The sequence below is a fragment of the Cavia porcellus genome, unplaced genomic scaffold, assembly GCF_034190915.1.
Source record: "Cavia porcellus strain 051 isolate PalLab524CR breed Dunkin Hartley unplaced genomic scaffold, mCavPor4.1 scaffold_2, whole genome shotgun sequence".
Taxonomy (NCBI): Eukaryota; Metazoa; Chordata; class Mammalia; order Rodentia; family Caviidae; genus Cavia; species Cavia porcellus.
In genome coordinates, this window is record NW_026947485.1 from 51200330 (window position 1) to 51344508 (window position 144179).

Genomic DNA, 144179 nt, shown 5'->3' on the forward strand with positions numbered 1-144179 from the left:
TAGTCAGATTTTGCTTGAACCATACAGATTATTTGTTCTTTTATGTGCTGAGGAGGGCATAGAAGAAAGTAAAAATCAGGCCACAAAAAGGTAACTCTAAGTTTACATTTATATTCCTCGACACTCAGGAAAGTCCATTTTTCATAGAATTAACTTGGATAATTTCCTTATTGTATATGAAATCTGACCAGAAAAGTACTACACTATTGCAGATGGCTATTTACTTACTAATATGAAAACTCAGCAAATTTCTCAACATCTTCCGTCCTCTATTTCCTCATCTATAAAATGGGACCAAATATGATCTATGTTTTAGGTCTTCTGCTTCTTAGTGCTTAACACTTACTTGTGTATACTATGAATGCTGATCATTGTCACCATTTTTACAATGAAGTTCAATTCCACTATTATTTTGCCCCAACTTTGCTATTTCTCAACACTTTTTTATGTCCCAGATTCTTAGAGCTAACAACTGATCTTCTTTCCTACAGCATCTACAGTTTGAAATTACCTCTACTGCCATCATTTCATTCTTGCCTTTTTCTGAATTCTCAATTACTGCCAGGGATGGGAGCAATCCAATTAAACAAATTCGCTTTAAAGCTTGAATATCGAAACTACTCAAGAATATTGGCCTTGTTCAAACAACACCTGTTAAATATACTTTAATCTGGAAAAAACTCAGAAAGTATAAAGAACGAACTGTTCCTGGAAGATTTTCAAGAAGCAAGAGAAGACCAGAAAAGATTGAATCTAAATTGTTTTTAAAAATAAACTGAAATACATGTGGTGGCCCAGTTTACAATAATGTTGGATTTGTATAACATCTATGAATGCTGTGATGTTCTGAACAAGTAAATTTAACAGCTCTTGTGATTTGATCTTCCAGTTCTAAAACTTGTAAGAAAAAAAAGAGGGAGCTCCCTCATATTTCTCTGTGAGCCTTTTGAAATAGTCAGATGAGAGATAAGAGATACATTGACATAATAGAAAGAGATGAAATATGAGCCCCTACTAGACCCAGAATCAAGTGGTGCTCCTATATTTTTGTTGTATGACTTTAGGAACTTAAAGTCTCTGATCCTCAGTTTCTTCTGCTTTAACAGAGTAACAATATTGTTTCAGCCATTCTATTTTTTAGTAATATTTTAAAATTATAAGGATTAAAAAATTTATCTGCCACTGTTCAAGTTGTTAACTCTCATAATATTGAAGGTACATATATTTGGCAATTCTTAGATTGTCTTTGATTAGCTCATACATAATGTCACTACATGCTACCTTCTGAAATTCCGTGATACTTGATGTTGTGTCTAACATAGTACTGGAAATGTTTTCTGTATTTAATAAATATTTTCTGATTTAAGGGCATCAACTTGTGGATTTACACATATGTAGCACCTGTAATCCAGCACCTTTGGAATGGTAAGGACCGTTATGTGGTATAAATTTGGGGGGTAATGAATGAGAGTAAATGAAAATGTAAATTTTTAAAGCTTTATAATCCATGTTGAATATTTTCAGTTTCTGGCTTCTTGAGCTACAAAAACTCAAAGTTACAAGTTATAAAAGGAAGAATTTTCATATTTTGTCATAACATTTCACAAAATTAATGCATGAGAATATTCTCATTGTCAAGATCAGACAGTGGAGAAATATATTTTCAGCATCCTTTCAACACTCTTTCCCCATTTCACTTGCCTTCTCAAAGTATATTATTACATATCTGTGGCCTTGAACATATTATCTCTCTGCCTCAGACTGCTAAGTGGCTGGGACTGCAAACATACACCACCATGCCTGATTCTTTCCTAAAGTATATCATTGAGTTTGTTTATCTTTCTAAAACCTTTTCTAAGAATTCATGAAAATTTACTCACACATTTTTTTCAGAAATGGGATCATACTTTATAAATATTTACAGCTTCATTTAATTTTTATATTTTCATGTATATTTTACATGTAATACACACATTTTACTTAATAATTGTATAATATTTCATGGTACAGATGCCCATAATTCAATTAATCATCAATCGAGTAGCATTTGAATGATGATTCATTCTTTTGCTTGCAAAACAAGGTCTCTAGAAAGTTCTTGTTCATGCTTTTTTGATGCACATATGCAGATGCTTTCCTTGGCTAAATTTATAAAGGGAATTCTGGCTCAAGAGGTATGTGGAGTTTTAATCTGCATGGACCTTGTCAATTTGGAAGTGCCATTCTTTAAATTCCAATGTCTACTTCTGCAGTATAACTGAAATAATACCCTCTTGCCTCATATCTTGGATACGCTTACTAACACAGTTTTTCCAGCTTGTGTTTAGATTCCCCCCCACCAAAGGCTTATGTGTTCACAGGTGGTGCTCTTTTGGAGGTGGCTGGATCTAAACTGTGTGAGTGATGCATGGTGCAATACTAGGATTAAGGGTGTCAGTGCTACCTGTCCCTTACATTGAATAGCATTCAACGTAGAGCATTCAATGTAGGGGACAAAAAGAGGCTTGCAGCTAGCTACTTACAGCTTGTTGCTTGCTAGCTTGCTAGCTTTGCTACCTTTTGTTTGCCATGAGCTGTTTCTCCCCTGCAGTGTCTGTCGGCGATGCCACCCTGTCTTGGAGCCAGTTAATCATGAACTGGAACCTCTACAAACTATGAGCTAAATAACCCCTTCCTCCTCCATAACTTCAGGTGTCAAGGAACTTTTTTTATGGTAAAAAAGTCAAACAAAATTTCATAACAAAATAATAGCAAAATAACAACAGTTGATACAATGAGCATTGTTATTTTTAAAGTAGTTAATCAGAGTGTCAGGTATTTTGTCTCAGCAACAAGAAAACTAAGACAACTATCTTAGTTCCAAGACATTGCAGTGGCCCTGGGGAAGGTATGTAGAATCACTGCCTTGAACGGCTGTCCCATCTCAGCCTTTGTGTGTACACATTTGGGCTCGTAAGACCTGTAGAAAGATCAGTGTTCTGCTTCACTGTGAAATGTGGATTTTACACTATTTCTTCTCCTCCTCTTAGAGTTTACTGCAGGCTTCAAATATTAAAGGAATATATATTTTGTTTTATGATGAATTTTTGGGGTGTTCTTTTTTACTTTATGTCTGGCTATAGACACAAATAATATAGATACAGAAGAACTTGTTTTCTTTAAACTGTAAATAAATATTTATTTCAAATACCGTGGATCATTTATAAAAGTACCTAAAATCATTTTCAGGCAACAAACAAAACTCAAAGGTTGTAAAGAGTAGAAATTATTTATTCTTTTCTCTCAAAGCTAAGTTTAGTTAGGCAAATGGGAAAGAGAGAGAGAGAGAGAGAGAGAGAGAGAAGGAAGGAAGCAGTAGTCACTATATCTGCACATTTGTTGAAGTTAAAAGTTAGTAGATATTTATATACTACATAACTGCCTTAAAATAATATTTTTCAATTTTTTATTTGTACATGCTTGCAGTACATAATGTTTACATTCCTTGTGGAAGTTAGTACAGGTATATAACGCTTTAATAATTCTTTTTCATCTCTTTTCCCTCCTCCTCCTCCCTACCCCTCTGTCTCTTAGTCCCTGACACATTTGCAAAAGATCTATTTCCCATTTTCTATCTTTTATTTTGCTCTTTTTATACTTAAAATAATATTTTAAAAACTGTTAGAAGAGAAGCTGAAAGAAAAACAGAAGCTTTTTCACAAGTTTCTAAATCATTGATAGATGAAGAAATTTATGCAACATAGATAACTGCACTACCAATATCTGTTAGTTCATTGAAAAGAATAGCTGGTGTTGTCACTGTTTGATTGTTTGATCATTTTTGTGCCTAGACCTTGCAACCTGAACAACTAGTTCTAAGACAATATGTACTATGTTAACTAGTGTTAATTTCCTACTATTTTTTAAAATTCTCTATCATTTCTATCCTTTTCTTTGTTTTGCTTTTTAAAATTAAACAAAAAAGAAATTTAAAGATAAATAAGTCAAGCTCACGATGTGTCAGACAAAGCAACTTTGTCCTTTTCCCATTGTCTTCAGGCTCAGTGAGGTCTTTCCCCAGTGCTGAATGGTTTCTCAGGCACATTACTCAGCCACAGAGCACCACAATTCTGTAAATCAAGTGCCCAATTCAATGTAATAATGAGAACTTCCAAATTTCATTTCAACTGAAACTGTCTTTTACCTAACAACTATGAAAAGAATGAAAAGGCACCCTGTATACCCTTTCTCTTCTGGTCTTTTTGCTTCTAAGTGGATCTGATAAGTAAGTCTTATAAAACTTCACACATATTTTCCTTTCCTGGGATCAGTTTGACTTTTGATTCCCAGGAAACTCAAACATTGGTGCCTACTGTACACTGTGGAAAGTGTAGCTTACACCCAGCGCTATGATCTCCCACTTGTTATAAAAAACAACTACGATAGTCACTAGAAATAAATAAGGAACATCATATGCCATCTCCTCCAGGACACACTAACATCTTGCTTTGGTACTCACAAAGCCCTTCTTATCAGATCAAGATTATGGGGAAACTCTTCCTCATAATTAGAGGAGATGAAGGGAGATGGAGACAGTATTTTAATTTATTTCTCCACTTTTCTTTATTAATTGGGCATGTTGTCATCTGCCTTGAGGTTACAAATGAATCTTCTCTTTAAATGCTTCAGAAAATTTTTCTTTATCATTTCAGATGTATGTCCACCAGGAAAATACATTTTCTGGAGCTTAACCTGATACATTTTGGAGTTTCTCTCTCTAATTGTATTTGTTGTTTGTTAAAAATACAAAATATAAAATTGGGAATGAATATCAACATTTGTTTAAAAGAGGAAAAGAAATCAGAACCAGTTAAAAAATTTTTAAAAGATCACAAACACTATACACTTCGCACAAATAATTCTTTTTTGGAACCTGGAATCAAACTCAGGACCTCGCACTCAGGCTGGCCCTTGTGCCACTGAGCTATATCCCTGACCCTTTCACAAAATTGTTAAAACTATTTTTATTAATTGCCCAATACACCTCCTAAAATATTCTTTTTCTTGTGGATTTTGGCATATATTTTTGGTCTCTTCATATCCCAGTGATTTAGCAATGTAGAAATGCCATTTTTAATAAATATTTTAATTTAATAAGATATTTCAATTTTACATTGTCATGGTTAATTAAAATGTATTTACTTTAGAAGTTCTTTCCATATTTCCACCTTCCTATTTGAACTACTTTGTAAATTTTCCAAAATTTCTGTAAAATTTGAGAAATTCTTCCACATGTGAACTGTAAGATTTCAGCGTATTTAAAGTTTCCTGGCTCAGTGGCTAATATTAAATTCTTTTAATTGACATTATTCATTATCTGGGAAGGGCCTCATGCAAGTTAGTCTCTTGGAAATGTAATCATTAATTTGTGGCAAGTCCACAGTGAGTGAGTGCTGTTGGAAGAATTGTCTCTATCATGGATTGGCTTTGTTTTCTAAATATAGATAATCTTTTAGTTACATACTTCTAGAAATAATGAAGCATGTATTAGCCTATTTGCCTGGTAAAACTGATTTAGACAGGGCTGAAATACAGATTAGGAGAACCTAGCAGGGACGCTGTTAGAATTTTACATTATTTTATCAAACATTTCTTGTTCATGACCTGATGAGCTTGGCATATAATTGTGTATTTTAGCTAGTATAATAGATTCATAACATCTCTATGCTTGGCTTGTTTTATATTTAAATGTATAAAGGATGGGGGAATATGAAGTTGTACTGCAAAATCTGGATGCCCTGTATTTCCATGCTACAGAAAACTCTGGTGGAAATTTTTGTAATACTTTTTGGTAGATATTTCAAGTAATAATGATTTATGAGGAATGATGATTGATTTCATGTGGTTATGTCCTCTTTCTGATGTTTTCATTTAAAATTGTAGTTAAAATTAATAGAGACAAGATAGAGGTAGAAATATTGACTACCCTTTGTGTTTTCATTTTTGTTTCGTGTAGTATTTTTAAAAATACTTTCTAGGGGCTGGGGATTTAGCTCAGCGGCATAAGCACCTGCCTTGCAAGCAGGCAGTCATGAGTTCGATCCCCAGTACTGATAAAAATGAAAAAGACAAAAAAAAAAAAAATACTTTCTTAGTGATTTTCTAATCTTACATGTAGGTCCTGAGTGGGTTTGGCTCAAGTGCATCTAATGTAGGTCTTCCATTAAATATACACTTTAATTTAGGGGATATCAATAGCTCACCACAAATATTGATAATAATGACAACTTTCTTCTACATTTAAACATATTGTGAAAACAGTGACATAATTTTGCTCAGAAATTTGGTTGGAAATATTAGATAATTTAACAGTGCTTCCCTAACCTCAGCCTAACCTCTTCGAAAAAAAAAAAACAAAAACAAAAACAAAAAAACCCAGTGATTATAGGTTGTGAGAACTTCTCATACATGGTTGATAAAGTAATAATTGTACAACTCTGTGTTTGATTCCAAGATGTCTCTCAATCAAATATAGAATGCATAAAAATACATTGACAAAAACCACATGTTGAAACATAATGTAGAATGTAAGGAGCTTACTGACATGAACAATTGAACAATATGTCTGACATAGAAATAAAGAATTTAGGTTTTCTCAGGCATTTATCCTTTAAAAAGTTAGGTTGTTGGGGCTGGGGATTTAGCTCAACGGCATAAGCACCCGCCTTACAAGCAAGCGGTCATGAGTTTGATCCCCGGTACCAAGAAAAAGACAAAAAGAAAAAAAAAAATTGAAAAAAAAAAAAAGTTAGGTTGTTTTGCCACAGCTAAAAGTTCTATTACAAGTAAGTATAAATTCAGTTAACCTTTTATTGATTTTGCTAACTACCCAATAGATAATCTGTAAAGTCATACATTATTATATATACATGTTTGCAGTTCATAATGTTTATTTTCCTTGTATGGAGTTGGTACAAGTGCATAACACATCTCAATTCATTTTCTCAACTCTTGTTTCCTCCTTTCCTCCCTCCCCTTAAAAAGCAAGGGGATCAGGGATAGATAGAGGAAAAAGGAAGGCAAGAGAAAGAGAATAAAAAAATAAATTAAAATGTGTTAAATGCATGCATGTACCAACTTTCCATAAAGCATGAAAACTTTATGTACTACACACATACCAACAAACTGAAATTAAGAAATAAAAATAATTTTAAAATAAGCATGCAAAAACACAGTATTTATACATTGCATAACTAAAACAAATATGGACCAGATTTTATTTTATTTATTTGTTTTTTGGTACGTAGAATCTAACTCAGGACCTCATGCCTGCTAGGTAGGCATTGTGCCACTGAGCTATATCCCTGGCCCCTAAACCAAATTTTAATAAGTCTGATACATTTGCTCAAATAATTATTGAAGAAAATTACTGTGCTCAAATAATTATTTCCACAACGTCAAAGGAAGTAAACATTAGACATTAGCCTTGGACTTCTTCATGAGAAGAATTTGTAACTCAGGAACAAAATTTGAAATATTTCAGTATAAATAACAGGGTATAGGGAATATCTTTTTTACGTATTTGAGAAATCTTATCTATACCTTAGCATCCAAGATAACTCATGATTATTTCAAAGTATTGACAACCTTTCTCAATATCAGTACAACATTTATCAATTTAGCATCACTTTTTTTTAGAAAAAAAAAGAAAATTGAAAGCATGATAATGCTTTAAAGTTGTTGTGATTTAATGTTGTAAGGCCTTAAATATAAATCTACAGCTACTTGTTGCCAACACTGTAAAGAGTGTGAAAGGTAAAAATCACACAAAAACAATACCATTATGAGTCCTATGTTTATCACAAAGGAACCGTGACGAGGTATTGTGCAGGCACGAAGGATGAGGACTGCAGATGAGGCTTAGTCCATGGGGGGCCTGGCTGCACTGCCAGCCTCTAGCAACAGAGTAAGGGGGACTAAAACTTATTGTCCCTCTGGATATCAGGACAGGGCATAGCACAGTGGCATGAGCTCCAGACCCTTTTTTATCCCAGTATCTAACTGAAAAAATAAAGTGAAAATTTCCCCACAACATCACACGAGTACAACCTCTTTGAAAGGATGCAAGTTTTTCAAATATCTCTTGATATTTTGAAAGTGATGACCTGAAAGTTAAGAAAAAAACTTCTTTTAAAAATATCATTTTGTTCCTTTACCCCAAACCTTTTTTGTTCCTTTACCCCAACAGTTACTCACATCTTCCTCCAAAGCAAAACTAGAGACCTGAAGATGTCTTCCTGGCTATTCCTGTGCCCTGGCCTGCACCGCCTCTGACAACATTGTCTATCATTCTTCTTATCAACTCTTTAGTCACACTGGCCTCTTGAATGTACCTCAAATACATATTTCCATCTGTATTTACTGGCAATTTGGCCTCTAGTTTTCTGTGAGAATGGCTCTTCTACTTTCTGTAGATCTATGCTTAACTGTCACCTTTCAGAAAACCTTTGCACCACCCTATCAGCCTTACCTCTCCCTGTATACTCCCTTCAGTTCCCTTCAAAACACTTACACCTCCTTATTTACATATGTGTTGCTATTCATTCCTCATTGCCCTGTCCCTTGTTAACTCCATGTATTTTGCCTACATTGTTTTACTGCCATATATAAAGAAGTGTGCTCAGCATAGAGCTGACACTCAAAAATATGTGTTGAATATATGAGTGAGTTCTGGTGTGGCACCAAGTTCTGACCATGATAGGATCTTGAGGAACAATACTTTAATATTGTGAGTCCACAAAGCTATGACATTCTTCATCAACATCTTCCAAAGGAGAGAAGAACAATGATGAGGTGCCCTCAGAAGGTCAAGAGCAAAATGAAGAAAACACTTTTGTGTGCAAACGTCCTCAATGAATGATTTTTCTGTATTAGAACGTGCTTTTCCAGGGTTTTCCTTTAATATGTAATCACAAGAGAAACCTGAAGGAGAAAAATGTATCCCTGATGAGTGCAGTGGCTCCAGAACAGAAACAAGTATGCAGCTTCACTTGAACATACTTTTTCTTCTTCTTAGCTTCAGTGTATGAAAAATGAGAACAAAGTCATATGCAGCTTACAAAACTAGATAGCATCATACAAAGAGATTGAGAGGACAATTGTTGAGAAGGCTTTGTGTACAGTCTCCAAGCTTTCATGCAATAATGACAAAGTTGCAGAAATGTGTCCTTGAATCTATACATACATGCGGGGCACAGCAAGCAAAATACAAAATACTAGCCTCAGTCTATCGAAAGATAATTTCATGTAAATACATTAAATTTATTTTTAAAACTCTGTAAAATATGAATTCAAAAGGTAAAGACAACAAATGGCAGAGTGACTTTAAGAGGGACATAAACTAAATAAACAAAATTTTAACTAAAACATTACTATGTAATAAATAAAATGAAAAAACAGAACAAAAATATATGCAATTGTAAATCCAAATTCTGGGTCCTTCCCCATCACCTGGATGACCTCAAAAACCTATGGACCGTCCGCAACTCATATCTTCACCTGCAGTACCTCAGTGGGCTGGTGGGAGCCTTGGCAAACCCTCAAGTAGAGGACCTCAGTGGGTCAGCAGGAGCCTCAGCAAACTCTCCCATCATCTGGAGCACCCCGGCAAGTCAATAAAAGCATGAATGAGTCCTTCTTCCACACAGAGAACCCAGGGTGGGTTGGCAAGAGTGCTGGCAAGGCCTCCCCATACCTGAAGGAACCCAAAAGAGCCTGTAAGACCTCCAGTGACACAGTAGGGTCCCCGCTGGGGCATACATCATGGACGGGGGCGGGGGGAGTCTAGTGACCTGAAACAGCCTAAAGCCACAGTAAGAATAGGAACTAAGAGTTGGCCCACATCAATACTCCAAGGCTAGTCAGGCTAAGAAAAATATAAGGCTTACCTAAAGGCCCTGCAGGGAGAATTCAGGTGCTTTGCCCTCCTTACACTGTAGGACTCAGCAACTGAGCAAGCACAGTAAGACCCTAAGACACACACGATGGATAGTGAGGCTAGTAGGATTGAAAAGACCAAAATATTACCCCAAGAGGTGAAAATGATCAAACAAAAAAGCAAAATGCAATCTCAAACACTCAGTTTTTCCATTAGGAACAAGTACAGGAGACATTAGAATAGAGGACATTGCAGGTCATATGTCTGAAGTTTCTGAAAAGAGCAAGTGAAATAAAGAAATATATCCATGAGGCTAAAGAGGAAATCGATTAGAAATAATCTCTCAGATGAAGAAATAAATGACCACTTTAATAAAGGAGTCACTCAGCATAGCTAGAAGAGACAGATAAAAAAAGTACAGGAGCACGGAAAAAATGATAGAAATCTTTTATAGCAACATAGGAAAGAAATAGAATGCATGCAACAAACTCAAGAGATATCCAGTAAAATAGAAATTCCATTGAAAGTTGGCAAAACCACTTGAACAAAATTGAAGATATACTTTCAGACCTTGAAGACAGGATTGTAACTAAAAGGAAAGAATTCTTGAAAATAGCAATGGACCATGAAATAACAATTCAATAGCTTCAAGACAATGCAAAGAAAAACAATATAATATTGTGTCAATGAAAATGCAGCAGTCAACACAAATGACACTAAAAAAACTATTCATAGAAGTGATAGCAAAAAATTTCCCAAGCATGGGAAAAATAATCTGATATACAGACAAGTGAGGCATATAGTACTCAATACAGCCTTAAGCAAAATAAATCTACACTCAGACATATAATAACCAAGATTCCAGAAATTCAGCATAAAAACAGAATACTAATATCTGTTATGCAAAAGACAAAACTCACCTACCAAGGAAAGCCCAATAGAATCATGGGTAACTTTTCAGCCTAAACCCTTAAGTCAAGATGAGCTTGGAGTGAAGTGTTTCAACTCTTGAGTGAAAGCAACTTTCAATGCAGATTGATGTATCCTGCAAAATTTATTTGAAAATTAGTGGAGAAATAAGGTATTTCCATGACAAAGAACAAATTAAAAATTCATGTCCATCAAACCAACCCTAGAAAGAGTACTGAAAGACATACCAGATAGAGATAAAAATGATCATAATTTCCAGAACAACAACAGAAAGAAACCACCAGGCAGGGAAAACAATTAAACAAGGAAGAAAAAACAGAGAACCAACAATAGGAAAATAACATGATAAAGTGAAACCAATACATATCAGTGATAACCATCAATGTAAATGGCCTTAATTCACCAATTAAAAGAAATAGAATGACAGAATGGATCAAGAAACAGGATCCAACAATATGCTATATACAAGAAACACATCTGATTTGAAAGGAAACTCATAGATTGAAAATCAAAGGATGGAAAACAATATTCCATGTAACAGGAACCTAGAAAAAAGCAGAGGTAGCTATTTTGTTTGTTTTGAACTTCAAGCCAAAAATGATCAGAAGAGATAAATCAGGTCACTACATTCTTGTTAGGGGAAAAATTCAAGAGGAAGAGGTAGCAATCATAAATATATGCATCAACTATAGGAGCATCAATTATTTAACACACATACTAATAGACATGAAAAATAAAATATGCAATAACAGTTTGTTTTACTTATTCTTTCAAAGAAACAACTCTTTGATTCATTAATTCTTTGTATTGTTTTCTTAGTCTCAACTGTGTTAATTTCTGCTTGGATCTTTATAATTTTCTCTCTTCTATGAACTTTGGGCTTGACTTTCTCTTCTTTTTCTAGAAGCTAGAGGTGCAGCATTAGGTTGTTTATTTGTGCTCATTGTGTTTTTCTGATGTGACAATTCATTGCTGTGTACTTCCCTCTTCGGACCATTTTAATTATGTCCCACAGGTGTGCACCACCACACTTGGTCTAGAAATTCAGCTTTTAAAAACGTACTTTGGTATGGTCCGGAAGAAAATGGCAGATAGATAGCAGCAGATTCAGAGGCTCTCTGAGAAACTGCACTTGAAATCCAGGAATGGTGCTGGGCAGGAAGTCCTAGGCAATGGGGGTTATAATTTGCCGACCCAGGAATGAACTAAATTAAGAGAAACCAACTGGAAATGCAATCCTGGTGATATAGCATTCTTGTACACAAACAACAAACTCACTGAGACAGAAATTATGGAAACATCTTTCACAATAGCATCCAAAATAATTGAAATACTTAAGAAATGCAAATGAAATACTAACAAAGGGTGTAAAAAACTTAAACATTGAAAACTATAGTACTCTAAAAAAAAAAAAAAGGAGATTGAAGAGGTGTCAGAAAATAGAAAGATATCCCTTGCTCTTGGTTAGGAAGAACCAACATTGTGAAAATGGCCATATTCCCAAAACTGTTATACAGATTTAATGAAATTCCAATCAAAATACCATTAGCATACCTCACAGGTCTAGAGAAAACATTCTTAAAATTTATTTGGAAACAGAAGAGACCTAGACAAAGGCAATTCTGAGCAACAAAGGCAAAACAGGAGGCATCACAATCCCTGTGTTGAAATTATACTACAGCATGGTACTGGAAAAAGAAAACCCACACCTGAGGATTAATGGAATAGATTAGAAGACACAGACACAACTACAAAGACACTCAGATACTTTATAATTGACAGAGGGGCTAAACATATTCACTGGAAGAAAGATAGCCTTTTTAATAAATGATGATGAAAAAATTGTCTTTCCACATGATGAAGAATAAAAACAGACCCATGTCTATCATCACACACCAAACTAAAGTCAAAATGGATCAAAGATCTAAATATTAAAAATAGGAATATTAAATCTACTGGAAGACAAGACAGGTAGAAATCTTGATGATATGAATGTAGTCAAAAAATTCATGAACAAAATGTGAGCTGCACAGGAAGTACTTCGAAGAACCAACAACTGGGATCTCATTTTATTAAAGGTTTTGCACTTCAAAGGAAATCACCAACAAGGAGAAAAGAAAGCCCACAGAATGGGAAATAATTCTAGCCATCTGTCCCTCAGATAAATGACTTATATCCAAAACATATAAAGAATTGAAAAACATCAGGGCCCCCAAATTCAAAGACCCAATCCAAAAATGGGCCTCTGAGATGAACTTGCACTTCTCAGATGAAGAAATACAAATGAAATGGCAAATAAATACAGGAAGAACTATTCAGCATTTCCAGTCATTAGAAAGATGTAGATTAAAACAACATTGAGATTCCATCTCTAGAAAGAATGGCTTTCATCAAGAAATAAACTGATAACAAATATTGGTGGAGCTGTGGGGGAAAATGAATGCTTCTCCAGTGATGGTGGGAGTGTAGACTGATACAACCACTGGAAATCACTGTGGAGATTCCTCAAAAACACCAGGATTGGAAGTCTCATTCAATCCAACTATCCCCCTTTTGGGTATTTTCCCAGAAAAATTGAAAATATCATGCCACAGCGAAATATGTGCACCCATGTTTATAGTGGCACAATTTGTAATAGCTGAATCTTGGAAACAACCCAGATGCTTGGCAACTGTGAAATGGGTAAAAAAGATTTGTTATTTCTATACGATGGAGTATTACTCAGATATAAAGAAGCATAACCTTGAGGGTTTTACAGGTAAATGGAGGCAACTTGAGACCATAGTTAAAAGTGAAATAAATCATACTCACATGTGTAAATATCATATTGTCTTAGTGTAAAAAAAAACCTGAAAGAATAGTAAGATTCAAAATGTACAATAGATATTGTGCTCATGAAAGAGAAGGAAAGTGCTCAAAAGGAAAGAACAACTGGGATAGGGGAAAGGAGAAAAGGAAGAAGGAAAAGATTACATGTAAATGGGGTACACGTGTATGTGTGTGTTTGTATGTTTGTGTACATAAGCTAGATAAATATACTAATGTCTGTTAGTTCATCAAAAAGAATAGTCTGCACTGTGATTGTTTTGATTGATTATTTTTTGTGCCTAGATCTTGTAACCTGAGCAACTACTTCTAAGATAACAATATGTAATATATTAAGTAGAATTAATTTTCTACTATTTTTAAAAATTTTTTGTATCATTACTATCCTCTTCTTTTTGGTTTTGTATTGCTTTTTTAAAAAAAATAAGAGAAAGAAAAAGCAAATTGTAGTACAGTGGAAAATTTTCAGATAACCACAGTAACCACAGGGATTTAAACAATTAGAAAAAGATGATAGATATAGATGATGGAAAAAATATAAGAATTTCAGGAGTTACTAAAGCATCAATGTCAATAAAAGGAATAGAAAGTTTTTCAAATATAGCATAAAGTGAAATTCACTATGAAATTGGGGAAGAATAAAATGAGAAAATCCTGAAAGAGGTAATATAGGATGATTAACATTTAGATCTATGTTATATGAAACAACTGAACTTCCAGAGGAAAAAAAATTTTTGGAGATATATATATATATATATATATATATTTAAAAAAACAAAGGAAATTGAGACGAGAGCAGGATTTGAAGCAACTCTTCTTTTCACTGTAATACATTCCATTCCAAGAGAGGCTAAGTCTGCAAAGTTTTAATGTCAGAGATTTTAACTAGAAATATTATATGCTGGCAAAATATAAAATAATAGGCGAATTATGAAACATGGAAGAAAGCATTGTATATAGAACTCAGGAATTCTTGTAAAAAAAACCTGAGTCATATCATTTTTAATGGAACTGGAGGTTATTTCTTTGTAAGCATACAGTTTCTTTCTCAGAAAGAAAACTTAACAGAAGCTTGCTTCAAATCCTGACACAGGCATCTGTAATTATACTATGCGTGAAGCTAAACATCTGGCTTCTGTGCCGCTATTGAGCACTTGTGTTATCTCAGCAAGTCGTTCTCCCCATGATATGATGAGAGACCTGAATTAGCTGGGCTTCTACAGATGTTTTTCATATTAATATTCTATGAAGCAACTACAGCACAAATGATTATATATTGTGACAATGTTTGCACACATTTTTGTTTTCCTTTTATTATTCACCACCTCTAAACATCGTGAATTGTACTGTATTTTTACAAAGAAATAAAAGGTGCAGTTTACATTTCCATTACCACAGATGCTTGCCTTTACCAATTTAACTAGCTAGATATGCATTTAAATGCCCAAAAGGCCCCTGACCTTCTGATTCACCTGACTGTCATGATCAAGCCAACATCAGAGCTCAGCCTTGTGGGTTTCCAGATCCTATTTGGAAGTTCGTTGTTTAAGGGCTTGAAGATCAAATTTCAGTCTCAGCTACTCTGAATTAGCCTGACCAAGTCAGAGCATAGCATGTATATCAACACCTTTGGCTTACCAAGGCCAAATTTAAATTGCTTGGGGAGGGCAGAAGCAAAGATAATTTTTTAAAAAATGTCCCTTGATGACTGTACTATGTCATCAGAGTACAGGCTCACTTTTTCTTAAACTTACTAAGTTCAAATACTTTCAAAATAAATTTGTTTTGAATCACTGAGTGCTGATCATAGCTAATTCAGTAGTTTAATAAACAAATCTATATCTGAGGCTTGCATGATATATTCAAAACACTACTTGTAGAAACTCAGATATTTCTTGTGCAGCATACTTAGTGCCTGTTCTTGGATTGGTATGCTGGCACTTATACATGATACATTATTATGACCCAGAAATAAAGCATTTGTTCTTAATTTTAAGGACCAGACAAAGAGGGTGATCATGGAAGTCACATCTAGCACCAGTTTAGTTCTTTACAGCAAATCTGGAGGTAGGGTGATTCTCTAGGGTTAGTATCATCTGTAAGCTGAGCAAGAGAAAGCAAAATCCTCAGTAGCAAGGACAATAGTGGGGACTTAGAACTGGATGTTGTGAGTCTCCCCATTGTACAGCGGGTGGAAGGTCACAGAAGAATTCCCCCAGATTTCCTGGATGTTCCAGTCCAGAGGACAATGTAGACCAAAGCCACATAAGTTACACTGAGTCAGGTTTTTGAGTCAATTGGGAAACCTTTCACAGAACATTTACAGAATTAGAAGAAAGCAAACCTTATAATAAATTCTGCCCATTTTAACAGAAATGTGTTGGACTCCCCACAACTTTCTCTGAGGTGGTCAGCAACCTCAGCTACTTCAAAGCAGGGCTAATGTTGCAGTCCAGGGGAGGACAGGTTCTTCTGGACTCATTTCTCTGTGCACAGCTTGTTCTTTCAGTGACCTCCCCATGAGTGTCTGGAATGTGAAGACAGCTTTCCTCTGAGGAAATCATTGACTTACATACTTGTATTATAAAAAGAGATTATTACAAGGGGCATAGCTGTAATAAGCAATACAAGGCCTTGGCTGCTTCCCAGGCATCTTTTTATTTTATCCACGTGTCTGAGGAAAGTGGGATGATTTTGGTAGCTAGTCTGTGGCACATTAAAATAAATAAATTGAATAAATTAGCAAATAAGTATACTATAAGATAAACAGTAAATGATAAAACAGATGTTTCCATGAAGGACTTTTTTGTCACAAGGCTGTCTTTGAAAATATCTTTCTCCTAATTATTTTTATTTTCTTATTCTAACATTCTTAGGCTATATTAAACCAACTTACTTCCTGTTTTTATCTTTTCACTCCCCCTTTCCAAATTTTTTTCTTTAACCTTTCAAGTTAAAGAGCAAGTTTGATACTGAGTTATACCAGTGCTGACTTGTTACCTGTGAATGATTCATGATGCATTTCAACCTATTTTCATATAGTTCTTAATTTATTTTTACTTTTTGTTCAAATTTCCTAACGATGAAATATAAGACAGTATGGTAAGATTAAAAATGAATATAGAAATAGAATGTATATGTAAGGGAAATATTTCAGGTAAATGTTATTGTATCTTATTTGATGACATTTAAAAAACTCAAGGGTCATTAATAAGGTTAAAACTGCATATTGCTTAAACAGACTTCAAAAGAAAGTAGGAAAAGATATCAGAAGACAGTTTTCAATCATAATTATATAATGATGTTTTTGTTGGTACTAAACGTACTAATTGCATGAATAGGTAGTGATTTCCTTAAATTTCCCTTGATTTCACTTTGTTATACAGAATCATTTTCCCTAACATGTGTTAGGAAGAATGGTGGAAAATTTGTGTTGGTCTCTTAAAATTCTTGGCACCAAAGTGCCATATATCATTTCCACTTAATGCATTGGTTATAATGGGCCATACTGTCCCGTGTCAACTCTGTAGTTGGATGGGTATGAAGAGGCAGTCAACAGCTTGACCATGTTTGGGACAGTTGTCCTACAGTCCAACTGATAAATGTTCCACTCTACCTCAAACCTAATAGCGAAAACAATTTTCCCTTTGCCATCAGAAATTGTGTTCTATTGCCTCATATTCTCAATCACACTTATAGTCATGTTATATCATCGAGATTTTATTTTAAATGGATTATTTTTGGAATAACATATAAACCCCTGATTTGTTATTTCATTTTGGATAAAAACAGTAGAATAGAATAGAATAATTTTCCTACACATACACAAATTAGAAGGATAGATTAGAAGGAAAAATATGAAATTTATTCCCCTTTATAAAAATGTGATTGAAGAAAATGTACATACAGAAAAGTGTATGCATCACAAGTGTATAGTTCAATGAATTTTTCTGAGCTTCTCCTATTTGTGTAACCAACTTCTAGATTAAGGGATAAAATGTCATCAGTTCAACAACCCAAAACCTCTTCCATGTTAGTAAACTGAAGGGTATGTATCACTGTCCTATTTTTTCATCCCTCTAAATAAATTTGTTCTTTTAAATATTTTTTTAGTATGTCTATTTGATACATAGTAATTCCATTCATCTGGGGAAATTTGTACATACTCATATATCACATCATGATTGGTTATATATACAATATGCATTCATTTGTTCCAGATTTCTCACACTCATGTTTATATTGAATTTTCTATTTTTATGCTGTTAAGACACTTACCTTTTTCTTTTTTTATTTTAAAAACAAAAAACCCCTGATGATACAGAATTTCAAAACAAAGTAATTAGGAGATTAAAACTGGCTAATATATTGTATATTATCTTCAAAGTAGTCACTCAGATTGTAAGATAGAGGCATGAAAAAATGATTAAACAATGACAGCTCAAACTGTTCTTTTTTATGAACTAACACATCAGTAGTATAATTATAGTGATCTACTATGTGGGCATAGTCACACTATTACATTTTTAAATGTGAATACTAATAGCATTTCTGGGTTTGGGTTCATTTTTGGCCACCAATTCCTACTGGCTAAAAAGTTAGAAAATATCTTCATATCTAATAGTGTGCTTCGTTTCATCAGATTTGCTTTAGGTCTTCTGGTGCTGTACATTCTCACCTGATTGCTTCCTTTTTGTAACTTATAATCAGTAATATTTTTACAGATGTTTTGATGGCTCTGAGCCAAATCCAACTGCAATTCCCTTCATGCTTTTCTATCTTACTCTGTATTGAATTCCTGTTATTGCTGATACATACACACACTTTTTCACAATTATCTCGTATAATGATTACAACTTTTCCATGAGAAGAATCTCTATGGTTCTTGTTTAAAAATGTATTATGTAGTCCTTATGTATAGTTATAAAAACACAAAGCTTTAATGAAGAAACTAAATGTCTTAGTATAAATTTGCCGAATTATTGAAAACTTTTAAAAAGAAAAGTTTGCTTTGGTAAACTTTTATTTTTGGTATCTGTATCAGGGTTTACTAGAGAAACAAATACAACACAAGATATACACATACGTATAAGAAATTACAAGATTGGCTTACAATGGTCAGCCACAAAGTTGGAAGAAGGAGCACCAGAGGTTGAGTACACCTTGGAGGTTGAAGGTCCAGCCCAAGGGCTGAAGCTTACTGCAGTGCCCATGCTAGTCCACATCAGGAGGCCAACGGGTCTGCAGAAGAACACTGAAGAATCTACGACTGAAGGCTGAAGAATCTAGATGAAGGCTGAAGAGTCCCAGGCAGAAGCTGAACAGTCTGCCAGAAGCCAGGAGACAACCACCAGGCTAAAGGCAAAGACTGGAGCTCCTCTAAAGAAGCAGCCATCATTCCCTCCTCATTTGCCTTTCATTGTATGCAGGCTGCTCCCCTGGGGTGGGGGCAGCACTCTCATCATCTGCCTGCCCTCCTCTGGCACAGGCTGAGGATGTTGCAAAGGAAGGACCCTGGCCTCCTGCTGAATTATTTAGTTAAACTTCTGACCTTCTCAAATTGACACAATGAACAATACCCTAGAATGGTAATGGTTTGGGCTCTATACCCCAGGATGTAGAGCTGCTTTATTCCTTAGTTAAGTTTTCTATGCTTCACAAATTGATACAATGTATGAACCACAACAGTATCTATTTTCACACTTTTTTTTCTTTTTAAATATTGTTTTTTATGATAAACTTCCTGGTTAAGTCTTATTAATGACTCAGCAAATTCTTGATAATTATCACTGCTAAGGTATTATTTTTGCATAAGTAATAAAAATTTAAATGTTTAAAATATTTTAACATATTAAAGACTATTTTAGCAGGTCCTGCCTTTTACCACTGAGCATTATAAAACTGAAATTTCTTTCGCTACTGAGGGTAGACATTTTCATATCAAATTTTCCAATGTAGTGACATACTTCTACATTGGGAGGAGTCTGCATATTGAAGAAGCTACTGTGCAGCCAGCATAGATACTTCAAAAGGGCACATGAACTAAAGACTTTCAGCACGCTGAAGCCAGAAATGTGGGGATTCTGCCCTTAGCTACCCCGTTTCCAGAGCCTGGGCTTGTGCTTCTTCCTGCTTCTCCCAGTCTGCTCAACCAGGCTCCCCTTAAGATGTTTGGGCATCTTGAACACCAGCTACTCTGTAGCCCTAATGGCCCCTGTAATGTCCCGAATGGTAGTCCCCAAATATAATAAGTACATGGCTTAACTTTCAGAACCTGAAAATGTTCCCTTTTGTAGAAAAAAAAAAAGATATTTGCAGATATAATCATTTTGAAATTAAGATATCATCTGGATTATGTAGAGGGACCTAAATTCAATGACAAATGTATTTATAATAAATTGACAGGACAAATGTCTTACTTGTTCAGGCTCCTGTAACAGAATGGAATGGAATATAAACAACAGAAATTTCAAATACCAGGAGTTTAGCATAGCTGAATTCTAGTGAGAGCCCATTTACAAGATTCAGACTGCTGACTTCTTGAATCTTCACATGCCTAAGAAAACAAGCAAATTAGCTTTCTGGCCTCTTTTTATAAGGCACTAATTTCATTCATGAGAATTCTGGCTTTGTGATCTAATTGCTTCCCAAAAATTTTATTTCTTGATACTATCACACTAGGGTGAGGATTTTAATGTAAGAATTTTGGGGAAGACATGCTCATTTAGTCCATAATTGCAGGTTTGACAGAGGAAGAAGTAATGTAACCTTGGATGTAATGGATGTGAACAGCTGCTGGAAGCTGGAGGAGACTTTCAGTAGAAGCTGGGTACTTTCAGTAGAAAGCAACCTTTGTTGATACCTTGATTTTAGACTTCTGGTGGCCAGCACTGCAAGAGAATAAGGTTTGTTTTATGTCACTAAGTTGTGGTAATTTGTGAAAGCAGCCAGAGGAAACTAACACAGGACCCTCACCCAAACAGGCAGTAGACACGTTAGAGCAGGCTGCCTCCGCTCATTGAGCAGAGTGGCTCTCACAGGCTCCCTGTCTGCCAGCCCACAGCAGGTACTGGTGCCCTCTGAGGAGCCCTGGATGGGCTTTACTGAGCTGCCCAGGGCTGAAAGGGCTCAGAGTATTGCCACACACCTTCTCAATCCCTGTGGTATAGACATAGTATCCTAGGGGCACTCATTTGGCTGCTAACTGTTGCATTAAGCAACTTGTCTGAGCTGGAAAGGCAAATTACTTTCAATAAACATTAGTTTTAGTAGGAAAATGTAAGTTCACGGTCAATCCATGCTAACATCACCCATCAGAAAATATTTTCAGCTGTTATTTTGTCTTTTACCAAAAACGTTCCTGAAACACAATATAAATGACCTTGAAGGATTTGTAAAAGGAATGGAGAAGCCTTTCCTCTTATCTTCTCTATTTGGATTTGGAATTATACTAAATTCAAGCATTAGTCCATATGAAATTCATTTTTATTAAATCTCTGATGCAATTCTTTTAAGAAATAACAAAGGTTGTAAAATACCTCCTTTAGCCTACCAACATCAGCTCTCTCTGCACACCCTCTCCCTTTGCCCTACACTTAACCCTGCTTGGTGGATATTTCTTTGCATCTGTCCTCTACCTTTCCTGAACATGGCTTCTGTCTTCTGTAGTCATACTGGAAAAAATAACTAGATATGTCAACAGAGATCACATTGAATACTCAAGAGGGTGACTTTCATGAACATGCAGTTATCTGGGTTATCAGGACATGGATTGAAATCATTACTAATTTTCCTGTAATAGTGACTTCGTAAGTGACCTCTGTTTGTTCAAACATTCAGAGGAAGCTATGCTGGGAAAGCATGTTTCCTCAGCATGGTTTGCAAAGAGTGCATACACTGAACATTACATACATTCTGTAAAGTAGAATCGTGTCACCCATGGAGCTGAAATCAGGCTTTGTAGTGATGGTCAACAAAAGGTAAACTATGTAATGTCTGCATGCAACCATGGTAATTCTTAGACTCAGACTCTTAGGGAACTGGGGCAACACGTTTCCCCAAGATGCCCTATGATCTTATTTATCAAAAATTTTACAAGGAAAATACTAAAATAGACAGATTGAAAATTTATTATTGACTAGTTTTTAGAACTCTTGAACTACAGTAATGGGTCTATAAGGTTCCACAGGTCTTGGGGTAAAGGGAGGGAGGAAAGGAAATTTCTCTTCTAGGCCATAGCAAAGCACAGACTGAACACGGGCAGGGGACACTCTGCCTTCAGGGATGAAGCTTCTTGGGATGAAGGCAAAAGTGATGGCAGGCACAGTAGCAACGCTGAAGCTATCAACTCTGGAACTGGTGTATTAGTACTGGTGTATTAGTACTGGTGTATTGGTAGTGCTGACGGTATCCTCTTTTCTAACAAATAGTGTCTGGATCTGTTTAGAAGTATTAGGTCTAATCCTTAGAGTATCAGTGGGCCCCGGGGCAATTTGATAACATGAGAGATGGGCTCTTGGAGGTAGATGGGACTCTTTACCTAGGCAGTCAAGATTTGTTTTTCTTTGGCTAATGTATATAGTATATAATGTGACCAAAGCTGTAAATACTGTTATTGCTCAATTTTATAGATGGGAAAACAAAAGCACAAAAAGGTGCAGGATCTTTTTCATGATCTCACTGCATACGGAGCAGAATCAGAATCAAAAACAAGCAATCTGAGTAGAGTTAGACACACAGTTTGATATAATCATTGATGTTTAAATCTAAAGACCCTGGAAGAATTACTCTGCTTTTATTCCCATAATTGCTTCAAGAAGTAGAAATAAATTGTGCATGATATATTTGTATGTTAGCCAGAGTTATTGCTATAAGATGATAGAAGAGTATCTACAGCGTGTTAGCACAATCAAGAGTCATACAAGAGTAACTAGCATTTGGCTTTGGAAAAGTTGAAGCTGCTTATGTATACAAGATTGAGATAACATTTATTTCTGTAAAACATTTTGAGACTGTTCACTTTTACACCCTGAGATTTGGAACAGGCAACGTGTTTTAGTCGTTAGCATAACCCATTTGGGCATTAGTATTTCTTTTTCTAATAAAATTACATTTAAATAAAAATGAAGATTTTTAATAAAGAAAGGGTCATTTTCACTGTAGAGTTGTTTATCGTAAATAAACTATTATCCAGGAACACAAGTTATTATAGATCATGAAGTTTAGGAATGTTAAAACATGTGACTGATTTTTCTTGAGTAATTTTAAAGTCTTACTAATATGTTATCATTTTCAATTAATTTCTGAAAACATATATATTTTCTCCCTTACCAGTAATATCTTGAATGGGTATTGATCTCTAATGTCCACTGACAATCAGTTATTTGGCTAGTCCTCTTTCTCTGTCTGTCTGTCTCTCTTCCTTCACTCCCTCTTACCTTCCCCATCTTCTTCTTTTATTGTAGTGCAGGGCTTCAAAATGGTAGGCAAATGCTTTACATCTGAACTACACCTCCAGCCATCTATTAATTTTGAGACAGAGTCCTGCTAAAGCACCAAAGCTGACCTTGAACTTGCTATTCTCCTGTCTCATTCTCTTGAGCAGCAGAGATTATGAATGTGTAACCACTATGCCTGGGCTCTGAAATTTTCTTTTGAATATTATAAACTATTTGTGTTAGTTTCCTTTTTCTGAGAAACTAGTTCATAAAAATATGATAAAACTTCATTCCCCAGCTAATGTTACAAATTTTATTTGAAAGGTAGTTTGGATGAAGAAAGAGGCTGTTAGTTCATTCAAAAAGCAGGAAGTAGAGAATATCTAAAGTAATGATGTCTTCAAAATCTTCGATGCCAGTGCACCTTTTTTTAAGAACTCCAGGTACACTCCCTCAGATGCGATGGGTATTTAAACAAACATGTCCCAATTAGAACTCATCTCCCTCCCTTAACTCCGTTTCTTCCCGGCCTGTGTATTCCATTCATTCACCCGCATTGAGGCAAGAAAGCGCAGAACCATCACTGACTTAGATTTTGTACGTATTGACCTTGCTTCTAGAGATAAACTCCTGCAAGAAACACTGTTTATTTCTTTTAACTTTTTAGTTTGATATTACATCAAACACAGAAAAGCTGCAAAAACATTTTAAACTTTTCTATTACCCTTCACCCAAATAAGTCACCAGTTTTTAACCTTTGTCATGTTTTATAATTCTATGATATGAATACATGTGTGTATGACACATGAAGTATGATCAAATTATAGAATGAATATTTAAAATTTAAAAACATGTTACAGTAAGACACTTGGCCTTTAAACCTCCTCAAAATATTTCCCATGACATTGAATACAATTATCTCACTTTTCTTGCCACTTTCTGAAGCATTTCTAGAAGTTCTCTTTCCTCTCTTAAGCTTGTGCTGTCGTGGGTGTCTGCATTTCCTGAATCAACTAAAAATGTTTACCTATCGTAGTCATTTTGACTTTGGGGAAAAACCAGAGGTTGCATGGTATCAGGTCGGTGAAGAGGGTGAATAAGGGCACACAATCAAGTTTCAGCAAACCCTAGCACAGGGCAATACCATTTGCCAAATTTTCATAACGCATTGTAAAGACACTCTCAAGACTTCCAGAGCTGCCTCAAGAAATGTCAAGAATGATAGGATAAACGTGTACGTAACAAAGGACAATATTTTGAGGGAATTTAGTGACAACATATCTTTACTGTAATATTTAAAAATTTAAACATTTACAATACATTTAATTATCACATGTATATCAATATATTGAAGACAGAGAATTTCTGCAGATTTAACAATTTAAGAAGGATTTAACAATTTTCAAATATGCTTGAAAAACAAGCCTTTTGCTTGCCAGTTCACATAAATAACCTAAGAAATAAGCAGTTTATAAATACTTACAAAACACCTCTGAGAAAGTACTGCTGTGTTAACCCATATACCTTAAGAAGTCTTATAATCATACTCCCATCTGGCTTCTCTTCTTCCCCAGCTCAAAGTGTGCTACATGCTCGATAAACATGCCTTGGCTTTCATAAGCAATAGCTGCCCCTTCTTAATTACTCTCCATATTCATGTCTTGTTCCTGAACAAACCACACCTTCTGTTTGCACAACTGTTGGAATCTGTATGTGGGAGGGATGTCCTTCTCTGTTCCACCCCATCCTCCTGGGTTGTTTAGATTTCTCATAAAGACCTGGTTCAGACACTGTCTCTCCCATCTCCTGAGAACATATGCTGCATATCTTTTTTCTTGTACCATGTGTCAAAATCACAACCTTGAGTTTGCCAGGCAGGCAGTGTGCCATTGAACTATGTCTCCAGCTCTCTGCTGTACATCTTAACCCACTGTAGATCTGCTAACAAAATATCATGGACTGAGTAGCCTACAAACAATATAGTTATTTTTCACATGTTTGGAAGCTGGTAAATCCAAGCTGAAGACTAGCAGATTCAGTGTTTGGTGAGGGTCTATGTCCACATAAACAGACATCTTCTCGTTCTTATATCAGAGGCAAGGGAGTCTCTTTTGGGCTTCAATTATAGGAGTGCTAATCATCTTTGTGAGGAATTTTACCTTTACAACATGTAAAGCTATCAAAGGCTACTACTACTAATGTCATTACACTGGGGTGAGGATTTCAACATCCTATTTTGGGAGGAAGTAAGCATTCAGACTGTGCCTATAATAATTGCTTATCTATATGCCTGTCTTTTTCTCCATGTTGAGCATCTTGAGTGGATGAGCTTTCATACATTGTAAATATTCTATATTTGGTAAGCTTTGAGCATTCACAACTGAAAAAATGATGATTTCTACATACCATTGAGACTGTTATACAGTCACTTGTTGACATCTGCTATATCTTGTGACCATATTAGATTATTGGTACTGTATGTACTTTCTTTAGAAAGTCCAAACTTTAAGTATCCAAACCAGATTTCTTTTACATTTTTTTTCTCACTGCCCTCACTCAAAATATACTTGGAAATATAGCTTATAAGAGTTGTTTGCAAGAAATAACTTGACTTTTTTAATAATAATCAAAATCAGCAGGTATCAGGCATGTTTTCAATTACTTTATAAAAGTCATGAATTAAGAATGTATGGTTATTTATTTCTTAGTAACTAGAGAAACTTTGTGGTATATGTGCATCCTACATTTCTGAGACATTACTATCATTTGCGAGAAAATTTGAGTGTGATAGATTTAATTTTTAGAGCAAATTCTAACCTTACACCTGCAAATTTTTTTAATTTTTCAACGCAAAATGCCTTTAGATTAAAAAGAATTTCAGGAGCTTGAGTATTTCTGTGAATCTTTAAAAGAAAAAAAATGGATAAATACTGTAGTTTCTTTGAAATACAATTTAGAACTTGACAATCATTCTTAATTGATTTTCTAAGCAAGCATGTACTGATAAGCAAGTCTTTAAACTGACTATAAACAGGTACAGAACATGGTGAGAAACAATGCTCTCATTTTTATCCTATGACATTTATAAACACACCTTATCTCATAATACTTTTCAGACTTCTTGCAGCTAAAGATATTATCATGGAGATGTTGACATTTGCTCCAGAGAATGGGTGGAAGCCTTTGTCTTTGTCACCTATGTGTTCTCAATAGCATATCTTCCCCCTTCAGTTCATCCCTGGACTTCATTACCTTCTTTGGAAAGATGCACCAGCTAAAAGATTGCAGAAATGAACCCATTGTTATACAGAAGCCTCAGACTCAAGCAAGAAGGAACACTCAAGCAGGAACACTCAGTTCCCGTCTCTCTGAAGATATGCTGTGGGAGTAAACTTTTCCACAGGGAGAGGCAATGATTTTTTTCTGCACCATACTCCACTTTCTTGAGAATGTATTTTAAAGTCATACATTGAACTAAATTCTAGATTTCTGTCTTCCATTTCAAATACATTCCATACAGATTATGGCACAAGACTAGGGTAGATTACTCAACTTCTCTGCCCACTATGATTCATAAGGAAACCCCTTTTAACTGACTGCCAGCAAAAAAAGAGCTAGGGTTTGAAAGAGTGTGGATTTAGAGTGAGCTACAGCCAGCAGGAACAGAGTGTGCATTCCAGGTTGGCAAAAGTACATGGCTTATGATTGCAAAGCAAGGTGGAGCTGTTGGAGCCAAAGAACAGTCAAGGAGCCTGATAAATGCTACACAGATGAGGCCAAAGCTTCAAGATTCTGTCTGTCTGTCTGTCTCTCATCTCTCCATTTTTTTTTCAAATGTGTTTACAAAGCTGAAGGTATTAACATTCAATGTTCTAAGCTGCCTTATCCATTGTTAATGGACAAATCACTTAAATACACTGCAGCTACTAGAACTGTCCAACCCTCAAATCGCAGCTGAACTTCTCACACTGAAGTATGTGGTGGATTGAATCAGCATTACCATACAAGGCAGCTTTGAATTCCTCATGGTAGCCTTTTATTACTGTTTTTAAGTTTCCCAAGCACTGCCAAATGTCTTGAACTTTGTGGAATGATTATAAACTTTATAAAGATAAACCTTTGATTCCACTTAAAAATTCTATTTAAAAATCCAAAAAATTTTAAGAACAAAGCATAGACATCAAAATCAAAGACACAGAATACTATTTTGAGTATTCAATCCTACAAAAGATTTGTTGGTATCGTTGGGTAATTGATGAGCAAGCATCACCACACAGCTGTGCTGATTTTCAGGAAAAAAAAAATTATACAACTCAGAAACAATGCTTAAGCTGCAAAGCTGGCTTGTGTTGGGGTTGTTTGCAGATTCCTTGGATATTTAGAAAGCTACCCCTTTAAAATCTCCCAAACATTTGTTAGAAACACTTCATAGTGTAAGTATGTTTCCCTTGGCATCTCTGCAGAGCCGTTCTTGATTTCAGCTCAAAATACAAGGGATTTTGTTGGGAAACAGAAAGAGTTTTGTCTTTAGCAGGTCAATACGGCACTGCTACTAGCCCAGAAGCAATCCATGGTAGAGTAACACCATAAGTAGAGGAGTTCCGCCTGCCCAGGAATGCGGAACCTTCTAGAAGATACAAATGGAAGAAATCTCGGTGAAAGGTCAAACAAGCAAGCAAGCAAACAAACCAACAATCACACTTTTTAATGTGGTCTTGGCTTAGTGACCTGACATAGAGTGGATGAAAGAGAAAAAGACATCTGCCGAGAATGGCAGGGTGGTGCAGGGAATTCAGACTTTAAAGACTGGTTACTGGGGAACACATGTCAGCCCTTTTGCATTCTATCTTTGTGGCTTCGGCCAAAATTTTTCAAAGGATACATGTAGAAAAAATGTTTAAATCCAAAGGATTGTTGTAAGGATGCAGTGATTATGTAAAAAGCAGCTAAAATTGTTGTAAAAGAATATTAAGGGAAAAAACACTAAAGAAATTTTAATAGGGGAAGGATAACCAAAAATGAAATTTATTTTTAAATATTTATGGTCAAATTTGTCTTCATGTGATAATTCTTACTTTAACACACACACACACACACACACACACACACAACAGAGAGAGAGAGAGAGAGAGAGAGAGAGAGAGAGAGAGAGAGAGAGAGAAAGCCATTCTAATATTATTAAGTCTTCCTTTGGTACTCTATGTTATCATTCAAAGAACTTTTGGAAACACTTGAGTAATGAGGATACCTATTTTCTTTTGTAGGCAAAGCAGCAAGATATGCTCAGCCTTTGGGAGGTGACCATTGGGAAGCAAGGCCTTCACCTGTCATGCTTGCTATTTTATGCTTGCCAAGGAATGGACAGAAGGGAATGCTTCATAATGTTGATTTGTGATGAAAATTTCTCATCCGTGCCTGATCATGGCTACGTGAAACTTCAAAGTGTTTCCTGATGGAGAATACCGGGTCCTGTGCCATGTAGTGGGAAGAGTGGGGTGTGCGAAGTCAATTTAGAATGAAAAAAACCAAACATTACTGTGGCCTTGTGTTTACCTCCTGCTCCTCTTTCCCACCCCATTTCAGAACTTTGAAATAAAGAAGGAAAAATGTTTGTGGGGGGAAAAAGTTAATGTAGCATATGCCTTTGTCAAAACAGGGCTGCCTGCTTACCATCACGTAGGCTCTTAAAATTCACTCATAAATACTTGAAAACTTCAAAAATATAATCATGAAATTATGTTAAGTGCAATTAAAATTTTTATTTTTAAATTTGGTAAAAATTGTAAGAAATTGTGATTTATTATGAATATTACATGACAATTCATAGTTGATCATTATATTTTTGTATTATTCTGTTAATCACACTGCACTGTTGGTTTCTTACAATTTTTGTGTTTATGAAGTATGTGACTGTGAACTTGTTGAGGACAAGGATTACACTGCATAAAAATTTATACCCACAGTATTTTGGAGCTTGTGTGTGATTAAATAATTCCCTCTACCATCCTTAAGTGAATACCTTTCATATCACAGACCTTAGAGAATAAACAACGCCTTGTATTCTAAGTTCTTTCTTACTGAATCTTCAGCAACATTAAAGATGTTTCTTACTTTGGCATCTGGAATGCTGAGGATTACATTTGGTTGGCATAAGAATTTGTGATCTGAAGACTCTCTGGAAGGAAAAACAAGGCCTTCAACATGTGCCAGGACTGTGATACTAACCCCTGGAATATACTGTTCGGAAAATAGTGCTTTCTAGGTTTTTGAGTCTAAAGTATTATAAATGTTCCTGATGTTCACACACTGTCGTTACACACTTCAGTTTATCAAGATGATTACAAAGGGAGAAGTTTGCATTAGAGAAAGAATGAGAGGACAAAAATTAATATTCTAAACAAGTTTACATGAAAAAAATACATTTTTACGGTTAACATTTTATAGCTTATAAAAAAATTTAGATGTTTTTCAGAAATCTTCCTGTATGAAATGATTCTCTTCTGTAGGTGTTAAGAGATACCTATGGAACAAGCTGGTATTTTGCTTATAAATCCTGCAGTTCTGAAATTTAGACAAAACAATTTGAGTTCAACTATTTCTGTTGACGTCTAGGGTTTCAGCTTGGTACTGAAATTGTTTGAAGAATCATTTACCTTTCTGTCTGGTAGCTGACGCCAGCCTCAGGCTGGGAGTTTCAATACTTCTGCCTACGTCTCTTAAGTGGGCTTCATTGAATTTCCTTGTAGAATAACTGGGTTCTTAGAGCAGGGAGGTGAGGTAGAAGGTGGATGAGCCTGGAGGTGCTATCTTCTCTTATGACCTCGAAATTCTGTATATCCAATTAGTCCCTAAGTCCATTTAGGTTCAAGAGTAGTGAAGATGAATTTCAGATGGTGGATGGAAAAATTTCAAATATTATGTGAGGTTACAACATTTGTATGCCCACATTTTAAAAATGTAGTATACGGTACAGTAATTAATAGTCCAGTTTTATAGACAAAAATTATGCACAGAGAGCTTAAATGATGATTACAATTTATAGAAAAATTATAAACAGTACTTTACTGTAATTTTTATTAGTACATGTTCATAGTGCATACTGATTACAATCATCACTGGAGTGAGAATGTATAAGCACTTAGCAAAAGGTGACCTCACCAGAAGAGGTCATTGAATAATGAAATGAATGGGATGACAGCAATAAACACTTTTCTTCATCTATTGTCATTGCCTACTAGGCTCATCTCTAAGTGGTTAAGGTGACAAGGATGGAGGTTATGCAGGGGTTAAATAAAATTTTGTTCAACGCCTCTGTTCATGATCCAAATCGTTCATGAACAGAAGTGTTTATGAACTGAAGTATTACTGAATACTGGACCTTTTCCATATACACTTAGCTTAAGTATAGATTTGCCTTTCCTGCGTATAATCCTTCTGGCAAAGCTACTGTGTGTAGACTTACATAATGCCTCATTTATAGTCATGGTATTCGGCACAGCACCGGTACTGATCAAGGAATGAACTTTATGGCCAAAGAAGTACCACAATGGGCTCGTGCTTATGGTCTTACCATATTCCCCACTACCAAGAAGCAGATGGACTGACAGAACTGTGGAACTACCTTTGGAAAATGGAATGGTAGTTCCATCTTCTGGCACTGTAGTGTGGTTCTGTAACTGTGGCACTGTAGTTGCCATAGTTAGGTGGCAATACCTTCAGAGCTTTGGGGCAAGATTCTCCAGGAGAATGTAAAAACTCTAAATCAGTGTCCAATATATGCTAATTTCCCCACTGGTCAAGATTTAGGACTCCAGGAATTAAGGGGAGGAAATAGGGATAGTATCATTCACCATTACTGTAGCATGCAAGCTAACACCTAGAGGATAACAGCAGAGATTAAAATGAATTTGTCTGAGCCAAATTTGGGTTAGCCTGTATCTTTCAGCCACTCCTACTGGTATTTTCAGTGACTCATTGCCAAAAGCATTCCTGATTACTCACCTTTTTCTAAGAAACTATTTGGAATAACGTTAGCATAAAATGCTTTCCAGATCTACTCTGGCCATCTGAAATTTTCAGCCACATTAGAAACTCGATGTCCATTCGGTCTGAAAAATCTCATTTGACCTGCTCCCTTCCCACACTTTCTCTCTCTGCTTTCATCCATCTCTAGTGTCTAGGAGTAGGTGTCTCCTTATTTTTCATTATCTCCACTAGTTCCTTTTTCTTAAAAAATCACAGGTTTTTGAAATATAAGGTCTGAGACTTTACCAGCCATTTCTACCTTAGTTTCCTACTTGTTTCTACCTTAGTTCCAATTTCCTATCAAATTCGGACATTGTTTCACATTATTTGATAAAACTAGCCCCAGCTCATTATTTACTTTGTTATTCTGGACCTCAATATATCCACTGGTGTTCATCCAATACTTGGACCTGTCCTTCTTAGTGTCCTCAAATACAAAACTCTTGTCCTCCATACTACTCCCCTGTAACTGTGGGAGGAAAATCAGTGGGACTTGGCCAGCAAGTGTCTATTTAGAGCCCCAAACCCAGGTTTTTGAACTATATACCACAGTGCCTCACAGTCAATATTTATGGGAGAATCAACTCGAACATCTCTACATTCAATAGCAACTGACTCCAGTAAAGGTAACATTATGAGTTGCTTTTGTTACTGTCTGAAGGTCAAGATATCTTGGGGAGACATATCACTGAAGAAAAATCAATAGCAGCTTTTTATAAATGTCAGTGTAAAATGCCAATCAAAACAAGTATAAAAGGTTAATGACATTACTTCAAAATGCATAATTAAATAGGAGCTATAATGACGTTACCCATGAAAGCACAAAAAATTAGTCAAACCTATTTACTTACTTGATAAATACATTTAAACATTCCACTTATCATGTTTTTCACATTGTGTTCTCAAAACACTCACATCCCTGTATTGTGGGTTCTTTTCATACATGTAAAGATTCAGTAAAATCACGATTATCTTTCAGCACTTAAATTAGATGTCAGGAAGGGCCAGAGCGTATCTGGTAAGAAGTTGTGGTAAAGAGCGTTTTTTATGGAGACAATGATGGAGTCATATGTTTTCTAAGGAATTAAGTGAATACACCTAGAAGACAAGTTCAGGTATGCCAGGCTGAGACAAAGAATGAATACTGATCCTGGGTGGCAGCTTTTGGTAACCATGGTGAATCTGTATGAGTCTAAACACTACATGCTGGAAATTGCTTAAGAATGAGTCAATAATGAATCTCTTGCCTTTAGTGAAGCTGAGTGGAAATGTTTCAAATTCAGACTTGGAAAATTATGAAGACTTCAATCACAAAGGTTCCAGCTAGAGTTGATTAAAGAAAAAAATCCTCAGTCTCATTTCTAGAGAGAAAGAAGAAAAAAAACTGTGTAACAAATATGAAGGCCAATAACTCTTGAGAAAGATTTTTTAGTCGATTGAGTCACAAGAATCCATTGATTTCTTAAAATTATCTTAAGGGTTAGGAGCAAAACTATTCTGATTAGAGATGAACAGGCGTATACAAACTTCACACAGTGCTACTGGTCTGATTCTTCCAATAAGGACAGTAATATACTATTACCTCAGTAGACTTCAGCAACTGACTATGAGTTTGAATTCCCTGGGGCTCAGGAAAGAAGTCTCTCTCTTTTCTTTCCTCATCCAACCTTTTTGCTCTCAGGTTACCACTGCCATTGAAAAAAACAGGAAAACAAGTCATTCTTTGCACTTTTTAATATCTGAGATGCCAGCTTCTATACAGAAAAGGTGATGACCTTTTCCTGCTTTGTGGGGTTACTGATGATTGTGTGCTCTGGGATTTTCTCCCTCCCAGTGTCCCGTATCTCTAGTAAGTCCTCTTCTTGACTCTTCTTGATGTGTCCTAAAAATTCTGTTTCTGGGACAAGTCAGAAAACCTACAAATTTACGAAAGGGTTAAATCCCTTATTTCAGTATCAGGGACCCTCAGACCCAGCCTGGTGACAGTGTGTGCTTGGCCTCTGAAACACAGAACTCGTATGGGATTATGAGAAAAATTTCCATTAATTGATTCAAAGGAAATAATTAGAATGAATGGCTTAATGTACAAACCCAGATAAAACTTTTATTATTTCTTTATATTTTCCCTATGTTCTCTGGAGAAGTCTTTAGAATTAAGAACAACAAAGAAATAAAAAAATGGCAGTGGTGAGGGAGATACATCTTAAATGCTAGAAGAAAAATAAGTCTTGTAGAACTTAATAACCACCTTACTCTTGTAAGAGAAAGTATTTGAAAAGTCTATTTTTATAAATCTAGCAATAAGAATGACCAAGGACCTTGAAAATCTCTCAACTATTGTGAGAAAGGTAGGCTATTCAAAATGCTGGGCAAAATACATCTTCTACCATTTAATATAAAGGCAAATAAGCAAATATAAAGTAGTATTTATATGCTATCATTGATATTTTAATATTAGCATTTAAAATTGTATGTAGAATTAGATTACTTCTTTTGATATGATGGCACATGCTCAAGGTCCAAAAGATAATTTTCCATGGCTGAGAATGGCACAGTGCAGAAGGAAAAAATGTGCTATCTGTGTACGTGTACACAGTGGGGGGCATAAAGAGAGGCACTATCTGACAGTGTGAGCTAGAAAACACACATGAAAACCTAAATTCTCTTAGTTATATATCAGAAAATTATAAAACCCACTAAAATACTTCAGATTGAAGAAAAGAAAAAAGCTCCAATAAACCACACAAACGTCTACATCATTCACTGATATTAGGATAAAAACCTACACTAGTAGTCTCATTTGCTTCCTTTCTCACAATTACCGTGAAAAACTTTAGAAACCTGAAAAACAAGTCACAAACTAAGTATGAGTCTTGTTAGGTTCACCTAAAGAGGTCTTTCCAAACTTCAATCAAAATGACAAAGAAGTAAAAAATGATAGTGGAGAGAAAGAAAAATTCCTGCATGACCAGAAAATAATTTAACTTAAAACAACTCTTCTATAATGAAGTCATTTTTCTGTCTGGTCAGATGTAGCCTCTTTTTGTCTGGGTAGTTTTTGTCCTAGGAGACACTGCCCCCTGCTGTAACAGATGCTTCAGTGCAGAAGACACTTTTGCTGGAAAAGGATGCACAAAGATAATTTTTAGAAACTTTATTTTGAATATACATATCACTGATTCCATTCAATTTTCATAGTGCATAGCATGTATGGCAGTATATAGGGAAAAAGTAAACATCAGAAATACCCAACGATGGAAGTATATTGGCAAAGACATTTTATATATCTATGAATGGGTTTAGAAATATCATAAGACAGAATATTAGATAAGATTAAGAAGCATGCAAAAAATCTCTTCAAACCATGGCTGGGAAGTGCAATAAGTACAAGATATAGTTTCTTGGGTATAAAAACTATACATATTCTTTGGATTAAAAATAATATTATAAATGAGTTTGGTTATATCTAGATAAATACCTATAAAAGTAAAAAGTGCGGATACCGCTATGCCACACGTGATAATGAAAGGCCACAGATGGAAGTTACCACTTTACAAAGAGACTATAATGAGAGGTAGGATAAGTAAAATACAGAAAAATGCAATACAGAAAATGCCACTTTTACCTAAATCAGGAAACAACAAATGCACAGGCATTAGAACAGCTCTACATACTATACTATATTTCTACATTCTCTGTTAAATTTAAAAAGAACTCACTGTGCTCAGCGAAGAAGATGATGCAATAAATGTAAAGCCTTGGCATTAGGGAAAATTCAATTTTATACATGAAGGGGAAAAAAGAATATAAAATTAGAAATGTTCATCTTTCCACCCAAGACACTAACTTTTGCTTTACACATACTGTTTTTGGCACCAATAGTCTAGGATATGAAGATTAAACTCAAACTTCCAATTCAAAGACTTCACATTTAGGAAACTAAGGCAAGCTAGAGGTCATCACCATTTTTAAATCAAATGTTTAATGAACGTTTTTGAGCTTAAGACAGAAAAACCTGATACGAAAAATAAAATCTTCTGGTTGCCTTTATAATATTCTTTCTTTTTATTTTCTTCAAATTGCATTTTACAGTAGAAATGCAGACCACTTTGGATAGGCATGGTGTCAAAACTGCTTGGTGCTCCTAAGACACTTTGGATAGCATGGTGTCAAAATTGCTTGGTGTCTCTCCTAAGACATCATCTTCTTACACTCCACGGAACAGAAAACCATCCCTTCTACTGGCATGAACTTCTGCCCGATGAGACACTTGCTGCAGCAGGAGCACAGGAAGCACTCTGTGGATGCGTGCCAGCTAAAGTTGTTATAGGTCACCCGCTGCACTTCCGGGTCGATGGCATTGTGGCATCCTTGACACACCTGCTCAGGAGCAATACAGATAAAGAGAAGAGAGAGAGTGATCAGACAGCAGTAGTGACAATTTTACCATAAGACAGGTGGTAAATTAAGACAGAATAACTCAGAAACACACTGAGAGAGACCTTCCAGTTAATCTTTTCAGCCAGCAACCATTAAAAGGGTCTATATGCCAGACACTGTGAGATAAAGGCCACATGGGTAATCGGAAGAAAGTCTTGAAGGCAAATTGTAAAACAGCACATTTACTTTCAGCATATTCTATTAACTGGCATATTAATCATTATAAAGAAGTTTATTAGGTGACTTTTTCTCATTCATTAAAGCTTTCAAGTAGTAATCTGTCTTACCTATGACACATGAGATTATTAACGCCACTAATTTCTAGAGCGTAGTAAATTAAAACATGTTCAAAGTAATTAAGGATTCAATTAAAAATACTGACAGTTTGAGAATAATGAGTTTGCACTAAAAATATAACTTGTAGTTAATTGGCTTCTGTTCTGTCATAAGATCAGTCATAATTTATGTATGATCTAATAATGTACATTAATTCTTATATTCTCTGCCACTCAGTATGTTATATTGATATACACATGATGCACACACACACATATATATACATATGCATACACATATACACACAATTTTCGTAATTGAACATGCATATAGAAACTTTTAAAAATTCTTCTATATTATAGCAGAAAAGAGAAAAACTAACCTATTGAGACTCTCAAAACACTGAGTAGTCCCACATGCCTTTTTATTTATAAGTGCTAAATAAATGTGAATTTCTAGTCCTTATTTTATAACAAGTAAAAAATTAGTATTATCTAGTATAAGCTGACAATAGCTAATCATTTTTTGACTATACAAGGGCTCAAGTTTTATTTTTAAAAAGCAAAACAGAAAAAAGAATAGAAGTAATACAGAATTTCAAGAAAATAACAGTAAGAAATCAACACTAGTTAATGTATCACACATTGTTATCTTAGAAGTAGTTGCTTAAGTTACAAAATCAAGGCATTAAAATGAACAGACAATCAAACAATGACAGCACAAACTATTCTTTTGATGAGCTAACAGAACTAGCAGTATGGTTATCTATCTTGCACACTTAACCATGCATAAAGTTGTATTATATGTGTATACCTACAAGTTGTTCTTTCCTTTTGAGGACTTTCCCTTTCATTATTACAATATCTACTGTACATTTTGGATCTTATTATTCTTTCAGTTTTTCATTATTACTATTTATATTTGGTTTCTTAATGTCAGTTTCAGAAACTACTGGAAAGGTGGGGAGTGGTAGGTTGAAGAGGATCATTGGGCCTGGACATTCTCAATTGAAAAGACTTCAGAGAGTGGCTACTACTCAGCAGGTAAACTGGCTTCGGAAGGGAAGTGAGGCCCTGTTACAATTCTATTGAAGATCTACAATATACCTTCAGTGTTTTTAGAGCTACACTGCTTCTAATTATAGAAAGTACATCAGTTCCATAATCTAAAAGTTACATGAACTCAGCTTCCCATTGGAAACAATAGCGATGCTTTGTTTGGGCGATTGATAGACTATCATTGAATTTAATATAATTACAAGCACAAAATTTATTATAATTAAAAGCACACTCCCAACTTGTAGCTGAATCAAATAAACAATGGCTTTTCCATTTATTTTTCATAGCTTTCCCATTCATTTCAGATGTTGTAGTTTTCTACATTCATACTAAACTTTTAAAACTTGTTTGAAAGAAACAGAAGCCTTTCATATCTAATGTTTCATTCCCTTACTTTCAGACTATAATCTACCTTCTTTCCTTTTTTCTCATTCCTGTAATACTATTTGTGGACCTCTGTATAGTTATTATTAACCATATACCTTTATTCTCCATTCATTGGAAAAAAAGATAACTACTGTTCAATTACATGTGGAATGTAAAAAATTAGGTTAAAAACAACAAAAGAGCATGTAACGTAGAGAATTTAAGAGTTTGCAACACTTACAGTTTTACCAATAATTTGTCACTCACCACTACCCTCATATATAATTCCAGAAAAAAATCTTCAGTTATCTACTTCTTCAAATATATCAAAGCTGCCAACCTGCAATACAGACCTGGATACTGCAGGAGCTTTTCTGCTCTGCACTAGATCTCCTGTTCTTAAACTTCCCATATTTTAACAGTTATTTCCTTCGATCTTTTTTCCTCTGGTGTAAAAACAGGGTGTGACACTGCTAGTGGTTTCTCTGGTAGGATGTGAAACCTCATCTATGTGAATCTTGGGGCAGCCTTGAAATTCCAGTGTTTATGCAGAAGCAAACTAAGGGAATGTCCCATTTTCCTCTGTCCAGTTAATTTTATCTTTGTCTCTCTCTCAGATTCAAAGATTGAAGCAGATCAATGTTCTGAACTATCTGAAGGTCAAAATTTCACATCACATATTAAACTGCATACACAGAAGTCTGCCATCATACGGGTTTGTTCAGGGGTTAGGAAGACACATTCATTTTAACACTAGACAGAGGCCAATGGTATTATCCTGTTGAGAAAGTGAACATGCTAAAGGAAACGATGAAATTACATATGAAATTAAAATACATATGAAATTAAAATACATATGAAATTAAATATGGGAATTCTGTTTAAAAAAATTCTGTGGTTATCTCATTCTGTTAATTAGACAGTGCAATAGACAGGATTTGTAATTGCTAAGTAAAGCAGTTTCATCTGTTTAAACCTTTATTCAATAAATACTTACTGATCACTTACTAAGTTGTTCTAATAGTGGGAATACAGCAGAAAAAGGCAGGAAAAACCTTGGTTTCAGAGATTCTATATTATAGTCCTTAAGAACAAGGCTGCATGTCTGTTACAGTTTAGATGTTCCATGAAGGCCAGCTGATGGGTTTTGGGAAAATGACTGGTTCGTGGTGCCTCTAACTGATGATGCTAATTTAATGGCCTCCTTGGAAGGTGATGGAAACAAGGTGGAGCCTGAAAGCAGGTCATGGGGAGGTGACCTTGTAGATAACTTTGTCTCTAGTCTGGACCTCTCAGGTTCTTCTCATTTTTGTCTGCCTACTGGCTGCTGTTAGATCAGTAGTTTTCCTTTGCAATGCCCATTTACATTTCCATCTTGGTACAGGGAGGTCTAAAAGCTATGAAGTCGCTGAGTAAGGACTGAAAACCTCCAAAACTATAAATGAGCTGACTGAAGAGTTGATGTCAGATATTCTGTAAAAGTGAAAGAAGCCAACAAAGAAAATCGGCGAAAGAAGTAGGACTGTGGTTCTGACTATACCTGACCTCTGTAACTGTTTCTCTGATTATCTGACCTTATCTGACTGCAAAACCTAAATGTTTCACAAGTCTTTGGAACTGATCTGTTGGAAAAATTTGGAAAGGTTTGGAGGAGGGGAAAAAAGCTCTAGAATGTTATAAATGAAACTTAATGAGTGATAGCTTCGAAAAATAAGAATGCTCACAGGAATGCAAAGAGAATTAGACTAGAGGTCCCCCATGGTACCTTCTAGCAAGTAACTTTTCTGCAATTTGTCCATGCCCCGAAACATTATGGGAAGCTAAATGTAAAAGTACTTGACTACGTAATCTGGTGAAGCAATCTCAAGGCAGCACAGGATTCAGGCAGTACCAAGGGTATTGCTGGCTGCTTTTGGTCAAGTTTACAGTGAGAATTGGAAGCAAAAAACAGTGTGCAAAGATATGAAAAACCTGCCACTTGAACAGAAAAGTTACTGAAGAGATCGGTACTACTAAAAATAAGCAAAATTACTTGGTACAAGGATAACTGAAAAATGCCTTGAGAGAATCTCAGCAGTTGGTCACACTCTATAGAACATAGGTTGATGGATATCATGTACAAACTCCTTGGAAAGATACTGCTTTGGGCAGAGAGCATCTTTGGGGACCTTATTTGCACAACACCTAGGAAGTCATTTCCTCAAGAGTCATTTCACTATGTTCACTTGTCCAAGTAGGCAGAGGCTACTGCAGCTGTGGTCTGAGGAGGCCTGGTTACTGCTGGCACTGGCAGAACTGTGGCATGTTACACGTTGCTGGTTTTGTAGGCAAGTAGCATGTAAAAGCTAATGGGTATTATGGTTTGTGTTTAGTTATCACTCAAAGCCTCATGCAGTCATGTGGGTAGGCTTCTAGCATTTGTGACTGATTCATGGTCGAATGCAATGCTGGGATTATAGGTGTGAGTGCTTCATCCATGGTGGGTGGCCTCCATGTAATATAAGGGACAAAACTGTCTTCTCTGCATGTTCCTCCCATTTTGTTCTTGTTGCTTCTGCTCTTTTCTGCTCTCATAAACTGCTGCCCTCTGCCAAGAGCCACCCCGCCAGTTGATTATGGACTGAAACCTCGAAAAACTGTAAACTAAATAAATCAATCTTTCCTTAATTTTGGGCACCAGGTATTTTGTCTCAGTAACAAGAGAAAAGTAAGCCAGATAGAATTTGATACTAGAGAAGTGGGGTCAGTGCTGACTGTACCTGACCATGTGGTTTAACAGCCTGTGGGAATGGCCTGTGGGAAGATTCTGGAAAGGTTCAGAGATGTTTCCTGAAAGTAGCACTGATATACTTTAGGTTGTTCTGCATGGAAGATTCTGGTGAGAGCTCATAAGACCAGAAAGCTGATAGAAATCCTACCAGTAAAGACCAGGCTCAGGAAATATCTGCTGGAAAGGACTGCATTGGCTGTTGGGAGTCCAGATAATATGTGTTATGGCTTGGCAGAAAGTTTGTCTGCATTTTGCTCATGTCCAGAGACTGCCTGAGACCAAAATTAAGGGAAGTGGACTAATTATTCTGGAAGAAGAAATTTCAAGGCAGTCAAATTTGAGACAATTGCATGGCTATTGTTGGGGGTTTTTAGCCAGATTTATGTGGTGAATCAAGAACAAAGAGTCCAGCAGAATGATTTAAAACGTTATGAGTTTGGTCAGAAAGAAAACTCCAGTAAAGCTGTGGACTTCAAAGATAGAGTTGAGCTCTTGACTGCTGAGAAGAAACAGGAGAATAGAAAAGATGGCATGGAAGCATCATGAGAAGTAGCAAGTTTCCACTCTTTGCCATCTCAGAACTGCAAAGATAAAGGGCTTTGCTTTGAGGAGAAAGCCGAAAAGCACCAGGTTCCAAAATGGTGGCAGCTGCACCAGACTCCAAAACAGCAGTGGCAACACCAGGTTCCATGATGGTGGCAGCCTAGAGAATTTATTCCTTGGAACTGGATTCGGAATGCCCCAGCAATTTAGGTACTTGAGCCCTATAGCCAAGAAAGAAGAAAGCCTAGGTATTGCTCCGGTTGGCAGTATACCTCGGCATCATTCATATGGCACTGGTTTTAGGTGTATGCAGAATGCAAGAGTTCTGAGGTTAAAAGGCTTCCACCCAAATTGCGCAGAAGGTGTGGGAGCACTGAGAGGGCAAGGTGTAAAGCTGTGAAGTCCAAAGTGCACTGGAGACCCCAGAATCTTGGAGGAGCCAGGAATGTGGATCATCTAAGGAAACCTGCAAGGAGGGAGCAAAGACAGTCTATGGCAAAGCCATGGGAGCTACAACCACTGGAAGTGCCATAGGGCTGGAACCATGCAAGCCTTTTGGAGTTCACAATTTGCCATAGATTGCTTTGGATGTTGCACATGGAATGATAAGGACTTAATATTTGCTGGATGTTGGAGTTGCTTTGGTCCCAATCTTTTGTATCCACATTTGTACCTTTTGGAATAGTAATATTTATATTGTGTCATGGAATATTGGAAGTGTTTAACTTTATTGTCATTTATACAGGGGGTTATAGCTAAAAATTTGCCTTAGATCTCTGAGGAGACTTGGAATTTTCAGCAATGCTGAAACTGTTAGGACCTTGGTAACTAAATGTCTTTTGCCTAAGGGATGTGCACGAATCTTTGTGGGTCCAAGGGTAGAATGGTAAGTTTTGTGTTTAGATGCTCCCCTAGAGCCTCATACAGTCAAGGGGGTAGGTTTCTAGAATTTGTGATCAATTCATGGTCCAATGCTGGGATTATGGGTATGAGTGCTACACTCACCTTATGGTGGGTAGCCTACATACAGTACAAGGGACAAAAAGAGTCTCCCCTGCACACACTTCCCTTTTTGCTCTTGTTGCTTTTACCGTTTTCTGTTACTATGAACTGTTGCTCTCTGCCATGAGCCAACTTGCCTTGGAGCAAACTGATTATGGACTGAAACCTCCACAAATTGAACTAAACAAACCTTTCCTTCCTTAATTTTGGGCAGTGGATATTTTGTCTAAGCAACAAGAAAAAAGTAACCAACAATGGGGTCATAGAGGTTTCCACTGATTTCAAAGAACAGCTTGGGAGGCCAGACACTATGTGAAGGGTCAGAATGTTTACAGACAGTGTTTGAAATGGCACTGCATGTAGCTGCATGGGTGAAAGGTATACTGGAGACTCCAGTAACTTGGAGATGTCAGGAATATGGAATGTAAACCAAGGAAAATTGAAGGTAGTGAGTTGAGCCAGTCTGAGTGAGGCCATACAGTGTCAAGCGGCAAGGTTGTACAGACAGCTTTTGGAGCTCAAATCACGCCACCATATGCCCAAATGCTGGACATAAGCTATAGGATTTCACATTTGCCTGATGGTTCTAGGTCTTATTTGGTCCAATTCCTTCTCTTTATGCCCTTATTTCTCCCTTTTGGAGTAGCAACGTTTACCTTGTATCATTATATGTTGGAAATATGCGTTTTGGTTTTTTTTTAATTTTTAAGGAAGCTCACAACTAAGAATCTGCTTTCAGTCTTAGAGCACACTTTAGATTTGAACTTCGGAGCAATGCTGGAACTGTTAAGACTTTGGTGACTTCTGCAGATGGACTCAGTACATCTTTGCATTTATAAAATGGACATCTGGCTTCTTGGGACCTGGGGTGAAATATTATGATTTGGATCTAATATGTCCCCAACTGCCACCTGATGGGCTCTGAGGAAGTGATGGCATCATGAAACCTCTAACTTCATCAGTTCATGAACTCAGTAATCTGAAGATGGGGTCTAGTTGAAGGAAGCAGATCATGGGGGCATAACTTTGGGGTTTACATATGGTCTCCAGCCTCTTCCTATCAAGCTCATTCCCTTTCTCTTTGCTTTCTCACTGCCTTGAGGTGAGAAATTTTCCTCTGTAATGCCCTCTGCCACCATGTTTCTGCTCCACCACAGGCTTGTTAAGACAGCTGACCAAGACTGAAACATCTAAAACTATGAGTAACAATAAATCTTGCTTTCTAGATGTCCTGATGGTGAACCTTTTAGAGACCACATACCCAAACTGCAATCTAAAACCTACTTATCTGTCACCAAGTGCCAACACTGTGATTAAATCTGTCATACAACTTGTGTGACATCATTCCAGGGAGGGCTCTTCATGTTTCCTGGAACATTCATGTCACAGGTTCACCATCACTGTTCTGTGTTGATTTACGTCAATTACCTCATCACACCAGCAAAGGCTAACACAACATCGTGCAAACAAACAAACAAAACAGTTGCAACAGTATTTACAGATTATTTTAGCTAAATAAGCCACAAAGTAATTTAACATCTTTTTTTTTTTCCTGGTAAAAGGGAAGTTTATGATGATGTTAAAATAAATGAGAAATATGAGAAAATAATATGATATATATGAGAAGAATAGTAAATGCAAGGAAAACTACACACTCACATTAACTGAATATTAACCCAACACAAATCTAAATGTACAGGCCAAATTCTGTCACACGAAATCTGTTCAATAGAATTTTTTTAAATGGGCACTGTGCATTCACAGGAGGCAAAAACAAAGTCTTAGAGGGTGGTCCAGTAAGATGAATAGAAACCACACATGTTCAAGTGTAGCTGGAAATATGAATCATCCCTAAGCACTTAAAAACAGAATCTGATTTGTACTTAGGAAAATAAATTTCATTCCCATTAAGAATTTTTTTTAAAAAGTGACAGTTTTACTATCCATTATAATCCATTCTGTAAACACACAAGCAGAAGGAGCCATCTTGACTGGTTTAGTGTCATTGCATGTGCTGTTTTTTAATTGCATGCATTTTAATCCTATGATGGCACTAAATGCTTTCTACATAAGAGGACTGATTCCTGTTTCTTATTTGTAAGAAATTTTTAAAGAGAAGCGTAAGCTCAAAGTGCAAAGCAAGTGCAGGCAGTTGTATCTCTACAAGTTCCTCACCACAGCATGATTCTTCACATAGCAGGGCTTACACACAGGCTTGTCATTGACCATCACATATATTGCCCCGGCGAGGATGTTGTCACAGTCAAAGCAGCAGAAATGTTTCAGATGCCAATTCTGGTTTTCTGCCTGGGTGTACTCATTGCTAAATATCAGCTGGGAAGAGGATAAAAATAAGATGACTCAGGCATTTTTAATTGTGCTATAGATGATAAAGTTAGGCGGTTTAGACAATAAGGCATTTAGGCTACAGGCAGATCGAACACTTTCTTGGGGCTTAAAGTCTCCAAATTAACATTAATTTGAATTTGTTGTCATTTAGTACAAATCAACAGGCTCTCATTAGTTAACATAATTAACATCTAGAATGAACAAAACCAAATTTCTTTGGTTAACCTTCTTTGAATGTAAACAAAGCAACAAACGTTCACTTTACTCATGTTGCCCTATGGGTAAGGGGCTGTAGAGAGGATGGGGAAGACTGCATGTGTGTGGTCCCCAAGAACAAACCTCATCACAGCCAGCACATCGGGGTTTCTCACTATCACAGTAATGCCTGCCACAGTACAGCTTCCCATTCTTCCAGAAATAAATCATGTCAACCAGGAGTTCACCACAGGAGCTGCAGACGAAACATGCTGGGTGCCAGAGTTTATTGTAGCCAGCCCTTTCTGCGTAGATGGCTGGGTCCCCTTCTTTCATGCTCAATTTGCAGCAATAGCAGGACTAAAAAGGAAGTATCCAAAACATTTGGTCATCAGAAAACTGACATTCTCATTGTCAGCCCCAACAGCAATGAAGAGCAACAAATGTGCAACGATTTCATGAGAAATACTTTCTGCTGGAAATTATTCACTAATTTGTCCATCTAGAGAATATGCTATTGATACTTTTGCACATGTAATCTCTTAGCTTTCTTGAGACTGTTCAAGCCTACTTCTTCACCCTATTGTTTCTTGAAGTGAAGTCACAAATGGACATAGCAATTTTCACCGGAATTTTACACAAGTTCTTTCAAAAAGGATTAGAGCTTATTAGTAACTTTTCTCCAGTGCTAAACCTTAATGGCTGATGTGCTAACTGGATCAATGAGAATACATTACAGTGACTTTTGTTCCTAAGTCTTGTGTCATAATTGTTCACTTTTAGATCATTAGAAAATGACTCCAACTTCCCTCTCTAGAACACACACACACACACACACACACACACACACACAGATGCTTGCCAATATAGCAATACAAACTTAAGTCTGACTTTTAATCTAAGCATATATTATTCATGCTTATACAAACAGACATGCAATTAACAAGAAAATTATGGTAGGAGATTCTAGGTGACTATGCCACGTCAGAGCAGGATGGCAACACTAACTACTATGTATACAGAAAATTCTCAATTATCCCTGGTTATATATAATCAGAAAATACACAAATTGGGTCAACAATATGACCACTCTACTCACGTATTCGGATTTTTTGTGCTCCGCAGATTTGTCCTCCATGGCCCCTGCTGCTGGTGTGGTGGTTCTGTCCCCGCCAGGGAGGTACACTTTGTCGGGGTCTTGAGTGTCCATCTCACAGGGAAGTTTGACATCTCCGACCCCCAGAGCCTCATTCTTGTATTTCTTTACAAACTGCTCCATCTCCTTCACCTCTTTGGGAGACAACTCATGGCACTTGGAAGGGTCCTGGTCATGTGCTGGGAGCTGCTTAGCCAGCTGCTTCTTCCGGTACTGCGCCCCCTCTGACCCTGCCACTGGCTGCTTCTCCTTGGGCAGCATCTGCATGTACTGCCTGGCCTGCAGCACAGGGACAGACCATTGTTAAAGGGGAAAAGTACTGGCCACATCACAAGCAGGTTAGTTACAAGAAAAGTGGATTTCATCCATTTTCACACTGCAAATGTCTTGAGATGTCAACACTTTAGAAATTGGCATACTAACTAAAGGTAGATAGGTAATAAACACATTGTTTTTGATGAAATTAATTTTTTCAATTTCTAAAAATATTTTATATTTAAAGGTAAGTATTTGTTGTGCTAAATCAACAAATATATGATTGAAAGACAACGTAAGTTTTTAGGCAGACATGGCTACAATGGCCTATGGAACAGCAGGACTCCACTGCATGAAAAACGATACCACACGATTCACTTCTATGACCTAAGTAACCTTTCTCAAGGACTTCTAAATAGTTCATTTAGTTGTCATAGCAGTGGAAGGAGCATAATAAAAATTTGAATTTTTTGCTGTATACAGTAAAAAAGCAAAATGCTCAACACTTTTTGTTCAGCAAACAATGGCAGAAATTCTATTCCTTAAATATTCTCTGCTACTTTAAGAGAAATCTTCTTAAGAGAAAACTAGGAGTTAATAGACTGATACAAAAAATGCAATTTGGTGAAATTGTTAAGCATGGTAGATCATTCCCAGCAACCTCTTGGTAGTCAGAAAAATTCTGTGAGGTATTTTCTAATCTTATTTTCAAAAGGTTGCTACAGGAGCCAGTCAAAGTAAAGGTATCTCCTACCCCAAATAACAGATGGGGGGTGTATGAGGTTGATTATGGCACTAAAGGAACTGTCCTAAATGAAAGTCCAGGATAAAAAGACTCCTATTCCCTTTCATTTACCAGTGCCTGGTTCTGGACAGGAGGCGCCCACTCATAGGTGACGGTGTTGATAGAGACATTCTTCTTGGCAGCAACCGGATTGGTCAGTATCATAACGTTGCGTTTGTACATGGGAATTCCATCTGACTTCAGCTTTGCAATTAGGGTGGTATACTTGGTGTCTTCAAAAAGTTTCCCCACTTTTCGGTCCTCTTCATTGCTCAGGAGGACATCATGCTCTTCTTGGCCACACTTGCAGTTACGACATATTTTTCTACAATTTAGGAAATATAAACGGGCATTGCTTAACTATATCTAATTGGTAATAAGTAAGTGCACACATGTTTAGTTCATAAAATCCTTTTAAACGTCTATAATGGTACACAAAGGCAAGTCTTTGTAGGGGAAGGATGAATATACACATATTTAAGCAAGAAGGAAATATATATTTTCCTTGTAAGACTTTGGATTATAATTAAAAAGCATGCTCTTAAACGGGTATGTCTGAAGCTAACAATTCTGTACTAATTATTCTCTTGCCAAAATGAATAAATAAAAACATCAAAAAATCATCAGAGCAAGAAGCTTCCTATTTTATTGCATGTTAATATTTCATTGCTTTTCCCCCTTCAAAAAAAAAAAAAACTGCAAGTGAAAGGCAGGTAGACTGATACCATTTTTTCCATCAAAGAGTAACTTTCTCATTTGCTTCCATTCCCATTTCCAACTTTTCCTTTCCTCCCGGCCCTTTCTAGTACTGTTTGTTTCTTCCTCTTCTTTTTTTTCATTTTTTTCTCACTTGCTTACCACCTACCATGTACTCTACCATGTATGAAAATTATAGATTAACAAAATATCTGCCATCATGGTAAAGGCATCACTTCCTTATCTCAGTGTGTCCAGGATCAGCTACGTAGAAAGTCAGACACTTACTCATAGAACCTACATGTGTGCCCATGTGCCAAGCAATGTGCTTGATACTAGGGGTGATGAACAAAATGAGTCCAATCACCAATCTTCCAAAACTACCCTGAGAGGGAATAATTTTCACTTGAGCCTGATAAGAAAACGCTTCCATATGAAAGTGACATTTAGGTTTAGGAAGTGGAAAATATAGTGCATATTGTGTATAGGGAACAGGAAAAAGGGAGAAGAAAAGCCTTTCAAATTCTGGGTAGAAAGAGGAGTATCTGCAGAGGTCACGATTTAGGAAAAAGACTGTTCTTCAGGGAACCAGCAAAGACTGGGATGACTACCATGAGGAACACGAATGGGATAATAAAAAGGCTGGAGAGAACACAGTATGGAATTTGGCCTTCATTACAAGAGTGATGGGGAAGCATGTGAAGGCTTTAGGCAATACAATAACGTGATCCAATCTATAATTTTAAATATAACAAACCCTACACCCCACGGAGAATGCATTGAGGGTAAAACATACTTGCGGTAGGGAGACTGTTAACATCTTAACTACACATTTAATTTGCAGTGGGATGGCTCCTAGTAACAGGAACAGGTAGCATTTCATAAATGGAATCTTCATATTAGATGGTTATTGCTGTGGTCCAGGTAAGTTGAATTATGGCTTTGACTAAAGTTTCATCAGTAGTGATGAAAAGACACAGATTTTAGCTACCCTTGAACATAAAAATTATTTAACCTTGTGGTTGATTTGGATGTGATACTGCTTTCTTAAAAAAATGAACACAGATTTTGGGGATTAGAAAGTAAGCTGGTGAGAGGAATATTTAATGCATTATGATAATACAAAAGAGAGACTAATTTGAGGTAAGGGACAAGGAAAGTTGATAAAAGTTTTTAAACAACTAACAAGTTTGAAATGCCTGTGAGGCCGAGTAGAAATATCAAGGAGACAGTAGGAGATATAAGTCTAGTGTTAAAAATTAGCTTATTAAAAAACAGTATTTGGGGGTCAGGGCGCAACATACAATGTACATGAGAGGAAAGGACTACCCTCACCTCCTACAGAAAGGGGAGAGGCAGTTTGTGAGGATTCATGCAGTCTCTGCCAGAAGTTGGGAAAGGCAACAGAGCAAGGCAGAACAGCAGGAAACCTGTGATATCAGAAATTTAAGCTGGATCTGAAATACAGGACAACAGGCATGAGTGTTTTAAAGATTTATGTCAATCGCTTAGGAAGACACTAGCTTGCGGTGTAATATAACACCAGATATTACTAGGTTAAATGTCCATGCTAAAATACTGAGGTAACTAATGAAAGAGTTCTCTAGTTCAATGCTCAAATTGAAAAGGTGGAAACAAAAATTGTGAGGCAAAAGTATTCAACTCAAGAAGTGGGGAAAAGGCAGAATTACCCTCAAGTACAAGGAAAGAAAATAACAGAGCAGAAACTAATAAAGTGAATGTTTGCTTTTCACTGCATGCAGAAATAGTACTGGAAACATTTCAACACCTCTCACGTTAACTGTTTAATAACTTCTATAAAAAAACTAGCAGGATTCCACAGTTTCTGAAAAAAAAGTCAAACACTAGACAAACATTAAATTTAGTGTATTAATTTTAAGATTGAAAACAAGAAAGAAACTTGATATATCGGTTCTATTCACATCATCCTGAAGGTACTATTCAGAGCAGCGAGAAAATTTAAAAAATAGGAATCATAAGGATTCATCTGAAGGGAAGAAACTAAACTGTTATTCACAGATGTATAGTTGATCATATAGAAAGGCAATATACTAGCATAAGAAGAATGTAGCCTGGTGTGGTGGCACAAGCCCATTACCCCAGTGACTCAGAAGGCTGAGGCAGGAGGAAGACAGTAACTCAGTAACATCCTATCTAAAATTAAAAACAAACATCTAAGAACTTAAATGCATTGTTTTGTCAAGTAACAAACTGACAGGTAATTATATATTCTTTTGTGTTGAGTTTTCTTAAAATTCTTTTCAACGTATGAACTCAAATACTAGGTCTGACTTATGTAGGGGTGGATGGAGAGACAGACGGGGCAGCAGGAGAGAAAGGCAGACAGACAGACATGAGGGCAGAAAGGCAAATTCTTGTCTTTGTGCGCACACTGTTCAGAAATCTTTATTTGGTAAAATTTCGTTGAGTGAGCATATTTTAGTACAGCTATAAAAGCTTCTTTCTTACATCTATTATCTCATACTCCCGTTTAGTGGAACAGAGTGCATCATCCTACAATAGCATGATCTTTATTACTGTTGTTCTTCAGTTTCCAAAAACAGTGAAAATATTTATAAAACCGTCACACTGATCCTTTCCGAGGAGGAAAGCGGTGAGGTGGGAACTTAGTTCTTATTATAGTAAGTAGATCCTTCTGTGGCTGTGGACAATGGTGCACATCCTAACAATGAGCAAGCAACTGTCACAGGGCCAAGGACATGCAGCCAACCCTGGACTCAGGACATGCTCATGATCCACTTCTTATCAGTATGACTCGTATGATGCAAAGTAAGAAGCTGGGTTTTAGACTTTGATAAATGAACAGTAAAAGACACAGTAAGCAAAATAAAGCCTGCTGGTTTCTGGGTGTGGAATATTACAATGTAATAAGGTTCAAGTGCAATTACTATGAAAGTGCTTCGTGTAAAGGCGGATATTAACCAATTCTAACTGTTTTATTATTTGTCTTCGCTACTCTCGGAAAGACTCACATTCTGAGGACCTCTGTTTTGCTTTCCACCCTTCATCCACCAAGTACACCTTTAATTAAGCAAATAAAACCAAGTTAAAACAACACACCAACAGCAGCAGTGAGGAGGGAAAAAGAAGTACCCTAAAAAAGCCACACTATGCCTGATTATAAATTTTCTACACAGGGAGGACCTGGGATTGATTCATAATACTTTCAGACTACTGTGTAAGTATGTGTACTCACCTGAGCCACTGATTTGCTGAGCCCTGGAACTGAGTGTCTGATAAAAATGTGGCTCACAAAGGGTGGGACCATCCTTCCAGCCAGAACTGCTATCACTAAAGCACTGGAAGGATCACAGCTCTCCCAGCTCCCCAACATCGCAGCACCTCTTCTCCAGTGAAAAGAGCTGGCCCAAGACCATCGCATGAGACAGAAACCTAATATATCACTAATACAGATTAAAAGAAAAAAAAGCTCTTTCTTGTGGTGTTAAACTATAGCATCTTGTATGTGGGGGAAAATCAGGAGAAGGGATTCAGAATTAAGTTAGTTTTATTAAAATAGTCTTTTTTGATCTCTTAAAAAGATGTAGAAGTACACAGGTGAACTCTGACATGTGGGTATAATACAAAAAAGTTATTTGTACAAAAGTAACTTATCATCTAATACATGTACATATAGAAATAGTTTGCATAACGAACCAAAACTCCACACTCAAAACAATGAGTTATATTTGAGGGAGAGAGAACCAAACCACCAAAAGGAGTGCCATAGAAAAACAAGAGATATAGTTTCAAGCTGAAAGCAGTCAAGATCTATCCTTCAGCTTCCCTTCGTATCACTATTCATAAAAATCATTTCTCACAGCAAGTAGCAGAAACTGGGGTGCCTGCCATTCTGTCAACAATCTCAGTGATTTAAAGGCAAGGTCTTACCACTGCTATGAAACATAACTTAAAGCTCTGGAAACTGCCCTTTTGTAACAGGGATACACATATATGGACTTGAGTGTGGGCCTGTTACAGAATACAACACCAGTACTAATCCATTTATGGTGGAGAAGTTCTTGTTTTTAGCCAGCGGTAAACCAAGTGGAAAGCCTGAAGAGATATATGTTATAATCAACCAATACTTTTTTATTTGTAAAATATAACAGTTTTATTGGAATGATTTAACACACGTAAGACAAAACAGCAATGATGTCACTTACACAAATGTTCTGTGTCTGTAATGAGATTACGAAACTTAATGAGACCACTGGCTATAAACTCCTTGAAATTTTGGGGGTTAGGTATTTTATAAATATTTGTCTCTAAATAGTATTTGGCAGTGTGTCCAGTAGGTAGTGATTCTTACTGGGTTTGAAATTGGCTTTCTCAACCTTTTGTTTTCCTCTAGTCATGGAATGTCCCTGGCACAGTGAAGAAGGGGTGAGCTCTGTTCACAACAGCGCTGGTCAAGAAAATCACACTTTACAGAAGACAGTCTGGTGCATTTCAAGGTTCACTGGCCATAAATATGAAAATATAGGATCTAGTTTCTAATCTGCAAGCTTTGGATTCAAATTCAGGTCTTCCATCTATAAGCTATGACTGTGTTGAGTTATTTTACATTATTAACTGGTTTCTTGCATGTAAAATGCATGAGAGGGATTATGGATAATCAGGTATATAAAGCAGCATTCTGTGATGTCCCCTAAGACCTCTGCCTCTGGTATTACTTCCCTATTACTTTATATGGGAATTGGAGACTATCCAGATGTGCTCAACATAATCACTCAAATCCTTAAAGAGCAATGACTTTTCTCTAGCTGGCAGCAGCAAAGTCAGAGTGATTAGAAGTACAGAGAGATTCTAAATACTCTTGTTGGCTCTGAAGATGGAAGGGACTCTGTGGAATTTGAGTGGCTTCTAGAAACTGAGAGCAACTTCTGACAGCCAAGGAGAAAACTGGGCCTTCAGTCTTTCAGGCACAAAAATCAAATCTAGTAACAACAGGAATAAGCTTGAAAGCAGATTCTTCCTCCAAGCTTCTAGATAACAGCCTAACTTGGTCCCTATTTTAAGCCTTTTGAGGGTCTAAGGAGGGATTCCAGGTAAACATTTCCTCTTATCTCTCAAAATATCTAAGGCAAAAAGATAAATGGATGAGGCGGAAGGATCACTGCAAATTCGAAGCTACCCTAGGCTCCAAAGTGAGTTCAAGGCCAGACTGAATTGCATACTGAAACCCTGTCTGAAAACAAACACCCCAAACAAACAAAAAAGGGTGTCTTGGTTACCTTTCTCTCACTGCTGGGACAAAATGCCTAACACTCAAAATGAAGGAAGAAAAGGTTTATTTAGCTCACTGTTTGTGGAGGTTTCATCCCATATTCAGCTGGCTTCAAAGCAGAGTGTTACAGCACAAGGTGGCCGAAGACAGCAAAGCAACAATAGCAAAATGGGGAAGAGCAAGCCTCTTCTCCTCCTTTATACTGCAATAGGCCACGCCCTTCTCCCTGATGGATGTAGCACTCACAAAATCTCTGTTTTCCTCTAGCACAGGCTGAGGATGCTTACAAAGGACAGATCCTGGCTCCTTGCAGAGTCTCTCAGTTAAGCTTCTGAATTTCTCACGTTGACACAATGTATCATCCACAATAAAGGGCAAATTGGTCACTGAGTCAATTAATAGGCATTGTTTAAAACTACTAAGTTTGTAGTAATTTGTAACGCAGCAATAGAAAACTATTGTAAATACTTCTATGTGATTCACAGGAACTGCTCATAAATTATGTTTGTTTTACATGAGTACAAACAAATTGTTTTAACTTGTTTGAGTTTCAGTACTGTAGGCTATGTTCCAGGAGCCCCATAAACAATGACTACCAATGGACTCCTTGGTCCTCAGAAATGGAAAACAGGAGGCAGAAGAGAGTGATGGAGAGTGAAACCTGGGTATTTATTTCCTGCTTTTCCAGAAGTATACAATGCTAAGGTAAAATGATCATTAAGTTGGTGATGTGTGAAACAAGGAAAGAAGGTGATATAGACACAATCGTGTCTCATATTCATAAGCTGAAGTCCTAACCCCCAATATAACTATATTTGGAGCTAGGGTTTTTGGGAGGTAACTAAGGTTCAAAGACGTTATAAGTGTGGGATTCTTACTAGATAGGACTGGTAGCCTCATAAGAGATGATGTATCTCCCTAGTATTCTTACTACACACACACACACACACACACACACACACACACACACACACACAGAGAGAGAGAGAGAGAGAGAGAGAGAGAGAGAGGGAGAGGGAGAGGGAGAGAGTATATATATAGTGAGAAGCATCTGTCTAATCTCAGAAAGAAAATTCGCAGCAAACCATTTTGAACCTTTGAGCCTTTAAAATTAAGGGAAATTAAATTGTTTCTAAGCCACCAGCTCTATGGTATTTTGTTATGTCAGGCCAAGCCAACTAACAAAGAGGGGAAGGGAGAATCCTCAGAAATACTGCTAGAGCTGGGATCTTTTGTTCTTTGGAAGTGGAAAAAAAAAGTTTGTCCAAGTAAAGGACACATGCAAGAAGGCTTTCCAGAAATTCCTGGTATTTCCAGAAATTTCAGGGAATACCAAGGATCAAGAACACTGTGGTAATATAGCAAAGTAAACAGAGGCCAAATGCATCAAGTCTGCCATCAAAGGCCAAAGATGGATGAAGTCCAGTGGAACTAAGAGAGTTTTTTCCTCTGAAAGATAATTTTAGTTTCATTCCCTTTGTTCAGGTAAGAAAATATCTAAATCCATGTTCCCAAACCTATGTTCTACAGAAGAGATATTTAGAAACATCACATTACATAATAGATATTTTAACTGCAGGGCCTCTTGCAGTCTTTATGAGGCTAATTTATCTTATTAATCTCCAAAAGCCTTCAGTATCCAGAATTGAACAAAGACTGGATCCAGAACTTTTTTTACAAAAGCCATCTCTCAGGGGCAGCGTTACCAGCACATTCTATGAAATGTAGATAAACCATCTGCATTACTGTTGGACCTACTGGGTTTTTTCTTACTACTTTTTATCAGTACATGTCTGCAGTACACACTGTTACATTCTTTATGATGAGCATCTCAATTCTTCGTTCATCATCTTCCTATCCCTTCTCTCCATCTCCTAATCTCCTTCATATCTGAAAAAGATTCATCTCCCTATTTCTTACTATCTGTTTTTAATTTTGCTTTCCGTATTCTGGGTTTTTCATATAACAGAAACAATGTGATATTGAAGCTTTTTTCTTTCTTTTTTCTCTTCCTTTCTTTCCTTCCTTTCTTCCTCCCTTCTTTTTGTACCACTGATCAAACTCAGGACCTTGCACTTGCCAGGCAGGCATTTTGCCAGTGGGGTATATCCCTGGCTCAGTACGAAGCTTTTGCATCTCATTTATGTCACTTAACCTTATAGTATCATGGTATATTCATTGTTCTACAAATGACTCAAACTTTATTTTTCTTTACGCGATAGTAGTACTCCATTGTACATAAATGCCATAATTTCTGTATGTACTGAGGGACACACAGGCTATTTCCAAGACTGAGCTACTGTATTATGAATTATGTTACTATAAGCACAAGTATGCATACATGACTGTAAGATGTGTTTCTTTTGGGAAGACACATAGAAAGAAAACAGCTTGGGTCAAATGGAATTTCTAGTTTAAGTTTTCTGAAGAATCTCCACACTAATTTCCATAATGGTTGTACTAGTCTACGTGCCCACCGACAGCCATATATTCCAGGTATCAGTTCTCTGACTGAGGAACAGCTGGCAAAAAGATTTTTTTTTTTCCCACTCTGTAGGTTGTGACTTTACTCTACTGGTTGTTTCTTTTGCTGTGCAGAAGCTTTTTAATTTGATTTAATGTCACTTGCTGATTCTTGGTATTTCCTGTGAAACAGGAGTGAACTGAGAGTTCTCAAGTTATCAGGGAGTATATTTTCGTATTCACTTTCAACATAACAATCTTATAATTATATGGGAGGATGACTGGAAAAGAAGTGGAGAATAATTTAATTCCAATTTTCCAAATGTGTCCAGCTCTGGAAGGAGTTAAGGATAACCAGTCGTGAGGACAGACACATGGGGGGAGGGACCCCAGGTCCACCTCAACCACAAAGCTCTGTGGTCTTAGGCTACTGCTGCAGCCTTCTTATATACAAATATATAGTTGGCACAAAGTATTTTATTTTAAGGACTGTGTTGCTGCAGTTGATGTTCAAAGGTATCTGCCTTTGTTCTTCCAGTTATGGCTAAAATGCCAGGGACTAACCAAGAGTTGTAAGCAAGAGAAATGTGCCTGGACTCAGGTCAGGAATATGATGGAACTACTAAGAAACACAATCTGGACAGACTACATCAACACAAGCTAGGATGGAGGCCAAAGGCCTCGTGTTTTACAGCTACTAGACTCTCAGACTATACCTAGTTTACATTAGGTGAGTCTGTGTGATAAAACTGAAATAAAGGGGTGATTTTCATGCCATGGAGATCTGCTCTTGCCTTTTTATCTGGTCACAAAATATCTGACTTTAAGGATTTGCAATAGAAATAATACAGATCAAACAAAATACTATAAACAAGCTTCCTGCTTTAGAGAAAAGATGACCATCTCTTAGTACTAAGCTTGTAAACTTAAAAACTATGCCCAGTAGAGGGCACTGCAGACCTCTGGAAAGTCAGCAAGAATCACAAAAAGTGAGCACAGCAAGAGCTGAAATACAGTCAGCCTCTGCTTCCTATCGTTGGTTCCACTGTATGGAGTCAGAGGCAAATAAAAAAAAAATAATTCCAAACAATGATGGTACATGTACTATTTATGGAATTTTAAAAGCTGTCATTTTTCCCTAAATAATTTACCTAGCACATATAATGTATTATTATAAGTTATCTAACAAACAAAGTACCTGGATGTGTAGACTATACACAAATATTATACCATTTTACATAAGAGATTTAAGCATCTATGGATTCTGGGGACCTGCAGAACTTGGATACTAAGCGACAACTGTATTTCAATCCATGAAGAACATTTTGTGTTTAGTAATGTTATCTTTTTAGAAATGACAGGCACATTGCCTAACTACTATGTTCCTGAAAAGACAGAACCAGGAAGAGCCATTTAAACTTTAAAAACTTAAGACTCCATGGAAAATTCAGCTATCTAAAAATAAAGAACTGTGACATTTCTTAGAGGACCTAGGTTTCTGTTATTTTCAATATTATCATACTTGTTTTTTTTTTTTTTTTTCAGTGTCAAGGTTTGAATTCAGGGTTGATAACGGCTAGGCAAGTACTCTGCCACTATATTCTCAACCCTTTTTTTTGAGACATTAAATATGTTAGCTTTTAAAGGAGTTTGACATCCACTCTCTTATATCTTCCCTCAACTTATATTGTACAAAGTCAGAGCACTAATGAAATTGTGTATGCTTTCTAGAGTTTTCTGTAGAAATCTGTATAACACATGTAGCTGTCAAATGAGGTTCACTGTTAAAAATCACTGCTATTCTAATATTGTATTATTGATCTTTTTCCTTCTAACAATAATATGCTGTTCTAACTTTGAGCAGACATGTGAACTACCACGGTGATCTATACAGCTATTGACCAAGAACATCCATGCTCTTCACAAGAACAAGTTTCAAATACTGGTTTCTGATAGGTTTTTCAGTAATAAGTTTACTTCTAGAAATTTTAAAGATACCTAAAACCTTATTTCCTGATAACTACTATATGAATACTCAATTCATCACTCATATCTATCACTTCTTCCAAATATAAGATATAAAAAGATAGTAATTATTAAAAATAATAATTAAATTAATAAACCATCCTGGAAGATTAACACAAACTTGTTTGCCACTTAGAAAAGGCATAATCAATGTTTAAGATTCATAAGAAAGATGAAACAGCAAATACATCAAACTAATCTAAATATAGTTATTATGGTTGCATTTGCTCAGTCAAACTTAATGACAGGAAGACAGACAGCTCTATTTTTCATTCATTTAAAAAAAATAACATCTACAACTTAGCAACTATGACTGAGAACTCTTGAAGAGATTGCACTGTCTGAGAAACTACTGCCAAAAAGAGTAAATTACTAAGGCAGTTTTCAAAACATTACCTCCAGAAGTGCAGTTCAAATCCTTCACAGTTTTCTTTGCATTTTAAACAGGGGGCTCCAAATCCTTGCTCATGACCTAAGCCCATCTGTTGAAGAGAAAACATAGATCTATTATTATGTTTTTAGAAATCTGAAAAATTCAATAAATCACACTTTTAATTCCACTTACCGTTCCTGTTGATGTAGCTTTCAAACAAATCTTTTGTGAGTGGCACGCTGTTTAGCCAATTATGACAGCCAGGTAGTAAATGGCAGCTCCAAGTACATACAGAACATACTTTACGCTCTTATTGCTTTTTATCATGAAAAGAAAAGCATCAAGAAACAACTGTGGGGTGGACTGTGGGATGGACTGTCATCAAAAGCAGGAATTTATGTCTTTGACCACTACACGCCCTGGCTATAATAAGCACAGGGAACACTCGGGAAGCAGAGTTTAGATGGCAAGTCTGGTCCTAAGTGGCATATTTTGCAGCAAACAAGGAAATGCATGAAAGGTTTTAGGAATTAAAAGTTTAATTATTTTAATTATGATAAATAGTAACCACAAACATTTATTGAATGCCAGAAATAGTATGTCCTTTGTTTCTTCATCAGAATTGTATGAAAATCATAAAATGGTTATACAGTAGGAAATGGTATTGTCCATTTTAATTGAAACCCAGAGAGAGATAGAAGTCCTTGCCTAAGATCAAAATGGCAGAGAAAAAAGGATTTGAATCCAGGACTTTCTGACCACACGACCTGTGCTCTCACAGCTAGGCAAGGGGGTGGGAGGGCTGTACTGTTACCTTACTGTGGTAAACTGTTCTTTTCTCTCCATCCTACTAAACAACACTTGGTAACTTTCTGAGACATGGCCTAATAGGCAGATAGGGTGGGAGAACAGATAAGGGCATACAAGGGCAAGGCAATGTAAACTCTTCTATACAACTACTTATCCACAAAAAAAAGATTGACTGGCTTTGCACTTGCACATCAGCAAATCACTAGTGACCACATTATTTCATATTTTAAATGTTGCATTAGTAGCTGTGACAAATTAATTACCACTGGAGTAGTTTTTGAGTGGGCCAAATCTTTTTAAATGGTCTCCTGTAATTTTACCAAGTTGTATTTATCATTATGTAACCAAAACCACATGGTAATTTGTTCTCTGCACAATCAGCCTTGAGCCTTTGCTTTTTATCTGATGAAAATGAACACATCCTTCTACTGCAATGGCATATTCCAGGTCAGCTAGTCAATCAGCTTGTTTAGGAGAATTATAATACTAATTATATGTCAGACTACCTCAACATACTCTCTAATGTATAAAAATCCAGCGGTACTTCATCATCATACCATGTCTATATTACCAATTCTCAAAAGAGTTGAACTTTTGTACACTGTGTATTTCACATCAGCATTAAACTTTCTCAGAATCAACTTTTTTCTTGTCACTGGCAATTACAGTTTAGAGTACGGCATACAGTGAGTCAAACAAAGAACTGAGGAAGATGGGTTGTGTTTTCTGTTCTTTTATAAGGAGTATAACTGAGTTTTCTCATTAAGGTTATTCATAGTAAAACGAAGAGCAAATCTGAAAGGATGTACTTTTTTAACCCATCCTAGTTTTCCATGATAGGAAAGTTAATAATCCGTGCCTGGGGCATGGATTTGCTTCATACCATGTTCTGTGCTTCTCTTGCTAACTACTAATCCCAAATAAAAATTAAGATTATTTTAATCAGACTTAATCACATAGCCACACAGCTTAGATTAAATCAATGGCTTTTAAACATTTACAGTAACTTCATAATAAGGAATCCTGTAATTTTACCTCCTAACATAGAACTTACATATACATACACAATTATATGTATTTAAAATCCTGAGACATACTGGTTTAGATAATATCTAGAAGCTACTGTTTGCTCTAAATAAAATGCTTATTTGTACAACTTCTTGCCTGTCTTTGAGTCTGAGGTACCTGATACGAATAACACTGGGTTTGATAAAACAATACAAACATAGGGGAACAATACCATGTGTTCCCTATTTCTGGTGCATCTTCCAAGTTCAGCCTTAGAAGCTTGATTAGTCAGCAGAGGTTTTATACTAAGGTCCTTCTATAACTCACAGCTGACTGATGAAGTCAACCTTGCAAAGGGGCAAGTTTCTTTCCAACCACTTCGTTATATTCTTATAACAGCAGTCTATTTCTTAGAATTACTGGGACTGGTATTTCAAGAACATATGTTATTCTAAATGTTCCATGTACTCTTCCTCTGCATAGATCTAGACGTCCTTTTTAGGTGAGATTGGAGACTAAATTCCAGAAGGGAGAAGTGATTTGCTTCTGGCCACACTAGATCAAGAGCAAACATAACCTAAAATCTGGCGTCTGGTTTTAAATGTAGATGCCTTCCTAAAAGCTTGCTCTTAGGAAGATGTGAAGCAGTTAGAAAGAATGGGAATGAATGCTTATTAAACAGTGTAGCTTGAACTGAGACTGAAAAGATGAGCATTATTTCGTAGCTGGGAGGACCAACAGGAGGCAGTGCAGGGGGGCAGGGAGGGAGTCTAAGGGAGATCAGGGATGGCTTTTGCAGTAAGCAGTTTTGTGCTGCTTTCTATTCCCACAAGGGAGAAAGTAAATCTCCTCAACTATCAAGATTGTAGATTTACCAAACATCCCCAGGGCTGGAAGGAGACTGATAGGAAGGAAGCTCCAAAGAGTAGCCACAAGTGATGGTGTGGTGCAGGCAACACAGGGAAGGGTGAAAAGATTTCCCAATCTCTGGGAGTAGAACCTTGGGGCTCTTGGGGTAAGGGTGGGGTTCTGGGTTAGGAATCTAGGAGGAGAAACAGTAATCTGAAGAACTGGATCTGACGCGACCTTGAAGCTCAGAAAGCAATGTTCCAGAGTTCTTCTACCCACCCTGCCTGAAGGCAACAATCTCCATAGCAGACTTTTCCAGTCTGGCTGTGACTTTCCAGAGGAAAGTGCCCCTCTCCATCTTTCTAAAAACACACAACTACATCTTCCCCAGTGTGTTCGGAAGGAGAAAAGAGTAAAGAGATCTTGCAAATATCCAAGGCAGAGAACAAGTCTGAAATTAAAGAGAACAGACAGAAGTCACAGCAGTGATAACCCTCTCTCCTGCTGCTAAGCCAAACTGAAGCTGAACTCATCAAAAACAAACACACAGAAACATTCTATCTTATGCCACATCACTGAGTTAAAAAAAAAAAAACAAAAAACTTCTACATTGTAATCTCTTTATCAACCTGGTAGATAAAAAAGCACAGTGTCTCCAACAAAAACATGATTCACTCTATTCCTTGTTCAGTGAATGTGCCTGTTTTTAGACTGTTACAACCTAAAATGCAATTGTTAAATTGGATATATGTCAAAATGTTGCCAGCACAGGGTGGGTGAAACAAATTATTTTGCTTTATTTCCATCCTCAGAGGCAGCTGCTTGCTGCCCCCTCATAAGTCAAATGTATATCAGTCAAAGGAAAACATATTAATTGCACTGTACAATAATATGAGTTTTGGGGCAGGTTCTCAAGGCCTATTCCTAGATCTTTTTTTGAGAAAAGTCTCAAAACTTGAGGTGCTCAGTGCTAGTCAGTTGAAGGATTTGGAATTCCACTTGCCCTGAAGGCTCCATCAATTTTTCTCCCTCCTTGCTTTGTGTCCAGGATTCCCTAATGGCCAGGATCCAGAATTCTTTTCAAGACACCTCCTCCTTTGGACAGACCACCCCCCCACACACACACACGGTGGTTAGGGTCCTTCTTTCCTCAAGGGTCTTAGCTATTCTTAAGACAGCCAAATCTTACACTTTCGTGCCTGCCCAGTTATCTGCACTCCAGAATTTTAGCAAGGAAAAAGCATAGAGGCGGTGCTCTTTGTGCAGAAGTACTAGAAGAGGGTCGGGAAGGGGGAGAACCAAGATAGTACTAGCTCTTCCTCATCTTGGGCAAACTGGCTGCTCGGAAAGAGAAATCCCAGTAACTGGACTGAGACTTCAGACCTGTGTCTCTGTATGTAATAGCTACACTGTAAGAGTTAGCTATACCATGTATTAAAAAGAAGACTAAAAATTACACGATTATAAGTACTAGAGAACTAACGAAACAGAGAACTAAAAACGATCACTAAAAGAGAGGCAGGGAAACTATGAGATGATCTCAGAGTGTCATGGTCAAATTCACTGATGTTAGAAGTAATTTTCTTTCTCTGGGTTTCATTCACATAATGAAGAAATAAAGATAGATTGACTCTAGGAAAAGTTTTAATTCTATAATTATGATTGCAAATCATGTGTAACATAAACTTTAGTCATTCAGGTTGATCAAAGTTTAATCATTTGATAGAAAATGATTATTTGAGAAAGTTAATATATTATTGGTGGTTCTTCTAAGTCAAAATCACCTGAAACTCAGTTTGGAGGAGCAATCTACAAAAAGCACATATGAAATTTTTAAAAAATGTAAGCTCTGAGTCATACAATTCAGCTCTGTTGCACGTAATCATTTCACCAACAAATATGAAATGGTATTCCCTGAAGAGTCAACACTTTGTGCCTAAAAACACATGGTTTTCATAAACGCACAAGTCCCAAAGCTGTCTACCTCACGTAATTTTAGTAACATATTCTGGCCAGCATCAATACAAGGATATGACAGATAATTTTTCTTCGTTAGTATCCAAGAAAACAGGTCTTTTGAATTGACTATATTCGGAGAAATCGCAGTCAGGCTTTGTGAATGCTGAAAATACTGAAAATACAAGGATCACTGAAAGAAGAAAAACGGCTCTGTAATATTTATCTTGAAATACTACTCATTAACAAACAAGATTTTTAAACTATTCCTAACTACAGGCTGTAGAAATTGAATTTATATTCCCAGGATCTGTGCTTTGAAAGACCCTCTGTGCCCCAGGTTATTTTAGTAAGAAATGGGAATGGAATCAATTTCTACATTTTCATAATTTCAAGCAACCAGATAGGCTGGCAACATTTCAGGTGACCTTCCTGACCGAGAAGAGGGTATTGCACGTCAGATGCTGTAAAGAAAACGGGGTAGGGATGGGGGTGCAGGGTAAAGTGGGGGCTGGGGGGTGTTTCAGAACATCTGGTATTTCAAACATGGTCTGAGTTGATCTGAAGACAATTTGGGTCTGGAAGATATTATGCAGCATTGGAGTGAGATCATCTGATTCATGCTGTTTTCATAACCAAATTTCCCTCTGGAGCAAGGAATCACAGGCGGTTACTAAATAAGCAAGTGTTACTAAGACTTCTTTAATCACCTTGGAATGAAGCTGACCAAGGTAGATTATATGAAATGTACATATTCTTTATGTGTGTAACTGTGCATGTATATTTATCTACTGTGACTATGTATAAATATTCACCCAACACTTCTAAAGAAGCATTTTAGATGGACAAAGATCCTGGACAAAGGAAGTATATTTGAAAATAATTCCTTTCAGCACATGGCTATCTTAGACATTTAGCATAATGTGTGAAGTCACTTACCCCCTAATAAATATATTTCGATTAATCTAAGTTTCAAATTCTTTGAACTTTTTAGTTCATTACCTGTTTTTCAATCTTTCTGAAGATTTGCTCCACACCCCTATAAAAGGGTAAGTTTCATAGGAATTGAATTTAAATATATTTTTAAAAAATACATTCTTCAACTTTAAGTTTGCCGACATTCTTAGGTAAGAGTAGAAATAATTTATTGTGACTTAGAACTACAATTAATCATTCCTAATAAAACAATAAAACTGCTATAATTTTTCCTCTGTTTATGAAATTAAAAATTTCCCATCATTCACACAAGTCTGAAGTATATGATGGCATGAATGAAGGTGTCTCCACCCACCTGGTCACCCAGGGGACCCAGAGGGCTCCCTCTTCTGTGTGGTCATCTTACTACACCCCAAACCTCAAGCCCTATAGCCCAGCATCTCCCCTGGAGTACACATACTCAAACTCTCATCCTGCCGCCGCGGGCCCTCATTCTCCTAACTGGTCTCTCTTCTTGTAGACCAGTGATGCTTCCAAAACTATTTTTATAAAACTCACTCCCCTTTGCAGAGGTGCTACATGAACTACACTTTCTCAGCATGGCAGAGAAGGTCCTTCATAACCTGGCACCTCAGCTCTGCAGCTGCTTCTGCCTGCCTCCTATCCTCCCCTCCAGTTACATCTAGGGGATCTTGTTCCTTTCCCCATCTCCCAGAACCCTACTCTCTACTGGGCTGCAGGCCCAGAGGTAAAGTCAGTGACTCTGTGAGAACCTTCTCTCAACTATCCCCCATAAAATTCTTCTCATTCTCACAGCTTAGTACAAGCTCTATTATTTAGTCCTTCTTTACTGCATTATGATTGCCAGCATATCGGTTTACCACTGACTATAAGCTTCTAATCCATAATTGAATTCCAGATGTCAACTACAGTGCCTGAGATTTTTAAAAAATGCTAGAAAATTATTTAATGTTTTTAAATTATCAAATGATCTTTAATATACTATTCTTCACCTCAAGGAACTCCCCTGCTTTTCACGAAGAGGACTCAAAGTGGTGATGGTGATAGCAGCAGCTGATATTTTACTGAGCACTTGCAATGGCTAACAGAGTTCTAAGCATCTCAAGGGATCATCTAATTTTATCCTCGCAATAATCCAAAGAGAGAGGGAGGCTACTATTGTCTGCATTTCACCCCAACGAAGGAAATGGACTCGTGGTTGCTCTTAACCCCAGTGCCTAAAGATAGGTTATAACCTTGCATGAAACCTATATTACTTGGTAAATCAGTTTCTAAAGTCAGGAAGAAATAGAATCATTATTTAAAATGAAAAGGATTAGAAATTAAGAACAGAGTAACTAACTGATGGGTTCAAGTTGTTGATATTATTTATCCAGAAGCAAATGAGAATAAAACCTCCACTTCAGAGTCTAAGATTCATTTCTATTAGTTTAGCACAGGAAACACAAAGCCACAAGGCTTTTATGAATCTCTACCATGAAATCCACTGTTATCCAAACAACCTGGAACCCATTAACTCACACACTGTAGTTAATAAACACAAAGACTATTCTATTAGAAGACAAAAAAGGAAATCTATAATCTTTCAACCTAAATATCTTGTAATAAAATCTGCAGCTAAGCTATGGGAACTAGAGTGACTCCCATTCAATCTATCCCCACATTTCTTAAGATGGTACCAGTATGAAATAGTGGTGTGGGACTTTCACCAAGGCAATGTTTACTGGGACCTGAGATATAATTAGGTGGTAGCAATCACTTAGGGTTTCTCTACCACCTCAATAAATGTGGCAGTGTCATTAAAGCAGCACAGGTAAATCCTGATGCTTTTTGAGGAAACGGTAATGAATTTCAGTTAGAGTAGATATCCTGAAGCACTTCTAGTTATAGTTGGGGACTTGTTTTTGTTGTTGTTGTTGTTGGTGTTAACATGGCCTGAGTCATAGTAGAAATATCTCAACTATCATACATTAAAATGCTTTTATTTGGCAGCCACAAAGCATCACTTTTTCAATCCACAACAATTTATGGAAAAGTATTGGAGAGATTAAGAATCTTGCCTGATTACTTAGCAAGCACTTGGCAGAGCTAATATTTGAATTTTGGCATCCTTTACTCTAAACCCTGGGCTCTTAATTGTAAAGCCAGTTTTTTTTTTTTTCCTTCAGAACGAAATTTTAAAGGTACGTAATAATTCTAAGAGTAATATTCCTTACTTGTAGCTTCTCTGGAACAATAAATTTTGATCTGAGGGACTGCCTATTTTTCACAAGCTAGGAGTTCTTCCTTTCAGATGAATCTGAGACAGATTATAAGGAACCTGCAAGTCTGCATACCAGCTGTACTACACACGGGCCTGGAGGTGATCAATACACAAGTGAGACCCTCCAAAGGACAGGGTGTAAGTCAAAATTCTCCAGTCTCAATGAAAAATCGGTTTTTCCATGTTAAGAGTGAGAGAAAAATATTTATGTAATGGGAACAAAGAAATATTTGTTTGAATAAATTGTATCTGAAAATTAAAAGACCTCCTTTCTTTATTCAAAACATATAGACAACCATTAGTATCAAAAATTATCTGCCCTAATGTAAGAAAGATTCTGTCCACTATGTGGTTGTCAGAGGCAATATAATGAGGTTAAAGCTAAACTTTCTTTTCATTTTTTCTCAATTTGATAAATTTCCAGATTTAAAATAAAAAATTCTGTATTAGTTACAAACCATCCCAAAACTTCAGAGTTGACAATAAGAAACATTTATCATCACACAGTTTCTATAAGTCTAAAATTCGAGTGTGGGTAGACAGACTGATTCAGGGTTCCTGTAGGTTTGTACCCGGGGACAGCGCAGCCTGCTATCATTTCCAAGCTTGACTTGGGGAAGACCACATGAAAACTCTGTAATGTGGGCAGCTCCCAACACAGTAACTGGTGCTCCTCAGGGTGAGCAATCCCAGAGAGAGTGATAGCGTGTAAAATGGAAGTGCAGTCTACTATCTTGCTGGTGACACGGTCACCTCTGCTATGTTTCATTCTTTGGCAACAAATGACCCAGACCAGTCCGCGCTCAAAAAGGAGGGAAGACATGGGATGAATATTAGTAAATGGGAATCACTGGGGACCATCTTCAGAAGTTGTGTACTATATCCACTTTTCTATTTTGGCTTTAAAATCACAGATTAAGTGATCTGAGATATGTTGGATGTATTATAAATGGAGAGGCGTACAAAGGCATTTATCTAGTACCTTGTCTTTGTTTTGTTCTGTATTTAAGTGTCTTTCCAATCAAATGAGTATACTAAAATAGAAATCTGCACCTTCTTTATAAATATTTTCCTTCTCAATTTGTTAGTTGTTGCCTTAGTAAGGACCAGCAAATAGTCTCTTAGAAGGGGAGGTAATTTTTAGCCTCTACATCACACACATGCGCGCACACACACACACACACACACACACATCATCATCATCATCATCATCATCATCAGCCAGATTATGGAATACTATATAAAAAACTAGGCTTGATTAGCAAATTTCCAGAAATATACTTGAGAAAATTTCCACAATTTAAAAAAATATGTCACAGATTTCCTTAATGAATACAGATTTAAATAAACTTTATTGCCTATTTAAAAATCTAATGTATCTTCACAGTGTTATTAGAGGCAACATAATTTAGGCTTTCCTGCTTTTATTTTTTAAGTTTTGATACATGTTATGGGTAAACACATGATAAAAAGAAATACATTTGGGATGGAGGTGGAACTCAGTGGTAGAGTTTAGCCTATCAGAGACCTAGATTTGATCCTACCATCAGGTAAATAATCAAAGCAAGAAATCTACTGATTGCTTAGTTTATGCTGGTTTCTTATAATTTTAAAAGTTGGTGACAGTAAAATTACTTTTATGCTAATGTGTGGAGAAGGTTACTGGAAATATCTCCCAATAGAATACTTATGTGAACACTTCAGCAAAGTTCTCCTCCTGAACCTGTACTCTGAGAAAGCCAATACAAACTGTAAAGATGTCACAATTAACAGGGTGTGACTGCTGCTGAAGATTTCTTTATTTGAACTGGTTTCACAGAAGGTCTGCACAACCATACGTAGTTATACACATGCCCTCAGAGCATATTTATTAGCTATAAAAGGAAATGTAAAAATCTGACTACTAAAGGTATCTGTACGAGTGCCTTAGAAGAATTTGGATCATGACAAACACTCCTAATTTGGTCTTTACTCCTGGCTGCGAAGAGTGTGTCACAAAGACGGCTACACATTGAGAAGCCTTTATTAAGACACTGTACTACAAAACTTGAACACAGCCATCATTCTTAACTATGGCTAAGGACTATCGTGTAATCTCTTCAGGAACAACTTGTTTAACATTGTAAAAGCATGGGAACGTGATTACACAATGAAATGGTTGCCACTTATTCTATATTTAATTGAAAAACATGCACAGGGAAAAAAGGGATATAAGTGTGTTTTCATAGACTGAAGAAAAAAGAGAAAGGTTTGTAGCATTAGATGAGGGAGCCCTTAGAGAATGCTTCCAAAGGGAGCAAGAAAATCCACTGAAAATCCTATTTTTTCAATGGAAAAAAAGAGCAGAAAGACAAGCTCCTCATTTCCCACTTTTGCCCACGACTGATGCAAAGGGGCATTTAAAACAAAAAGTGAAGTCTCACAATACAGATGGGGACTTGGAAGCAAGGAAAGTAGGGAAAAGTTGTAGGAACCCCACTTTTAGATCCTCATGCTTGTTTACTTAATTGAACTCTGGAAAGGTTCAATTATGTTTACACTGTATGCTGTTTAAATGTAGAAAGTCTTAACTAACTTTTGAGCCATCTTCTGATTTGTACTGGGTTACAGAAGTGTTTGGGGGCTGGAGTGTGGCTTCTTGTTAGCGTCTACCAAGCATGTGCCAGGCCCTGGGGTCTTAATCTCCAGTGCCTGAGAGAGACAGTGGGTGGGTGCTGGGCAAGATGGGGTGGGATGGGACAGAGACAGAGACAGAGAGCCTCAGAGAGACAGAAACTGAGGGACAGTCTGGATACCGTTTGTTTGTATTTATGGACTACAACACAAGGACTCTCCTACTAAAGATACACAGACATCAGTTTATTTCTATCCAGGAGTTCATTCAAAATACACACATCATTCATAGCTAGGACAAAATTTTAGTTGTAAGTTAATTTAATTTTCCTTTATCTTGATGGAACATGTACAGAAGCCAAAATCAGATTGTCTAGATTAAAAAGAGGCATATTCTCAAGTCACCAGTAATGTTAAGAGAGGCAATAGCACATTAATTCTTGATTCTTTTACATGCAGAGGACTAGGAAGAGTACCTCAGAACAGAAAAGATCTTCTCCAAGATTCCTTCCACAGCACTGACTCTGAAAAGCTGAGAAGACTCTCCTCTCAGCAACAGAGGGTATCAATTATGACACTAAACACGTATTCTGCAGTTTCTGATCATGATACTTTTCCTGTATCTGTGCAGCTTGGTGCTGAGGCCTTGGTTCAACAGGTAGAAATTCAGACTCAGCTGGGCTGACTGTATCAGTAGTCACCTTTCTAGTTAGCTAGGGACAGTTGGTCTAAGGGAACCACAGCTGAAATGTTTTATTTCTGCTCCATGTGGTGTCTCATCTTCCAACAAGCTTGACTAGGATAATTCACAAGACAGTAGCAGATTTCCAAGGAAGTAGATGTAAGCAAGAAGATCTCCTGAGGTTCAGGCTTGAAACACAATTCACTTTCACCAAGTTCTATAGCCCAGGTAAGAGATATGGGGCCATTCAGATTCAACAGGTAGGGGAAAAAAGACTATATTGAGAGGTGCTGTAAAGAACCATGACATGTTTTGCAATTTGCCACAGACACTGAGAAAGATTTTTATTAGGAAAACATTTCAAGGCCCCATATTGGTCCATGATAGCTGGCGGTATTGAATCAGTGCTTCATCCAAAGAACCAGAGATATCTTTGCATGTGTTGAACTTGCACATGATAGCTACTCAAGTTCTGGACAACTTATAAATCTGAATTTCATCATACAAAATTAAAATTAATTTGGAAATTAGTGAAAGGAATATAATGAAATGCAATAATATAATATGACTCACAGTTATTGAACAAAAAAAATGAGTATTTCTTCGCATTCAACAAAGCAACAAGTAGCAATAATTTGTTGACAGCATCTTATCATGGGTCCCTCATGGCACTTATGTACCTATTAAACCTTTAGAAGAATTTCCCTACAGACTAGATTTTTTAATGATGGTTATATATTTGTTTTTTGGCTGTGAAGATTAGGACAGAGTTTCAATTGATTGGTTTTGGGATCTGGCCTAGGAACTGGAAGGGCACGCATCTACCTGAGCCTTGGTGGACCACAGAGGTGTGGTCACGGGGTCTACATCCGGCCCACTGCCCCTTCATCTCTGACACTCTTCTGCTCTGCTTGCCATGTTCCACCATGCCCTTCCACTTAGATGTTTCTGCCTTAGGGCCAGCTGAACATAGACGAAATCTATGACCAAATTAAATCCCTCCTCTCTTAAATTGTGGGTATGGGGCATTGTTTCAGGAATGAGAAAGCTGACTAATACATTAACACAGTGAGTCACCATATTTTGTGCTTTAAAACACATTTCAAGTATCTCTATACCCCTGGTGAAGTAAAATGATTGAACCCCATTTCCAGATGAGGATACTAAGCTTTAAAGTTGGTTAAGTAATTTTTTGAATTATCCCAATTAATAGAAGCTAGGACTGAGAAATGAACCCAGGATTTTAAAGTACTGATGTCATTTTGCTTTTCTAAACATTTACTTATCAGAGAATATTAACACTGATTAATACTTGCTTTGTGAGGCACTGCTCTACTTATTTACATGTATTACTTAATTTAATGTCACAATAATCCAATAGTGAAGTAGTATTCCATTTCACAGATTAGCTCTCTTGAACCAAGGAGGTGAAGAAAGTTGTCCAAAGTACTAAGCATCAGAGTAAGGTTCAAGCTATGACTGAAAATATCAAAGTTAGCACTGCTTCCTTTAAATTCCCTGTTTCAAAAAAGTTGCAGTCTATTTTAGAATAGATTCATGACAGTGGTATATATTCTCTAGCTTAATTTCATTCAGGCCACAGAAAAAGTAGCAGCAAATAACATCTCTGCTGTTTTATCTGTGATATCTTAAAAGAAATGTGGAGTTAGCCCATCAAAATGTTTTTCCTCTCTTCACCTTTAAATTCCACCTCTTTCTCATGGGATTTTTTTATTTTACTACCACCAGCTGAGTCTAACATAACATTGTTTGGATGTTTGTTATAGTATTTAAAAGATGAGATTCTGTAATCGTCTTTAAAATTCTTAAAACACCTTGCCATTTTCCACAGACAATAGGTCTACATTTCAAGCAACAAGACCTGGTTGGAATGAATTTCAAGATGTCTGTGCCTCAAAGCTAACAGAACAGTGTCTAGATTAATAAATCCTCTAAAAATCAAGTAAGGTCTCTTGTAAAGTTAATTTTTCTATATAGTCTTTTGGAAGGACCAAAGATTACTTGCTCTGAATCATCAGTAGGCCATGATACTATACAGGATAACTCAGAATATGACATGAAAATGCAGAAAAGTATCCTAAAGCCCCACATTTAACAATCATACTACTGCACACATACATAGTAGATTGCAGTAAGGGTTCTAATTCTTCATTCCATGTGGTAGCAGTAAAGCTCCCAAAAGTTCCTGGTTGCTAGGCTGGACTTCTCTTTCCCTTGACTTGGGGCTTGGATATATGACAGTTTCAGCCAAAGAAACTTAGGTGGTCCAGCAGCCAGCCATACCTTCTACTGCTCCAGCCTGTCACTTCTGATAGTCACTGATTGTCTTGTTATTTTTCTTTCATTGATGAGACAAAATATCCAACACCCACAATAACGGTAGGAAAGGATTATTTAGCTCACGGTTTGTGAAGGTTTCAGTCCATAATCAGCTGGCTCCAAGGCAGGGTGCCATGGTGAGGGGCAACAGTTCAAGGTAGCATAAGTCAGCAAAGCAACAAGAGTAAAAGTGGGGTGACCAAGCCGCTTTTCTCTTCTTGCGTAAGTAGGCAACCCACACCCCAGAGAGGGTGTGGCTCGCATACAACTTTAGTGCCCTCTTTCTCTTGCACAGGCTGAGGATGTTTACAAAGTAAGATCCTTGGCTTCCTGCTGAGTTGCTTTGTTAAACATCTACAGTTCACAAGTTGACACAATGTATCAACCAGTAACACTAATCTAAGGAGGATGGAAGATGTGGGTGGGGGTGTCAACACACAGCTTCCAGTCAGGCCAGCTAACAGCACTGTGGGCACAGTGTGAAGCTTCATTCTCTTATCAGAAGATGGACACAGGGCATTACATAAGAAGCAAAGTTAGGGTAGGGAGTAGATCCTCAGCAGCAGACTACCTTCCTGTAGCAGCTCAGTTGCACACTTCCTCAATTCAAGTCCTATTATGGGGAAAATTACCAGACTGCAGCTCATCTGCTTTGCTTTCATTTTAGAAGATTCAAACTGAGCACAGTTAATATGAGTTCCAAGTAAGGATTTACTAACTTTTCTATCATTTTCAGAACCTTCAGTTCATGCTATTTACTCCTCCTGTGGAACGTTTTCTTTGCCTAATTTTCTTCTATAGAAGTTGTTTCCTCAATAAAGTACCCCTGTCTACCTAATTAAAGTTAATTACTTATGCTTCTGAGGCTTTACAATAGTTCTTTGTATTCCTATTATTGGACACTATTCAAAATGTGGCAGTCTGTAAACTCTGAGCCACCAGTCCATAATGAGACATATAAAGAAACTGAGGGTAAACAATTAGGGACTATTAATTACTTTGATAAAGTAACTTTAAATCTGTTTCCTTTAGTAACTTTAACAACTAGACCAGAAGGGGTTTTTTTGCAGTTCATTTTTGTGTTTTTAAAAGTATCAACTCATGATAGATTTTTTCAAAAGCGCAATTCCTCATCACAAATAAACCTTATTTTAGTGCTTATTCCATTCTATCTAGCACTGTAGTTAATTTGCACATCTTGCCTATGTTTTATTTCCTTCTTTATATTTTATCTACCAATTCTGATATCATACATTTTGGTGATACTAATAGAAATGGAGTTTAGGTTCTGTAGTTTCAAATTTAAACTACACTTTTAATATTCTTTATAAAAAAACAAATAACTTCTTGTTAAGTCCCAGTTATTTTTATTGCAGGTCATTACCCTATAAAGGAAAGAACAAATATTATACCTTTATGACTCATTCTATCAAGATGGTCATCAAGTCCTTACACAAAAACAAAAATCCACCATAAAGCTGCCTGATCATTCTGCAATGAAACATGATATAACTTTATCATCAAATAAGCAAGGAAAGTTAAGTTCATGTGGCTTTGACTTACTAATGGACTCCATTATAGCATTTGAGCTAGACTTTCGACCTCGTTTTTGCTAGGCTCAGGGCTCTGATAAGAAGCTGCATAGCAGACACTGTGAAACTCTTCTTTATAGTTTTTTTCCAATGTAGCCAGACTGTCACTATAATAAACACAGACTGAATCATTCATGGTTTGAGAATGAGTCAGTACTGCAGAGATTAAATATATTTATACAGTAGTAGTCTCACTCTCTTTAGCAGACAAGAGCTCAGTAATCTCCACTGTTGGGCTTTTTACAAAGCTCCCTGCTTTCCAGCCTTGCTGAAACCTTCTAGTCCACCTATCTTAGCAGGGAAACTGGCAATTCTAAATTGTTCTCTTCTACTTTGAATATGACCAAATAAAAGCTGTGAAATCTTGCAAACTAAAATCACACACACACCTTTATCCAATTCCCTACAGGGTACTTAGAAAAAAATTTAGATGAAACTAGTCTAAACTTGACTGTAGCTCTGTAACGGGAGAATCAAAGTTTGTAGCTGGATACTTCAAAAGTATCCAGCTAGACCTAATCTAATAAAAATACTTGAAATAAACTTATCACATGGATAGTTACTTAACAGTGATAAAGTTATCAATTGCCAATTTGTCTCTAAAATCTTAAGTATGAGATTTGAACCCTTTTTAAAATTTGATTAATCTTACAATTGTATTTTCCTTAAAAAGCCATAATATATATAATTTGCCTGAATATTTCACCATCCTGTGAAAATTAAAACAATTTTCTGTAAGTACTGCACATTAATAATGATCTCACAAATTCATTTGAAAAACTGTAATCAGTTACCATGACAGGAGTTACCAAACAAAACCCTGCAATGACTGTAAACAGGAAATCCAAGAATGACTCTCTTGTAAGGCATTTATAATCAAGAGGACCTATAGGTAAGCTGGTGTATTTTATAGGCTGACCACATAATTATTATAGCCTTATCCATTTATAAGCTTTTTCATATTCTAACACTAAAAACTGCTTTTTGATTTACTTTTTAATAATTCTTAAAGTCTGCAAAATTAGGAACCAAGCCCAGGAATCACTAAAATTACTTCTGCTGGAAATCCAGTATAATCCCAGGTGTGTTTACTTCATGCACTGTGCCATTTACTTTCACTTACTTTTTGTTCTGTCATTCCTCAAGAAAGTGTAAATTTGGGGTCTTTTCTGCTCATTACTAAACTTACCACATGCTTAGTGCAGTGAGTTATTAGTTTACACTAATTTCATTTGTATTTTTTCCTAAATATTCTGTCTACCAAAAGTCTTACTTAGAAAATAGGGAATCAGATAAAGGTATGCATATTTAAGTTTGCTAGGTTTCACTGCTTAGTACATTTTTTTACAAAAAGAGTAATACATTGATTCTAGGGTTCTTTAACCAACACTATTATATACAGCAGCTTACACGTCTTTCAAGTTTCATACCACAGATTTAAATTAGTTAAATTTAACATCTTCAAAAGCCCCCCCCCCACTACTAAAATGACCTCATTCAGTGCAAAACTGTTGAAAGTTGGCTAAGATTTATGGGAAATACTATTCAGCTTGCTCTACTGATTTTCTCATGGAATTCTTTGATGTATAACACTTATATACTATACTATTTCATTGACACGTATGTAACAGAAAGTTACATGTGGGTTTATAAATGCATAATTCTCATAATACTTGATAGACCAACTTACTAAGTCAAAATGAGTCAAAAGATTTAAGGAAAGCTTAGAAGTCATCCAGTTTCCTTAATGACTTACATAAGTAAGAAAAATGAAATACAAAATGGCCAACTTTACAAAAAGTAGTGGACTCAGATTATTAGCTGTCAGCCTATGCCAAAATTAAACATGTAAAGAAAGCAGGGTGAGATACAGTCATGGTTTATGTCTGTGGCCCCCAGGCCTCATGAGTTTGCATTGTGCATTTGTGATGGTTCATTGTCTAGTGCTTCGATTGATGGTGTCATTGCTCCACCCACATAGGGGTGAAGCCAGGATGTGATGTAATGGCAGGAAGAAGATGTATCTTGCTCTCTTTGCTGGTTCCTTTTTGCTGTTTGCAGCCGCCATGAAGTGCGGCCCAGCCATGCCTGCCTGGCTTGGAGCCAACTGAGTGTGGACTGAAATCTCCAAAAACTGTAAGAAATAAACCTTTCCTTCCCCAACTTTGGGCTTCAGGTATTTTGTCTTGGCAACCAGTAAAAAATAACTAAGACAGATACTATAGATACTTACATATTCTGGATACTTACTGATCTTTCCTAATTTCTAAACACACTGTAGTGACTTGGTTTATAAAAAGAAAAAAAGTTAAATTAGCATGTGGTCAAGTTGTATTCCTACTTCTACCTCTCAGAGAGCGAACACAGAACTGATTTTTCCAATTTATCACTCTCTTTCTACTAAGAAAGTCCCATTCAATATTCCTTCTTTGTATACCGTGTTCTGCAATATTAGTTCCATCTACACGATGCTGGATTTTTCCCTAACAGCTTCATGAAATACATGGTAATTTTGGTATATTTCATTGCTTTACAACAAATGATTCTGAATGCACACGGAAAATTAAAACAAATAGTTCTTCTCCTCCTGGCATTATCTATTTGTTTGCTTTAGCTACTTTATATTCTTAACTGTCAGATCTAACATTTCAGTAGTGCTGTGAACACTGTGTTACTAGGGGAAAGAAAGAAGCACAGCCTATCAATGACAGCTGTGAGGCTATCAACTGTTGAGTTCAGAAGGTAGAACGGACTCCTCTACAACTCAACCATGAGTGCCCTCGACAATTTCAGATACTGCTGGCTAAACTTACAAAACAGAACTAAATGCAAGGTTGTTATTGCTCTGGCCCATATTGAATAGCTAAAAGACAGCATTATTCTTGGCTTCCAATATAAACCAGGAATTTCGGAGAACCCTAGAAGACAGAGTATACTGTTTAAGATTGGCTGAACAATTTCTTTGCCTGTAAAAGTCTCCCAGAAATTTCTTTTCACCATAGTTTTTTCTTTTAAAAGATGTTGTATCCAAAAACAAAGACAATTTGCGCTAAAGGGCATACTTATAACATGTAGAAGTACAAATAAAGCCCAGAAAACCAATAGGCTGCTAATTTTATTGAAATAGAAGCTACTTGCTCAAGTAAAATTCCTTCAAACAAGTGGAACTAGAAATGTATATTTCTCTTTATATAATGGTTACATTTGTATTTAGTAAACAAGATGAGGAATGTAAGACACAGAGGTTAGGTGGCATGATAAGAGTAACATGGATTCTGCATTCAAGTTCAGAGTAAGGTTGCCCAATTTCAGATTATGATGTTTCAGCCTAAATTTCTACATGCTACAATGTCACTAAGCTCTATGTCATAAGGTTGTGCTGCACAGCAAAGAAAATATGCAGGTATTATAAATTAATCTCTCAAAAAGCTGCAATCCAGGTTAAAAGGTGAAACTACCAAATCACTAAAATCCAGAGGTAAAGGATAAAGACTGTCCTAAGTGTTACAGATAACACACTTTGGCTATTTAGTGGAAAAGATTGACTTCTAGGTAAGAACATGGAAAAAGCTTTCCTAGAGGAGGCTGCACCGTGATGAGGGATGACTCTCAATTTAGAATGGGTAATAATTAGTACTGAAGATACAGTATGGGTGTTTTATAAGCAATATCAGAGTAAGGTAATGAACTATAAGTATTAGCTAGTCAAGTAATATATTTCGATTTCAACTTCATAAAATAGCATAAATGAACCAAATCAACAGAAAATCTAGTATAGATTTATTCAAACTAATCAGGACAAATAAGAGAAAGTGACTGTTCATATCCAATCAAAGGAATGAATCACACCATGGGTTAAGAAGGCAGTCACTCTAAAGCAAATCACAAAAGTCCCTCCCTCTTCCTTTGTCCCCACCCGCACCAAAGAATCCTGCTGCAAAAGTGGTTTCAATGATTCCTGCAGTAAGAATGGTTTCAAGCAGAGAACCCAAAAGGTAAATTTGAGCATCCAGGTTACCCAATACTGTATTTACCTTTTTCACTTTAGTATGGGCCACCTAAATTCTAATTTCTCATGGAAATAATCTTTGTGGTTCAGCTCTTTTTCCAATCATAATCATTTGGATTCATTAGCATTTTTTGGGCTAAAAATGAAAGTATTTAAAATAAATGTAGAAGCAGGATGGGGAATTTTACCAAACGTTCAGGTTTGCAATGCACCTCATTCTTAAAAATAAAATTAAATAAATAAATGAGAGTCTTCAGAAAACTACGTAAAATATTAGTACGGACCAAAAGATAGAGATCAGAAGATGGCAAAAAGTGAATACAGTGAAGCTAAGCCCTGTGGCAATTTCAGGAACATAAGGAAAATTGTTGGAGTTCTCTTTCTCCCTGGTATGTTTTTGAAAGAAAAAAGTCATTCTCATGGGAGAGTAACACAAAAAGGAAAGGGGGAAACAGCTGGCTGTGAGCCACGGATTTACCATTCACCACAAAAGGAGAGTCTGTTTCTTAAAGGCCATTTTTTTTTTCAAACAGACCTAGACTCTACTTAACAGTGTCAATTATGATGAGAAACTTAAGATACAAGAAAAAGTTCCGAATGACTCACTTAAAAGACAAAAGCATGAACATAAAAGTCAAATTCTGTTCTAAAATATGACCAAAGCAAAAACTCTTGTATAACCAAACTCTCCCCCACATCCTAGCAACAGCTCACTTACTTTAACAAAACAAAATATAGCAAATTGTAATTATGAAAATCCCTTGTCTTTGTGATATAGTGAGGCCTTAACTGGTAGTTAGTCCAAATTTATTGAGATGAGGTGGATGAGCTCTCCCTTTATAAACTAAGAATCTTACAATAGTATCATCCACTTTGGTCATTGGATAGTAAAGCCAACTCGCTTTAACTTGTTTTATATGAAATATCAGTGGAAAAAAATAACATTTTTTACCTGCCTGGGGAAATGCCTTATGAAATCAACATAGTATGAGTACTTTTAAAAGAAAAAAAACCTCCATGTACCTGAAAACACTAGTCAAATTTAGTTTTATTTAAATGATTGTGTCTTTGTTTCAACTTTCAACCTACCTTTTCTCAGGATGCACTCAACTTATTACCTTTTCTGATATAACCAAGTCAAAATAGAAAAGTAGGTATCAAAGTAAAGAGTAGCCTCTGCAGATAAATCAAGGATAACTGTAATCTTTTCTTTAAAAAAATTCTAACAGGCATGTAAGGTTATTTTGAGGTTATGGTTAAGACTGTGAAATTTATGCCTGAGATTTCCAAACTGTTTTGTACTGCAAAACTTTTTGTTCAATCCACTGAAAATCAAACCCATTATGAGTTATTTGCAGAGTAAGGATGTGGCTGGCAGTCAAAATGGGCATCCCTGTCTCCAATTTACAGGCTGAAGACTTTGTTCTAAGAATCACGACCAATCACAAGGAAATTTTTTATGTCATGGGATTACCTATCTTTAAACTGCAGATCTTTTTTCTTGGGGTGGAGTCAGAAGAGGAAGATAGAGAAGGTTAAAATTTTTGGTTGAAAGATATCCTTTTAAAGTAAAAGGGAAATGGAAGAGGGAAATTATGCCATGATGTCAAAGGCATTATTTATCATAACCTACATTTTGAAATTTTAGTATTAATATTTTGATTTTTCCCTTAAAAACACATAGAATTTGAATTTTTCATTTCAGAATTATTCTTTGTCTCAGAGTTTATAAAACACTTTCAGGTATTTCCCTCACACACACCACCTCACCCACTATCAAAATTCCACACCAGATGAGTATATTACAACTGATGAAATGATAAATTACTGTCTCCAAAATTCATAGTTTCATTAGAATATTCCTGATACTGTACATTCTATAGGTTTTGAGAAATGTATAATGATACATATCCAACATTATAGTATCATACAAAATAGTGCTACTGCCTTAAAAATCCTCTGTGCTTTGCCCATTCATCCCACCTTTCCCCTAAAGGACGCTAAGTTCTACAAAGCCATGTTTAATTAATATTTATAACCAACGACATGACCCACAAAATTTTAGATAAGTACTAAGTTTAGTAGCTCTTACATACATGAAAATAAAGCAGTGTTCATGAACACCTTAACTACATAGCAAAAAAAAAAAAATTACAAAAACAGTATTATTTAACAGATATCAAACAGGAAAACACAATTATCCCATTCTTAGAATTTACATCACGTTTTCTTGTCTTTGGATTCCCTCTGAAAACTAAGTTTGTCCTTAAAAGATGAAGGAACTGTTTTCTCAGTGCAAATTTTATTGGTTCACAGGTTCCTTAAACCAACACTTTCTATTTGCATACAGTTTTAAGGATTCAATTCTGGGCAAAGACAGAATTAATGTTCAAAGTCATAAAGTCTGCCTTCTGGAAGATGAAATAATTATAACACTGGCAACCACATGTGAGCTAGAGAAGAAAAATGACTTGTCTCTACTTTTCCCTTTCTTACTCTGCACAGCTTCCTTCCCTATTTGATAAGAGACTGGTTAACTTAAATTTGGTGTAAAGTAAATAGGAGCAATTCCCTGGAACAGGACCTATCACACAGAATAGCACCCTCGAATGTGATATCAGATTTCTCACATTTCTCCCAGGCGACCCGAGGCCCCACACCCATAGGAAGCTCGGACAGGGCCTAAACTCCAGCTGTCCGGGAACCTTCAGGCTGGAAGTGTTCCCGGCCCTCAGCACGGGTGACAATCGCTGATGGTGGCCAGCTGCCAAAGACGGAGAGTGTATTTCCCGAGCGATGACTCCCTAAGGGGGAGCCATGCTCTGGTGATCCCGTAATGAATGAACACACACATGGAAAGTCATCACCTCACAAGTTATCAGCAGCGGCTGGCGCGAAGCAATCGCAGCAGTCAGCGCCCATTCCAGGGCGCCTGGGGGGTCGAGGTGGAAGAGGGGAGAAGGCGAAGAGTGTCATAGCCTCCCCAGCCCCCCTACACTGCTGAGGTTGGATCGCGTTATTTCCTGTGACAGGAAGGAGTGGCACGGTCTCGCCCCCAATTGCCCTAACCTCGACTTTTCCCTCCGGCGAGGCAGAGTCGCTACGGAAACACTTCCAGGAAAGTTTCAAACCTTCAAAGGCTGGGCGTGGTGGGTCGGGAGAGCCACGTCCTGGGGAACCAGCGGGCCCGGGGAAGGGGGTTCCCGCCCCAGGGTCCCTGCACAGGCGGGTCGCGAGCTACGACAGGTGGCAACCGGGACGCAGGTGAAGTGAGCGCCGTTGGCCGCCGGCGCCTCTCACCTTTTTAACTTTGGCTTCCAGATCCATGCCGGTGTTCTAGAAGGATTCTCTCCTCCTTCCTTCTTGGGCAGCCACGCCAAGCTCGCCGGGCCTCCAGCTCCTTTGCTCGGACTCAGGGGCCACTGCCTCGGCGCTCAGCCTTCGAACTTCCGCTGCCCAATTAGTTCGCCGCAGCCGCCTTGCGGCTAGAACCGGGAACAAAGAAACGCGGGCAGCCAATGGCAACCGGGAAGCGCCGGTCCGCCGCCAATCACCGAGCACCCCCGCACCTTCACGGTCTGAGCGCGGCGCCGGCAAGGTGAGGGGCGGGGCGGCGTCGGGGGCGGTGTCCTGCGGAGTGTACGGAGCTCAGAACTGGAGACAGCCGGGCGGCGGCCGAGGCGACGGAGGCCCGCCCCTTTACAAGTTGGCAGTTTGTACCTGTGTTCCTCGGGACTTTAGAGCTCGGTCAAAAGGAGTAATTATCCTGGCACTAACTTCTTGGCTTATTTTCAAGGCAAAGGAAAACCAAAAGATTGTGAAGATTGTTGTGGAGACCAGTGATGGATGGGCTTTGATGCCCCTTTCTCCAGTGGGGCTTTTCTGAATAGCCCCTAGTGCTGGTATGGAGCCTTATTTCGCATCCTTAACCCAAGTGAAGGTTGCCATAGTGTTTTCCGAGTATTCGATTGTTCAATAGTTGGAATGGTACGAACGAAACAAATTCTTTTCAGAAGCAGAGGTCACTCTTGCCTCTCAGTCTTACTTTCATGAAGCCAGAGTTCTGCAGGTATCACAGCCTCGTAGAGGCACCAGAGTAGGATCCATTTCGTGTCCTCCTACAGGAGAAACTGCAGTGAGTACTGTCAGGTTGGTGAGTCTGAAAGTCTGGAGACAGAGCTACTGCTATCTATCTTTCAGCAACTTCTCCAAGATATTTGGAAAGAAGATACATTTTCTTCAGTTTATGTGATGGCAGAAAAGAATAATGGTCACACAGCAAGTAACTCTTAATCTGGCATCTGGGTTTAAAAAGTAAGGCAGAAACAAATAGAATTCCTAAGTAAGGCAGATACTTGGGTCAAAATGGCTCTCCATCTGTTTCTGGAAGTTTTATAACTGCAAACACTCCAAATGCATTTTAGCCAATGCTTTTAAGTCTGTTTTACTTTATCGTTTGTTAATAGTGTTCATCAGAACAATGACTTATAATGTGCATATTTTCCTTATCCTGTTATTAACTACAAGTGGAAAAAATAGATCATAATTTTTATTATTTGTTTTACTCAGTTGAAGTAAAACTTTCCTATCTCCATTTTCCCAAATCATCCTGATAGGCTTTGGGCCTCTTTGCCTAGTATAACTCTCGTAAATATGTGTGTGCTTCAACTGTGACAAGGTTTTTTTGCTTTCAGGGAGCTTAACAGATGGAAAATGTCTAGTAAAAAAGTTTTAATAAAGGATTAAACAAATGTTATAGTTTGGAGTAGTAGAGAAGACTCCAAGAAAATGCTCTGGAAATCTTTTTTTTTTGCATCAAATTCAGCCTTTCTCCCTCTTTTCCTTCCCAGGCCTCCCAGTGTCACTTCGTATGGGTATCACCAAAGAAATGGACATTGAAATTCAGTGACTGTCATCTGGAATTGTCACTCCGCAATTATGGAAAATTATTACTATATTATTTACAAACCTGTTACTGAAAATAAAGCCAATGTAGGTATGCATCAGTTTAGATTTCAAGTCCTTTTTCAGTTATTTATGTGCTAAGAAATAGAGATATTAAAAAGTTTGATGATTGCATATAATTGATTGTAGAGGAATGATTGGAGATTTCACACGCATTTGTAGCATAATGATCTCTGTGGATGACTCAAAGAGAGAGAAAAAGAGATGATGAGATCCAGGATTCGGGTTAGTTGTGCTGTTAGGGGAGTTAAAGATAAAAGGTATGTTTTGAATATATTGGATTTGAATTTGGAATAATGAAGTTATCTAAATTTCAGTCTTAGAATGAAACCTAGCCTAGGGTGGTGATTTAGGAGTCAACATTGTACAGGTGAATAAGAGTAAGAAAGTGATACAGGTACTAAAGAGTACAAATGAAAGTCCAGGAAAGGGTAGTGTTGGGCTTTATAAATGGGGTACTGTTTACAGAAGTGCTGTAACTAAGTCACGGAAGATGCAAAGGTGTTTTACTCATGACTTTCTGATTACAACTACCAGAAACTTCCTCATAGTAATTTAGTAATGATAATAATGATGATGCAAGATAGTATTTCATTTTAATGATACAAAGATACTCAAGAGCCAGAATGCTGGTACATAACATCCAGAGCTAAGATAGCTACTCCTTTTGGGGGGCCATATGGACTCATCTTGCTAGTCTGCCTATATCAGCTTTAGTTCTTACTCTTTGTAAATGATTTTCTGGGGTTTTTTTTTCTACACTTACACAGCCATACCATAAAGCAATCTCAGCTCATGAGCTGACTTTCCTTTAGTTCATGCAAAAGACCCAACTGGGGTTCAGTCTTTCCAGGAGAAAGACTTTGTCCCAGCTTGTGTAAGCATGGACACGATTGATTGAATCATTGGGACTGAAGCCAATTACGTGCTTATTGAGGCAGATAAAACAACACATAGACTGAATCTCAAACTGGTAGTCAGGACAGATCTCACAGAAAGGGAACAGCACGAGCTTTCCAAATACCTCCAAAGCCATGGTGCTATGGCTGTTTTAGGTACCGTGAAGAAATAAGCAAGATTTAGTGGCTAAGTGAAGGAAATTAATATTATTGATGTTGGAGAGCTATTGAAAAATTTGAAAATAATTTACTCTTCAGAAAGCCTACATAGTGGAGATATAGCTCAGTGGCATAGTGCCTGCCTGGCAAGTATGAGGTCCTGAGTTCGATTTCTGGTACCAAAAATTTTCTTTAAAAGCTTAAGTTTTATGTATATTTTTTTTCTTGATTGGATGGAATATAGGTACATAATGAGAGGAACAAATCTACAAAAGAGAAGATTGATGAATACCTTATAGCTAATGCCCACATGAAATATGATGGAGGGCCAAAGTAATGCAGTAGAAATAGAGAGTTAGAAGGAATTATCAAGATTTTAAAGAGGTATGAGCTATTAAACTTGATTGACTGGTTTTTGTTTTGTTGTTTGTTTTTTGTCTTTTTTGAGACAGGGTTTCGCTATGCAGTTCAGACTGGCCTTGCATTCACTTTGTAGCTCAGGCTGGCCTCAAAATCACGACATTCCTCCTGCCTCAGCCTTCTGAGTGCTGGGATTATAGGAGTATACTGCCAAGCCTAGTTTGATTGACTGTTGAAGGAGAGGATAAAAAGGCTACAATGAATTGTATTTTCCTATCTCTTAGGAATATATTTTAGGCAACAAATTTAATTGGTAATATCTAATACCTTCCTTTTATAGGAAACAGAAAAAAGTGAAATTTACTTGAGAAAGACAAGAGTTTAGTTTTGAATATACTGATTTTGCAAGACCAGTTGGCCTGATCTGGTGACCAAAAGAAACAATTGGACTGAAGTGACATGTGATGATATAGATAGATATAGATATATAGATATAGATATGCAGACCCTTATGCACACACATACAAAAATATACACAGATAAATTTATACAGAGTAAGCATACTGCTGTGCTTTGTGTCTAGATGTCCCCTCAAAGCCTCATGTGGTCATGGTGGGGTGAGCTTTTTGGAGGCAGCTGAATCTAGAGTTTGTGATTGATTCTTGGTCCTCCTAGAATTAAGGGTGTGAGTGCTACACCTGCCCTGGAGGAGTATGTAGCCTGCATACAGTATAAAGGACAAAAAGCAAGCCACGCCTTCTTTCTCTCATTGCTTTTGCTTTCTTCTGCCACTATGAACAGTTGCCCCTTTGCCATGTGCTACCCTGCTTTGGACCAGCAGATTATGGACTGAAACCTCTACTGTGAGGTAGATAAACCCTTCTTCCCTGAACTTTGCGTGATGAGTATCTTGTCTCAGAAATGAGAAAAGACACATACTATAAACAGCAGGGGACAAAATCATCAGAAAGTTTCCCATATTAGATAAGATAAGATTTCAAGATAAATATGACTACACCTTCATCCTCAATTATGTGGTCCCAGGAGATCTCTTCAGAGAAGTTAATAATTTATGAATACTTGTAATAGGAACTTCTCTGTACATCTGATACAGCTATTGTTACTCATTAGTAACATGGATATAATTACAATTTGTTTCTTTTTTTGATACTAGGAATTGAACTCAGGACCTTGTACTTGCCAGGCAGGCAGCTTGAGCTATATCCTTGGCCCTACAGTTTATCTTTTATGAATATTTCAATAGAAAACAGGTACCAACATATCTACAGCAAACTATTACCTTTTGTTTAAATTTACCAAACACTAGGATTTGACTCTCTGAATAATAGATGTGTCACATGATAGATTTAGCATAGATAGGGAACAAAGATACTTAGAAATTTATGTCATAGGAAATAATTATAATGTTGCAGTAACAAAATGGAACACAAAATTGTATACATACTATGCTCACATCTGTGCAAAAATACCACATAGAAGAAATGTGAAGAAAAAGTATTGAAATGGCCAGTAGCAGTTTATCTTTCATTGATGAGTCCATGATGATTTCCTCCTTTCTTTTAAAAGCATTTTAAACTGAAGCAGGATGAGCTCACGGCCAGCCTGAACTGCATAGTGAGACCATGTCTTAAAAAACAAAACAAAATGAAATGAAAAAACATTTTGTGAAGAACATGATATATTGCTTAATGGAATACCTTTACCTTAGACTATATTATTCAGAGCATTTTAGGGCAAATGACAGTGTAATTATCAATCTCTCTGAAACCAACATTAAATAGTAATTTAAAAAAAAATCAACTAGTTACCAAATGAAAACACAAAGGAGACATTTTGCAGTAAATTTCAGTACCTAGTATTCCATAAGCCCCAAAGAAAGGGCCCAAAAGACACCAAACATGTGAGTTAAATAGTTATGTTTCAGAAAGGGGAAGAAATAATTAGGTAGTGTGTGATGGGCAGAAGGACCTTCATCTAGTTATTTACTGTAAAGCATTTCATTTTACAGTAGCAGCTGAGAGGGTAAGAAAGATTGAAGCAATTGAAGCCACCAGCTGTTGTGCTATCTCAAAATTGGTATCTAGTTAGCACTGCTGTCCAGGACAAGGTTTCGAAATAAGAAGTGGCTTCCAGCAAAACCTAGGGTGAGTATGAATGGAAAAAGACACATGGAAAGGAGAAGTGCAGGGAAGTGAAATTCAGCATGCTTGCAACTAACCAACAAAATGGGTTTTTTTTTCAATTTCAGTTAAAATATTTAAGTAAAAGTAATAAATTTAAATTCCGGCTTTGCAATCACACTAGTCATACTTCAAGATCTTAACAGCTAGAAAGAAATAACATCAGGAATTCCAGAAGCATCTATATCTGTATGTCTCTATCTGTACATCTCTATCTATCTCTATACCTATATATCTCACCACTATACATCACTACTGTCTATATAATTATTACTATTTAATTACTGTAAATGTAGATCTGTAACCTTTCTGAAGTATGACAAGATTTTTAAAAACACATCATTACAGATGCCCTGGAAAAAAAAACTGAGCAGTAGTAAATTATCAAGGTCAAATTTCATATAAATTTATAAAAAGAAAAAAAAGACATATCTAGAAATAATGAGAGAGCATTTGAAATATGCATCCATAAATAGAACAAGACTGTAAGTTATTTTAAAACAAAATAAAGACATTAAAAGATTAATATGTATAAATAGTCATACAAATCAGAATTAGAAAAACTTAGAAGTAAAATGACAACTCAGGAAAAAATGGAAAATGAGAAAAAGAGTATTATATGATGAACAAAATAGTAAGACTAGAAGTGTGAAAAATCTGATAATATTTAAAGTGATAAAGTCTAAAAAGTTTTTTTTAATGAAAGGTAAAAAGTACTATGGAGAAAGTATCAAATGTTGAAAACAGACTACAAAGATGGAACATACAGATTTCAGGAATCTCAAAAGAGAAAAACCAAACCACAGGAAGAAATATCAAAGAATATAGTTCAAAAAAATTTCTTGAATTTAAAAATGATTTACTTAACATTATGGTCTCTAGGGGTATCCATTATCCTACTAATGACTCAATCTATCCTTCTTTATGGTAGAGTAGTAGTTATATATATATATATATATATATATATATATATATATATATATGGTAGAGTAGTAGTTATATATATATATTCATACATATACAGTAGTTATATATATATACACATATATATATATATTTTAATGCATTTATCATTGATGAAAATGTAGGCCATTTCCAAGATTTAGCTGTTATTATGCTGCTATAAACATGGGTATACAATAGTAGATACCCATTTAAATAATATATAACTCCTTTCATATGAGAAACCCAAAGTATAAATAACTTTAAAAACAAAATAAAAAGCAGACAACAGGAATCAGGGAAATTTCCTTTGCAAATGGGAAGAGAATCTAAATTGGAGGGAGGAGAGGAAAGAATACAAAGAATTAAGATGTGCTAAATACATTCATCTACTTCCTAAGATGAATATAAACATGTAATACATGTATTAATAAAAAATTTAAGAAGCAAAAATTAAAATGATTTAAAATTACATATCAAAAACACACTGAATATCCAAAACATCAACTCAGAAAAACAAATACCAACTATCTTGTAGTCAGATTTACTGGATTTATGTGTATTTTTTAAAAGCATATAATTTGTAGAAGAAAAAAATTATATAGTTATTACATAGTTAGTTTTCTACCTAACTAGATCAGAAGAAAATAGACTAAAATAAGATATTCAAGAAAAACACTGTGAATCCAGCATTTTATAGGAAATGACTTTCAAGGATGAACAACAAAGAGTTTTATCAACTTCAAGAAGCTGGGAAGCATTTCCATGAGCCCTTTCCAAGGAAGCTATAGAAACTAGCTTCAGACAGCCAAGGTTGATGGAAAGGCATTGACATAAGGAAGGAGGCATGTGTGTGTTTATATAAATTTCTGTGGGACTAAGACTAAGGTTAAAGAAGGAGAGAGTGAAATATATATTAACCTTATGACCTGACAATGTAGATCTAAATTAAATAAAGTGGCAAAAAAGTAAAATTCTAACATTTTTAGTATTCATATTGGTGGGAGTATTTACATTATTAAGCTGCAGTTAAGAAATAAAACAAGTAATTAGGGAATATTTTAATTTTACCACTCCCTGTGACTTTGAGAACTAAGATTCTATATATGGAGCAAAGACAGGTAAAATAAAATCCAAAAACTAAAATAGTTTATTATTTTGACTTTATATTTAACTGGCTGGCTAGCCATCCATCCGATTTTACTAGCTCTGGTAAAAATCAATAACCTCATAGCAATAAACCAGGTTTACATATTGTGATCTTGAAGTAGAATTTCTCAGTAAAAGGAACCAAAGCTTTTTGGTACAGTGGCTGATTCCAGGTGTAGAGCAGGAAAAGTATATGATGGGACTGTGATATGTTGTCCTAGAAGTGAGCAAGGAGGCTGTGAAAGAAACCTCCCGGGATGATGTCAGATGAAGTCAGAAATCAGCTGAAAGAGGCTGCCAAATGAGGTCAACTTGACCTTCATCACCGACAACAATTACAATGGATTGAATTCCATCAAATATGCTAAATTCCACAAAATCATTTTATTTAAAAAAAAACCGCTAATCAACTTTGGTAGTAACTAACTGTCCAAGGAACTACTAAGTAGAAAGAAAGAATTGAAGATTTACCTTGCCTTTCCACTGTGTAACTAAATATTAAAGAGAAATTGAGTCACAAGTATTCCAAGTAATGAAGAGTTAAATATCACCATTTCATAATAGTGAATGACATCATTGACTGTTACTATCATAACAAAAGAAATAATCAGATATTATGCATTAAATCTTTCCTAAAGGGCTACCAAAAGAATAACACTGATTCTGGTTCAATCTTCATAAATAGCTGCCAATTGACAGGAAATACATGGGCAAAACAATCTATTAAACTGCATGAAGGATACAAAATCAGCAAAATCCAGATTTTAGCAGACTCTAGAAATAAGATAATTGAAGTGTTTTAGCTGAAAAATTGTAAGAAAAAAAAATGAGAACTGATAGATTAAGAGACTTAAAATAACATGTCAATTGTTGTAAGGTGTGTTGGGAGCTCGACCGAGTGATATGAGGCCTGTGGTGAGGAGTGAAGCCTGAGCTAGATTGCCCCTCCCGTCGACCGAGTGATATGAGGCCTGTGGTGAGGAGTGAAGCCTGAGCTAGATTACCCCTCCCATCGAGTATGCCAAGATGGCGCCCATTTCCTGCTCCCTAGCTAGTAAACAACACGCCCTGTAAGCTAGTCTGCCCAGCAACAGCTGACGCTGGCCAATCAGCTCGTCTTGCCTACTTTGATGTGATTGGTCGATGTGTCCATATATATGCTGACACCACCCCTGGGGCGAAAACACACACCAAGAAGAGGGACTGCTGAGAGAAGCACACAAGGAGCCGTAGGGAACGGACCAGAGGAGGCTTCCCTCAGGCGGGATCCGAGATCCCGGAACAGGGCGTACGGAGAGAGAAAATAAATCAGAGGCTATCCGCCGACTACTCGTGTCGTGTGTTTTTTCCTGCCGGCCGGGATCGACACCGACATTTGGTGGCCCGTACGGGGAACTGATCACCCCCGAGGCGAGGCGGACGACGCTCCAGTATTGCTCTGCAGGACAGGTGAGTAGGGGATAAACCTGGGCTCTGGGTGGCGCGCACCTACAGGGCTTTTTAGACTCCCCTCAAGCTCACGTGTATGTGGCAGGTTAGCCTCACACGGTGAGAACGGACTCCTCAGTGACAGGCATGGGCAACTTACCCACTAAGAGTTCCAAGTCACTGGTAAGAGCGGTGAAAGACCTGCTCAAGATTTCAGGTATATCAATGAGCTCCAAGACACTTACGGAGTTTCTCCAACAAGTAGATGAGGCGGCACCCTGGTTCCTGCCGACGGGGCACTTGTCCCTACCTTGCTGGGAGAAATTAGGTAAGGATTTAGAGAGAGCAGAAGAGGAGCGCCGACTCCCACTTTCGGTTCGGCCGCTCTGGGAGATGATTCATTCATGCCTCAAAGGGGAGAGGAATGGGGCTAAGGATAGCGCAGATGGGCTCTCTCAGGCCCGCCGAGCTTTTGAAGGGGCCCGTTCGGAGTCCTCCCGAGAGGGGTCCGTCGCAGGGAGCGTGCGGAGGCGCTCGCGAGAGCGAGGCAAGAGAGAGGTACCCCCTGCCTCGGATTCCTCGGGCTCAGATACCTCGGAAGGCGAGGACAATGAGGCAAGTGACCCCCCTAATCCCTTTGCAGCTTTACGTAGAGACCTAGTCAAGATGCAGACAGACCTAGAGAAGGGAAGGAAACTCCTGAGCACTCCCCAACGGAAAGCCGTAGAGCCTTCCGCGCCACCCTGGGAGGTCCCAAACACCGGTTCCTGTGGTGAGATGGCGGCCTGGGGCCATCCTCCGTCACCCCCCCCATGGAGGGAGTGGCCTGGACCGTTGTCACATGTAGGGCCACCATCTTGTCTGCCTGGCGACCCGCCATCTTGTGCCCCAAAGACTGGTCGGCCATGTTACAAAGAGATACAATTTTGTGATAGGGAGGGACAGACATCTCATGGGGAGGCACCACCCTGTGAAAAAATGCCAAGGTCCCAGGGAAGGTATTTTCGTAGATGGACATTTAGAATGGAACAGATTCCTCAAGGGGCGAATGAGTATGAACAATGTGGGCTTTATCCGGTGCTCCTAGCGCAAGGCCAAGGACCCAATTACTGGGAACCACTGGAGATCAAGCAAATTAAGGAGCTTAAAAATGCGGTTGCCACATTTGGCCCTACTGCTCCTTACACTATAACTATGTTGGAGAATTTGTCTGCCGGTGGCTTTCTGACGCCCAGTGATTGGACCCAACTGGCTAAAGCCTGCCTGGCCCCCGGGGCTTTTCTGGATTGGCGCGCCTGGTATACTGAGTTTGCCGCCGAACAGGCTGAAAAAAATGCGGCTAGGGGCCATAGGGGGCAAAATGAGGATATGCTTATGGGTAAGGGTCAGTACGCTCAAGATCAAACTAGATTCCCTCCAAATGTGTATGAACAGATACATAACATAGGCATCCGCGCCTGGAAGCAGGTAAACAACACAGGGGTGGCCTCACAATGCCTCTCTAAAATTGTTCAGGGCAACACAGAACCTTTTGTGGATTTTGTGGCCAGAATGCAGGAGGCAGCTGACAGACTCTTTTCAGATCCGAGTGCTGCTGCTCCTCTTATTAAACAGTTAATCTTCGAACAGTGCACCAAGGACTGCAGGGCAGCCATAGCACCCCATAAAGGTAAAAACATAGAGGCGTGGATTAAAATTTGTAGAGAAATAGGGGGGCCATTATCCAACTCAGGCGTGGCTGCCCTTTTAGCCGCCGCCTTACAACAGACAGGGCCTCAGAAGACCAATCACCCTGGTAAGCCCAGGGGATGTTTCCAGTGTGGGGATCCCAGCCATATAAGGAAAAACTGCCCCAAGACCGGACAGGGGGAGTTTATATCCAAGAGACAGGAATCAGACAGACGAACGGGAACCTGCGAAAGGTGCGGTAAAGGTTCTCACAAAGCAAAAGATTGCAGATCTATTTTTGATGCCCAGGGGAACCGTATTAGTGGCAGGGAGACTACGGAGCCAAAAAACGGCCAGAGGGGGCCCTCCTTACGGACGGGCCCCCACTCCCTAGACAGGACAACACAAGATGGCACCCCCCCACAGGGGCCACCCCCGGGCCAGCAGGCGTGGACCTCTGTGTCGCCTCCAGACTCCTATTAACACCCGATATGGGCGTTCAGGTGGTTGAAACCACCTCCAAAGGACCACTACCCGACAAGCTAGTTGGTTTAGTGATTGGACAGTCCTCCACAGCCCTCCGGGGCCTTACCGTGATCCCTGGAGTTGTAGACCCAGATTATTTAGGAAACATCAAAATCATGGTACAATCTCATATAGGGACCATAGTAATTGATGAAGGGGATAAGATAGCACAACTTTTACTGTTCCCCAGTCTCCATGAGAGACCCCGGTCCGGTCAACGGGTTAGAGGGGGTCAGGGACTTGGCTCCTCTAAGGAAATTTTTGAAGGACTTCATATGACTCTTGATAAAAGGCCCATGCTATCGCTCAGGATTAACGGAAAAAAGATAACAGGACTCCTAGATACAGGGGCAGACCGTTCCATCGTCTCCAAGAAAGACTGGCCCCCTAGTTGGCCTACCAACACAGCTGACAACACACTCCAAGGATTGGGGATAGTGGCTGCCCCCCAGGTTAGTGCCGTGACCCTGCCTTGGGGTGATGAGGAAGGTCACCGAGGACATTTTCAACCTTTTGTCTTGCAGCTGCCAGTATCCTTGTGGGGAAGAGACGTTCTCACCCAGATGGATGTCACTCTTACATCCACCTGCTCTCCCCAAGCCAAAGGGATACTCAAAAATCAGGGATATGTCCCCGGCAAGGGCCTGGGCGCAGCCCTGCAGGGCCGGACATCCCCCGTACCTGTAGAAAAAAGGGAAGGTAGACACGGGTTGGGTTTTTCCTAGGGGTCACTGAGAAACTTCTCCTGCCCGCTCCAATTAAGATCACCTGGAAATCTCAAAATCCAGTTTGGGTGCCTCAGTGGCCCTTACCCAAGGAGAAGCTTTTAGCATTAACTGAGATAGTCAAAACCCAGTTTCAGGCGGGACACGTAAAGCCGTCAACCTCCCCTTGGAATACCCCTGTCTTTGTTATCAGGAAGAAATCAGGCAAGTGGAGGCTGCTCCATGATCTGAGGGCTGTCAACTCACAGATGCAGCCCCTGGGGGCGATCCAGAGGGGACTACCAGCCCTCTCAGCCATCCCTCGGTCCTGGCCAGTTTATGCCATAGATCTTAGAGACTGTTTTTTCTCAATCCCCCTGCATCCAGAGGACACCCACAGATTCGCCTTTACCCTACCCACCATTAACCAAGAGAGTCCTGATCAGAGGTACGAGTGGGTTACATTACCCCAGGGTATGGCCAACAGTCCCACCATGTGTCAGATGTATCTTGATTTTCTACTGGCCCCCTTGCGTGAAGCCTTCCCCAGAATTAGATGTATTCATTACATGGATGATTTGCTAATCAGTGCAAAAGATGTGACTGAGTTGGAGGATATGCTTGGCCAATTGGTCAGGGCCCTGAGAAAGGCAAATTTACATATTGCCCCTGACAAGATTCAGGGAGGAGACATAGTGACCTACCTGGGCACCAAAGTCTCCCCCACATCGATTTCTCCACAAAAGGTAACCATCAGAACAGATAGCCTAAGGACCTTGAATGACATGCAAAAGCTACTGGGAGATATAAACTGGATCAGACCTTATTTACACATCCCTAACTCGGACTTAAAGCCCCTGTTCGACCTCCTGAAAGGAGACCTGGATATTGCCTCCCCCAGGGAGTTCACCCCGGAAGCCAGAGTTGCTCTGAGAAAGATAGAGGAAGCCCTAAGTACAGCTGCATTGCGGAGAATTGACTCAGAACAGCCTTTTGAGGTCTGCTTGTTGCAGACCGTTTCTCAACCTACGGCAGTGATTTGGCAAAAGGGACCACTTTTGTGGGTGCACCCTAAGGTCTCACCTGCCAAGATTATCGAACATTATCCGGAAACGGTCGCTTCCCTGGCCTTGGAGGCACATGGCAGGGCTATCCAACATTTTGGCTCTGCACCCCATGCTATTCGGGTACCTTATACCGCTTCTCAAATAAAAATCCTGACTGCTTGTATAGATACGTGGGCCATCCTGAGATGTGTTTTTCTTGGGGAGATAGACAACCAGTTCCCCAGGGACCCCATACTACAGTTTGTTACTCAACATCCGGTGATATTTCCAAAAATCACCGCGTCCACACCACTTACTCCTGCAACAACGATCTATACGGACGGGTCAAAAACCGGGATAGGGGCTTATGTGGTCTCAGGTATGCCTCCGATCAGCATACAATTTGAACCAGATCAACCACAGGTGGTAGAGTTACAAATTGTACAAACCGTCCTCGAGAAGTTCCCAGGGGCCCTTAATATTGTTTCTGATTCAAAATACGTTGTTAATGCCATGCAGGTCCTTGAGACTGCGGGCCCGATTAAGCCAACCTCCAAAGTGACTAATTTGTTTTTGTCTATCCAGACTCTGCTGATAAATAGACACAACAAAATATACATCACTCACATAAGAGCACATACGCGCCTGCCAGGGCCCATGGTACAGGGCAATGCGGCAGCTGACGTGGCCACTCGCCCGTTGTGGATACTCAATATGTTATCTTCAATAGAACAAGCCCGTCTGTTTCATGACAGATTTCATGTCAACGCCAGGACGTTAGCCAACCAGTACCACATTTCCAGGGCTGACGCGCGGGACATCGTACGGTTATGCGGCTCTTGCGCCACATACACACCCGTCGTATCAACGGGAGTTAACCCCAGGGGATTGATTCCTGGCGACACTTGGCAAATGGATGTCACACATATGATAGAATTCGGATCTCTTAAATATGTTCATGTCTCTACGGACACCTGCTCTCATATTATATTTGCGACTGCTGAAACTGGCGAAAAGGTGTCTCATGTAATCAATCATTGCCTGACAGCTTGGGCCGCATGGGACAAACCAAAAATATTAAAAACTGATAATGGACCAGCTTATACAAGCAGAGCCTTTAATGAGTTCTGTGAAAAAATGGGGGTACAGTTAAAACATGGCATCCCATACAATCCCCAAGGTCAAGGAATTATTGAAAGGGCTCATAGGAGCCTTAAAGATATTCTACAAAAACAAAAAGGGGGAATAAGTCAGGGCCTGCCCCCAAAGGCACGGCTCTCCATGGCACTGTTCACATACAATTTTCTGAACCTGAATAACAACAATCACTCCCCGGCCATGGAACATTGTAATCCATCTCCTGGCAATAGGGGATGGGTGAAATGGAAAGATGTCCTGACGGGACAATGGATGGGCCCGGATCCAGTAGTTAGCTGGAACCGAGGTGCGGTTTGTGTTTTCCCGCAGGAACCAGGACGAGAACCATTGTGGGTCCCAGAACGGCTGACGCGTGTGGCGAATCCAACGAAACATAATGCAGGAGACACTCCAAAACTCAACGGCAGCGGACAGCCTAATCAAGATCGGTCCGACCAGGATATTGCTGCTCGACCGAGGAATACCGTATGACTTATGGGACACAGTAATGATTATGCTCTCGATAGTAATTGGCTCTCTTTTAGGGTACGGTGCAGCCAGAGTGGCTAGGCCACGCCGCCTTCCGGCAGCCCCCTTCCTTCTGGTTTTGATGCTCACCACCACTACTGAAATAGGAGCAGACTTGGTGTGGGCAGCAATACATCATCCGCCAGCGCTAGCCGCTATCTCCACCACAGCCCCCTCTCTCCCAAAGTTGTATGCAAAAAACTGCTCCGCCAGATTGCCTTGCATACCAGATATACCGTTAACCATCAGACCCATACGTTTTGACCTTCCCATCACCAATGACGTGGTCATTTTTTCCACTAATAGTAACCCCTCGTGTCACCGGGGATCCTGCGTTAGCTTCCTGCCCCTCCTTGTAAAATGGTACAATACCTCCCTGACGGTGAGGTTGTCTGTCCCATCCCTGCATTCGCCTGGATGTTTTAAAGCTGGCACACTTAGCGGCGGAGTCATCACTTTTAACTCAACCTGCAAACCCCGAGCAGCCATGCACACCCGTCCCGATTTCCCCACATGCCCATACCGTGTGTCCCCAAGCCGAAAAAGACAGATGGTGGACCTGTCACAACTTTCATGGCAGCCCTGTACTGTCGACGGCGTGGGAGTGACTCATCTAAACATGTCTTGGTGGTCCCGGTTCTCTCCTCCATCCGGTAGTAACAACATATTCGCGTTGACCTGGTGGGAGTCCTACCTGAGAGTGAACAACAAGTGGGCAATAAGCTTCCCCTTCCCCCTTAATGAAAATTGGTTGTGCCTCTCCACCGGAGCCTGCATGGACTTAAGACCCATGCTCGCTATTAACGCTTCTGCCTCTAATGGAACCACCAATGTCACCCTTAATTCTGAGGCTGCATGCGTAAAACCGCCCTACTTATGGGTATTCTCTGCTGACATCTCCTTTAAGTGCAGTAACCAACCATGCTTTACAGGGAACTGCTGGAATGGGTCTTTCCCGTATGCTATGTTGGCTCTTCGACCCCCACTGATGTGGGTTCCCTTTAACGAATCTGTTTGGGTTCATCCCGTCTATCAGCAGGACCAACTACCCATGCTCAGACGTAAGAGAGATTTTGGGATCACAGCGGCCCTGACAGCACTGTTCGTGACTCTGACTGCGACGGCTGTGACGGCTGCCGTTGCTCTGACCCAGTCTACGCTGACGGCTCAGGCCTTTACCAATCTTACGGACACCACCTCCCTGGCGCTGAGGGAGCAACAAGAAGTCAACCTCCTCCAGCACAACGCCATAATGGCGTTACAGCAGCAGATCGACCTAATCGCTCAGGAAGTCCAGGGACTCTGGGAGGTGGCTAACAATTTATGTGACGCCAGATGGGCATTCACCCAGTTGTGCGTTACCCCCATCCAGGTCAACCGTTCGGCTTACAGGCAATTTCAGGATTATGTTCTCACCACCTATAATTCTTCCTTTTGGAACGCTAGCGTGCGCCTGGATATGACTATCCGGCAGCTAGATCAGATAGAGGTGCCTATACTTACAGCCTCCTTTTTTGATGATGTCCTAAGCCAGATAGGCTCCTTCTTCAAACCTTCGTCACTTCTTGCGTATGGGATCATTCTTGCTCTTGTGATTGTCACTCTCGTGACTCTTAGGTGCCTGCGGTCGATAAGGGCGACCCAAAAGACACATATGACATTGATGATGTTGCTGGCCCAGAGTCAAGGGGATTCCACACCTAGCGTTTTCTGGGCTCAGGCTAGAAAGGCACGGCTCCTTTAACCAGTACGTGGCTGCCCTCGCCATTATTCTTACGGATGTTCTAGTATTATTACGTACGTCTCCTTCCCCGTCGCGGCTGCGAACTTAGACTAGAAGGACCCCACGCTTAAGGCGTGTTCCCATTGATAATTAGAAAATAGTAATTAGTGATTGTAGTGAACGGGGATTATGGTTGGTAATTAGTAATTACGCGGTTCCTCAAATGTCACTCGGCTGACCCCTCCGTGTCTCCCCCAAGATATAAGCTTTAAGAGTTGAGTGGGCAAGCCAACGACGGGTAAGACGGGAGAAGTTCTCCTGATCAACCTAAGACAGGCTCTACTCCGAGGGTCCTCTAGGGAGTGAGAGTTATGGCATTGAGATGCGAGACCAAGGGTACTGCAGTGCCATCCGCCTCGAGGGTTGAGGGGAAGGCAGGAATGAATGTCTATATGCATCCAGGTTCGGTTCACAAAAGCCTGGCCCTGCGAAAAAATGAACCACTCACCTTGAGCATGGTCCTGGCGCAAGGATATGTACGAGACAAGGTGATGCACAGCAGGGTATAGACCTCTACATTCTCTCATGCCTCGGCCTGCGAAATAGGCCCACTCCCAGACACCTCACATGGACCCACAGACCGCCCTATCTTAATAAATAAAGAAGGGGGAGATGTTGGGAGCTCGACCGAGTGATATGAGGCCTGTGGTGAGGAGTGAAGCCTGAGCTAGATTGCCCCTCCCGTCGACCGAGTGATATGAGGCCTGTGGTGAGGAGTGAAGCCTGAGCTAGATTACCCCTCCCATCGAGTATGCCAAGATGGCGCCCATTTCCTGCTCCCTAGCTAGTAAACAACACGCCCTGTAAGCTAGTCTGCCCAGCAACAGCTGACGCTGGCCAATCAGCTCGTCTTGCCTACTTTGATGTGATTGGTCGATGTGTCCATATATATGCTGACACCACCCCTGGGGCGAAAACACACACCAAGAAGAGGGACTGCTGAGAGAAGCACACAAGGAGCCGTAGGGAACGGACCAGAGGAGGCTTCCCTCAGGCGGGATCCGAGATCCCGGAACAGGGCGTACGGAGAGAGAAAATAAATCAGAGGCTATCCGCCGACTACTCGTGTCGTGTGTTTTTTCCTGCCGGCCGGGATCGACACCGACAAGGTGCACAAAGATAAACCTAAATCATTTTATCTATGAATGCCCAGTTGAGTGATGACTCTAAAAATGAATGATATAATTACCATAAAAATAAAAAAATCAGTATAATTGTAATTTATGGGGGTGGGAGTTGGCTATTGTGGTGGATTAACAACAACTAATGGTCAGTTTGTAACACCTAGCTGAACTGAATCAGCGTGGTGCTGGGTATAGAAACCCCACCTGAGCATTGTTGCCTATCGCATAAAAAAGAAAGCTGGAGGGAAAGATGATGGCTGTTGATTCTTCTGGAGAACTTGACACACTGGCTTTCTTGATATAAACTCAGATGTTCTTATCCTCAGAGGAGCTCAAGTCCTCACTGTCACTGAGGATGGCTGTGTTTGCTTCTTTGGGGTTGCTTCCTGGCTCCAGTGCCGATTCCTCAGCCTGCTGCCACAGATCCTGCACCATGCTGGCGCAGACTTTCCAGCTTCCACCAGGAGACATTGCCTGGGCTCTAGGCCTCCAGCTGGACTCATGGAGGACATTGTCATGGGCTATAGGTCTTCCTGGGGACTTATGCAAGACATTACAATAAGATCCAGGCTCTCAGCTGGATTCTTTGGGTCTCTAGTGTGTGAACAGATCTCCTGCACTCTTTTGTATTTGACTTTCTGGGTGAATGTTATAAAATAACCCTATAAATTGTGTCCTGTGTTGTTTATTCCCTTGTAAACCCTGACTATAACAGTTACGATTAGGATGGAGCAAGTTGGTAAGATTTCTTGGGTACCTTCTAATTTTCCAGAACAAGGGTTCCGGAAGAAGTGGAGGAGACTCTATGAAGTAGCTTCATCATACACTGACCGATTCTTTTTTCCTCATACATACATTTCCAATATCCCTATCCCAAAATTTATCAAAATGCATGTCTTATTTAAATACATTTATACTTACCCCTTCCCAGGTCAAATAAAACTACCATATCCAATGCTAAATCCAGCACTCTTGAATATTATAAATTTATGTCATTTAGTTCTACGTGTGACTCATGATTCTGTTCAAATATGATAATTACAATCAACAGCCAACTTAGGTAATATGGAGTGGGTATGTTTATTAGGACTGTTACAACAGATTACCTCAAGTCAGATGGCTTAAAACAATAGAAATGTATTTTCTCACAATTGTGGAACCTAGAAATCTGAAATTGAGGTTTTAGTAGGAACATGCTTTCTCTGAAAAATCTCAGAATCTCTCTTCCCTCTTCCTATGGCTTAGAGCTGCATCATTCCAACCTTACATGGCCATTGCCTCTTAATACATGTTTGTGCCTGAATCTCTTTCCTCCTACAAGGAGTACAATGTATCTTCCTCTTAACTAATTATATGTGCAAAGACTCTTATTTCCAAATAAGCTTACATGCTGAAATTCTGGGTGGATATAAAATTTTGGGGGTCAATGTTCAACTGATTGCAAATGAATTTGCTTTTGTTTGGGGAATAAATTCAAGATAGAATAAAACTTTCATAAAAAATCAATTTTGTTCATTTTAATTCCATAGCAGATACAGTACAGGTCTAGAAATATAAAAAAAGACATTATTATCAGTAGGATTAATTTCTTACTCTTCTAGTTTGGATATACTTGGTTCTTACTGATGGAAAACTTGTGTCCCTTATTTGAGATTTTTCTTTTGAAGAGCTGGCCTATCCATGAGAACACATTTTTGGAAGATGAAGGATTCAAGATATCATAAAATGAGCCATAGGCTATTTTTGCCAGAATTGAGACTTCAGTAACTAACTCCTGTCATTTTTTTTTCCAGGAAAACCTTTAAATTAATATTCATTAACCATGGAAATAATGTCATTTTAGACCAGAGCATCTTTGTTGGTGGTGACTGTTTTGTCTAGTGTAGAATATTTAGCAGCCCCTGACCTCAACTTACTAGACTCTGGTAGCACCCTGTCCCACTGAAAATGTCTCCAGACCTTACCAAATATCTCCTGGGTGGAAAAATCGTGTCCAGTTGATACTCACTGCTTTACATGATGCCAGAATTCTATTACTGAGTAAAAACAATCCTATTACTTTGTGAATGTAAACAACTAAAAATATTTATTTTGCTCATGCATGTGCATGTGAGCAGGAAGGCAAAAGTACCTAATTTCTGGGCCAGGGATTTAGCTCAGCAGCATAAGTGCCTGCCTGACAAGCACAAGGTCATGAGTTCAATCCCCAGTACCAAAAAACAAAGCAAAACAACCTAATCAACCAACAAAAAACACCTAGTTTCTGATGTATGACATCAGCTGAGAGCCTTAACTGGAATACTGCACGTGGCTTCTCTTGATTGGCAAGTGGATGCTGGCTGTCAGCTGAAACTCCATTCCTTTCCAGGTGGACTTCTTCATACCATGGTGGCAGAGTTTCCAAAGAAAATGTCCCAAGACAATGAAGTAGAATTCATGATGTTTTTGTGATACAGCCTTGAAAGTCATACACTGTCACCTGTGTCATGCTATGTATTGTTGGAGATAATCACAAAGATCTGCCCAAGTTTAAGAACTATAAACACCACATCAATGGAAGGAGTGTCACAGTCACAATTTTTAAAACATGGGATTGGAAATATTGTTGCAGTATTTTTATTTTTTTTTTTTTGAAAATGTAATAGTCTGTCATCTGCCTTAAGGACACAAAAGCTTAAATTTTGGTCACATGCCAAATATAATGATTTTGGCTGTAAGAGCTTATCTCCATGGTTCAAAGTCTGGTATCTGTAATCTAAATCATATCTATTTGTAGATGGTGCTCTTTAAGTAGAGATAACTCATTATAGCTCTAAATATCATTCTTCTTGATCTGAAAAGCTCTAACCTAAAGGTAAAAGTTATCTGACTCTCACCTACACTTAATGTACACAATGGGACGGTCTTAGAATATCAGCTATACACAATCCTTTTCAAGTAGTTAAAACAGGAAGCATAAGTACTGTTCCATAGCAGTTCTGAAATCCAGCAATCACTTACTGTCTATTAGGACTCACTTCTGTTGCTTAGTATTTTGGATTTCTGGCCATAGAGGAAAGGGCTTCTCCCAGTAAATTTGTTGATCCATCTTGATAGACTCCTTTTTTCTTTCTACTACACAAGCTCAGATCATACCTGTCTCAGTCTTACTACTTATTGAAAGTTACAAAGATTCACTAACACCTTTCTACCCTTACATTCACCATGGAATTCTCATGGTTTTGTGTCCTTAAAAAACTGGAAGAGACTTAACCAACTCTCTCAATATTTTCAAAGGCTTATCTTGGTGTCAGATATTTCATCTCAGCAAGAATAGTAGCTAAGATACATGACTACCTACCTCAAACAGAAACCTTGTATGATCTCTGGTTGTCTTGTTATTGTGTAATTACATATGACAGAGAGACAATCTGAACTGGTTTAAACCCACTGGGTTGTATTGGCTCCATGTGACAATGAGAGGAGGATGAATTATAGTACTAAATAGAGATTTAAACACCATTAAGAACTAACAGTCTCTCTTCACCAGGTTTTTCATGTCATGGCTACAGAAAATTAGGTTTCATCTTCAATAACCGAAAAGGTTTCTTCTTCACAAAATCAGGTTTGAAGAATCATAGGAATGATCTATGATCATGTTTTCTCATTAAAGACTCATATGATGTTATTACCAACTTCTGTCCTTTATAATCTTAAGGCAAATACTGACACAAAATATTCATTTTCTACTCCCAAGAACAAAAATCTTCTTTGTTGATTGAGAAAATGCCATACTATTGTGCTGAAGTATACTAAACTTATTTTAACCTAAAGTAAGTTAGAGAGAACAAAGTAGCTTTTGAACTGTTAAATCAACTTAGAAATTTTGTAAAAATATACAAATATAGTCTATTTCTTCTAAAAGCAAACATTAAATATTAACTATAATGCACAGTATATTCTCAGTATATTTTTTGGCAGACAAAGAAAGTAGGATCATAAAATAAAACTATGAGATGTTATAGCATTGATTGTATTGAAGTAATTTGCTAGGAATCCCTGTGTGTCTTGGGATAAAATATTTCTTTGTGGGCAACTGCAGTGAATGTGAATGATAGTTGTGGAGTTATTGCCCATGACAGTATGCTCTTAAAGCAAAAAATACTTTTTAGAAATAAGTAATGAGGGTTTTTGAACATTTTATTCATTAATCAAAATATCTATAGAGATTTTCTCTGATTAAAGAACCATGAGGACAATGAAAATTTAAATGAATTTCAAGGCTTACATTGTTTTCCTATTGTTAAAAATTATATTCTCAATAATGTAATAATGGCTTTTCTAGTAGTACTGCAGTACAGTTTTTAAGTACACAAAAAGGGAAGTTGACATGAATATGAGACAGTGTGCCGTCTGATATTTCTATAAGACTCAAAGCAAACATGTAATTGTGAATTTTAACACAGAACCTTCACTTAATAAATTATTACTACATACTTATAGTAAAATAGTAATTTTTGGTAGCAACATTCTTCTACCTATTAAATATCATTTAATATATTTTCTAACTTTAAAAACTTATGAGACATCTCATTTTTAAAACTGCCTTTCCTTTGGTGAACCAATTCCTTGGAACTCAATATGCTATGGCTAATGGAAATGTACTTTTAAGATTGCCTCTTCACTGTAATATAAATATGAGTCTCTGGCAAGCCTCAGTGTGAAAAGCCAGTAATTTGTTTTTCATAAGTGAATCAGTCCAAAAAAGGGATAGCACCAGCCTAGTGGTGACTATTTTAGTGCAGCTCTTACTATGATAGTTTGGCAAGAAGGAAAATCAATTATACTTCTGAAAGATATGTACATTCTGTTCACTTAAAGCTCAGACCTTTAATTCTTGGAATTAATATGAAAAACATAACATTTGCTTCTGTCATAAGAAGATGTAGAAATTTCAGAATCTTATCATTTAAACACATGGATTATTCAAAGTAATGATGTGACATGTCAAATAAGGCCAACATGTTCCTTTTGGACCTCTGGGAAGTAAATTGCACAACAGATTTTCCATCATATTTCTTCCATTTTTGATAGATCACAGAAGCTCTATCAGTATTCAAATGTGCACAGGAAAATAAGAGTACCAAAGGAAAAATAATTAATTGCTTTATTTGCTTTGAGATTTAGCCTATGTGTAACTCCCCTCAAATAAAGTTCTATACATAGGGCATATACATATACATATACATATACATATATATATGTATACATATACATATGTCTGTTTTGGTTAATGAACAGAAAATAAGTTGGTTATTTCATGTTACGTTTCTTTGTCCACAGCAAGCAAGTACTTTGAGCTTATTCAAGTTAATCAAACTAGTTTATTTCCTACTATGAGCTTATTCTTTTTCTAGTCAGAGTGGTATATATCTCTCAAAGGTGTAAGCTTCTCTTCTTTCTCTCAAGCACTACTGGGAAGGGAATGTGTAAGAATTAGGACAAAGCTAAATTGGAATTCAATTTTCTGATTGGGGATAAGGTATAAGTAATAAATAGCAAGTGCTATAGCCATACAAGTAAGACATATATAAGTATATCATATATAAGTATATCAGCTCTACTCTTAACAAAATACTGGAAATAAATTTTCATTATTAGTACAGAAGATAAATTACATTGATATTTATATCACTGGAATTCAACACAAGCTCAACACTTAAAACAGCTCTATGGGTCAACATAATAAATACTATACATATTATTAAGTTGAGGCTCCTAGGTATCCCTGTTCAGAAAAAAGATCTATCCATCCCTTATACCACACTCCAATATACATTCAAACATTTCAGTGATACTACTTAAGTACTGGAAGAAAACATAAGAGAACATCTATAAAATTAGATTAGGGAAGTCCTTTCTAACTGCTACAAAATGCAGAAGCTATTCTAAAACTGACCAAACTCCTTACACTGAGTTTTTTTTCAAAAGTAAAGGACGGGGGAAGGAGGGTAGCTGAAGGGCAGGGAGAGAAGTGGGTGAAATAAGAATTAGGATGTGTTATGTTTATGTATCAACTCCCAATGGCAAATATAATTATTATGCACTGCAAACATATGGTAATAAAAAGAATTAAAAGCCCAGGAAATAAAAAAAATTAAAACATCTTTGCAACAAAAATCAACATAAAAATGTCAAAACACAAATGACAAATCAGAAGGTTAAATAATTACTCTGAATTAATATAGTAGGAATTGTTTTAAAAGTGTCAGTGTTTCAAAAAAAAATTCCTAAAGGATATGAAAAACCAGATCACAGAAGAGACAGACGTCTGTGAACCTAAGAAAAATATGTTTCTTCTTTCATAGTAAGAGAATTTCAAATCAAACTACAATGAGTTACATTTTTCACTCTTGGATTGTCAAAATTCTAAATTTAGTAAAGCTGAAGGGAAATAGGCGCTCAGGTATTAATGGTAAGTTTCTTTTATGAAGGATAGTTTGTAAAAATCTATAAAATTACAAATGTATTTTCCCTCTGAATCAGGAGTTTCACTTGTAGGAATTTATCCTGCACAAAAACATGCATACATAAGAAATGGCATATATTATTGTGTGTAATGCTGTATTTAGGATTAGAAAATATTCAAATGTCCCTTAATAGAGAACTGGTCCTAGAAACTCTAGTAAATGCACACTGTGGTATGTTATACATTTAAAAAACTTAAAAAGTACTCTGTATAATAATGCAGATAAGCATATGTTAGGGTAGGTATCTTAAATAAAAACTGCAAAATATAAGAATACAGTTGTGTTTATATTGGAAAGATTCAAAAGAAATTAAGAATCATTACCTATAGGGAGGATATAGACGGTGGATGAAATGGGAAAAAAGCTTTTCAATATATTGCAATATTTTTTTGATTTTATGAATCATATGTACTACCTACTGAAATTAACTAACATGATAATTTGAAGTTCCTTGATAAGAGCAAAATACTATACAAGAATAAATGTAGCGTAATTACTTTTGTATGAAGTTAAAAAGCAGGCAAACTATGATGGTTTGTTATTTCAGGATATATACATGGATGATAAGTGTTCTGTAAAAGAATGATTAACACAAAATTCAGACTAGTTGCAGGAGGACTGGCATGTAAAAAATATAAAAAAAAGTAAAAGCAATGAGATACTGTAGAAAAATAAAACTCAGAAAGAGGGAGGAATAAATTGTTGAAAAGACTGAATTCAAGTAAATGTAGCTCATGTTCATGATTGTTCTATTTACAAAATATTACATATATAATACATTGCATTTGGATGGACAGAGAGAGAAGATTAGCATTCCAAAAAACAAAAGTGCCCAGTCTATGATATCAAAATTAATATAATTCTATATTCTATGTATTTAGTTGCTGATAGGGCATAACTTTGTTTATACTTCGATAAAATACATTCAGGGGCACCTGGTTTGGAATATGTGTGATGTAAAATACACATACACATACCATCTTTCACATTCCTTGATAAACAGTTGGTTACATAGCTGTGTTAGTTTTCTATTGCTGCTATCATACATTACTGACTTAAATAAATACAAGTGTGTTACATTGCAATTCACTAGGTCAGATTTGCTACAGGAGTTTCACTGGGCTAAAACCCATGTGTCTGCAGATGAATTCCTCTCTGGAGGGCCTAGGGAAGAATTTTTTCTTTTCCTTCACTAAGAAGTTCTTCAGTTGTTTAGCTCATGTATCCCTTGCTCTGTCACCAAAGCAAGTATCTCTGTGATCTTACTTCTGCCATTATCTCTAGTCACAGCTGGGGAAGATTCTTAGCTTTACTTGAACAGTGATGAGACTGGACCCACTTGGATAATCCAGGATAATCACCACAAGGTCTTTAACTTTGATATTAACTAAAATCTCACTCTCTCCATGTGAGGAACCATTTACAGGTGCTGAGGATTAGGGAATAGCTATCTGGGAGGAGGATGTATCAATGTGTCATTCACAGTAGAGATAATCAGTGAATCTTAAAACCATTAAGATTCTCTGAAGGTAAAACTATAAACCTAAAACAGTTCACCTCACTTAACCAAGTAATCACACTTTTTATCACTAACAGTGGGAAACCCCATGCTATATGCCTGCCAATATAGCACAGCATGACCTATGAAGTATCCCTGTTGTGAGTGTTTAATATGTAATTCAGCCTTTAGTTTTAACCTCCATTTTACGTGAAATACATTTACCAGGAGTAAATGAACTGACAAATCATGGAACCAACAAGTCATGGATGCATAGTATTCTCTCCCCAAAACTGTCTTTTTTCTTTGACAAACTTCTGTCATGGAGGAAAAGGAAGTAGTTTATATTCTTTTAAATTAAAGAGGACATAATAATCAAAGGCAGTGTTGGGCCCTTAATTAAATCCTGGTTTGAAAATTTAAAAAATAAAACCTGTAATACATATTTTGGAGAAAAAGCGATATTTACATATGCTTGGGAAGTAGATGACTGAAGAAGTTTTCTAAATTTTTTCGATGCAGGCAGTATTGTAATTATGTAGGAAAATGCTCTTTCTGGAAATATATACTAGCAGAGGATGTATCATTTGTTTCATAATGGCTCAGAACTATACATACATGACAAAATAAATTCAGAGATGTCTGGATGATATTGTAAAATTTTTCTTTTCAGTATTATTAGACATTTTCATGTTAGTAAAATATTTAAGATGTAAAATCAAACTACATATTCAAGTGTATTTAACTGGTTGAAGACAAAGTTCACATTACAGAAAGGATGCTTTCTGCAGGAACAGAGGAAGGAAAAGTTTTAGGAATGAACATTTGTCCACTTCATGTAGCCTAAACTTTTTTATGTTGCAGGAGATGGATCTTTCCTTAAAATTCATTTTTCCTATCTTTTTAAAGTAAAAAGAGTTTCTAAATTCATAAAAATAGAGTCACAGGAGTACAATTTGATGTTTAGAAAATCAGTATGTTGTTCAAGTGCCTAATACAGTACCTGAAACATGACCAATCACTGTTTTAAAGAAAAAAAAAAGTTTGTTCAGTGTCTATTTTTTTGAGCTATCAACAAACTTTGGAGGACTCACTAAACTTCATATTATCTGTACACGAGGCTCTAATGTGTCCTAGGCAGCCAGACTCATCTTTTGAGATAGAAGAATATGTCTCATGCATTTATCTTGTTATGGCTGAGGGTGTGGCTTAGTGGTAGAAGTGTTGTCTAGCATGCACAAAAAAGCTCTGGATTTGATTTGAACCCCAGAATGGCTACAAAACCAACCAAAAACACTAAAATAAAATGAAAAACAAAACTACTTATCATGTGAAATCATTGTCAATGCAAGACACTACCTTGAGGTCAGTAAACCTGAAGTTCAGATGAGGACAAGTTACCCATCTGAACTTCAACTAATTAAAAACGTCAAAGCATCCCACAAACACTGTGACTGGGACACTTGTCCCTTTGTTGAGGTTTCCGAGACATTGAAAAGTTGTTGGAGACGCCTGGTGGCAATAAAAAGGAAAAACAGCTCACCACATAATGCACGTTTAGTAAAGAAAATAGGATAAAGAAAGTTGAAGCCATCCTCTCTGAGTCTCCTTTCACTTCTCTGACCTTGCCATTCCATTCCTCAGCCTCTCTTTAAAAAGCTTGTTTCTTCTTAAAAGCTTTCCCAATGGTGCATTATTATTATTATTTATATGCTCTTTCCAGTTGATCATATCTATAGCCATCCACACTTGGAGAATGGTTTTTATTAGGCCCCAGGCTTATATTTTCAATTCCCTTCTACGTATTTCCATTAAGGCAGAGCTTCAAGTGAATATGTCAAGATGACAATTTAGTCCCTAAACTTGCTAATTCTGCTGTTCTTAGCTCATGAAAGAGTATCACAATACAGTCAAGATGCTGGGTTTATACTTCAGTTACATTTTGAGGTACAAAGAGTTGTACACACCTGCCACATACAAGGCACAGAAATAGGTGCTCCAGTAAAAAGAGAAAGACATAGAGTGAAGAAACAGATGCTTCAGTATGATATAAGTATGTATATCCTACTTTGGGGGTCCTGAGAAGGGGGTTCTAACTCAGCTTGAAGTAGAAAGGCTCAAGATGAAAGATTCCTAGGAAGCATTACTATCAAGCTATTATAGACAGACAGTAAGAATTTGATTGTGTTACGAGCTGAATTGTTCCCTCTCCCTCAGTCAGATAGAGTCCCAACTTCCAGTGTAATTCAGATGTGACTGTATTTGGAGTTTTTAAAGTTGTTAAGTCAAAATGAGGTCTTCAGGGTGGCCTGTAATTCCATCTGATTGGTGTCTATAAAAAAGAGTAAATTTACACATAAGACAGAGAGTGAAGATAATATGAAGATACAAGAAGAAAGCCAGCTACAAGTGAAGGAGCAATTGATCCAGTGAAATCAGCCTTCCTGATGCTGACTTTGCATTTGCAGCCTCCAGAACTGTGCAAAATAAATTTCTGTGGTACAATAATAGAGCATGTGGTACTTTATCATGGAGACTCTAGAAAACAAATACAAATCAGACTTGTTTTTCAAGATCATAAGAGTATTAACAGAAGAAAGAGACTATACAGAACAAGTCACCATTGAGTCCTAACTTACTTGGGAAATGGATTAATTCAGTGTGATCAGATCACAAGATATGCAGTGGGGAGGGGATGTGCATATTTGGGGGAGTGGAGCTGGAAGGGAAAAGGCAGATTATGAGAGGCCTCCTGAGCCAGTTGAATAATTAACACCTGGGGTGAAAGAGTTATGGAATTAAATAACATGAGAGGAGATCTGCTACATTTCAGTTCTGTTCTTCCAATCAAATTGCATCAGTTCATACTTTTAGGCTTTCTCTAGTCTAGCCTTCCATGTCAGTAACTAGTACTTTATGGAAATAATTACCAATTGTCTAAAAGGTGGAGAAATATTTTTAAGAATTACAATCCATTTCTAAGAATTGTTTTACCCACCCACAGTGAATAATTTAAATATGTATTTACTTAATTTTAGATCAGTACTCTTAATTCTACCCCATGTAGGCTTCAATTAATCCCTTCAATATCTGTATTCAGGATTCTGTTCACAAGTTGTTGGATTGATGCTTGTGTAAACTGGGTGTGGAATATCTACTATTTAAAGTTACTATCTCTGTTTCTGAAATTTTAATTCTTATTTTGCTTCCTTTTACTTACTATGACTTTTCCTAAAACCTTAGATAGGGACACTTTTTCTTTCCCTTTCTGTCATATCTCCGAATATCTTTAAATCTCTGGCTCTCCGATGGGTAGAGTAGAACTAAATGTTATGCTGTAGTAAGTTTCAGCTCCCTGAAAGCAGCGGTCATGGCAGACTTGTTTATTCAGTATGTTACAAGAGCCTGATATAGTGCTTGATACAGGCTTGATCATAAATTTATTTAAAAGGAAATTAAGAAGCATTTAACTTCTTTAATTTATTCTTAAGAGTATGCCTACAAATCTTTATGAGGCAGTCATTCTTAAATTAGAACAGTACATCGAAATCCCCTGTTGAACTTGTATGCACACATGAGCTAGTCCTCCCTCAAACGTGCTGGATCTAGGGGGCAGGCAGACATGATGGAGGAGGGTAGGCCTGAGAATGATGGAAAAACTTGTGATATTATTTTGATTTCAATTATTAATTGATGGGAGCAGAGTTTATTATTCTTTTCATTTTGTTAAATTCCTGCTGACTTAAAGCAGTAGATAAATACGTTAGGCAATGATAAAGACATTTGGAATAGAAGACTTTGCCTGGAGGCTCACAAACACATTTGTTAGCTGTTTGTATTCCCATGGTTGGACTCCACTGAGACCAATGTTCAATCATTTTTAACCTAAAGAAGTGGTCCCGGAGGGGTAGGAAGACCATTATGAATCAACAGGTCAGGGTTTTAACTCTTAGGTTTCATACTTACGCGGCCTGAGTTCTCAAGCAAAATAATTCCATGAACTTCAGTTTTCTCTCCTGTAAAATAATATGAACATTTGAGGAATGAACTTCTATGCTCCATGAATTTCATTCACCACTCTGAACTTCAAGGCATGTGTTTTACTTTAAAGGTATAAAAGTAGTAAAAAAGAGGGTGAAATTTCTTTAAACTGATTCTCAGAATCAGCTATTTTTAGAAATGAAACTACTTGCTAACTGGTTTCTGTTTCTATAACTTAAATCAAGGATACAGTTGAAACGGCTGTGTCAATGGCTTTCCAAACTGCCCCCCAGGGCATACCAGGCCTCTGCTGTGTCTTTGAAGGCCTTCACATTAGGAAGCTGATATTTCTTTACCACTAGGGAATTTTGTCCTTGTCCTGATCAGAGAATCTGTCATTCCAAATGTGTGCTCTACACATGAGGAAATGACAGAGATGACACGAGTCACAGGACTCAAAGGGAAGGAGTGTCTTTGGACCTCACACAGGTTTTGATGAAGAGGTGGAAAAGCTTCAGTTGCTGGGACACCCCATGAAGCACCAATATCCTCTGGGTGGGGTGGGGTGCTTGGCAATGATAACTCTCATTTGAAATAGGGAATAGCAGACACTGAAAGACAAAGATGACTCCTACAAGATAGGGAAGGTCTACAACATCTTGAATATTTGACTTTGGATGTAGAAAACATATTTGACTTTGAGATATAAGCAGTGATACAATGAAAACAGTTTATTTTAAAATTGACTTTGAATTTTATACTTTAAAGCTAATAGCAATATACATTACTTCAATTTTAAAAAATAGAAGTAAAATAAAGCAAAGCTCCCATATATCCTCATCATCTTAGTACAATAATTGTCTCTGGAGTATTTTCCTACCTTCTTTGCCTCCTCAGACACATCATGAAGCAGCTGAGCTTGCTTAGATTTGGAGTCAGGCATCCACAACAATTGCTTCCCAGTGAAACCTTCAGGTTGCTTCTCCTGTGATACTCAAGGGAAGGGGCCAGCGTTCTTGCCTGAGTGGGGCTGACAGAAGCACTGACGCGAGGTGCTGCTATGCCTTGCTTAATTTGAGAATTCACATGAGGAAGCTAAATGTTGGATACGTTCGTGTAGTTATTCATTATTTAATGAATAATCCTCTTTATTAGGATAGTGGTAATAGTAACATTGACATTTGTCAAAGCTTATTGAACTAAATCCTTTGTTTTTTACTTTTTTTAAAGAGAAATAAACACACAAAAAATACATGGAGAAAAAAAGGGTAGAAATAATACAGAATTATAGAAAAATAATTCGTAAGAAATCACCAGTTGATAAGTTACATATTGTCATCTTAGAAATAGCTGTTCAGGTTACAAAATTAAAGTATGTAAAGTGACATTCAAATAGTGACACTGCCAACAGTTCTGCTAATGATCTAACAAAAACTTAGTAATATTGTTATCAGTCCTACACACTTGTTTTTTTATCTTAAAGAGGGTAAGATTTAACATATCAAAACAGAACGAAACAGTTCAAAAAGAAACAATTTAAAGAAATACTGATTTCAAAGCAAGTCCACTGGAGATCTTCACTGTTTATCTAATTGTCTCTAGTTTTCTTCCAAATAGTTGTCCCCATCTTCACACACATTAAACACATACTGCATATTATAGAACTAATCAACTCATTACAGGATAATGAAGGCTTTTTAGGTCTTCAAGATCTGACATTAGGGAAGATAATAATGACTACCATAGTGTCTCTCATTCTCTTCATAGTAGCTGTCCTTATCTTTATATATGCTGAAATTGAACTTAAGAGACTAGACTAATATCACTCTGAACAGTAAATAATAGTATTGCATTGGGTTTCTCTTCTTCAGCGTATCTGTTCATTACATCTTGCATTATATAATCTGTTCCCATAGTTTAAAAATTCTTTCCATGTATGAATTTCTACATGTATATCTATCTTCTCTCTATTATAGGGAAAAACAAATCATAACAAGACAGCAAAACAAATTCCATCTCTGCCTCATGTCTGCTACTCCATTTTACTGCTATAATTTGTCCACCTTACTCCCTCTTCCCACTGTCTGCCCCATTCATTGAGGCCTCTCTGCCACTATTCCTGGAATCCTGGTGTCCCTTCCTCTCTCTCTCTGGAATGTCTTCAGCACTTTCTGTAGGGTTGGGTTGGAGGCCATGAACTCTCACAGTTGCTCCTTGTCTTGGAACTATCTTATTTCTCCATTAATTTTGACAGAGAGTTTTTCTGGGTATATCAGTCTTGGTTGCAAGTTATTTTCTTTCAGGGCTTGGACTATTTCCCCCCAGGCTCTTCTCGATTTGAGAGTTTGTGTTGATAAGTCTGTTGTTATTTTGATAATTTTCGAATTGTAAGTAATCTGCTTTTTTTCCCTGGCTGCTTTTAGTATTCTGTTCTTTTGGTAGATTTCTGGAATCTTGATTATTATATGTCTGGGTGTAAATCTGTTTTGGTTGTAGGTGGCTGGAGTTCTGTATGCCTCATTTATCTGGATATCATTTCTTTTTCCTATGCTTGGGAAGTTTTCCTTTAATATTTCTGTGAATATTCTTTGTATTTCATTTTTGGTTACTCCTGCTTCCTTGCTCACATGCTTTATTCTTAAGTTATGTATCCTTTTGTTGTCTTCTAGCCTTTGAATTGTTTCTTTCTGGTTCTTTGTTATTTTTAAGTGGTCTTTTCTTTCATGATCATATATCATAAATCTCTCTCCAAGTTTCAAAAGGCTAACTTTAGTTTCTGTCAAGACATTTTGCCAGTTTTCAATGGAGTTTTAGTTTCCTGATAATTTCTTTGGATCTTGTTTCATGTATTCTAGGTTATGTTTAAATTCTCCATAAGAGATTTCTCTTTCTTTTCTGATTTCCTCTATTCTTCCATCTGTGTTCTCTTGGGTGGTGCTTATCATTTATTTAATTAATCTCTTTATATCTTGTTTCACGTGGATCAGAAGTACAGTTTTAAATTCATCTATGAGGTCATGAAGGTATTTCTTTATTTCAGCTGATGCTGTGTCTAGTATTGGATGGTTACTGTGCTGGTTCTCTTCTGTGTTTACTTCTCCTGGGCTTATTTTCCCAGGTTCGGCAGCTGGAGATTTTTTTTTTTTATTTCTATCTCTTGTCATGTTTCTGGTTTCTTTCAGACTGGTGTAGCGTGGGGGGTCTCTGGCCCTCTCCATATTGCTTAGGGTCTTTTTGAAGTGTGCTGACTGTAGTTTTTGCTGCCCTTTCCAATTTGCTGTTATCTGAGGTAGGCAGGGATGCAGGGATGGTGCAGGCTAGCCTCCAGCCTCTGTGCCAGTCAATCCTCAAGTTAGGCTGTACCTTGTGGATGTCATAGATTTGTGACTATTTTGTATCTGCTTATTGGGTCCCAACCAGAGGCGTGGTTCAGCTCCAGGAGAGCCTGCCTGTTTTCTCTGCACCAGAAGTGGCTGACTGATGTCACCATGGTGCAGGGCTCTGCCCAATTCCCAGCTGTCATCTACCAGACCTCTCTGTGCCAGGGGTGACTATCTGATGTCACTGCAGCACTGGGGTCTGCCCAGTTCCAAATGTCCTCCACCAGTCCTCTCTGTATCACTGATGCCATCATGGCACCGGGCTCTGCCCAATTTCCAGATGTCCTCCACCAGACCTCTCTGCACCAGGGAGACTAAATGATGTCACCAGGGTGCAGGCTCTGCCCAACTCCAAGATGTCCTCCACCAGTCCTCTGTGTCACTGATGTTGTCATGATGGTGGGCTCTGCCCAAATCCAAGATGTTCTCCAGCCAGCGACAGCATCCACGGGACCCAGTCCCTTGTACTCATGGATCTTCCTCTTGGGTCCACTGCATACTGGGCTGCTTGTCTTCATTGTGTTCCCAGCACAGTGCAGATCGGTCAGAAAACTGCACAGTGTCTGGCTTCGGAGCTCCGGAGCTTCTCACAGTCCCTTCTGGCCCAGCCAGGTGGTTTGGCTGCTTCGTGGGGTCCCAGGTCTCAATTTCCACCAGTCGCCAAGAGTCAATAAAGATTTTACCCTTGGATTCACTGCTCACTGTGCCACATTAAGAGTGTGGGATTCACAGATTCCCATTATCGGCAGCCGTGGTCTCAGCACGACCTTAAATCCTCTGGCCGTGCCTAGTACAGCGTGGAACGAGGCTCAGTGAGTACATCAGGCTTCAGCTCTCCATCCATGCTTTTCCTTCCTCTTCCTAGTTTTATTTTTCCCTTCAGTTACCGCCTTGGTTAATAAGAACCGTTATCTATTCGTCTGGCCCTCTCCATGTTGTCATATTCTAGCATCTAATCTGACTTCTCTGCACAGACTCTGCGCCCAGCCCCCTAGCAAGCTGCCATTTTTCTCCATCCTCTGAACTATATCCTTAAAACTTATGCACTTTACTATGTGAAAAATCACATTTCTTTTTTTTTTTTAATTTTAAAGGGGGTAACATTACATAAAACAAAACAGGACAAGACAGATCATAAGGAAACAGTTTTAAGAAACACGGATTTCAAAGCAAGTCCACTGGAGATCTTTACTGTCTATAATATTGTCTCTTGTTTTCTTCCAAATAGTTGTCCATGTCTTCACACACAATGAATACATACTGAACATTATAGTACTGATCTAATCAGAACAAGATGATGAAGGCTTTTTAGGTCTTCAAGACCAGACATTAGGGAAGTCAACAATGGCTGCCATAATGTCTCTTGTGCTCTTCAAAACAGCTGTCCATATCTTTACGAATGCTGAAATTAAACATGAGACTAGACTAATATCACTCTGAACAGTGAATAATAATACTGCTAGATTTTATATCATAATACTACATAATTAGCACTGGGTATCTTAGTGTCTCTTCTTCTTCAGAGTATCTGTTCATTATATTGTGCATCATTATATAATTTATTCTCGTAAACTGTTTAGAAGTTCTCCACATATGTGAATCTCTTCATGTATACCTATCCTTTCTGTATTATAGGGAAAAACAGATCAAAACAAGACAACAAAACAAATTCCTAGAAAAACATGAAATGAAAAAGACATATAAAACCACAATATTAGGTGATCTACAGTAGTCTATTTTCAACAGAATTATCTACATCATCAGACAATATAATTGAACATAGCATTACATAGCAATTTTAATAAATACACAACATTGGAGACATTGTAGGACTTCAAAAGCAGTTAATAATCAAACCGGAATGGGTATCTTATTACATCTTGTCATCTTCAGAATATTGCCTGTACTCTTAGACTTGATACTATCAAGCATACCAAATTCGAAGAAAATCAGTCAAGACAAAACAGCAGTCTAACAAACCAGCTTCAAATAAGATCAGTCATAGTAAGACAATATAAGTAATACAAGGCTTCAGTTTAAGTTAGTAGGGAATTAAGGATATTTACCATAGTATATCTTGCTATTTTTGGGATAGCTGTCTGTGCCCTAAAATCTAGTGTGAGGAGACAGACTGGAACAAAATAAAATCAAACTAAACAGAGCGATAAGACTAATGTGGCTTTAAAATCCTGATACACTATTAACAATGACCTCTGCCTTCCTTTTTTGGACAATTCCTCCCCTTTTCCTTTCTCAGGGTGCTTTGTATTATTTTGGGTCCCACTAACCCATTATCTATCTAAGTGGTGCTGAACCTTTTTAACCCTGAGCTCTAACCTTGAGCAATACTCCTTTACTTACTAAAGCCTCAAGGTTTTCCTTCCTTCTAGCTGAGTAGTTCTCCACTGCACAAAAGTGTCATGACTTTCCAACCTATTTGCAGCTGCTGGACGAGTTGTCCCTATTTCTCTCTGGTTCCCTGTCACTAGAGCATCATTTTCTCATCTTTGACTTTCAGTTTATTAACCTGCTTTCAAGTTGAACACATTTCCTATTCAGAGCATCTCGATGAATTTTATCTCCTAATCTACTCTGCCTGGGTTTCTTTTCGTTAATGTATGAAGTCTATCTATATTACAGATTAGAGATTAGAGATTATAGCCCACCTTCTTGGTCTCATCTCTGCTATTCTATTTTTCTGCTATTATTTGTCCACTTTTCTTCTTCATTCCACTGTCTGCCCCATTCATGGAGGCCCCTCTGCCACTGTTGCTGGAATCATGGTATTTTTTCTATCTCTCTCTAGAATGTCCTTAAGTATTTTTTTGTAGAGTTGGATTGGTGGTCACAAACTCCCACAGTTCCTCCTTGTCTTGGAAACATCTTGTTTCTCCATTAATTTTGAGAAACAGTTTTGCAGGGTACATCAATCTGGGTTGGAGGTTATTTTCTTTCAAGGCTTGGATTATTTCACTGCAGGCTCTTCTTGATTTGATAGTTTGTGTTGAGAAGTCTATTGTTATTTTGATGGATTTTCCTTTATAGGTAATCTGCTTCTTTTTTCTGACTGATTATAATATTCTGCTCCTGTAGTGAATTTCTGGGATCTTGATTTGGGTGTAGATCTGTTTTGGTTGTAGTTGGTTGGAGTTCCATATGCCTCATTTATCTGGATATCATTTCTTTTTCCTATGCTTGAGATGTTTTCTTTAATTATTTCTGTGAATAGCCTTTGTAATTCATTTGTATTTTCTCCTGCTTCTTTGCTCATGTTATTTATTCTTAAGTTATAGATCCTCTTGTCATCTTCTAGTCTTGTATTGTTACTTCCTGATTCCTTGTTATTTTTAAGAGGTCTTTTCTTTCATGATCACATATTGCAAATCTATCTTCAAATTTTGAAAGGCTAACTTTATTTTCTGTCAAGGCATTTTGCCAGCTTTCAATGAAGTTTTTAATTTCCTGGCAATCTCTTTAGATCTGTTTCATGTATTCTAGATTTTGTTTATATTTTTCACCAAAGGTTTCTCTCCGTCTTCTGGGTTCCTCCATTCTTCCATCTGTGTCTTCTTGAGAGGGGCTTACATTTCTTTTTATTAATCTTTTTGTATCTCACCTCAATTGGATTAGAATTTCATGTCCTCATTTATGAGGACATGAAGGTATTCCTTTATGGCCACTGATGCTGTGGCCAATATTGTATGATTATGTACTGGTTCTCTTCTGTATTTACCTCTCCTGGACTTATTTTCCCAGGGTCAGCTGCTGGAGGTTTTTTCTTATTTCTTTCTCTTGTCATGTTTCTGGTTTCTTTCAGACAGATGTGTGGTGGAGGTCTTAGGCCCTTTACGTATTGCTTATGGTTTTTCTGAAGTGTGCTAGCTGGGGGCTTGCTGTCTTCTCCTTTGCTGTTATCTGAAGTGCATGCAGGGATGGTGTGGGCCGGCCCCTCTCTGAGCCAGTCAGCTGGTGAGTGCCTTCAGCACCTTAGTCTGTGCTGTGTGGACATCATAGGTTCCGCACAGTTTCATCCCTGGCTATTAGGTCCCAGGGGCATGACTCAGTTCAAGCAGATCCCACCAGTCCTCTTTGGGCCAGGGGCAGCCGACTGATGCCACTGCGGCCGGGTTCAGGCCTGTCCTGGCCAGCTCCAGTATGTCCTCTAGCCGGCCACACCCACCACAGGACCCATTTCCAGCACTCACTGTGAATCAATGCAGTTCTCCACCTTAGCTCCATTCCACGCTGCACCGCATCCTCCTGCTGAGGGTTCTGGACCCACCAACTCCGGATTTTGGAGGCCGCAGCTTCAGTGCCACCATGAATCATCTGACTCCACAGTGCACCCAGTACAGCACAGGACGGGTCCCAGTGGCGCATCTGGCTCCAGCCCCTCACCCACGTTTTTCCTTCCTTCCTTTATCTCTCTTTCTCTTCAGTTTCTTCCTGGTCATGAGAATCCCTCTCCTTTCGTCTGGTCCCCTCCATGTTGTTAAATTCTAGCCCCGGAGTTGTTTTTCTCAGACAGGCTCTCTACCCAGCTCCCTGTCAAGCCGCCATCTTCCTTAGTAAAAAAAAAAAAAAAAAAAAAAAAAAAAAAAAAAAAAAAAAATCACATTTCATGTAGGTTCATAAAGCATAAAATAATAAGCACAAAATTAATTACTATGATAATGATTGTCAGGAAAAAGTAAAACTTGAAGCCCACAAAACTATCTCATTTTAGTGAGTAGACCATTGATTTTCCACTTCATCCACTATGTTATTAATTTGTTTATTATGTGAAATTACATTTAATGACCAAAAGGAGGCTTTCGGAAAGGGAAAAAGAAAGTGGGCTTTGAGGAGAGAAAAATGTAACAGGCTGATATTTTCACTGTTATAAGTGTTTATGGATTCTACATCAGGCTTTCCAATTGGAAGCACACTTACAAAAACAGAAAACGTTCAGTATAGTACTGAAAAGTTGACAATTCTTTAGACAGAAATGACAACATTGTTTACCTTTTAAAAAATTCAACAGATAGTTATTAACCACAAGTTTTTAATTCAGTACACCACTCTGTGTTTATAGCACCCTTTCCTGTAAGAGGGAGAACTGAACATTATTTTTCTATGTGGAGTGTAAACTGTCAAACTAACAGGAAAGCACCGAAGACCAAGGTTTTGAAAGCTTAATAGTATGGAAGAATTTTGCTGCCACCTAATGGACAAGTGAAATAATTTCATTATTCTGCTCTAAAGTTTCCTTTAATCATGCATCACATACACTTGTAATGATTGTTTTTACAAATATGCTTGAAAATTATTTTTGAGCTATACACCAAGCCCTTTTTTATGTTTCTCAATTTTAAAATTATTTGTGTGAATCTTGTATGTATACTTTGACAAGGTGGTAATTAAGTAGATATGATAGAGTATGGAATTAATTAGGTTTTAAGTAAAACATTACAGTTTGCTTTCTGTAACTTTATTGAAGCTAAATTTAATAAAGGTTTAATGATGTAATGTATTATTTTTAAGTACTGAGGTTTTTTTGAAAGAACTTTGGGCTGTTCCAATAAACCTATGAGTGAAATGAAAAATTAGTCATAGCAAGGCAATGTGCTAGGGGAAAATAGCCTGAATATCATATTTTGAAAAACAGAAAACACACTGCATGTGTGTGTGTGTGTGTGTGTGTGTGTGTGTGTGTGTGTGTGTGTCTGTGTGCACGCATGTACTTGTGCCTGAGTGTATATACAGAGGGGCATATTCGATCACTGAGTTAAAAATATTCAAGGTTGCTTTTTTCTGCTTGCATCTTGTGTTTATTTAAAACACACACAGGATTTGACTTGTGTGCCTCTTGCTCACCGATGAAGAATTCTAGGAATTGTTAGTGTTAACGAATATCTGTTGGATAAAAAGAATTTACTTAACTGCACAAGCTCTAGAAAATGAAGGAAAAGAAACAAAATCACTCCAATCCTCCTCACAACATAAATCACATTAGTCTTTTGAAAACACGTAATTATGTAAGTTGAAGTAATGAGTTCCATTCTAATATCTATAACTTATGAGACTTGTTGGAATCTCTGGCTGTTAAATCCCTCATCTATCTGTCTTTTCTAGAGTATCTTTTAGATCTCAGTGATATTTCCCTTTTGCCATTCTCTGTAAAATCCAGCTCTGGGGTTTTGGATCACCCTCTAGGATTCTGAGATGTAGATGCTTCAATATATTAAGCTCTTTTTCCAGCAGACCCATAGGCACTCTCTATCATTCTGTTTCTTCATCTTCCACAAAGCAACCATACCACATTGTCTAAGAATATGTGACTTCATCACCTTAGGACCATTTTAGAAAGTAATTACAAGGTGGAAAGGACTGAGAATACAACCGTAGTTAATTTGGAGTTTTTCTTTGATCCCACCTGTTAAAAAACCTAGATACATGTGGCTTTCTAGGGATAGGACTTAATGGGTGATCCCTACTTCAAAACACGTGTAAAATGCCTGGCCAGCGTCCCCACCCCTTGAATCTCTGTGCCTTCTCTACTGCTGCACACTCCCTCCCCACCACGCCATTCAAATCCACGCTGTCATCCCTCCAAAAATATGTGCTGCTCCCCACAGATAGGGCCATCACTCTTTGAGTCCAGTACTCTGAGCTTTTGTCTGGTGGACCCTGACATTGACTTTCAGCCTTATAATGAGGGGAGATGTTAATAGGTACATTATCATATAGATACACAAGCAAAAAATAATAACTTCTTTTTTGGGGGGATAATCATCTTGCTTACAAGCACCCATTTTTACTTTTGGATGATAGTAGGAATAGGCTTAAATTTATCAATAAAGTAGCTCATGTTCTTGTGAATTAAAATGGCATCTTTTGTTAAGCTCAGTCTTCACACAGTCTCTTTTTTCTCCTTTAACAAAACTCAGAGCAGGGCCAATGATGGACATCTGCATTTTACTTTGTCTGTATCTGTAACTCCCATGCTTCTTAGAGGATGTTCACCGGACATCAAGTCCCACTCAGATAACATAAGGTACTTTAGTTTTGATGACACATAACTATGTAATTTGCCCTTTGCGAGTGGCATCATGGAGGAAGCCAAGTCCATCGATGCCACTTCCATGGTGTCTCAGGTGGAACCACTTCGGACTATTCTCTGGTATCTGTGGTGAGGAGATTATTCTTGAGGAACCTCATCACCTTGTGATTCTGATTCATTTCCTCACAGTGGAAGTTGGCCCCGAACCTCTATGCAGTACGTTAACTGCCCACTCATTTAGACCCTTCAGATAATATGCTTGATTTATTTTATTATGTATCTTCATATTTCCATTTATCAAATCTATCTTAGTTTTAATAAGCAAGAAAGGAGCAAAGAAATCTGTAATCCAAAGGGGTTAAAAGTTTCGAATCAAGGGAAGAAGATTAGGAGAGCAGGAATCAGGAAGCTGAGTTCAGAAGTCCTACTTCAAAAGCATTTCTGCTGCACATAAAGTTAATTCCCTCAATTTCTACTCTTTATTGCACAAAATCAAACAGAATCTTAGACTTACAGAGTTGTTAGCAAAATTGCAAAGTTTCAACTACTCAATATACAAATTTCTTTATATATATTTTAATTTTTAAATTTTTCAATGCCAAGTACATTTATTAGAAGACAGTTATAAAATATCCTCATATCTTTCCTTAAGAAATTAGAAATAAAATGAAATAAAAAACAAATAGAATAATTAAGATCAGAAAACACAATCCCTTATCAAAATGAGATCTCCAATCCTAGTTTTTTGAGGAATCTTCACACTGATTTCCACAGTGGTTGCACCAGTCTACATCCCACCAGCAGCAGAGAAGTTTCCTTTTTCTCCACAGCCCTTCCAGCATTTTTTTTTATTTAAAGAGAAAGAAACAAAAAAATACATGGAGAAAAAAAAGGGTAGAAATAATACAGAAGTATAGAAAAATAAATGGTAAGAAATCACCAGTTGATAAGTTACATATTATCATCTTAGAAATAGCTGTTTAGGTTACAAAATTAAAGTATGTAAAGTGACATTCAAATAGTGACACTGCCAGCAGTTTTGCTCAATGATCTAAAAAAAAAAACCTTAGTAATATTGTTATCAGTCCTACACACTTGTTTTTTATCTTAGAGAGGGTAAGATTAAACATATCAAAACAGAACAAAACAAAACAATTTAAAGAAATACAGATTTCAAAGCAAGTCCACTGGAGATCTTCACTGTTTATCTAATTGTCTCTAGTTTCTCCACGCACAATAAATATATACTGCATATTATAGAACTAATCAGATCATTACAGGATGATGAAAGCTTTTTAGGTCTTCAAGATCTGACATTGGGGAAGACAATAATAAGGACAATAATATAGGACAATAATAAGGACAATAGCTGTCCTTATCTTTATATATGCTGAAATTGAACTTAAGAGACTAGACTAGTATCACTCTGATCAGTGAATAATAGCACTGCTAGATTTTATATCATAATGCTACAGAATTAGCATTGGGTTTCTTAGTGTCTCTTCTTCAGAGTATCTATTCATTACATCTTGCATTATATAATCTGTTCCCATAAACAGTTTTAAAAAACTCTTCTCATGTGTGAATTTCTACATGTATATCTATCCTCTCTGTATTATAGAGAAAAACAAATCATAACAAGACAGCAAAACCAATTCTTAGAAAAACATGCAATGAAAAAGACACATAAGACCACAATATTAGGTGACCTACCATAGTTATTATGCTTTCTCTTGTTATTTTCAATAGACTTGTCCGCCTCATTGGATTTAATATACTTAAGCATAGTATTACATAGCTATTTTTATAAAAACACAACTTTGAAAACATTGTAGGACTTGAGAGCTGTTAATAATCAATACCAGTATGGATATCTTCTACATCTTGTCATCTTCAGAGTAGTTGTCTCTACTTTTAGGGTTGATACTATATTGATTGATTTCTTAACACTAGCCATTTTTTCTGGGGTGAAGTGGAATCTCAGTGTTGTTTTAATTTGCATCTCTCAAATTTTTTTCATGTACTTATTTGCTGTTTGTACTTCTTCATCTGAGAAGTGTATATTCATCTCAAATCCCCCTTTTTGTGTTGGGTCTTTAAATCTAGAAGGACTGATTTTTTTTAGTTCTTTATATGTTATCGATAGTATTCCTTTATCTGAGGAGCAGCTGAAAAACTTTTTCTCCCACATTGTGGGTTGTCTTTTCACTCTGTTGGTGGTTCCTTTTGCAATGCAAAAGCTTTTAAGTAGGATGAGATCTCATTTTTTGATTCTTTGTGATAAATCTTGTGCACTCTGTTTTATTCATAAAATTATTACTTACATCAGTGTCTTCAAGGTTTACCTCCTCTATCTTCCAACAGATTTAATGTTTCTGTTTTAATATTAACATTTTTAATCCATTCTGATTTTAGCTTAGTACATGGTGGAAGATATGGGTCCAGTTTTAATCTTCAGCATGTGGAAAGCCAGTTCTTTCAACATGATTTATTAAAGAGGCCATCTTTGTTCCTGTGAATGTGTTTGGCACATTTGTCAAAGATAAGGTGGCTTAGTGTGTCTGCAGTTATTTCTACATCTTCCAATCTATTCCACTGATCTTCAGGCCTTTTTTTTTTTTTTGCCAGTAGCACACTGTTTTTTTTTTTTGTTTGTTTGTTTTTGTTTTTAAATTTAATCACAGTGGCTTCATAATATAATTTCAAGTCAGGGATTGTGATACCCCACATCTTGCCTTTGTTGTCCAGAATTGCCTTTGCTATTCTGTGTCTCCTCTGGTTCCAGATGAATTCTAGGATTGTTTTCTCTAATTCTGTGAGATGTACTATTGGAATTTTGATTGGAATTTCATTGAATCTGTATAACAGTTTTGGAAATTTGGCCATTTTTACTGTATTGGTTCTTCCTTCAAAAGAACACGGGATATCTCTCCATTTTCTAATATCATCTTCAATATCCTTCTTCAGAGTACCATAGTTTTCAGTGTAGAGGTGCTTTACATGTTTTTTTTTTAGATTAATTCGTAGGTATTTCATCTTTTGGATGATATTGTAAAAGATACTGTTTTCCTGATTTCTCTCTCAGTGAGTTTGTTATTCGTGTATAAGAAGGCTATTGATTTTTGAGTGTTGACTTTGTAACCAGCTACATTACTGAATTTGATTATTAAATCTAGAAATCACTTTAGTGGCATTTTTGGGGTCTTCGAAGTAAAGAATCGTATCATCTGCAAATAATAATAATTTAACTTCTTTCTTTCTTTATTCCTTTTATTTCTTTCTTTTGTCTAATTGCTCTGGCTAAAGTTTCCAGGACTATTTTGAATAAAAGTGGAGACAGTGGGCATCCTTCTCTTGTTCCTGATTTTAAAGTGAAAGCTTTCATTTTTTTGTTCATTTAGTATTTGTCATAGACAGCTTTTATCAAATTGAGATAAAGTCCATTTCTTCCAATTTTTTGTAGAGTTTTTGTCATGAATGGGTGCTGGACTTTGTCAAAAGCTTTTTCTGTATCTGTTAAGATGACCATATGATTTTTGTCCTTGGCTCTGTTAATATGATATATTACATTTATGGATTTATGTATGTTGAACCATCCCTGCACTCCTGGGATGACTCCTGCTTGATCATAGTGTACAATCTTTGTGACAGTTTGCTGCAGTCTGTTTGCTAGTATCTTACTGAGGATTTTTGCCTCAGTGTTTAGGAGTTTTGCATTAGGGAGATAGGCCTGTAGGCCTATTCTCTTTCTTAGTTGGGTCTCTCTCTGGTTTTAGAATCAAAGTTAATGCTTGATTCCAGGAATGAATTTGGGAGTATTGCTTCCCTTTCAATTTCACTGAACAGTTTGAGAAGTAGTGGTGTTAGGTCTTCACTAAATTTCTTGTAGTAGAATTCTGCAGTGAATACATCAGGGACTGGGATTTTCTTTGTTGATATGTTTTTACTTACATCTTTAATTTGATTTGTTGATATTGGGTTATTTAGGATTTTGATGTCTTCTTGATTCAGCTTTGGTAATTCATATGTATCTAGGAATCTGTCCATTTCTTCTGTATTTTCCATCTTATTAGAATACAAGTTTTCAAAGTAGGTATAGATGAGTTTCTGGATTTCTACAGGATTGTTTTAATTTCACCCTTTTCCTTCTTAACTGCATGAACTTGAATTTTCTTTTCCTTTTTTTTTTGATAAGGTTGAGCAACGGTTTGTCAATTTTATTTAATCTTTCAAAGAATCAATTTTTTGATGCTTTGTATTTTTTTTAAAGTCTCCAGTGTGTTAATTTCTGTTCTGATCCTTATAATTTCCTTTTTGTATGAGCTTTTGGCTTAGTCTGCTCTTCTTTTTCTAAAGTTTGAGGTTCAATATTAAGTTGTTTATATGTGCTTGATCTGTTTCCCTGATATGGGTATTTACTGCTATGAATTTCCCTCTTAAGACTGCTTTCATTGTGTCCCACAGGTTCCCATATGTTGTATTGTCATTATCATTCAACTGTAGAAACTGTCTAATTTGTTCTTTAATTTCATCTTAGACCCACTGATCATCCAATAGGGTGTATATCAAATTCTTGTTCTCTACCAGGATAACATGTTTTTAATGTCATATGTGGCATTTCCTGCTTGTTCATTGACTCCAGTTAATCTTAATTTATTCTTTGTCTCATCTAGCAGCTGCTGGGGTGATTTCTCATGGTCCTTTGCTAGTTTTGAGAAATCTATTTTTTTCCTGGTCATTAACTGCAAGCCTGTCTTCAATATCTGAGATCCTGTCCTCATATTGGCCTAATATGCTTCAAATACTTTCAGTGGAGTTTTTATTCTCTTGGATATCTGCTTGAATCTGCTTTATGGATTCCATTTGTTTCCTAAATTGTGTTTCCATAATTTACTTTACACTCATCTATTTTTTTCATCTGTGTTTGCTCTAACATCATTAAGCATGGCGTGAATTTTGGTAATCTCTGTAGTTATTTGAGAGATTATTTCTGATTTCATTTTTTGCCAGAGCTTCATTCTGTTGTTTTTTACTACTTCAGAGATACCTGCTAAGGAGCTTTCGGATTTCCCAGCTTTATTGCCCCTGGGTTTGCCTTTGGTGAACTGGTCTAGGTTGTGTCTTGTTTAAGTGTCTTCTCTAATCTCTTTTAAACAGAATTCAAAACAATATTTTTATAATATTTAAGTCTGTAATATATCAATTCTGTCCTCAGGGGTTAAGATTCAAAATGGATTAAAGAAAAAGGCAGAAAAGTGCGAAAAGAAAAGAGATTACAAGTAGGTTGGAGGACAAACCAACTTAGGGAAACTGTAGCAGAAGTCTGAAGGAAAAGAGAGCTGGAAGAGATAAAAGGTAGAACTGAACAAAACCACACCTACAAGGAATTTGCAAAACAAAGCAAAACATAACAAAACAAACAAACAAAAAAATAGTTCACTTCCAGGATCCTCTTCGGATTCACCAGTAGAAAGCCTGTGAAGATGGCATCCCAAATTGTGCCACCTGTCCCCACAAGCCAGGAGTTTCTTTGTGATGGAGTCGCAGACAGTCTTAGCAGGCCTGACTGAGACCAGACTCACTGGGCTCGCCGCAGTCCCAGCGATTTCCATGGGTCTGCGCCTAGCTAGGATCTGCTGGATGAAGCTGGCAAGTTTTGGTTCTGGGCTTTTCCCGCCAGACTCCAAAATGGCTCTTGGCCAATCGCTCCCTCCCATGGGAGGACCAAGACCTCTGCACTCACCGCCAGCCACACAGTCCTCCATGTCCACAGCTTCGCTCCACCACTAAGTCTTTCTGCAGAGGCCTCTGGGGTTGCCAGCAGCCAAGGCCACTGTGACCGTGTACCACCAAGTTCCAACAGCTCCCCTCACAAGGTGAGTTTGGCTTCTGGTGAAGGTGCTCTCAGCTACTGCCTTCTTCATCACTGAAGTTTTTCTTTTTACTCTCTCTGTGGGCTTGGATTCAGACTCTTCCTGGGTCCAGGGGACCCACTTTCTTCCTTCTTGGCTTCCTCACAATAATACATTCCTGCCTCTAGATGATGTCTCTCAGAGACGCTATTTTCTCTGCTGCTTACTACTCCGCCATCTTCCCAGAAGTCAGTCTTCAAATTTCATAGTATCCAATATATGACAGTAAATGTTTAATCACCAGGTTTCCAGGAAAACAAAGACTCTTGTTTCTAGTGTTTGATGATTTCTCTCTTGAATATTCTATAATAATAGCCAGGTCACCTTCCCAAAGTTATGTCACTGCGAGACAAGCTAACAAATGATTCTTATGAGATGGTGTGGTCAAACTAACAAAACATTCATAGGTTGGTAACAATTCCAAAATGTTAGCCACATTTAATTTTGAATAGGCTTAGTGATCAATATTACCTTTGTACTAAATGATAATGTTAATTGTTATAATTCTTTTCCTGATCTTTCTTCTAAAATTTCTTCTGTTTCATTGACCTTAGTTCATCCTTTTTATTATAATCTTAAGCCTTTATTTGTTCAGGACATATATCCTTTGGTCATTGAACCAATACCTATGTGATATTTTTCACAGAAGGCCATTTTGATAACTATGCTTTGATGATATTCTTCATTGTTAGTATTCTTCTATGAATTTGATGTTCATAGCTGGCCACATAACAGAGTTTAGTAGCACGCTTATCTTCCTTTAGATTTTAACATAGATTGTTTTAAAATTAATTAATTGCTTTATTTATTTATCAGTGGAATGACATTAGCTTATGATTAGCTACTGAAAGTGGTCCTGGTCATTTTCATGGAAATGGCTATGCATTCACAACTTCCCTGTCCTACCCAATGAATTTATGGAAAGTTATATCCCAATGATCCACTTGTAGTTCATCTATTCCAACCTCCTCATTTTACAAATAAAGGATCTAGAGAGCATAGAGTTTAATTAATTTATAGAAGATTACGTGGCCTCTAGATGACAAAGCATAGCACCAGATTTTTATGATTCCTAGTTTTGTAGTCATTTTCATGTATTCTATTATTTCTCCCTATTCTTATATGAATAAGATAAGTAGTATTTAATACCCCTGTCCTACACATGATGAAACTGGGAGTCAGAAAACCAGATAATGAGTCTGGGAAACAATGGCAGCTGATTTTTTGAAATTAAGTGCAGTTTTGTTTTTCTTCTAATTTTGCTTTCTAAGTTTGGCCTTTTGAGATGGATTTTTAAGATAATTTCCAACTTTAACCCTATAATCGAGGTAATGATTTACCAGTGTAATCAACACAAGTCTCTATCATTCAGAGTCTTAGCAAGAAAAAGAGGGCAATTCAGATCCTTCACAGGGCTTTAACAAATGTGTTAGTTTCCTAGGGCTGCCATAAAAAATTACCACAAACTGAGTGGTAGTGACTTGAAATAAAATAAATTTATTCTTTTACATTAAAGGTGGATCTAAATTTGAAATCAAGGTGTTGACAGATTTGGTTCCTTCTAGTGGCTCTGAAGAAATAGCCTGGCTTTGGGGATTGCTGTTAGTCATTGGCATCCATTGGCTTGCAGAGGCTTTATTCCAAATCTGACTCTGTCTTTACTTGGCCTTCTCTGTGTTCTCTTGTCTCTTATAAGTCATTAGATAAGTCAGTAGATTTAGGGCCCCACCTCAATACAAAATGATTTCATCTCAAGATCCTTAGTTACATCCACAAAAATCCCATTTTTGAATATAGTCAGGTTCTGAGATTTTGGGTAGACATCAGTTTTTGAAGACACTGTTTGACCTGTTTCAGTAGCCCTTTAGAGAACTATGTGTAGAAAAAGAAAACAAGTAATAACAGAAAATCCTTATCCTAGGCTTGAACAAGCAAAAGGAGAAATCATGTCCCAGATTCCAGTAAGAGTTGTGGCAGTGGAGGAAGAACTCTAGCTGTGGAGACAGGAACTCTTTCAGGAGAGAGATGCCAGCCCCCACAGGACAGTAAGCTCAGAGCAGGAAGACAGCAGTGAAGAAATACTGTGGTCTTCTTTCAGGCTCTGATCTTGAGATGACTTACGTTAGACAAATTCAACTGGAAGCCAGGTATTTAGTTTCCTTTTACTGCTGTAACGAATATCACTAATTGGTTGGTATAAAACAATAATCATTATGTACTTTTAAACTGACATAAAATTTGTTGAAGCATACTTTATATATAGTAAATTTACTCTGAATGCAAACAGAGTTGGGTAATCAATACAATCACAGTGAATATATACAATAGTTCTAATCATCTCCAAAAATATCTCATGTGAGATTAGAGTTGCTACAACAGAGACTTGTTGCTTTAGAAAGATGAATCCAGTTTAATGTAAGGATCTTCAGCATGATACAGAAATGATATGGTTTGGGAAATTAAGGAAAATGATTATTAGCAAAATGATGAGATCTGATTTGCAAAAGGGGACATCTATTAGGGGCAAAGGGAAATTTATTGGGAATTAACCAAGCAATTGTGTATTTTGAATATTCTACTTAAGAGTTTAGAGTTTTCGAGAATACTAGAGCTAGTTTTCATTTAGAATCTTGTGGGGACTTTTGAATGTGCTTCTGATTGTTACTTCTAAAATTACTTCTTTCTGTGCAGCTAGAGCAAAATAACATAAAGGAAAGACCATAAGGATGGAAACACGCACTTGTGCCACATGTCATAGCCTGAGACAGGTGTTTCTACATGGACAAAGCGAAGTTTTTAACTCACAGTTTGGTGGGTCGACAAAGGTGTCTCTGAACTGAAAGTGAAAGCACCTGCAGGCCTTTTTATTCTGGAGGCTTCAGGTGGAGCCTGCAGTTTGTGCCTTTTCCAGCTTCCATCTGCCATCCATATTACTTAGCCTGCGAGGAGCTTCCTGTGTCTTCAAGGGAAGCAATGAATGACAGGTGAATCTTCACACAATAATCCTGTGACTTCTTTGACACTTCAAGTGACACATACACAGGCGCCAGGCAAGAAGATGAGGACATCTTTGGCAGGAACATTATTCTGTACCACATCAGTGAGTAGTCTGTGGGACTTAGTCTCCTGGCAAGACTGACTTAGCTGTGTAGGGATAAAGTGTACATTTTAGGAAGCCCTCTATCAGATAAATGACTTAAAATCACAGTAGAGTGCACACATGTTTATAGCAGCACAATTTGTAATAGCTAAACCTTGGAAAAAACCAAAATGTCCATCAACTGCAGAATGGATAAAAAGATGCAATATTTTTATACAATGGAGTACTACTCAGCTATAAAAGAGGAGAATCTTGGGATTTTTATAGGTAGATGGAGGCAACTTGAGATTATACTCATAAGTGAAATAAATCAGACTCACATTTGTAAACATTGTATTGTCTCCCTAGTTTAAAAATAAAAAAAAATAATAATGTAAACTGAAAGAGTAGTAAGATTTAAAATGTATAATAGATATTGTAGTAATGAAAGGAAAAGAAGAACAGAACAACTGAGATAGGGGAAAGGAGAAATGGAAGAAAGGGAAATGTTATATGTATGCAGGTGTACACATATTAATTGTTTGTATGTGTATGTGTGTAAGATAGATAACTACAATACTAATTCCCCATTAGTTCGTCAAAAAGAACAGTTTGTGCTATCATTGTTTGATCATTTTTTATGCCTGGATCTTGTAACCTGAACAACTACTTTCAAGACAACAATAAGCAATATATTAACTACTGTTGATTTCTTGCTTTCTTTTTTTTTTTTGAAATTCTGTATTCTATCATTTTTTTGTTTTGCTTTTTAAAAAAGAAAAAAAAAAAAAGAAAAACAAGGTTCGGAAGGAGCAGTACTCGAGTTGTTCTGAGCTAAACTTCATCAGCTCCAGCTTCTGGCACAGAGCTGAGCAGAACAGGGCAGAGAGTGACATGGGGAGGAAGGACTGAGACAAATGGACAAAAGCCAGGACGGCCTACCTCGGAACGTCCTCCAAGTAGCTGAAAGAAAAATTGACTTTTGGAGTCAGCAGACATGTCAATAATATCTATCAGTGTGGTATCAGTCATTTTTCAAATATCCCAAATCAGCTGGTGTCTTACTATGTGTTTTTTTTTGTTGTTGTTGTTGTTGTTAAGAAAAATAGCATGCAAGATGGCCTACAACTTAGTAAAACTGATCTGCAGCATGCCTTCAAAGGGCCTGGGCTTCACTCTGTGTTTCCTTTCATTGCATTCAGGCAAATATATGATAGTACTATTGAGGTTAGTGCATTCTTGTCTAATGTTATTTTTTAGCTCTTTAAGGCAGCATGTAATATCTTATGGAATATCCTTCTGTCTTCTCCTTAAGTGCTCTCTAGTAAGTTTCATCCACCAATCCAGAGAAGGTGTAACTGAGCTTTTGATGATAATTAGAGTTCAGTTTCTTTGTACAGGCTATGGAAATTCCATCTGGCCACAGTCCATTCATTTCTATTTCTTTCTTGTGACTGTGTAGTGCATTTGCTACAAAATTTTTTTCTAGACCCCCAAATTCTAGGACTTTACAGTGTAGTCATATGATAGTGAGTCAGCAGTTTAATTCCAATAGCTGTTCTCTAACACAGGGACTTTCTAACAAGAACTAAGAACTGGCACTAGTTTTACTATTACCCAAGAAGAATAAAGAGGAACTACATTAACAAGAATACTGAAGTGAAGGGTAGACATTGCCCATGTCTTAACATGAGAGAAAGGGATTACACGTGCATCTTACACAATTAAAAGTAGGTCTGTTTCTTGAAGAGAATTTGGTTTTCCAGGTGTTTGCTTAATATGTTACATCTTTCTGTGATAGATGAGTTGCCCTATTGCTAACCTTCCAAATAGGAATTATTTTTTAAACAAAAAAGAGTAGGAGAAATGATTGTACTGATAGAATAAAGAGATTTAGCATATGTAACCCACTATGGACATTTTGGCTAGTGCTATTATTTTCTCAAAGAGATCTGTTGAATAGCAAATCAAAAATAGCCATAAAGAAGTTAGATGTGGGCAGTTGATAGATGCACAGTGTGGATCCTGTTCTTGTAATCTGCTAACCAGAGTCTTCATTTGATACTAACGTCTTCAAAAAGAAACTTAATTTTATAGTGAGTACTTCTTAGGTTTTTTCCTCTACAGATATGTAAACAAAATATAAGAAGAAAATGCTTAACAGTAGAGTAATAATCAAGGGAAACTCATGAGGATGAGACTTAAGCAAAGTAGTTATTTTAAGTGCTGGCACATTCTCGGAGTTCATTGTCTGACTCAGTCCATCTTAATCGATGATTTTGTAGTGGCTCCAGTGTAAAGTGTTACTTTACATTGTCCTGTGACAATCTCAGATATGAAAGTCCTTGTTTGACATTCCTGCTCTGTGACTTTGGTCAAGATATTTGAATTCTTTAAATTTTCTAAATTCATAAGATCTTCCCTGAAGTGTCAGAGTTAGAGGTAATGTATATAAAATACCTATTAGCATCCTATGCAATGATGGTACTTAATTACTAATATTTAGCATATTACATAGAAATACATAATTATTTTTGTACTTCTTTTTATGCATTTACTTTTATGTAACAATCATGGCTTAAAAATAATCTCTGACTGGGGAATGATACGCATTCATTTGTGAATGGGAGTGGTGATTTTGGAAGAAATAGACAGCACCTTTTTTTTTTCTCAGTCGTTCTCAGTCAAAGGGGGTTTCCTTTGAGGCTGTGATCCACAGGTGTTTATCACAACATGTCTCTGTTTTAATAAAGCAAATAGAGAGCTCAGTTATAGCTAAGTTTGACATGGCATATTTTATGACATTTAGTGTTTGAGCTCTCGACCACTGTTGATTTTTAAAGAATAAGTGAAAAAATAAGATTATAACTAGCAGTATTTTGTGTAAATACAAAGGATGAAAATACATAAGAAAAATAAGTATGTGGACATAGACTCTTTATTGTGAGTGATTGTTATGCCAGTCAGTCGTTTTTTGAAATTTTCCTGAATGAGTTTAAATGTGCTATAAAACTATTTTACTTTCTTCATCTATTATAAAGGTAAGGAGAAAACTCTCAATTCTATTCTTCTGAAAGTTCAGATTTGTGAGACTGTCAAACTTTCTGTGGTAGTCTTTCAGATTTTTACCAGATTTTATTCTTTCTTTTTATAATGGATTGTAAGTTTCAGAATTGAGTTGTTTTTTGGGCTAATAGTCTTTGGGATGCTGATATCTGCTTGTTTTCTCTGGCATTAAATGTCACCATGTTTTAATGGGCCCATGTTTCTATTAAACATTTTTTACTTTTTATTTTATTGGTTTTATATATATGTATATATAACATTCATCATAGGGAGTTTGTGTCTATATATGATACATTAAGGAAATGAATATTTATGGTTTTTGGAATTTATAAATAGCACTGCTATTCTTGGTGATCATTTGTAACAAAGCATGTTAAAAAGGGTGATCATTTGTAACTATTGAGAATTTGCAAAGTGGTAGGTATGTCTCATGATCCTATGATGCTACATAGTATCTTTTCACCCTGATTTTTATAAGTTTTGTGGGATATTTTATAGATTTAGGAATATATCTCTGATTTCTAGACTGATGTGATATTTGACTTCATAAGTCTACATGGCCTTGTGCTAGTCTTTCTTTTTGAAGGAAATTATTATTTTATTTTAATTTGCTATTTATGTAATACCATTTACATTCCTTGTGTGGATAGGTCTTTCTTAGGAACTCTTACCAACATCCCCAGAAATAGGTTCACAGTTCTTATTTATCACTCACATAAGTCACCACCATGGATTTCTCTTTATGTAGACAACCATGATTCCCAATCTTCCCATTGTCCCATTGAAGAATACCTTTGGAGAAGAGCTAAACTTTAGAAAAAGAAATCTTTTGTCCTTCTCTACCTCCTTCCCTCTTTTCTTCTTCCTCTTCTTCTACCCCATCTTCCCTTCATTGCTTTCTTTCCATTTTCCTACATTTTCTTCTATGCAAACTTTTTGTCCACCTCTTAGGAGAAATTCCACTTTCCATCCCATTCCATGTTATAAGGCTAATTAAATACATATTACTTGATAGGCAGGTATGTTCCTGGGCTCTCCAGCCAGACTCTTTCGTTATTATACAGGAAAGACCCTGTGAGTGTCTGCAGTAGGTAAACTGGACTTAAGTATACATTAAATTCATCCATTATATACATTCAGTTGAATATATGTTCATATATATTTCAAATGTATTCAAATTATATAAATTTATTCAAATTATACATACATAAATGTATTCAAACTGTGTATATTTTTTTTTCCAGATAGTTGGGACATGTCTTTCTTGAGTTATTTCAGTAGCCTTTTTACCTTTCTTCTTCTACAGCTGCACCTCTTCCCTCTAGATCTGTATTTCATAAAATAGCCTAAAAGCAGCCTTACTTTGAAAAAATTAGTTCAATCATGTTTGCTCTCAGTTCAAAAACTTTTACCTCCCTCCTTCCCTCCCACCCTACCTTAGCCCTCCCCTCCCAGGGGCTGGGAATCTGGGAAGATGGTTAATCCACTTGTCCTGTAAGACTCTTTGTGGTGATCTCAATGTTTTTCACTTATTTTTATTTATTTATTTCTTGCTAAAGGAATTGTAAAGTCCAGGGAAACTGAAGTCAGATTATAATGACTGAAAGACAAATAATTTTCTCCTGGATGCTTTCATGAGACAGAGGAAATAATAGTCTTTTATTATGCAGTTAAATTTGTACTTCTATTCAGTTTTTATTAGTTACCTATGACTTTCATGTATAGTTGATATAAATATAAAGTTGATAAAATAAATATTTTAAAGAGAAAAAAGAAAAGAATTGTACTAGTCTTTGAAATTGCAAAGTGTTATATCATGTTCTGTTAAATATTTCTCTTTAACACTGTAGTCAAGAAGACGAGAAATGAGTGTAATGTTAAAAAGAGGAACTACATCATGGCTTATTTAGCTCAACTTTCTTTAGAAGTAGACAAAGCCGAGAAGTGGGAGTAAACAGAAAAATAATTTTCGCAGCATAGAAGCAGAAACTGGAGAAGTTCACTCTCATCGATTATGTTCCTGTGCCATGGCCAAAGGTAACTTTTCTACTGAATTATTTAATAAGAACTATAAAGTATAAAATTACTGTTATTCGGGACCTTAAAATATAAAACTGTATACTTCAACTTAGTTTAAGATTTTAAGTGTTTTTTAAAAATATATTGTACAAATAGGTAGAAATAGATAAGATTTTGATGTTCCCATTTGTTCATTGTTGGTAATATTTGATTATTATATTTTGTTATGGATTTGATAGGCAAAAGAAATGGTGAATTGAGTAATTGACATGTGATATTTCTAAGTACTGTCTTTTGATTATGTGGAAAAGTTTCTAAACTTTAAGAGTAAAATTTGTAGAGTTGACATGAATGTCTGTCTCATTTTATGTATATGTGTTTCAGGAAAATTGATTGAAGATATAACTATTATATATAATGTGATAAGTATTATCTGTAAATCATCTAACAAAGCACAAGATAAAAAGGGTATTCTCTAAAATATATTTTGATAAGATATACTTTACAAATTTGAAATTGAAAGAATCTTCTGTATAGATTTCAATGTAATAATTTAGTGAGAGTGAGACATTTATTTCTTATCATTTACTGATATAAATACATTAGCAACTTACTATTCACTTCTTTTGTTTCATTTATCATGTTATTTTAGATAGTTCCCAAATGGTAATTAGTTGTTTATAAAACCATTAAATAAATTAATCTTATAATTAGATATAAATGCTATTTAACACAAATTATTCATTTCTATTTGTAAGATTGAGTTTCATTATCATATAAATTATAATGAATTATACAATAAATTAACAATTTTTATAATCTTTGAAGACAAAAATGAAGGAATGTTTGATTATAAATTTTTGCTATTTCATATTTTTAATATGGGGACCTGTCAAAAATAAAGTCAAGTATAATAAAGTGCCTCTTCTATTCATATAATAGCAATGGGGCTTTATAAATTTCCTATAAATTAGTTTATGTTGTAATCTTTTATTGTTATAGTAGTACACTAGAGTAAAAGAAAATAAATCTTTTCCCCATTATTGTGTACTTTAAGCAAGGAAAGTACAACAGAATTTCATAAAATATCTGTACCTCAAAACTTAAAATATTTCCCTTTGCATATCATTGAAATTTTCTTTAGCACATCTTTCACTTTTTTGGTGAGGTTTTGCATCAGAATCTTAAACACAGAAAATAAATACCTTAATGAGTATAATTAGGATACAAGCTTGTTAAACTTGGCTACAGATGTATTTAGTTATGTAAATTTTGACAACAATAATAAGAAGGAATATATGCATAATTTTTCACACAAAAAACTAATTTGGCTTTCTCAGTTTAGATATTTATTTTTGTTCACAATGCATATTGAAAGCTACCAAGAGTGTTACTAATATTACTTGTAGAAGATGAAGAAAAAAATGTAAAGAAATAGTAGTAAAAATACTCTATAAGATGCAAAATGGGCCAGGAAATATCTTCTCAAAGTATAATATCAAAGTAGCTTAGTGACAGATAAATTGGATTATAGAAATATTTTTATATTGATGCTCATTACCTTTATCTAGCCATAAGCTTTTATTTTTAGTAAAATCTGTGAAGTTCAATGGACCTCTTTGCTATTGCTGAAAGCAATGTTACGAAATATACAAGGGAAGAGCAGTCATAAATTTGAGCCACATAACGTATTAGAAAGATAAATTCAAATGTGGAAACCAATGAAAAATTTTAAATATATGTGGGAAGATGTAGGGGAATGATATGTTATAATCATCTAAGCAGTTAAATAATAACAAGTTTGAGACCTACTATGGATGGCCTAACTTCTTTTTTTTATCTTTTTTTTTTTTTTGGTCTTTTTTTTCATTTTTATCGGTACCAGGGATCGAACTCACGACTGCCTGCTTGCAAGGCAGGTACTTATGCCACTGAGCTAAATCTCCAGCCCCTGGATGGCCTAACTTCTAAAGAATATGCTTAAAAATCTTTGGAAATGATTTCCAAAATATGAGGTGATATCTTTCAGTGAGATTAGTCTATTCTCCCCCAGCTTAGACTAGAAATTACAGTTACTTTTCTAGTTGTAACTAGCTGCTTTTCTGAAAAAGTATCTGAGGTTTCCTTTTCTCAGTCTCCATGCTCACATTGACCAGAATCCACACGTCATTCTGTGGAAGGAATGGAAGGAAATTGTTTACAAATGCTGGACAGAGAAGAGCAGTCGTACTTCTCCTGAGCAAAAATGAAATATTCTCCCCCAACAAAAAAAATTTTCCAATCACCAAACTTGGTATTATTATATTTGGCTCCTCACTCATAGGATTATTCTTGGGTGAGGATCTACATTGCTCACGGGAACCTTGTGGAACACTGTCGTAGTTGCCTGGCCTTTGACAGAGCCCTCTCTGAGTTCTGCTATCCGGGTACCTGTAGGAGCCCTGCCACGGAGGTGCAGGTCTGAAGACCTTGCCTCTCTCTTCTCCCACTAGTTATGAAAATTAGATCTCTTCTTCAAACCTTCAGAAGCCTTTCTTTCTTATAGAATCCAATTTCATACCTTCTAAAATGTTAGGCTTTTAAGATCAAAGTCCCCTAGTACTCAAACCTAAGTGTGTCATTTTAATCCTGAGGTAGTATTTTTCTAATTTTACAAATGAGGAATTTGTGGCCTACAAAAATGACCAAAAATTGTGTGAGTCTACCTAAGTAGTAAGTGAAAGGCATGGGATTTGATAAAAGGTGTGTAACGTGCCAGATGACAGTTTAAAATTGAATAGTATATTGATGCTCATTACCTTTATTAGCCATAAGCTTTTATTATGGCTAGATAAGTCTTCATGGAGATTGGTGTTTAGTGGGAAGTAGGAGAGCAGATAGGTAGATGAGTCGGTATCTTTCACGGCAATAGACATGCAGGTATGTAATTATACCAGAATACAGTGAGAAATCACAGCGGGACACGGACAGTTTAACATGGAAATGCTCAGGAAAAGCTTCTAAAAGGAAGCAACAGTTGAGGGAATCGACAGGAGTTCAAGATGGGCATTTTGGTATCTTTTCATTTTCTAGTCACTTTCTGATCCCCACTCAACACTATCGCTTTTTGTTTTCGCTTAGCATACTCATTTTCCTCTCAAAAGACTGTTCATTTTCTGTTGAGTCTATTTTTAATTATTTATAATCATTAACCCTTTTGGAGTATCTTTTACCGGATGGGTTTTCCATATATACTGAATTTATTATGAACTCTGTAACTCTAGAATAAAATCCAATTTGTAATGCTACTTGTGTTTGCTAACCTATTTGCTCAGAACATCTACAATGTCAACTGTCACAAGGTAAATAAAAGAAGAGAAGAAAAAGGGACAAGTGAGCCAAAGGAAGACAAAAGAGAGGAGGGAGATACAGTGAGAAAGAGAAGAGAAGGAAAATAAGCAAATACTTGTTGCTGAATGAACCCTCTGCTTGCACACTCTTGGGAATCTTGTGTAACGGAAAGGAAAGCATTCTGAGATGGTGAACTTTAAGAGAATATGATAAAAGTACAACAAAATTTTAAAATGGAGCGTAAGAGTACAGGAAAGCTCATTTGAGGCCCACTAGAAGAAATCAGAACTTTTGCTGCAACTGAAAGTTCTAAAATTGTTTCCTGGTGACCAATTCTAGATTTAGATACTTCAAAATAACAACCAGTATTACACAGAGCTGAGATGAAAGAGGAGTATCAAGAAGGGCAGCTTAGGCTAAGCCTTCCATAGGACCTACAATGTGTCTATGGAATGGAATTACTTGGTCATATGATGTGAAAATGCAAAGTATGTTAATGACCTTTTAGCCTAAATCCTTCATTTAGGAGATGAGGACATAGAAACCTAAATGCCTGTTCCAGGTACAAATGAGCCACTGTTCAAAGACTTGTCTGGCTTCTGCATCCTAGGCTCTCTTCATTTTAAGTAGGTCCTAGTAGAAGAAGGCAGATTTGTGGCTGCACTCAGCAAGTGTAAAGAGCATCCTTTTAAAAACAAGCAGATGTTCTAGAATCACAATAAAGGGAGAGCTTAAAACACACATGGGCCATTTCTATGTGATCAAACAGTTCAAAAGGCTCAAATTTGAGGGTGGGCATAGTTATGGAGAAGCTCACATAAGATATTTCTACAGTTTGTGATATCTCATTTCCCTGTTTTAAATGCTCTTTTTAATTATGGTTTGTTTGTAGAACTTACATAAAGTTTAAGTAAGTTTTTACATATATTTTTCTCTAAATGCTAATATACTTGGTATATTTTTTACAATTAGTGCATTTCAGAAACGATAATATGTAACATTCAAATGTGTTTCTGTAAATGCACAGGATGACCTCTCTTTGAAGGTCCTTTTAAAGGAATGAAATCGCTTTCACCCTCCTGGAGTTTCAAGGGCTGAGAGCTTCTTAGACCTAGATGTCCCACTCATCTCACCATGAGGTGGGATTTCTCCTGGAGGAACAGAATTCCTGCAGGGCCAGGTCCAGGGTGAAGAGCATAAGACACATGCCTCGGGTGAAAAATGTAAAGGGTACTGAAACATTCAGGAATCAAGATAAATAATTTTCATGAAGTTTTTTAAAGAATCACAATGTATGCAAAAACTTCATAATGACCAAAATATCACAAGTTCAGTAACAGTGCAGTGCTGATTTATGTTGGAGCCTGAGGCAAACGGAAAAGAAAATCAGTAATGCTGATTGGAGAACTGGGAATGAACAAGGTCTTTTATTTTACTGGTAGGGTGGATTTTAATAATTAGGCAGCTATGTCACAGGATTGTAATAAAGAAGGCACAGAGGAAGAAGCAGTTGTTCACCAGCTGCCTTAATCTTTGGAGGTATTTTCAGGCTCCTGATTAAGTGTGTGGTCTTTTGTGGCCAGCAGGAGTCAGCAATCTGCCGATGCAGCATGGGAGTACTGACAAGCTAGAAGTTGCTCTCCCAACATTTTTCTGGTACTGCAAAGAAATTAGAGTTGATACAAAGCAAAAATATGCCCGAGTTTAAGAGAATTATAATTAAATGTGGAAACAGCAACACCTTGGAATCACCCTTCTGTGGTAAACCCTGACAAGTGTGTTATAGTACCATGGCCCGGTAAGAAGTATAACACAGAAATATGTCAACAGATAAGAAAGAATTGCCATTTGTAAAACAATCCTTCTTTGATATCTTAAATAAATGTAGTGGTGGACCATGTGCCTAGAATTATTTTCCTTTCTGTGGCTAACTTCTACCATTCTCCCGTTTTAGTTTACATATAAATTCCTCAAGGAAACTACCTCTAATTCCCCAAGACTAGAGTAGACCTCTAGTTATATACCATGTTTCCTCCAAAATAAGACCTAGCTGGAAAATAATCAGCATTGAAAACTAAAGATCAAAATGCCAGCCCCAATCAGCCTGACCTTATCTGTCTTACAGAGTATCCATCGAGAAAGAGAATGCAGATATCAGGTATATTTATCAGATCACGTTTGTCATTCTTTAAACTTCTAAGTGCATTAGTCAGGAAAACAGAACCCACATGTGGTCTTTCAAAGGGAGTGAATTTAATAGGTGGAATTAATTATACAAGTGATTGAATAAGCTATAACTGAAGAAGAGGTTAGCAGGGTACTGGGACTTAACCACTGGCAGTGTCTAGCAGGGTGATGTACCTACCAAGAAGGAAAGTTTGTTGAAGGATAATCTAGCTAAAGAGAAGAAATCAGGGTCAAGATGGAGAGCCCTGCAAGGTTACAAGTGTTCAGAGTTACCACGACAGGAAAAAGAGAGAGAGGATTCAGTACAGCACCTTAGAGACGAGAAGAGACATGGATTCTCTCCTCCTACCTCCTTCATATCTTGCATAACAGTTCTTGTTGGCCAAACCAAAGTAAAAGTTAGCTGGCAAAGAATTTCAGATATACATACAGTTTGTAGAGATACAGGGCTCCTTGTACTAATGGAACAGAACATGGAAAAACAAAGTATTTGAACTAAGACAAATACTCAATGCTAGTATATTAAATTACTGCACATTCATTCATATTATTCACGTAATGCCATTCTTTCTAAGCAGTCTGTAATTTCCAAGAATTAGGAATACATTTGTCTTGTGCACTACTCATATACTGTCAGAACATTTTATTGTTCCTAACCCATGGTTTTTTCCCCTAGTATGTGGATTGAATCAGGGGCATTATTCCCATTGAATTACTTCTCCATGTGGTCTCTCTAAGTTGCCCAGGATGGCCTTGAACTTGTGATACTTCTAAGTCATCTTCTTATATAGATTTGAATAAATACAAAGAAAATATATATGAATGAATATCATTATTCTTACTATACTCTCGAGTCATGATCTCCATCATAGCGTTATGTGCTCTTTCCAAGCAAGTGGTAAGAGGAATTCTGTGATACACCAAAAGATAGTAGAGTCTTCATTTTTAAAAAGTGTATAGAAATGAAGGAGTGGAAGAAAAGGAAGTGCATTGGAAATGGCAGCATTTTGGAGTCTAGAGAAATTCTCTTTTTATTGGGGATCAAGGGTTTTATCCATTTCTCTTTCTCACTTTATAGGCCATTATAATAAAAATATCAACTTGGAAAGATGTTTAGAGATTTGAGAAGATTTAAGAATGGCCACTGCAGCTCCATGCAGCTGAAATCAAAGAACCACCCTCTTTGTGTTTGTTGCAATCCTGCTAAGGTTTTTTTTTAGCTGGTAGTGTTTAACATAATCACTCTTATATTTTTATGGTTTTATTTAATACCTGGGAAGTTTTTCTGTTTTCTTCCTCCTTCGTTGGTATGATGGTGATTGTAACTACATGTACAAGAGGTTGCTTGATGGGGTCTCACATCTATGTCACCAGTGTTCTTTTAGTCTGTTTCTGTCTCTAGTGTTGCAGTTTCTATTGTTATATCTTTACATTTGCTAAGCTTTTCTTAGGAAGGGTCAGATTTCCTGTTGTTTGTATTTTGTGTTCTTAAACATCATTATAAGTTAAATTTAGTTTACTAAAATAGTAAAAGAAGGTATTTTTCTTTCTTTGCTCAGTTAATACTAATTACTATTGGTAGAGTGAATGATTAAGGGCAATGCAAAGCACAAAACAAGTAATTATAACTGTGGCAAAAGAAATAGAAAATAACCACAACATTATGATTGCTTAGTTTGCTCAAAGTACAATAAATATCAGAGTTATTTGCTTAACCTTTTCATATTTCTTGATTATAATTTTTCCAGTCTCCAGACTGCAATTTGTATTATGCAAATGTTTTTATTTTACAGATTTTATTTCCCTAGATTTTTGATTTATGACTTTTAAAACGTCTTTCATGTCTGCCCTTAACATGCTTATGTTTCCTGTGCCGTTCTGAACATGACTGAGGTTATTATAGCAGCTATTTCAGTGTTTTACTGTTTTTGTCATCTGTGTCATTTGTTTTCAATTGTTATTGCATGATTTTCCTCCTGAGCATTGATCATTTGTCATATTTTCCTATGTCTTTGAATGCCTTGTAATTTTAGTAGAATACTAAACACTGTGAACATAATAATTCACTATTTTAAAAAGTATTTGTTAATTTTGTTATGAGATATAATCAAGTTGTTTGGAAATATTTTGATCCTTGTACAATTACCTCCTCCTCCTAAGTAGGTGGAATCAGACCACCTTTGTCTTCTTTGTCCCCACTACTAGAGTAAGATATTTTGCAATATTTCTTATAATGGGTGTCCTGTATGTTTTGTTACAATGTTTCTGGCTCTTGGGAGCAGAAACCCCTCCCATTTTTGCAGTCTCCCTTTAGTTGCCGCCCAGCCAGAAGTAGTTGGCTTCTACACATGTTCTGATGAATTGGTGGAGATGCTAAGGAACCATCTGAAGACCTCAGGGCTCCTTCTTTTTGTAGTTCTTTCTGCCCTGTTTTTCTGCCTTGCAAACTATAGCCATTGAAGTCTTCTCCATTTCAGAGAGAACTCTGAATTCTCTATTCCTTCCCCTCTGCGAAGGTTTGAAAACTCACCAAGCTGTAAACTGAGGCAATACAAAGAGATACCATTTTCTTCCTCTTGTGGACCTAGTTTTGTGGTCCTTGGTCAACATCTGAAAAGTGTGGTTAAAGGTGTGAGGGTAAAAGTGGCCCTTGTATTCTGGCTGGCAATGGAAGATATTGACTTTTAACTTTTTTTTAAACTAACTAAACCTCTTGCATTGCTCCTAGATGTTGTTTTGTTTCTAGTTCAAAGTTCAGTCTAGGTTAACTAGGTCCAAATATCACACTGCACCATTATGTAGTGTTTCAATACATGTTTTTGAAAAAATGAACATAGAGAAATTTATATTTGTGTTTAAATGATCGCATTTGTGACATTAGGAGGGAATAAAAACACTTCCTGACACTTCATCTTTATTAGTCCAAAGTGTTTTATGAATTAGTATAAATGTGTCTGGACAAAAATTTTAAAATCAATAAGCAGACCAATTCAGATTTTGCTATTATCATCAAGATAGTGAGCAACTAAACCCGTCATTTCATATTATCTGAACATGTTAGCTCACTAGTTCATCTATCAAAATTTTTCTAATATGAAAATTTGTAGAATGATATTAAGAAGATGCACATATTTGCTATACTGAATTAAAGATAATTCCATTGTAACATGTTTAATTTAAAATTCATTGTTGGTATTACAAAAAGTAGAAAAATTCAACTAGAAAAAGTTTTAAAGCTGATTATCAGAAAAATATTGTGTGTTAAGCTTTGCATTAAATGAAAGCTATTTTGAATTTTAAGATCAACAAATCAGTCTTTTAGAAGAAATTGACTTTCTCATGTATTTGTTCATTTTCTTGTGCTATGCTTATGCATGTGAAAAGCTACAACTTGATATGTCCATTGTGTACTTGTTAGATGAGAACAATGAAAAATATCCTCAATTAAATAAAACTTTGCAAAAAAAACCTCATAATTTTAGAACTCCAAATGTTGATTCATATTATTGGTTACCCCAAAATGACACATACAAAAATTGAGCATTTAGAAACTTAAGCTTTGAGTCAAGACAAAGTGATATATGAAGAGTTTTACTTCTATAAGTACAAATGAGTCACACTCACATGCCTTCCAATCACCCTTACTCCACTTTTGAATGCTAAAAAAGAATGCCAAAATTATGAATTTTTAAGTGAAAGTTTCACTTCCAATTAACACATTGTTAAAATAGTACTCCCTTAACTAAACACTTCAGGAAAGTAATACAACAATAAAAATTAAATATATTCTTTAAGCATGTAGGCGCCAGGGTTGTTGTTGTTGACTTCCTTAATATCCCTAACCATGTGACTTGACATCTAACCCTGTGACTGGTGGTAATAGTTCCCTAGCAGGAAAGCGATCATTGATCTCTTTTTCTTTTTAGATTATTGAATCACAGTTCTAATAACTCTGAAATAAACTTCAAAGGCAAATATATCTGTCACTTGTATTCAATATTATATTGAACTTCTAGCTGGTATATGATTTATTCCCTGATTTCTAACTTCTAAGGAATGATTTTTTTTGTAAGAGTAATTTACCTATATCATTGAAAATCTTAAAAACTTCGAAGTTGAGAGTTATGACTCTCAGTTCTACCATCTACAGAATAAGAGAAACTTTACCAGGAGGTCTTATTATTTACAATGAGCAAAAATAATAATTTAAAATAAGAACTATCAGATCAGGAGTAAAATCATGAAAGTAAACAAAATATAACCAAAAGGGAAATTTTAGATTAAGTGTGAAAAAATGTTTTGGATTGTTGAAACATATTTATTTGTGTTATAAAAGATACAGAAATAAGCTTGTCAATTATAGAATTAATTTGCTGGATAAGGAATCAACCTGGGGAGAAGGAAGTATATTTGGTTTTGTCTCATTTCCATTTGGTTTCACACTGACGCATGCAAAAGGAGTTACAGTATGGGTGACTTACTGTCTAGAGGTGAGGCAATGTATTTGCTGAGTCCAGTGGTAACCACTTCAAAATGTCTTCTTTGGTATTCCTCTCTCCTGTTTAAAAACTGAATGTCTTCCTATGTTTTTGCTTTGCTACATTGCATGTGAAATGCAGAGGTCGAGAAAGTGAGAGGAGAGCAACTTTTTTGGCTGAAAGTTGGAGATAGTAAGTGTAGAATTGTATATGAATGACTAAAAAGCTCTGTTTGCTGGAGGCTGATCAAATCACTGGATAGTTCAAGGGGAAAAATGGGGATAAAGAAAGACAGAGGATAAATTTTCAAGGTACAAAGGGGACCAGGAAGAGCTCACCTAGTGGACTAGCTCACCCATCTCCACCACTGGCCTGCTTTTGTTAGCAAGCAAGCAGCATAGGAGAATGGATAGTGCCCTTTGCAGTTAAGAAAGAGCTGTGAAAAGGAGGACAAGTTAAGGTCCTTCCCTGGACCTGGGTGCCTGGGATTTTTGTATTGTCCTCAGCAACCGTTACCTTGCTTAGGAGGCTGTGATTATCAGCTTTCCCCAAACAGCCAAAAAAACTTTTCTGTCCCCGATGCAAGTCACTGACCTCAGATCATGTAGCCTGGCCTCTACCAATCTATACCTATCACAGTTGGTTTCCAAAATCCATTGATCACTGAAACCTTGAAAATGATGAACTCATAATTGTTTATGACTTTTTTGCAAGAGCAGTTTATGATAGAAGCAGTTTCTCTGGTTGCTGAGATAAAATATCTGACACCAAAAGGTAGAAGAGGAAAGATTTCTTTAGCTCAAAGTGTATAGAAGTTCCAGTCCATAACTGGATGGATGCAAGG

At 37.1% G+C, this 144179-nt stretch overlaps 2 protein-coding genes and 1 long non-coding RNA gene across 4 annotated transcripts; 2 read left to right on the top strand and 1 right to left on the bottom strand.

Annotated features, from left to right (window-relative positions):
* Nucleotides 1-34273: 34273 nt before the first annotated feature.
* Tes (testin LIM domain protein) lies at nt 34274-79838 on the bottom strand. Of its 2 annotated transcripts, none has more exons than XM_063241859.1 (7): nt 79537-79838; nt 57181-57266; nt 46401-46653; nt 45233-45568; nt 44278-44493; nt 43765-43923; nt 34274-35514 (listed from the first exon to the last, which is right to left on the bottom strand). In XM_063241859.1, exons 1-7 carry the CDS (start codon nt 79561-79563, stop codon nt 35326-35328), a joined length of 1266 nt encoding a protein of 421 aa, XP_063097929.1. In that variant the 5' UTR covers nt 79564-79838; the 3' UTR covers nt 34274-35325. The 2 variants fall into 2 exon arrangements, with proteins under 2 accessions (XP_063097929.1, XP_063097922.1); XM_063241852.1 differs by lacking the exon at nt 79537-79838 and adding an exon at nt 70720-70861.
* A 3-nt stretch (nt 79839-79841) lies between these two features.
* On the top strand, nt 79842-81247 carry LOC134474321 (uncharacterized). Its single transcript, XR_010045113.1, has 2 exons — nt 79842-80138; nt 81087-81247. It is a non-coding gene; the product is annotated as an uncharacterized LOC134474321 (long non-coding RNA).
* Nucleotides 81248-86493: 5246 nt separating this feature from the next.
* LOC134474327 (uncharacterized) lies at nt 86494-96789 on the top strand. Its single transcript, XM_063241872.1, has 2 exons — nt 86494-88360; nt 93750-96789. The coding sequence occupies exon 2, from the start codon at nt 93817-93819 to the stop codon at nt 95689-95691; it is 1875 nt and encodes a 624-aa protein (XP_063097942.1). The 5' UTR covers nt 86494-88360; nt 93750-93816; the 3' UTR covers nt 95692-96789.
* The last annotated feature ends 47390 nt before the right edge of the window (nt 96790-144179 follow it).

What these genes read in the sequence shown, in the direction of transcription:
- Tes (XM_063241859.1), bottom strand. Translation starts at nt 79,563, where the DNA reads ATGGATCTGGAAGCCAAAGTTAAAAAG. An exon ending in TTTGAACTGCACTTCTGGAG is followed by an intron (nt 46,654 to 57,180) that starts GTAATGTTTTGA and finishes CCTAAATTGTAG; the next exon opens with AAAAATATGTCGTAACTGCA. An exon ending in GATGTGCTGGCTGTGATGAG is followed by an intron (nt 43,924 to 44,277) that starts GTTTGTTCTTGG and finishes TCCTCTTCCCAG; the next exon opens with CTGATATTTAGCAATGAGTA.
- LOC134474327 (XM_063241872.1), top strand. Translation starts at nt 93,817, where the DNA reads ATGCAGGAGACACTCCAAAACTCAACGGCAGCGGACAGCCTAATCAAG.